The sequence below is a fragment of the Calypte anna genome, chromosome W, assembly GCF_003957555.1.
Source record: "Calypte anna isolate BGI_N300 chromosome W, bCalAnn1_v1.p, whole genome shotgun sequence".
Lineage (NCBI taxonomy): Eukaryota > Metazoa > Chordata > Aves > Apodiformes > Trochilidae > Calypte > Calypte anna.
In genome coordinates this window covers 15,717,578-15,861,756 of record NC_044276.1, presented here as the reverse complement: position 1 = coordinate 15,861,756, position 144,179 = coordinate 15,717,578, and the positions used below count along the sequence as shown (strand labels likewise).

General features: G+C 44.4%; 2 protein-coding genes and 1 long non-coding RNA gene across 3 annotated transcripts; all 3 read right to left on the bottom strand.

Annotated features, from left to right (window-relative positions):
• Nucleotides 1-2,607: 2,607 nt before the first annotated feature.
• On the bottom strand, nt 2,608-5,398 carry LOC103528911 (immediate early response 3-interacting protein 1). Its single transcript, XM_008494317.2, has 3 exons — nt 5,243-5,398; nt 3,711-3,812; nt 2,608-2,807 (listed from the first exon to the last, which is right to left on the bottom strand). The coding sequence occupies exons 1-3, from the start codon at nt 5,331-5,333 to the stop codon at nt 2,752-2,754; spliced, it is 249 nt and encodes an 82-aa protein (XP_008492539.1). The 5' UTR covers nt 5,334-5,398; the 3' UTR covers nt 2,608-2,751.
• Nucleotides 5,399-18,816: 13,418 nt separating this feature from the next.
• LOC115600144 lies at nt 18,817-26,607 on the bottom strand. The gene is made up of 3 exons (XR_003988824.1): nt 26,580-26,607; nt 26,240-26,421; nt 18,817-18,924 (listed from the first exon to the last, which is right to left on the bottom strand). It is a non-coding gene; the product is annotated as an uncharacterized LOC115600144 (long non-coding RNA).
• A 21,495-nt stretch (nt 26,608-48,102) lies between these two features.
• On the bottom strand, nt 48,103-90,399 carry SKOR2 (SKI family transcriptional corepressor 2). The gene is made up of 10 exons (XM_030468379.1): nt 89,033-90,399; nt 88,628-88,936; nt 88,239-88,596; nt 87,390-87,450; nt 86,989-87,063; nt 86,519-86,521; nt 75,583-75,645; nt 75,092-75,190; nt 56,607-56,674; nt 48,103-48,165 (listed from the first exon to the last, which is right to left on the bottom strand). The coding sequence occupies exons 1-10, from the start codon at nt 90,397-90,399 to the stop codon at nt 48,103-48,105; spliced, it is 2,466 nt and encodes an 821-aa protein (XP_030324239.1).
• Between the last annotated feature and the right edge of the window lie 53,780 nt (nt 90,400-144,179).

Below are 144,179 nucleotides of genomic sequence, written 5' to 3'. Positions count from 1 at the left end.
CAGGTCCAACTGTTCACCCATCACTGCCAAAGCCACCCATGGCCCTCAGCACCACATCTCCACAGCTTTGAAAGCCCTCCAGGGATGGGGACTCCACCCCTGCCCTGGGCAGCCTGGGCCAGGCCCTGACAACCCTTTCCAGGGAGAAATTGTTCCCAAGCTCCAATCTAATTGTTCCCAAGCTCCAATCTAAACCTCCAGGTCAATTCCTCTTGTCCCATCCCTTGTTCCTTGGGAGCAGAGCCCGACCCCCCTTGGATCCAACCTCCTCTCAGGGGGTTGCAGAGAGCTAGAAGGTCTCCCCTCAGCCTCCTTTGCTCAAGGATCAACACCCCCAGCTCCCTCAGCTGCTCCTGGGAAGACTCCTGCTCCAGACCCTTCCCCGGCTCCGTTGCCCTTCTCTGGACACACTCCAACCCCTCAATGTCCTTCTTGTCCTGAGGGGCCCAGAACTGAGCCCAGGATTCCAGGTGCAGCCTCCCCAGTGTCCAGCACAGGGGGACAATCCCTGCCCTGCTCCTGCTGCCCACACAGTGCTGACACAAGCCAGGATGCTGGTGGCCTTTTGGCCACTTGGGCACCCATGGGCTCATATTCAGCCAGCTTTCAACCAGCACCCTTAGGTCCCCCCCTTGGTGACAGCAGAAGTGCTCAAAGCCACACAAGGAGATGGTGACAGTGTAATTACTCCCTTGGTGCTTCTCTCTACCCTCCTTCCTTCTCCTCCTCCTGTTTTGCTTCCTACCCTTTTGCCCTCGTCCGTCCCTGCTCATTCCCCGGGAGACCTCATCTTCAGCTGCTGCCTCACTTTGAATCCCTCCTTTGTGTCTGCCAGGTAAAACACATCCCAGTTTTGCCTCAAATGTAAGATTCCTGCTGCACAGAACCACTGCTCCTTTGTACTGCATCTGCCTAAAGTAGTTTTGGAACAGAAATCTCTACCACTGCTTTCATAACAAACATTTTACAAAAAAGGCCTGTTCACATTCCATGTTTTATCTCCTTCCCCATCCGTGCTGTCAGGCTTCCATGCAAGATATATCCATGAAAATAACTGATCCAGGCTGCTCCCTTGTCACCTCACACAAAGATTATTTTAAGGAATTCTTTTACAATGGATCTACTTTGGAATTTTAAAGCTAACAGGATCCTATTCTGCCTTTGGCTCATGTTCCTATGGCTCATTAGGTTTGCTACATAAACCAAAATGCAGCTCCTTAGCAGAGAGATGGTACTCACAGGTGCCACAGGGATGGAAAAGTATTTCATGTAGGAACAATAACTGTTACCTGGAACAGGATGAAGCCGAGTTCTGGGATGCTCCCACTGCACCCAGGTATAGAGCAAGTTACAAAAGAGAGTGCTTAACTTAGAAATGCAAAATTTATTTACAAGTTTTCACTAAAAAAACCAAAAGGAAATAACATCAAACTCTCCTCCTGGATACACATTACTCTGCTAAGCACTGCAACTGACAATCATTAAGTCCATTTACACATTTTACAGATTTATTTTTGTATGCAACAGCGTATGCTTTAGTCATTAAGACATCAGAAGAAGAGATGATAAACTAAGCTGTTTTCAAGTAATGTAAGGGCCAGGCTTCCTTTGGCCTTCCCCACTTTAAAACAGAAGCTAAAATACTTAAGCAGAGGAACAGACATAAGACTTTACTTAATTTTCTTGAAGGGTACATGAGCATCAGCCTCCTGCAATTCAGACTTGGTACATAACAACAGACCTAACCCAAAAAGTCTTAATTGAGCCAAGATTAATTAGCAATATGCTCTGAGACAGAACTGCCAGACCATGCCCAGTTTCAAATTCAGAAGCTTTGAATTCAACACAGGGAGATGGAAGGCAGATGAAACAGCAGTAACAGAAGAGGTTGCAAATTCACTGTTTTTTTAACAAAGATTTCCCCTCCCACACTACCCAAGCTCAGAGTACAACACACTGATCACCACACAGAAGTTTAACATGTATTTTAGTATAATAATCCTTGACAGAACAGTGACAAATGCTAATTACTAATATTACCTGCTAGTCTACATTAACAGAGTCAACCAGGTTTAGGTATAGCTTTTTCAGATTTTGCATAGCAATTCCACCTATTTTCAATTCTCTTCACCATCAGAGTGACACATTCTTGAAAAAGTCCATTAAACACCAAGAGAAAAATCCTGGTCTCAATCAAACCAGGAACAACCAACTTCCAATGTGAACTGAGTCAGGACTCAACCCAGTTAGTTTTATCTCCTTCAATATCCCAACTGTACTTCAATAATTTTTTAACATGTTTGCAGAGCCTAATTTGACTTCTCTTAAACTGTACTGCAGTAGCAATTGAAATTAAAAACAAAAACCATCACTGTTTTCCCTTAATTTCAAAAGAAACTGGGAAGTGTACTGAAGGAAATTCATCCCTGAGTAACGAGACATTTAGAAACTGCATCCTGCTGACAAAAACTGCAATGTGTTATGAGGCAGCTGACAGTATTTAACAGGCAGCAACAGAACTGCTCACAGTCCAACACGTTCTTGCGTTGTTGCATTGATCCCAGTATCTTGTTTAATGAGACTGCAAGTGAGCATGAGGAAATGGGATAAATAGAAATAGTGTCTTTATTGTTTTATCTTGAATTTGTCAATTTTGACAGCTAAATCGTGCTGGATCCCAGAAAACTCAAGAGCAGTGATGGTCAGCAATGTGCATCTTTGGATGTCCACCAGATTTGGCTCAGGGTCTCTTCACCCAAACAACAGGAGGAGAATGATTGTAACTGAGTTCACTGCTATTAACGGCACTGTGGAGAAAGAAGAGTAACTGTGAAAAGTTTCTTTTCCATATCACAGGGCAGCAGAGTTTTGTACTATTTTTTAAGGAGTGGAATCTAATGAAATTAAAAAAAAAAACACAAGACACTTCATTTTCTTATGCAAAAATCAGGATTAGTGGAAGGAGCCAGGATCAAAGCCTAGGATACTAAAAATGAGTAGCAAGCAAGAGCATAAGTATTTTTCTGTCACCCATCATGTTTTAACTTTAACCTAATTTTCTCCAAATGAACCCAAAGTCAGTTTCTATCCTTGGGTTTGCTGTGTTTTAGAATGAATGTACCAGTTTTAATTCTGCAGTGGGCAAGAGAGGTAACATTTGTTACTTCCTCATTATCATCACCTATAGAAGAAATTTTATAGTGAAGAAAATTATCAGTAATTTATAATTTTAAGTCTGTCTTTCCTTCCCTATCCTTTGAGGCACGTAAGGCTGACGTACCTTTAAGAACCCCAGGAATTATATTTCCCTCAGCAGGTACACCCCATAAAATTGAATTTAGCCAAGGTGAAGCTACCTGCACACTCCAACTGATCACTGAGCTCCCCCCCCACCTCCTAAACTTGGAGGACAGACAAGACCCAGCAGCAGAACCACAACTTGAGAGTCAGGGAATGTTTTACACTTTGCCTCAAACTTAGGGCAGCTTAGCTGGGACCTGGGCCCTCCTCCACAGGCGTGAAGGAAGGAGAGAGTGGAGATGATGAGAAGAAATCACAGCTGTTTGGTCAAAGGAAAAGAGTCAAAAGGCTGATGGTACTTCATTAAAGTAACAAATTAAACTTCATTAGTTTAACAGTTTAAACAAAAGTTTAAAGTTGTTTAAACAAAAGTTTAAAGAAGTTGTTTAAACAAAAGATTGTCACCACACCTCTCATGACAGTCCGCACAGATCGGATGAGGTTTGTTAGCTGTGCTTTAATTCCAGGTTCCTCTCCAAATCCTCCGATCCCTTGATCACTTCCCCAGCCAACTGTGTCACATAAAAACAGTCAGAAATGTTAGGAAAACCAAAAAAAAACCATGCAACAAATGCTATCAGCAATATTGTCACTAAATCCCTCCAGGGATGGGGACTCCACCCCTGCCCTGGGCAGCCTGGGCCAGACCCTGACAACCCTTTCCAGGGAGAAATTCTTCCCAAGCTCCAACCTAAACCTCCCCTGGCACAGCTTGAAGCTGTTTCCTCATGTCACAGAATCGTTCTGGTTGGAAAAGATATTTAAGATCAGTGAGTTTAACCAGAACTAACATCAGAAAGACAAACTACACACCGACTCACTTTATGTCACAGTCAGATTTTAAAGCAATATAACTGAGGCAGAACACCTGGACCCAGTGACAGGACCAGGGACTTTTTGAGTCTTGCTGGTCACAGCCCTGACCTGTTTGGGGATGGGTGGAGCAGGGAAGGGAGTGGCTGTTGGTATTCCAAACTGGACTGTGCAACTTCTAAGTTTCTCTTTTCCAGGGACAACTTTAAAGGGATTATTTTTTTCCCCTTCCTTATCTCCCTCACTCTGCTGGGGGCAGATGAGTCCTCTCCCTTACCAGCTTCTGCTTCCCACTTGGATGAACTTGGGAGTTATTCCCCTCTCCTGAGTCTAAAGTGGCTTATTAACCCATCCTGGTTTTCTCCAAATCTCCCTTTTCCTCCAGCTGCTTGCTCATCGAGGAAGCAAAAGACAACCCCAAACCAAATTCCTCACAGTGAATCCTACTGGGATAACCATCAGCACTCCAGCCAAAAATTCCAAGCTCAGCATGACCTCGAGATGTCAGGACTCCCTGGATGAGGATATTGGGTAAGCTCAGACAATGGATCAATCTTTCTTTTTCTTTTCTTTTTTTCTTTTTTTTTTTTTTTTTTTTTTTCCCTGGGGCTTTGGAGCTCTTTGTGTCGGTGTCTTTTCTGTGTTTTGTGGGGTTTTGTCTTCTTTTAATGGCCGAGGATGCCCGACCTGGGGGATCTCCCTTCAGCACCGCAGAAATGCCGGTGTAAAAGCTGAGAAACCTCAGTGAGAAAAAGGCACAAGACGAAAGAAATCACCTCAAGCTGTGACAACACGGCCTCAAATGGAGAGGAAACAGGGGGGAGGGGGAAAAAAAAAAAAAAAAAAAAAAAAAAGAAAAAAGAAAGAAAGAAAGGAAAAAAAAGGATAAATTATGGAATGAAACCACACAGGGAGAAAACCTGACTTCCAGCCTGAAAACATCAAAACAATTCTTTGATATTCAACCCACCAACCCCCCCCGTTACCTTCCCGCTACAGCGTCCCGGGGCGGTTCCTTCCCTTCACCAGGCCCCCCCGGGCCGGCCTGTGAGGGGAGGAAGCGGCAGGGCCAGGACCGGGTCTGCCCCAGGATTTCCTTTCTCCCCCCCTTCACCGATCCGTCTCATACCGTGGCGGAGGAACCGCTCCTCGTGTAAGACAGCGATGGCATTGATGATGAGGAGGGCTGCCTGAAGCAAAGAGTACAGAGAGAACGCCATTGCCCCACGCCGCCATCAGACCACAGGGCGGGAGCGGGACGTGGCGAGCGACAAGGGAGGGGAGGAGGAGAACCCCGCCCCCTCCCCCCCTCCCTGCGAGGTTCTTCCCTCAGGAGAAGAGGGAGGTTTTCTTTCCCCTCTTTCCTCAGGACAAGAAGGACATTGAGGGGTTGGAGTGTGTCCAGAGAAGGGCAACGGAGCCGGGGAAGGGTCTGGAGCAGGAGTCTGCCCAGGAGCAGCTGAGGGAGCTGGGGGTGTTGATCCTTGAGCAAAGGAGGCTGAGGGGAGACCTTCTGGCTCTCTGCAACCCCCTGAGAGGAGGTTGGAGCCAGGGGGGGTTGGGCTCTGCTCCTAAGGAACAAGGGATGGGGCAAGAGGAATTGACCTGGAGGTTTAGATTGGAGCTTGGGAACAATTTCTCCCTAGAAAGTGTAAAAAATAGAGGTTTAAAATTGTAATTTATTGTTTTGTTGAGTGTATCTTTCAATTTAATAATGGTTGCTTATGAAGCCCAAAAAGGCCAGCAAAACTGTTTAGAGACAGAGTTTTGAGCCTTTAAACAGCAAAGGTATTTATTTTCGGATCCGGGGAACTCCCAGCTCGCGCTGGACAAAGAGTTCCGCCCCCCGAGGGAAAGGATTAGGCTATTTATACAGTTACAGGGGAGGTTACATACATATTCATAAGTTTGCAACATATAATTATAATATTCATGATAGGCGGAGTCCTCTCCTGGGAGATGTCGGGGGGGTCTTTGGATGAAGTAAGAAATCTTTCTCAAAACTTGAACTCTTTATCTCTCTTGTTTTCGATGACTTCATCCTCTTGTTACAGAGCAAAATTGGACCCTTGCGATAATTTTTTCCCTTATCTGCTGGTTGTGGCATTTTTATCTTGTCTTTGTGCAGGTGTTTGCATTCCTTTGCTGCCTAGTTAGCCTTGGCAATGCCTTGTTTTGAGAACAAGACCTACACTTTTACAGAAGTGAATCCCTTCGCTGCCTAGTTGGCCTTGGCAGTGTCTTGTTTTTAAAAGCAAGATCTGTACTTACAAGACAGAAGATGTTCACACTGCTTTAGTGGAAAGTTACAGGAATTAATCCCGTCAGGAGTTAACCCTGTCAGGGTCTTTCTCTGTTTCACTTAGGCTGTTTGTTGAAATAGCATGTTATATCCTGTTATTTTAAAGTGTATGTTTAAGCGTACTTATAAGGAAGAAAAGTCAGAAAAATAAGAAGAGGGGGCTGACTGCAAAAGCCCATGAAAATTCCCGCAAAAAATTCCCTCAGCAACAGGACAAAGCCTGCGAAGAATTCCCTCAGCAACAGAACAAAACCCGCGAAACAAGAACCAATGCTGGGAGAGCCCGTGAAACGAAAACCAATGATAAACTGATAAGAGACTAAGGGGAAGGGGTTTACGAAAAGTATAAAAGAACCGGTTTTACATTATTGAACTTGTGAGCCGGTTGGTAGAGCTGCGACTCCCCGGCCACCCAGCACGCTGCAGTGCGCTGCTTTACTTATATTTCTCTCAATAAAAAGTTTTATTGTTGATACATCGAGTCAGCGTTTCTAACGAAAGGGTTGTCAGGGCCTGGCCCAGGCTGCCCAGGGTAGGGGAGGAGTCCCCATCCCTGGAGGGCTTTCAAAGCTGTGGAGATGTGGTGCTGAGGGCCATGGGGCAGTGGTGGCCTTGGCAGTGGTGGGTTAAGGGTTGGTCCTGATGATCTTCAAGGTTTTATCCAACTGATTCCATTCTCTGATTCTCTGAGCCTAAATTGATATTACCCAAGCACCCAACCACCATTAATGAGCCATGCTGCCGGCTGATGGAGAAAGAGCCTGCATCAAGAAGGACCCCAAGAAGCACTTAGCATTTTGCAGGCTCTTCCCCTGCACTCCCTGATCACATTTGGCTTCTGGAAGAAGTAATTGCTGCTCTCACTTCCCTGGGTTACTCACCTCCAGAGAACACTTATTGCTATGGTGATGGCAACCAACAGCAAGAGGCTTCCACTGAGAGACACCATGACAATTTCATAAGTAGATGGTGGTGAACCTTGAAGAGAGTATGGAAATCACAGGTGAGTTTTGCCAGCAAATGGCTTTAAGACATGAAGGTCTTTGTGAAATGGTTGTGACATGCTGCACTGCTGATTGTCCTGCTGCCAGCTGTGCATGGAGGGGGGTGACCAGCTCTGCCTTAGGAAGGTGCTCCTGGGAAACTCCTTTTTCTTCAAACATCTCACAGCTCAGTTTATTAATTCATGGGTCTTTACCTTCCAAAGTACAAAGCTTTGCTGGGCCAAACCCCAGCCTCATGGATCTCTGGGTGGACAAGTCCACCTGGCACTGTTAGACCACAAAGTTATTTCACATTAACCACCTATTCACAGTAAATCCATGGCAGGATCCCAAATCCTACCACCTCTCAAGCCAGCACTTTCCATTCACTTCCACCCATATAAATTTCAGTCTCCATCTTTTTGGGCTCTTGGGTTTAATTCCAAACTTAATGGAGCAAAATGGGATTTATGTCCCCTGTCTATCCTGCTCCCCAAGTCTCTTCTACTGCAAGATCTCATTTTGTTTCCACCATTCTTCCCCCTCTAAAACCCCAACAGAAATGTGTCTAACGTGGCTGATTAATTCATACTTTTCTGAGCCCATTCAAGACTCTTTACCTGCTACCTTACATACTTGATAAGACTCCTATTGCCTGGCACCTCTCAGGAGTAAATAAATATGAATAAAACACTGCGAAACAGATGTAAAAAGCTAAGAAATAGGAAAGTAAACCACCTTCTTCCTTGGAAACCAACGGATTGTGGAAACCTTCTGAAAATCAAAGCCAGCAGACATTCAGATGGCAGTTTAATCAAAATCAGCACATTTATTTTAGATCAGTTTATGACCGAGGCATAAATACTCAATCTGAGCATTTCACCATCTTATCAAATTATCTTTACAACTTCCTCCTGAGACGGATTCTGCTCTCTCACCACTTTGCAGACTTGGGGGAGGAGGGGAATCAAAGGCAGATGAGACAGACACAAAATGCAGAATTGAATCTGACATCAAAACCCTGGATGTTTGTCTTAAAACAATGAACTTCCCCAGGTACCTTGAGTTTGACTTCAGGTTTGTCTGCAGCATCTATTCTTGGCAGGGACCCTGGCATCACACTCTCAGTACACATTTTTATCTAATCTCAGCCAATTTGTCCCAGGACACAGAGGGAGAATTTAGCAGAAAAGGTAACAGAGTCCCAGATTCTTAAACCTGGTTTAAATATTTTCTTTTATTGTCTCCAGAAGTGGAGTGTTTACCTCCTCTAAAAAAAAAATAAAAAAATAAAAAAGAAAGCTCAGCCATCACATACGAAAAATAACTAGGAATGACCAACAATGAGATGGAAAAATAACATGGGGCCCAAAATAAAGTTTCTTGCTTTGTGGCAAATAACAACAAAACCCTCAACCCATCACTGAGATTCTCTAAAGGACGGGTGAAGTTTTCTTCACAACAAGCCTGTGAGGCAGGGCTGGATCATTAACCTATTGTTGAGAGAGGGAAACTGAGGCTAACATTTGCTATTTATGTTTGAATTTCGAGCAGATCTCCTGCCTCTTGACTTTATGCCTTCCCCATGATACAATTCCACTTGTAAAAGCTAAAAATTAGGACATGTCTTATTACTGGGAAGTATAATGGATAAAAAACAAGTGCTTGAGTCAGGTTGAGGTATCACCTTGTGCTAATACTGCCACACAAACACACAGACAAGCACACACGCATTTCCAGATTGCACGTGTGACATGCAGATGTCCAATCCTTATTTTATTCTCTCCAGCAGAAAAATGCAATGTGGAATCATGAGATATATAACCTGGTGCCATCCAGTTAATAAATGCAAGAAGAAACTGCCTGCCAGTATGTTCTCAGGTATCAAAGGAGCTTGTATCTGAGGTCTGAGATATTGCACTTTAAATTCTAGTCTCTTTGTGTCAATAAGCTTAAAATGGAATTATTGGCAAGAGTCTTTGTGGCCACAGGTTGCATAAGAAAAAAGTGAATGACTGAAGAAAAAACAATCCCATAGGAAAATAGCCAAGCCAAACCCACACTCATAGAATCATAGAATTGGCTGGGTTGGAAGGGACCTCAGAGATCATCGAGTCCAACCCTTGAACCACCGTTGCGGTTGCTAGACTATGGCACTGAGTGCCACGTCCAGTGTCTTTTTAAATATCTCCAGGGATGGAGAATCCACTACTTCCCTGGGCAGCCCATTCCAATGCTTGATCACCCTCTCCGTAAAGAAATTCTTTCTAATATCCAACCTAAACTTCCCCTGGCACAACTTAAGACCATGCCCTCTTGTCTTGTTGAAAGTCGTCTGGCAAAAGAGACCAACCCCCACCTGGCTCCAACCTCCTTTCAGGTAGTTGTAGAGAGTGATGAGGTCTCCCCTGAGCCGCCTTTTCTTTAGGCTGAACAGCCCCAGCTCCCTCAGCCTCTCCTCATAGGGTCTGTGCTCAAGTCCCTTCACCAGCCTGGTTGCCCTCCTTTGGACCTGCTCCAGGACCTCAATATCCTTCCTAAACTGAGGGGCCCAGAACTGGACACAGTACTCGAGGTGTGGCCTCATCAGCGCTGAGTACAGGGGCAGAATCACTTCCTTGGACCTGCTGGCGACGCTGTTCCGGATACAGGCCAGGATGCCATTGGCCTTCTTGGCCACCTGGGCACACTGCTGGCTCATGTTCAGCTTCCTGTCGATCCAGACTCCCAGGTCCCTTTCTGCCTGGCTGCTCTCTAGCCACTCTGTCCCCAGCCTGTAGCACTGCATGGGGTTGTTGTGGCCAAAGTGCAGGACCCGGCACTTGGCCGTGTTGAACCTCATCCCATTGGAATCAGCCCAACTCTCCAGTCTGTCCAGGTCCCTCTGCAGAGCCCTCCTGCCTTCCAGCTGATCGACACTTCCCCCCAGCTTAGTGTCGTCTGCGAATTTGCTGATGATGGACTCAATCCCCTCATCTAAATCATCAATGAAGATATTAAACAGAACTGGGCCCAATACTGATCCCTGGGGGACACCACTAGTGACCGGCCGCCAACTGGATGCAGCCCCATTCAGCACCACTCTCTGGGCCCAGTCCTCCAGCCAGTTCCTAACCCAGCAGAGGGTGCTCTTGTCAAAGCTGCGGGCTGCCAGCTTTTTCAGGAGTATGCTGTGGGAGACAGTGTCAAAGGCCTTGCTGAAGTCCAGGTAGACCACATCCACAGCCTTCCCCTCATCCACCAGGTGGGTCACCTGATCATAAAAGGAGATCAGGTTGGTCAGGCATGACCTTCCCTTTCTAAACCCGTGTTGGCTGGGTCTAATCCCTTGCCCATCCTGCAGGTGCTGTGTGATTGCACTGAGGATGATCTGTTCCATGACCCTGCCAGGCACTGAGGTCAGGCTGACGGGCCTGTAGTTTCCTGGTTCCTCTTTCCGGCCCTTTTTGTGGATTGGCGTGACATTCGCCAACTTCCAATCATCTGGGATGTCCCCAGTGAGCCAGGACTGTTGGTAGATGATAGAGAGAGGCCTGGCGAGCTCTTCTGCCAGCTCCCTCATCACCCTTGGGTGGATCCCATCTGGTCCCATAGACTTGTGGGGATCCAAGCATCTCAGTAGGTCACTGACTGTGTCCTTCAGGATTACAGGGGGGCTGTTCAGATTCTTGTCACCTTCTATAAGCTCCAGAAGCCATCTGTCTTCGGGGTAACCTGTCTTTCTGTTGAAAACTGAGGTAAAGAAGGTGTTAAATACCTCAGCCTTTTCTTCATCTTTATATGAGGGATGAGACCAGCTCTGAAATGCTGCTCAGACTGAAATACTGTATGTGACACAGAATCACAGAATAATTTGGGTGGGAAGGGACCTTTCAAGGCCATCCAGACCAAGCTCTGCAGTCAGCAGGGCCATATGCAACTGGATCAGGTTGCTCAGAGCCCCGTCCAACCTGACCTGGAATGGTTCCATGTTGGGGAAACAGTTCAGAAATATACAGATTGTGAACAATCTTGACTTACTTCATCTTAGGCTGCAGTGGGTTAATGGTTATTGAGGCCTAGTTACAGGTTTCTAAAAATGAGCTAATGGGAAAGAGATAACTAATTGGCAGCGGAAGAGAAAAATATTTATGTGAGAAGAGTGGTTCCATGAGAATGGAATGTGTAATTGGAATACAAAGCCACCTGCATGATATGATGGTGTAAACAAGGGTTCTCTATATAAGTGAGTGCAAATTATTAATAAACGATTTCATACGATCATATTGATGGGTACATGGAATCCTTAAGCCTCCGCGAACTTTTTTCCCACAAATGGCGCCCGAACAGGGACTAAGGGTGGCCCAGACCAGGGACTCTCATGCTATTGCTTCCAGGAGCGATGAAGACAGCTGGAATGAGAGGGTAGCGAAGAAGCCAGTTGAAAGAAGATTGCTGCCCCGGCAGTCTATGTAGCTAGTGCCCGGCTACGGAATAAACGAGATCGGAATTGAAGAATCTTGCCCTGATCAGGTGAGCGGCTGGGGAGGAGATGGGGTCTACGCTCTCTAAAGAAGAAGAGGCAGTAGTTAAGCTCCTCCAATATATTCTCTTTAAGAGAGATTTATCATATGATGGCAAATCCTTACGAGAATTGCTGAAATGGGCACGGGATAGAGACTTGATCTCCTCGATGGGTACCTTTTTTGAATTACCTACTTGGGAAGCCATAGGTACTGCCCTATGGAAGAAAATTAGCGAAGGAGATAAGGAGGCAGGACGCTTAGCATTACTTTGGAAATTGTTTAAAGAAACTTTAAAAGAGATGGAAAGTGAAAGAGCGGCAGCCGCCTCTGTTTTCGCTGCGCCAGTTCCCGAAAAGACCAGTAAAAGCATTAAGACTGGTAGCTCAGCCGCTGCGGCTCCTGCTAGCGAAATGCCGCCGGCGCCTCCACTGAATCCTTTTGCCAGTAGCCCGTTGCCACCCTTACCGGGACTTCTCGGCACCACAACATCGCGTGGACAGCTGGAATATGCGGGTGCAGGAGAAAGTACATCTTACGAACCCGATTTGCCGCCTCCTCCGAGCGAGGATGAGTTAAGACAATTTTTTTTAAATAATGAGTCTGGTACTTTATCTGAAGCCCAGCATACTAACCGATCGGAAGCCCTACAGAGCACAGAGTGTCCACCGTTGTCAGATAATCCTCTTATCAGCTCAGAACGAGAAGGGTCTGTTGAAAAGTTGTTAAACAGCCTTATTCAAAAACTGGGGGATCTTACAGCTAAACCAGCAGGAGAGCGCTCGGGTTTAGAGTCTTCGGCCCTGGTACTGCTTAACTCTCCACAGACTCCTCCGTGTGCGGAAGCAATTATTCCACCTAATTTGCGGAATCCGGTTCCTGAGCTTCCAGGAGAATCAGGATCTGGACAAAGGTGGAGAGGGGTCGTATGCGATGCAATAATGGAGGGACAGTTTGTACCTAACTTGTCGGCGTTCCCCGTGACGATGCAAGCGGATGGGACACGAAAATGGGAGCCTTTTGATTGGAAAATATTAGAAAAGGCTAGAGCGGCAATAAGTCAAAATGGCATTAAGTCTCCTATGGTACAACAAATGTTGAGATACATTTTTACATGTGATTTGTTGATACCGCAAGATATATCTCAATTAACTGACATTTTGCTTTCCCCCCTCTCAATTACTATTGTTTTCTAGGGAATGGCAGAAATTATGCAGTGCCGAAGCATCTCAGCCACAACAACAAGATGACCCATTCATTGTATGGTATTCAGGTGCAAATGCTAATGGGTCAAGGTCCTTTCCCCGGTAGCAATTTGCAAATTCGGTTTGCGACACAGGTGTTGCAATTAACTCAAAAACTTGCTTTACAGGCGCTGACATCGATCCAGGAACCTGGCCGACCGCATGTTTTCGCTCATATTAGACAGGGTTTAAATGAGTCTTTTCCTGACTTTGTTGATAAACTGTTCAGGGCGATCCAAAACCACCCTGATTTGGATGAAGTTTCCAGACAGCGTACGTTTAGGGTTTTAGCTTTTGATAATGCAAATGATAAAACAAGGCAAATTTTAGGACCATTGCCTCGAACAGCTGAGGTTGCAGATATGATTGAGCTCGTAGAATGCACTCGGCAATCGGAAAAAGCCGCCTTTATGGCTGCGGTGCTAAAAGATGTGGTGTCAACAGCGCCAAAAGGCAGGTTGCCGAATGATAGAAAATGTTTTAATTGTGGTAAAGCGGGTCATTTTAAATCGCAATGCAGAGGTGCAGGACCCAGACGGAAATGGTGCTCGAATTGCAATAGAGATAATCACAATACATCTGAGTGCCGACAATCGGGAAACTGGCTGCGGAGCACAAATTACCCGCGTGCCAAGACACAAATTCGGGGAGCCTGGTCCGCTGGTCAGGGAGTTCAGGGACCTCAGGGGCCCTGGATACCATCAGCTCCGCCACGTACGGGAGTGCCGGAGTTGACGTGGAAACCGCAGTAGATGTAACATTGTTAATCACTGATGTGCATTTAGTGGAATCGAATATTCAGGGACCCTTGGGACATAATTTGTGTGCTTTACTTTTAGGACGGTCATCTACTTCTAGGCAAGGTATTTTTGTAGTCCCTGGTGTGATTGATGCTGATTCTACTGGGTTGGTAAAAATTATGGTTTATACTATTACTCCACCGGTATCCATTCCAAAAGGCAGTAGGATAGCACAATTAGTACCATTTGTGTCACAGGTACCATGTAAAGGTGACAGGGATAGAGGAAGTGGAGGTTTTGGCTCCACTGGAGCACCACAGGTTTATTTTGCAATGGATATAATGAAAGGGAAACCTGAGGTAGAAGTACTTCTCAGATCTAAATGGAATGAGACTATTACACTGACAATGATGATTGATACAGGAGCAGATGTCACAATAATTTCTCAGCAACATTGGCCCTTAACATGGCCCACCGTACCATCCCCCGCAAGTATTATGGGGGTGGGAGGAACGCAAGCGACTAGGATTAGTAAAGATCCAGTTGCTTTGCAATTTACTGACGGGTCTCAAGTGTCAGTTAGACCCTATGTCATGCATGCACCTATTATGTTAATAGGGAGAGACGTACTCAGTCAACTGAATGCTAGACTTGTAACACAGCCTTTTTAGTAGCGGTCACTGAGGGGCAGCCTATCCTAAAAATCAAGTGGTCTACCAACGATCCTGTCTGGATAGATCAGTGGCCGCTAACTAACGAACGGCTGCAGCATGTGAAGGAATTGGTACAAGAACAACTCATGGCTGGACATATTGTACCGTCTACATCACCATGGAATACGCCTATATTTACAATTCCTAAAAAATCTGGAAAGTGGAGTTTACTGCATGACTTGCGTGCTATCAATGCAGTCATGGAGGATATGGGAGCATTACAGCCTGGACTACCGTCCCCGGTAATGTTACCAGAAAATTGGGATCTATTGGTAATAGATTTAAAAGATTGTTTCTTTACGATTTCTTTACATCCAGATGATGCTGAACGTTTTGCTTTTTCAGTTCCTTCTGTTAATAAGGCTGAGACAGCACAAAGATATCACTGGATTGTATTACCGCAGGGAATGAGAAACTCCCCAACAATGTGTCAAAATTATGTTGCCTGGGCCCTGCAGCCTTTACTGTCGCAATTTCCTGAGTTGATTATCTATGACATTTTAATTGCAGGGAGAACACTCAATCACAACGATGTTTTAGCTCATTTAACACAGATTGTAGAACAACGTGGTTTAAAAATTGCTCCAGAAAAGGTACAGAAGCATGAGCCTTGGAAATATCTGGGGTGGACAATCACAGGGAGTGCAGTATGGCCACAGAAGGTTGCTTTTAAAACAGAAATTAATACCTTAAGTGATGTACGGAAACTTGCGGGTGATATCCAATGGGTGAGGTCACTTTGTGGGATTACTAATGATGATTTACAGCCTTTGATTGATCTTTTGGGTACCACGTCTAATGTGACCGATAAAAGAGAGTTACAACCCATACATCAAAAGGCCTTGACTGTTATTCAGGAGAAAATTTTAACGTGTCATGCATCTCGCTTTGTAGCCGAGTTGCCGATAACGTTAATGGTAATAAATTCAGGTCAAGATCGAGTTCATCCTTTTGGGTTATTAGTTCAATGGGATGCCAAGAAAACACAAGCTTTAAGAATTTTAGAATGGATCTTTTTGTCAATCTGCTTACGCAAAACAATCACAACAAGGGTTGCAGTCTTATCTCAAATTCTTATAAAGGGCAGAGCGCAATGTCAAGACATTGCTGGAGTGGACCTGGGACAGATCATTTTGCCCCTTATGCAGGGCTATTTGGTTTGGCTACTGCGAACTTCAACGGACCTGCAAATAGCCTTGGCACAGTTTGGCAGGGAAATAACGAATTCTTACCCCTCATATCGCTTGTTACCACTTTTATCTAACATGCAGTAGGAGTCATGTAGGTTTTTGTCTGACAGTCCAGTGGACGGCATTGAAGCCGAAAAAGGCCAAGCAAAACTGTTTAGAGACAGAGTTTGAGTCTTTAAACAGCAAAGGTATTTATTTTCGGATCCGGGGAAACCCCCAGCTAGCGCTGGACAAGGAGTTCCAAGGGTTAAGGGAAAGGGTTAGGATATTTATACAGTAAAAGGGTAGGTCACATCATCCTTACATACATATTCATAACAGGTGGAGTCTGGGCGGAGTTGTCTTTTTGGGGATGTGTTCGGGGGTCTTTGGGGGTCTTCAGATGAAGTAACGAAGTCTTCCTCAGGGTTGAACTTTTTACCTTTCTTGCTCTTGATGACTTCATCCCCTTGTTATAGAGGATAATTGGACCCTTGCAATAAAACTTCCCCTTATCTGCTAGTTCTGGCAGCCTCATCCTGCCTTTCGTGCCTGTGTTTGCACTCCCCCAGTGCCCAGCTGTCTCAGTGGTGCCAGGACTTTACACTTCTAATTATCTCCAAGACAGAAGTTAATCCCGTTAGGGTCTTGACATGTCTCATCTGCTTTTGGTCACTTCTTTCTTAGTTTATCCCTGAATTCTACTGGTTATGAACACAAATTCATTAACATATATTACAAGTTCTAATTCTACATAAAGTAAATTCACACAAACAGTTTGGCCTGATCCACTCTCTTCTTCATTCCCCCCTTTCCTTAGAACTTACGAAATCCTTCGTCAAGTTCCAAGGGAAGGTTCTCATGCCTTTGAACCATTGTCCACAGTACTCGGATCCTTTTGACTATATCATTCAATTTATAGTATAGCCACACATTGAAGAAGGAGAACATGAGAATCATTGCAACCATGACTATTAGAGGGTATATCAGGTAATGGAGTACTTGCGCAGTCACAGGGGAGCATCCTGTAAAGATATCCCATGCGTGACGCTTCCCTACTCGTTCTATCTTTGTTAGCACCTGCTGTATACCTTTTGAATCATGTGTTACTTGCCAAAGCATGCGTTGTGTAGTTCTGTTAACTTCACGGACTAATTGTTTTATGTCAGGGTGTATAAGCATTGCCTTCAAAAGATCAATATTCATGCCTATCTGCAATTGGGGTACATCATGATACAGAGTATACTTAGCTTCAATCAATTGCATAGTGGTTAGTGGAACAGAATAATCAAAATCACAGCCTACGATTCTAGAAAAATTACACACACATAAATTGGTACCATTAGCTGTCTCAGGACAATAATCAATGAAAATATGATGGCACAATGTTCTAATACATGCACAGCCATTTCCTACATAGTAAACCTGTGATCGGTTGTCATTATGGGGAAACATTTCAAAAGTACACAATCTATCTTCAGCATCTAAGCACAAATCTTCATTTTCTATGACAGTATTTTCACAAATGTATCCTAGTTGTTCTTTGGGAATACAGGCTTCTGTGCTAATTGATTGCCATTTACTCCTGGAGTAGTCAAAACTTGCCCAAACATTATGGCCTATGGGTCGAATTACGACGTTCTGATGCACAGTTCCTAAAGTCAGGACAGGAAAGATGGCTTTCTCTTTGGCAGCACTAATAGTGAGCACATAGGCCTCGATTTGCTCACCTTGTGAGTAAGTAAAATTTACAAGTTGCCACCATGCCTGATGATCCTTCTCGAATTGGGTCGTAGAGCTATCTCTCGCTATCATTTCTTTTATTTCTTGGGGTAGTATTCCGGATGTTCCTTCCCTCAGAATTCCTGCAGCTACTGTTTGTACCCACTGCTGTGTTTGAGTACACTGAATAGCGAGTGCAATCTCTCTGTTTGCATCACCAGTGTACTCTGCAAGCTTTAAAAGGTCTTCAGTGGTGTGATTAGCCACTAGGGTCAATAATTTAGTTGCTAGTGACTGTGTTTCTGCGAGGCTAAGTATGGATGAGCTCAAAGGCACTTTGAGTTCCCCCAAATGGGAAGTAATGGCACTTAATTTATTTACCAATACTTCTTGGTCTATCGTGTTCAGTACCCCTAGCCCAGTGCCAAACCATCCAGTGACATCTCGTTGCACGCGCCTAGGGCGCGATCTGGCTGCTAACCATGCCTTCCAGCCCTTAAGGCTTTGCTGGATATAGGGCCAGCAATCCTGTCGTAACTGAGTAATGTTTGTTTGGATGTTGACTTGAATTTTCTTCAATGAGTATGTAGGATCTAACAACAGCTTTAACCCATTTGATTGCCTAACCACTTGAGGTCCTACCTGGGTCAAATTGTATGCTCTGTTGCAGCTTGGAAGAGGAGTCTTTGCAGTCTTTTTATTAGATACCGTAGCGTTGGAACGCTCAGTGAGTTTTATAAGAAACATGTCGGAAGCAGCTCCGTATTTGCTAGACCATACACATGTGACTGCGATTGGATGTTCCAGTATTATCTTTACTTCACACTGAGCTTCGTATCTTTCCTTTTCTTTATCCCCTTCCCAGGTGCAAGATGCTGGTCCCTCCCTTTTGACCCATGTCCCGGGTCCCAGGTTAAGTGTTAGTGACACAGGTTTCAAAGGTGTCACAGTTAGTTTGATTAGATCACCGCCCTGTCTTTTCACAGTATTACTCTTACACTCTATCTGGATTTCATCCCCTTCTTTCCCTGTTAATGAATCTAATTGGCCTTTATTTTGACTCCAGTCTTTTTGCTCATACAGCTGGTCGTTACGTAACACATGAATGTTTAGGCCAGACTCGGGGTGTAATGCCACTCGTGGTGTACCAACCCATGGTATTGCCTTAACTATTCGTGCACTCGACAGTGGCCATCCCCGAGCAATGTTTTGTGATAAGGCCATACTTATCCAGAGTCCAAACATCAACACTAAAGGTCGCCAGTCCATAATGTTGAGCTTGTTCAGGAATGTTCTTGGCATTGCTCAGGGGCCCTCTTGACTCGGGAGTAGTGGATCCAGGTGGGTCGCTCCTTAATTCGGACTGCAGTGAAGGTGGTGAGCAACACTCGAAAGGGTCCTTCCCATTTCTCTTGCAGAGGTTTCCCTAAAAGATTCTGAACATATACCCAATCACCAGGATTAAAAGGATGCAGTTTACAATCTGGTTGCTTAGGTTGGTGATCCATCACCACCGTGGCATTTTTATCAAAGTGTTTCCCCACAGCTATAACATAATCATACACATATTGATTACCTATTTGATCTACAGCCTCACTATTTACAGTCTGCATTGCATAAGGTCTCCCATATAAAATTTCAAATGGGCTCAATTTTTCTTTTGACCGGGGCTTCACCCTTAGTCTGAGTAGAGCAATAGGTAAGGCTTGGTACCAGTGCAAATTAGTTTCCTGGCATATTTTTGCAATTTGTTGTTTTATAAGATGATTCATCTTTTCCACTTGCCCACTAGCTTGGGGTCTATAGGGCGTATGCAATTGCCATTTAATTTGCAGTGCCTTACTTATTGCTCGCACAATTTTAGCACAAAAGTGCGAGCCCCTGTCCGAGGAGATGCTCCTAGGCACCCCGAACCTCGGAATAATATCATTAAACAAGACTTTAGTTACTTCTCTTTCTTTGTTTGTTCTGCATGGGAACGCTTCAGGCCACCCAGAAAATGTATCAGTCAAAACCAAGAGGTACTTATACCCCCCTTTCCTTGGAAGTTCAGAGAAATCAATCTGCCACACTTCCCCTGGGAATTTTCCTCTACCAATTACTCCCTGGTGTACCTTTGTTCCCGTGTTTGGATTATTTTTCAAACAGCGTTCACATTGGGATGTGACCTGTTTCACTGCTGTAAACAGCTTTGGCCCTGCTATTCTAACTTTTAAATGCTGATAAAGGGGATCCAATCCCCAATGGGCCTTGTCATGTTCTGTCTTTACAAATTGCCATACTAATTTCTCTGGCAGCACTAGTTGTCCTGTTTCTAGCTGACCCCATCCACTATCTAACATTTTACCTTTGTTTCTTTGTATCCACTTATGGTCTGATTCCTGGTACTCTGGTTGAAAATTAGTGTCCAATTCTTCTGGTACCAGGGCCAATACTAAATCATTGGCTCTTGCAGCAGCTAATTTAGCTTCTGCATCTGCTGCTCTATTACCTATTTCTGGAACGGTGTTACCTTTCAGGTGCCCCTTGCAATGCATTATGGCCACTTGGGTTGGGAGCTGAACAGCCTCCAGCAACTGTAGGATTTCTGTTGCATATTTTATGGGTCTTCCCTGGGCAGTCAGCAGTCCTCGCTCCTTCCAGATTGCCCCATGGGCATGCACGACAGAGAAAGCATACTTAGAGTCCGTCCATATATTAATTCTTTTCCCTTTTGCCAGCTCGAGAGCTCGGGTAAGAGCTATTAGTTCGGCCTTCTGTGCTGAAGTTCCCACAGGCAAGGGATTTGATTCGATTACCTGCTCTGTTGTAGTTACTGCGTAGCCAGCCATCCTTACTCCCTGCTTTACGAAGCTACTGCCATCTGAGAACCAGTCATCTGCTCCTTCGAGTGGCTCCTCCTTGAGATCCGGACGGCTGGAATACACAGCCTCGATGGTTTCTAGACAGTCATGCTCAATTAGCTCTGCAGACACTCTTCCTTCTAGGAATGATGCTGGGTTGACAACATTAGTGACTTGAATGGTTATGTCATCTGATTCAACTAAAATTGCCTGATACTTCAGGAACCGAGAAGGTGACAGCCAATGGCCACCTTTCTGCTCCAGCACCACTGATACAGTGTGGGACACCAATACAGTCATTTTCTGGCCCATAGTGAATTTTCTGGCCTCTTCTATGTTTATGATTACTGCAGCCACTGCCTTCAAGCATGTGGGCCATCCTTTACTTACTTCGTCTAGTTGCTTAGAGAAGTAAGCCACAGCCCTTTTGTATGGTCCCAATTGTTGAGCTAGGACTCCCAGGGCCATTCCCTGGCGTTCATGTGAGAACAGCCAAAATGGTTTTGTTACATCGGGCAGGCCTAATGCCGGAGCTTTCATTAGTTCTTGTTTCAGTCTTTTAAAGGCTGTTTCTGCCTCAGGAGTCCAGACTAGAATATTTTTAGACTCTTTCAGCAAACCATAGAGGGGTTTAGCAAGTATGCCGTACTGGTATATTCACAGGCGACACCAACCTGTCACTCCCAGGAAGGCTCGCAGGTCTCTCACGGTTTCAGGCCTGGGCATCTGGCAGATGGCTTCTTTCCTCGCTGTTCCTAGGGATCGCTGTCCTCCAGAGATCTCGTATCCAAGGTAGACCACCTTTTCTTGCACCAGCTGTGCTTTCTGTTGGGAGACTCGATAACCATTTAAACCCAAGAAATTTAACAACGAGATTGTCCACTCAACACATTGTTCTTCTGTTTCAGTTGCTATCAGTAAATCATCCACAGATTGCAGAAGGTTGCCTTCTCCCTGTGGCCGCTCCCACTGCTCCAATTCTTTGGCCAATTGATTTCCAAATATTGTAGGGCTATTTTTATAACCTTGAGGTAACACCGTCCAGGTTAGTTGTGTTTTCCTCCCTTTACCAACAGATTCCCATTCAAAGGCAAAAATCTTTTGGCTTTCTGGGGCTAAGGTAAGGCAGAAAAATGCATCTTTCAAATCTAACACTGTAAACCAGATCAGATTATCTTTGAGTTTGGTCAAAAGTGTATAAGGATTGGCTACCACTGGATGTAGAGTCTTTGTAATATCATTTACAGCCCTTAAATCCTGTACCAGTCTGTAAGTCCCATTTGGTTTCTTGACTGGTAATATTGGTGTATTGAAATCTGATTCACATTCTATCAATAGCCCTAATTCTAAAAACCTTTCTATCAATGGCTCTATTCCCTTCCTATCTTCTAGCCTCAGGGGGTATTGCTTTCTATTTACTGGTTTGGCCCCTGGTATTAATTCGATAACGACGGGAGCAGCCTGTTTTGATTTTCCAGGTACATCAGTTGCCCACACGGACGGATATGTTCCGTTTGTGATTCGGGTGATGTTATGATTATCAGATTCTGGTTTAGCACAACTGATAGTCAGACTTAGGGCAGTTATGAATTGTTCTTCATTTACCTGGAGTTTAAGTTTGTTTTTATCAAATTTTATTACAGCTCCTAAATTCTCTAATAGGTCTCTCCCTAGCAGAGGTTTTGGAGAATTAGGTAAGTATAAGAATTGATGAATCCCCATCTGTTTCCCAATTTTTATTTAAGAGGTTTCAGGAAGAAAGCCTTTTCTGCTTGGCCTGTCGCTCCCACAACATGTACAAATTCACCAGATTTTGGTATTAATTCCTGATTTAAGACTGAATAGGTAGCTCCAGTGTCAATTAAAAAATCCAGTTCCTCTTTATCTTCCCCTAGCTCTATTTTAACCAGTGGGTCTGCTAGGGAATGACTCACCGGTCCTCTTCAGTTATCAGTGTCATGAGCAACTGGAACAACAGATGCCCCTCCAAGTTCTCTTTTTAGTTTAGGGCATTCTAGTTGCCAGTGTCCCATTTGGTGGCAATAAAAGCATTTATTCGGGTCCACCTTATTTTGCTGAAACCTTCCTCTTCCTCTCATAGAATAACCACGCCCTCTACCTCTAGCACTTGGAGGCTTTGGGCATGCATTTACTGCTGCTATAATTCTGGCAAATTTCTTACCCTCTTTCTTGTCTCTTTCTTGTTCCCTGTTGTTATACACTTTCCAAGCCTCATTCATTAACATTTCCAGATCTCTATTTGCAGGATATTCAAGTTTTTGCAATTTCTTTCTGATATCTGCACAACACTGCCCCATTACCAATCCCAGCAGTTGTTGTTTACCTACATCTGACCCAGGGTCTAAGGGGGTATATTGTCTCATTGCCGCTCTAAGCCTTTCTAAAAAGTCTGTTGGTGTTTCATTCTGTCCTTGTCTTAGTTCAAACAGGGCTGCCCAGTTTACTGCTTTCGGTATTGCTCTTCACAAGCCCTGTGCAACTAGCCTTCTGTATTGCAGCAATAAATCATATTGGCGTGGGTTGTTTGGATCCCAGTTTGGATTACTGGTCGGAAATACGACATCCACAGGCTCCTGTAGCAGTTCAGCCCGTTCCCTTCCAGTTTTTAAAACAAGTTCCTTTTCTGTCTCTGATAATTCAGATAGCATTAAATCGATATCTCCCCAGTCAACGTCTAAATTCTTTGCAGTTAATTCAAACCTCCTTGCGACTCCTTCTGGGTCTCTCCTTAAATTTTTCACGTCCTCTCTCCAATTATTAAGGTCGCTTGTGGTAAATGGTACTTTTATCCGTGCTTGCTCTCCTAATTTGGGCATTACTTGCCGAAGAGGGGTGTCCTGGTTTGGACCAGGATAAAGGTGGTTTTCTGTTTCTGTACTTTTGCTTTTAGCTAAGTCCCTTGTAAGTAGCTGCACTTGCTGAAACTAACAGCAAGTTTCTCAGTGTCTGTTTCTAGGATTGATAACACTTGATGTTTATAGTTACTGCTAGAGACTAGTATGCAGAGCCAAGGACACTCAGCTCTGAGGAAAACATTTTACCGTCCAGGAGGACACAGAGGCCCCACCTGAGCCCTCCTTTAGGGAGGAACGGACAAGATAGATGCCAGAATTGACCAAACAGAGTATTCCATCCCATATACGTCACACTCAGTATAAATTTGAGGCATCACGTGGGCCGAGCCAGATCTTTTCCTGATTTCCTGCTTCCCTTCCTTCACCCGGCATCCTGGAAGGATCCTGTCTGTTCATCTGCCTGTGGTCCTGATCCGTGCCAGCCCATATCTGTGTGTTCCTGCCTCCAGTTCCCGACTGCTGCCGACTCCAGGAGTCCAGCCTGGACTTTCCCAGGGCTGCCCTACAGCCTCGGTGGTGACGTGAGAGTTATTGGGGGAGAGGGGGGAGGAATGTGGTATCCATTTTCCTGTATATTTGTATATATTTAGTAATTTTTCCCTATTTACCATTACTGTTTCATTAAAGTTGTGTAGTTTAGTTTCTAACTCATAAGTCTCTCTCCCTTATTCTCTCTCCTTTCTTCATTGAGGGGAGAGAGAGATTAAAGAGAGCGTCTGTTATTCGGTTTAATTGCCGGGTCAGTGTTAAACCGTGACAAGGGGCTATTGTATAGCCCTCTGGGATTTCTTTTTCTCCCTCTCCTTCACTGTCTCTGGTCTGAGCTTTTACCCTTTCTGCTTCAGCTTTTTCTGCCTTCAGTCTCGCTTTCTCTGCTTCTATTTTTGCCCTATCTGCTTCAGTTTTAGCCTCTATACTAGCTTTCTCTGCTTCTAGTTTTGCCCTCTCTGCCTCGGCCTTAGCTTTCTCTGTTTCTAATCTCACTGTCTCTTCGGTCTGAGCTTTTACCCTTTCTGCTTCAGCTTTTTCTGCCTTCAGTCTCGCTTTCTCTGCTTCTATTTTTGCCCTATCTGCTTCAGCTTTAGCCTCTATACTAGCTTTCTCTGCTTCTAGTTTCGCCCTCTCTGCCTCAGCCTTAGCTTTCTCTGTTTCTAATCTCGCTGTCTCTTCGGTCTGAGCTTTTACCCTTTCTGCTTCAGCTTTTTCTGCCTCCAGTCTTGCTTTCTCTGCTTCTAGTGTTACCCTGTCTGCCTCAGCTTTAGCCTCTATCCTAGCTTTCTCTGCTTCTAGTCTTGCTACTTCTAGCCTTGCTCTCTCTGCCTCAGCTTTGGCTTCTACCTTAGCTATCTTTGCTTCTAATCTCGCTTTCTCTAATTCCAATTTTGCTCTTTCTTCTATCTTTGCCATTTCTGCCTCCCTTTCCTTTTCCTTTCGCTCGGTCGCCCTTGTGTAATATGAATGGCTAGTTCCTTCTCCGGGATCATCTCTCAGGTTTTCGGTGCCTGCTCTATTCTCTTTCTTCTTTACCTTTTTCCCTGTCTCCTTCGGGGCTTTCTCCTCGTCTTTGTCTTTCCCTGCCAATTTTTGCGGAACACATTCCAATTCCTCTCTCTCCTCACTTTCCAACTCCTTTCTTTTCTCGCTTTCTAATTCTGCGAAGCTACTGCTGCTTTCTTGTTGTGCCGTTGGCAGTGGTACTCCACATCCTAGCACAAGAGGCTGATATTCTTGGAGGCTAATGGTACTTTCTGCATCACTGCCTTTTTCTGTCGGTTTAAGGCCTCGTTTCCCTGTACTACAAGCATCACCACAGCGTTCCTTAACTTCGCTGTTCTCTGATCCCGTTCCAGGGCTAAAACCAAGGGATCTTGGGGTGATACATTTATTCCACAATCCTTTTGCCATTCTGGCTTATCCCTTAAAGTGAAAAACATGTCTGCATATATCACTTCATCCCACTTTCCTCTTCTATGGAGAAACAACATAAGTTGTTGGATGGTATTATAGTTTAAACTTCCCTCCGGTGGCCACCTTTCCCCCTCATTTAGTTTATACAGTGGCCACCAATCTTGACAATATTTCACAAGTGTCTTTTTCCTTATATTTCCTCCCGGGATTCCACCAAGTTCTTTCCAATGTTTTAAAATGCATCCCAAGGGGGTTTTAGCATCGATTTCCTTACTCTGTTCAGTCCCCATTATGCCTAATCACGAGGTTACAACTATTAGAACCCTTTCTGGATTACCAAATTCTATTCAGATTTCAGCAACTTACAATTTCAACACCTTACTCAACTTATTCTAGCATTCAAGCGCACTTCTTATTTTTGTTTCCACAATCCACATTCACACCAGTCGCTTTGTCCGTCTCTGGCTGGCCCCCTCGCGGGTGGCGCGGAAACGCAGATCGGGACTCCGCACTCGCTTCGCAATTAAATTGCGTCTCAGTCACTCACTTTCACGCACACACACACACTTTCAGTCGGAACTCTGCACGGGTAAACTTTTACACCAAAACCTCACACGTTGCTTTACCACCTACGGTCACAAAATGCCGCTATAAACCTCGAATACCTGCCGGTGTTGCGGCTGCCCCCGCGACCCCCCCCCCAAAGATAAAGCTATAAAACTTTTCTTTGATGGGACGCGTAAATTACCCAACACACTTAATTCGCTTAAAGAGAGAATTAACACCAAACACTCAAAACACATATATTACTCGCAAGTAATACAACATGATCATCAATCACCATATAATCATATGAACCACAGCATTACCAAAACCCCTTTACCAACACAATACAACACCGAGTGTATTTTCCCACTGCTGTGATCTTCAGTTCTGCTGGGGAATTGAACCCCGGAGAGGGACGAACTCAGCACTAGACAGGACTCCAATCCGTCAGCCTGGGGGCGTCCCCCGCGTCCCTGTGAATCCTAAGAGCTCAAACCTCCTGGGGGACTCTAACCCCCTGGGACTCTAACCCCTTCTTTCCTAGAGGCCTCGAAACCCAAACAAATATATATAAATACCTTTTCAGTATGAGGTAGGTCTGGTGTCCGTCCGCGCGTGGAGCCAAGGGAGTAGGGGAGGCTTATCCGACAGAATTCGTCGGGGGGCCCCAAAAGCGTCCCCGGGCCCCTCTGGATCACGGCACAACGGAGTCCAGTCCTGCCGCGGTCGCCAAAATGAAGCCGAAAAAGGCCAAGCAAAACTGTTTAGAGACAGAGTTTGAGTCTTTAAACAGCAAAGGTATTTATTTTCGGATCCGGGGAAACCCCCAGCTAGCGCTGGACAAGGAGTTCCAAGGGTTAAGGGAAAGGGTTAGGATATTTATACAGTAAAAGGGTAGGTCACATCATCCTTACATACATATTCATAACAGGTGGAGTCTGGGTGGAGTTGTCTTTTTGGGGATGTGTTCGGGGGTCTTTGGGGGTCTTCAGATGAAGTAACGAAGTCTTCCTCAGGGTTGAACTTTTTACCTTTCTTGCTCTTGATGACTTCATCCCCTTGTTATAGAGGATAATTGGACCCTTGCAATAAAACTTCCCCTTATCTGCTAGTTCTGGCAGCCTCATCCTGCCTTTCGTGCCTGTGTTTGCACTCCCCCAGTGCCCAGCCGTCTCAGTGGTGCCAGAATTTACACTTCTAATTATCTCCAAGACAGAAGTTAATCCTGTTAGGGTCTTGGCATGTCTCATCTGCTTTTGGTCACTTCTTTCTTAGTTTATCCCTGAATTCTACTGGTTATGAACATAAATTCATTAACATATATTACAAGTTCTAATTCTACATAAAGTAAATTCACACAAACAGTTTGGCCTGATCCACTCTCTTCTTCAGCATAACGGTCTTTACGGATGCTGGAAAAAAATCCCATAAAGCTGTTGTTACCTGGGAGGAGACGCCTGGGCAATGGAAAGAACATTTAATTCAAGGGAAGTCATTTGACTCTTTGCAAACCCTTGAACTTACTGTGGTTATTTGCGTTTTTGAAACATGGAATAATACTGCTGTAAATATAGTCTCTGATCCACTTTATGTAGTAGGTATTGTTTTAAGAATGTATCATGCCATTTTGAAGGAAATTTCGAATAAGCATTTGTATTTCTTATTGCAGAAGTTATTGAGACTCTTAGCAGAAAGAGAACATCCTTATTTTATCACTCATATCCGGAGTCATCTTAATGACCGAGGTTTGGCTATCAGTAATAACCAAGCTGACCATTTAGTTGCACCAGCGTGGACTGGTCCTTCTGTTGATGTTTTTTCACAAGAACGACAATCTCATGCATTTTTTTCATCAATCTGCTAAAGTGCTAGCGAAGCAATTTCATTTACCTCTGGGGGATGCCCAGGGAATTGTGAAATCTTGTCCTGATTGCCAAAAGGTTGATCTTGGTATTGGGATGGGAGTCAATCCTAAAGGTTTAAAATCCTTGGAACTGTGGCAAATGGATGTCACTCATGTACAACAGTTTGTACTCTTAAAATATGTGCCTGTTGTTAAAGATACTTTTTCTATGGCCGTTTGGGCTTCTGCTCAGACTGGTGAGGCAACGAAACGTTATCAGATATCTATATGTATCCTTTGCTGTTCTTGGAGTACCTCAGTTCATTAAGACGGATAATGGCCCCGCTTATTCTTCTGCTCGTTTTCGGCAGTTTTGTGGACAATGGGGTATTCGACAAGTTACTGGTATTCCTCATAACCCTACGGGTCAAGCAATAGTGGAACGTTGCCATTCGGTACTAAAGACACTCCTTGAAAGACAAAAAAGGGGGGAGGAAGGGAGTCCTCCTCAGGACCAGTTAAGTAAGGCTGTATATGTCATGAACTATTTACGCCTTACAGGAGAACGTACAGAACCTCCAATATTGATTCACCAAAAAGCTTTAGCAGACTTTGCTTCGGAACCTTCCCACAAAATTTTGGTGGAATTCAAGAATTCCATTAATGGACAATGGGAAGGGCCAGCAGAGGTGAAACTGACTGGTTGAGGTTATATGTGCTTACTTACAGGTACTGGAGTGCGTTGGGTACCAAGCAGATGGGTTCAGCCATGGAAACAAATGCCTTTAAATGCAGATTCACAGTGATGATGTTTCTTATACAAGTATTTGGTTTGGGAGATTGTACTGATTTATTTTATTTTAAGCTGATTCCACCAGATTTTAGTAGTAATAGTGTTTTGGTTTTTAAAGTTTTTGGTAGGTGTTGTTAAATTTTTCTCATATATTGGTAAGGAGTACGATAAAGTCATGAGAACGTTTTTCAGAGGCCGAGAATTGCTGCGGAGAGAAAGAAACTTTCCCCCCCGACTCTTTTCCCCCGCGGCTGCTTTTCAACACCCCCTCGTGTGGCTGGTGATTGCTGCCAGCAAGTCTGCTACAGCTGCAGCTGCTGCCTCTGTCCCCTAAGATACTGTAGCTGTGAGCCCTGCTGGGAGGGGGGGAAAGGACACCACATAGCCTCATAAAAAAGAAAAGAAAAGAAAAGAAAAGAAAAGAAAAGAAAAGAAAAGAAAAGAAAAGAAAAGAAAAGAAAAGAAAAGAAAAGAAAAGAAAAGAAAAGAAAAGAAAAGAAAAGAAAAGAAAAGAAAAGAAAAAAAGAAAAGAAAAGGGAAGAGGAGCGTATACCCTCATGAGAAGAAAAAAGAGCGTGACCTCATGAGAGCACTAATGAGTTATCAATAACATTTTTGATCAAACTGGTCAATGCAACAATTGGGCCTAGAATATAAGGGAAAAAATTTGAAATTTGGGTTTCTTGCTGCTTCATTTCTATCACACATAGCAGCAGGAAAAGCCTTTGGTAAGAATTGATAAAAATCATAAAATACACCAACTAGCTTGTTAGCTTACAGACTTAATTAGGCAAGGCTTATCAGTTATATATGTTATTATTGCTTTTGCATTATTGGTATGCTATTTGCATTATTAGTATGCTGTTTATGACAATATATCATTAGCATGTTATCTTACGTAATGAAATAAGTCAGAATTGTTCAAAAACCAAAAAGGGGAATACCAAACAGCATAATTTGGAGCTAATTGGACTGTCCATGCTTTGCCTTTTATCCATTAGCACATGTGTCTGAGAATAAACTCAAATCTTGCCCCAGAAGCTGTTTCAGGATCACAGGTGACATTTCCCCTAATGCAAGAAAAGCTGGAAAATGGAAGGTCACTTGCTTACTACAGAGTCCTCCAGCCCCCCAATGATAAAATGTGGAAAAAAAAATCCGTGGAGGCTTAAGGACAACACGTAGTCACCAATATGGTTAAAGTGAAGTCGTCTATTAACAATTAACACTCTCTTTATATAGAGCCCTTGTTTATATAACGATATCTTGCAGGTGGCTATATCTTGGCCACAAATTCTATTCTCACAGAACTTCTACTGGCTAATCATTGCTCTGCTATTCTTTTCTGCTGCCAGCTTCCTTATCTTTTGCCCATAGCTCATCTTTCAGTAACCTTGGAACTAGGCCTCAAGGCTCTTAGCTTACTCTAGCTAAAGGTAAATAGTCAGGATTGCTCACATGCCTGTTTTCTTCCAGACAGTTTCCCAGCAATACAACCTCTTCTTCTCACATCAGTAAGATGTCCTAAGGAGCCCCTCAGTCTCACCCTTCATCTTGAAAAAACAAAGCTAAGAAAATAGGCCACAGGCATTTTAAACCTAGGGCAAAATTTCTGGGTTACCTTGTGATTGCTGGAGATCCTTCTGTCAGCAGTGTGCTGCTAAGGCTTTGCATGAAAGCAAAGGTGGTCTGAAGGGTTGCAGACTCCTTGCTCACTTCATTTCCGTCTCTTGACTGTTTTCTTCTCCCCATGTCTTTTATTAGGGTGAAATAATCTCTTCCTTACAGCCAATCAATGAAGTGGGGAGGTGTATCAAGGAGAGGCTTTACTCGCCATCCTTTAAGCAAATCCTTTCACCATCTACTGGTGGGGCAGGAGACACAGCTGGACCCCACCTAGGAGCTGGACAGGGGTTTTGTTGGGCACTGGATCCTTCCTCCTCCCTCATACTCTCCTGCCTTGTTCCCAATGGATGTCCTGCCCATGGAGAGAATCAACATGAGGAAATGCCTCAGTTCCAATCTTCAACTTCTGTTTTCCATTGAATTAGGGAAAGGGAAGAATTTTGTCCCTCAACTTTTAAAAGTCACATTAGGTACCAATAAAATCCAACATTCCTATTTATGGAGTATCCTTTTAAGCACTAGATATTCTAAGCACCTTACAGTTCCAGGCTGAAACCCTTCTTAGCTTAAACATAGTAAAAAACTTGCCTACAAAGTCAAATAGTCCATTTTAAATATTAGCAGCTGGTGAGGCCAGCATATGTTGACTTTATTATGGATTATTCTCGTGTGGCACAAATAGCAAGAACTGTAGAGTTTAAAAGTAAAAGCTCCAAATTAATTTTTAAATGCTTTAACCAAATATCAAGGCTTTCTGTGCAAAAGTCTAAATAAAATCTTTATCTGTGCTTAGAAGCTTATGCAAATGTATTCAAAAGGGACTCTGTGGATCTCTTACCATGGCAGATTGGAAGCTGATAAAACAAAGACAAGATCATCAGATTGGGCCAAGCCATCCATCTGCATCAGTAATTCTGTTTTCATCCGCTGACTTCCTTCATGTTCACCGCTATCAAGATTCAGAAAAATATTATTTGCTCAGTGCATTACAGTAATCATCTTTATTTATACAGTGTCATTCAAAGCAACTGAGCCCTTGTCACAGTTTTGCCCCAGTTCAAAGCATGGTTAAGCTCCATTAGCTAACATCTAAACATTAAAATCAAGCTTTCTAATGAATACTTCAATGGACTCTTCTCAGGGCATTAAAGTGAGGAGAATTCACTATCCCTGAGTCCAAAGAAAGTATTTAATTTTTTTTTCCTTCACATTAATCTCTGCGCAGTGTTGATGTACGCTGGAAAACAGCAAAGGCTTTGGTTGAGAGATCTATAGAAGAGAATTGTTATCATGTGATAGTTGCCATCAAATAACCAACATCCATACCTATTCAGGGCAACTACTGACCTTTTCTGTGAATTTCAAGTGTCCACGCAAACATACACCTACTGCTGAATTCAGTATTTTCCAAAATGTTATCTCAAAAGAGAACAGAAAAATATGCTGTATAGAAACAAAATTTAAAAATGGGGCAGAGACCACCCAGAAAGGATCCTTCCTCAAAAAAACAAACAAAAAATCCAAACCAAACCAAACAACCAAACAACCAAACAAACCAAAAAAGATAAGGGGATTTTTAGCTAAGGGCTAAAAATTCTGGCCCTGATCCAGGTAACCAATTTTGCAGGAAATCAATTTGAATTCTTGGTACCAGATATGGTGTTCTTGGTAACTTCAGGACCAAACCCAGAGAAAACATCAGAGCCTTAGATGGTGAGGTCAAAATTCAGGCTTAGTGGCTTATTTCTCCAAAGAAATATGTCAATATTTATTAAGGATAAGTAAAGTTAATTACATAATCTTAGATTAAGGTCCTTAGTAAAATATATAATCCAGTGATGTTAATGAGAGCTTTTAAAAACAGAGGTGAAAGCAAAACTTGGGCCATAATTTACAGTTATTAAATGACAACTATTACAGGCTGTATCTTTACAATATGGCATATTCTATTTATACACCTTTGTGAACATAAAATCCACTGTCATGGGTTCCTAATGGTTATAATAATAATACTGTTTTATTTCTCCTTCTTCATTCTCACCCCTAACCTTTTTCAGTCTGTTAACTACAACTTGTCTCCACTATGGATGACAATAATAATACCCTCCCATTTCTGCAGCTGGAAGTCCTCACAATACCACCAAAATTTGTCACATTATTGAAAATGCCATTCCACCTTACCCCACTATGCCTCAGCCCATCCACAGTGTCACAGAATCAGCAAGTAGCTCCTTACTTGCCTCTAGTAAATCATCTGTTATTTCCCCTCCACCACCTTCCACTTCAAACCCTCATTTTTAAATGCAGCAACCCTGGTTGTACACTCTTGCACGTGCCTCCTTCTCTAAGTCTTGCTGGACCCACAGTCCCTTGGTTCTTCCCCTAACCTGGCTTTCACGCTTACTTCTGTGTACAAAATCCGCGGAGGCTTAAGGACAACACGTAGTCACCAATATGGTTAAAGTGAAGTCGTCTATTAACAATTCACACTCGCTTTATACAGAGCCCTTGTTTATATAACGATATCTTGCAGGTGGCTATATCTTGGCCACAAATCCTGTTCTCACAGAACTTCTGCTGGCTACATCATTATCCCATTATTCTTCTTTTCCGATGCCAGCTCCCTTATCTTTTGCCCATAGCTCATCTTTCAGTAACCTTGCAACTGGGCCTCAAGGCCCTTAGTTTACTCTGGCTAAAGCTAAATAGTCAGGATTGCTCACATGTCTGTTTTCTTCCAGACAGTTTCCCAACATATCCCCCTTTTTGTTTTTGAGCAATCCTGACTTACTTCATCACGCGAGATAACATGCTAATGATACATTGCCATAAACAACATACTAATAATACAAAAGCAATAATAACATACTAATAATCAAAACCAATAATAACAAATATAACTGATAAACCTTGTCTTATTAAATCTCTAAGCTATCCCCATATCCTTAAGCGATTTAACCATTCATTTAACCCAGTATATGCAACAGTTAATTTTTTCATGTTATCTTAATCAATCGCTTTTGGTTGTGAATTGACTCTGAATGATCAGATAAATTCATGCAATACACTCCATCAAAGTCTTCACAAATATAACCTAAAAGCTAACAATAAAAAGTCAGTTGCAGCACAATATTGTAAAACTGCATGTCTGACACTATCAACATCTTTTAGCATCTGTGTTAAAATACCAGAAGTTAAGTTCATCTGCTTAGCAGTGCAACAGAATAGCACAATCAACAATCAAGATATAGACGAGGGATCCCATAATCAACATATAACCGATCACATGAATTACAACATTAACAAAAGCCTGTTATCAATACAATACAATACAATACAATACAATACAATACGAAAAGCACATTTCACACTGCAGTGGAAGGACTTAAATACCTTTTTAGTATGAGGAAGGTCTGGTGTCCAGCGGTGCATAGAGCCAAGGGGGTAGAGGAGGCTTATCCGACAAAAATTCGTCGGGGGGCCCCAAAAGCGTCCCCAGGCCCCTCCCGGGTCACAGCACGGTGGAGTCCTGGTTTCTTCCATGGTCGCCAAATTGAGGCCCAAAAAAGCCTAATAAAATTGTTTAGAGACAGAATTCCAAGCCTTTAAACAGCAAAGGCACACCCTCCCCCCCTCTTTCTTTTTTTCTTTTTCTTTCTCTTTTTTTTTTCTTTTGTTTTTTTTTCTCCTTTTCCTCTTTTTTTTCTTTTTTTTTTAAGTTATTTGTATTTATTTTTCACCTGCAGAGTAGAGTGTTGGAGATTTAACACCAGCCAGCACACCTTTTAGGATGCATATGTCTAACGTACAAAATAGAAACAAAGGAAAAACTACAACAAACACATGATCTGTCAAGAATGATTCATTCACCACTCCTAACTATACATATGCATCTAAGCTCATGTTTTTAATATTTAGGGAGGTGACTTGATCAACATGTTCATTATTCACAAAGGGGTGTGGGTTTTACCATTAAAATTAGATAAGGCAATACCTTCATCCTATCTGCCAGGACTAAGTTCTTACCAAATCTTGATCAAGTTTCCATCCTGTTATGGATCCTGCTTCTAAAAAATAGTTAACTGTGAAATACGTCTTTGGCATCCAACCACAGGGACTCACTGTTCTGAGTTTCAAAACAAAAATCACTATGGTCACTCAGATTGCAAATATTTAGCTCTACCTGCTGACATCAAATGAGACACTGGTTTTTCTATGGAGATGTTGATGAAAAAATTAAAAATGCAACACTGGATATTATCTGCCAGGGTACTTTTTAGAAAACTCAAAATTACTGCTGTCTAATGACATATTGAGAGTTCTCTTTTAGGTGACTGTTTAAACTGAAATAATCTGCCAAAGAAGCAATTGTAAGAAAAATAGAAAATATTACACAGCATTTCCTTTGTGATAATATCCAGTGCATTTCATAATGAAGGAGTGCTGAAGGGTCTCTGGCGAGGTCAATCAGCTGAAAAGGGGGCGGCACCCAGCCCTGCCACGTGGGATTTAAGCAACTGCCGGGAGCGCCAGCAACCCGGAGCGCGGGGAACAGGAACATGACACGGCAGTTAGCGAGGCAGTTGGCGCAGGCAGGGCAAGCAGGAGGGCCACAACAACCTCCTGCTTCTCTTGAAGGAGCAATGGTTTCCAGAAAAGGAAAAGCTGTCGCTGTTACGACAAAGGGTGTGTTCACACAGACAGAATCCCTTAAGATGGATGTAGCTGTTCAGGCCTCTGGCTGCGCAGTGTTTGAGCCTAGTGCTAGCATTTGAGGACAGTGTGAGTGGGGTCTGCGTGAGATGCGAGCAGGTGAATGACCTGCTATGCATGGTGGCAGAGCTTAAGGAGGAAGTAGAGAGACTAAGAAGTATTAGAGACAGTGAAAGGGAAATTGACTGGTGGAGTCACACCCTTTTGACCGCAAAAGAAATCCAAAAGGAGTCGGTGAAGCCCTGCCCCTCCTCCCATCAGGCAGTTGTTGCAGACCAGGTGGATAGGGGGGAATGGAAACAGGTCCCCCATCGGAAAGGTAAAAGAATCCCCTCCCAACCCCCACCATCCCCCCAGGTACCCTTAAAGAAAGCATATGAGGCCCTGGACTCAGAAAATCAGGCAGAGGCCAGACAAGAGGGAGATCTCTCTGAAAGGTCTCCTGTTCGCCCCCTCTCTACCAGATGGGTTACAACTACAGCTACGAAGAAAAGAAGAAGGGTAGTTGTAGTTGGTGACTCCCTTCTGAGGGGAACTGAGGGCCCTATATGTCGACCTGATCCATCCCACAGAGAGGTCTGCTGCCTTCCCGGTGCCTGGGTGAGGGATATTAATAGGAGACTCCCTCAACTAATTCAGCCCTCAGATTATTATCCACTGTTGGTAGTCCAGGCTGGCAGTGATGACATTGCTGGAAGAAGTACAAAGGTGATTAAAAAGGACTTCAAGGCACTGGGTTGTTTAGTTGATGGGTCAGGAGCACAGGTCGTGTGCGCCTCAGCTCCAGCAGTAGAAGACCTGAATGAGGAGAGAACTAGGAAAACTTCTCTGATCAATAGGTGGCTAAGGGATTGGTGCCACCGGCGGAACTTTGGGTTTTTCGACCATGGGACAAATTCCATACTACCTAGTGTCCTCAAATCAGATGGGCTTCATCTAACTAACAAGAGGAAAAGGACTCTAGCTTATAAGTTGGAGAGGCTGATAAGGAGGGCTTTAAACTAGGTTTGAAGGGGGATGGGGTTGAAACTGGGCTCTCCAGAAAGGAGACTAAGGGTGGTCTACCCAAGATAAGAGACAAACCAGTAGCCCAGCTAAAGTGCATGTACACCAATGCACGCAGCATGGGCAACAAACAAGAGGAGCTGGAAGCCATCGTGCATCAGGAAAGCTATGATGTAGTCGCTATCACAGAAACGTGGTGGGATGACTCCCATGACTGGAGTGCTGCCATGGGGGGCTACAGGCTCTTCAGAAGGAACAGGCAGGGTAGGAGAGGCGGAGGGGTAGCTCTGTATGTTAGAGAGTCTCTTGACACTGTAGAAGTTGAGGTCAGCAATAATAAGGTGGAGTGCCTGTGGATTAGAATCAGAGGAAAGGCCAATAAGACATATCGTGATGGGAGTCTGTTACAGACCACCCAATCAGGATGATGAGGATGATGAATTATTCTACAGGCAGCTGGCGGATGTCTCCAAATCGTCATCCCTTGTTCTCGTGGGCGACTTTAACCTGCCAGACATCTGCTGGGAACTCCACACCACAGAGAGGAGGCAGTCTAGGAGATTCCTAGAGTGTATAGAGGATAATTTCCGGCTCCAGCTAGTAAATGAGCCCACCAGGGATGGAGCCCCACTTGACCTTCTTTTCACAAACAGAGAGGAGCTGGTGGGAGATGTGGTGGTCGGTGGACGCCTGGGACTTAGCAATCATGAAATAATAAAGTTTTCAATATTCAGGGATACAAGGAGGGTCGTCAATAAAACCTCTACGTTGGACTTTCGGAGGGCAGATTTTGGCCTATTCAGAAGACTATTTCAGAGTATACTCTGGGAAACAGCCCTTGAAAACAGAGGGGTACAGGAGGGATGGTCGTACTTCAAGGAGCAAATTTTGAAAGCACAGGAGCAGGCTGTCCCAGTGTGCTGAAAGGTGAGCCGGCGGGGAAGACGACCGGCCTGGCTGAATTGGGAGACTCTGAAAGAAATTAGGGTTAAGAGGAGGGCCTACCAATTATAGAAAAAAGGGATAACTACTCAGGAGGAATTTAGGAATATAGTTAAGTCATGTAGAAAGAAAATTAGAGAGACAAAGGCACAATGTGAACAGAATCTCTCCACCTCTGTGAAGGATAACAAAAAGTCCTTCTACAGATACATCAACAGCAAAAGAAGGGGCAAGGAAAACATCCATTCTTTACTGGACACGGGTGGGAATATAGTTATCCAAGATGAAGAAAAGGCTGAGGTATTTAACACCTTCTTTACCTCAGTTTTCAACAGAAAGACAGGTTACCCTGAGGACAGATGGCTTCTGCAGCTTATAGAAGGTGACATGAATCTAAACAGCCCCCCTGTAATCCTGAAGGACACAGTCAGGAGCATGGTAAGGGGCAAGCTCAAATAACACCTGTTTAGAGAGAAGAGAACATGGGAAAGAAAAGATAACCCAACACAAAAAGGCATCTGATGTAAACACTTTAAAAAAAATATTTGATTTTTAAGCAAGAATTATTTAGGTTTTTTCTTTAAGTTCACATATCAAAAATGCTGCCACATTAACATATCTAAAGACTGGCAAACAGGACAACAAATTCCTGGCGCCTGACATTTGGCCAGACGTCGCGAATTTAGCATATCTTAACGAACTGATAAGGTAACTTTCGGGAAGGATGCTCAACTCCAAAAAAGCCTGTTTTATGAATAACTCACACAAAAGGAAAAAAGAGGGGGACCCGCTCTCCTTTGCATTATAAAAATCCCCTAGAAAGAACCGAAAAGTAGAAGCCAGCAGCGGCCAGCAGCTCCGAAGAACCATGCGGAAGCCAGCTCCTATGACTACGAATTCCAGCTCGGCGCAGAAAGGCGGGCAAGCAGCTCCGAGAGCACAAGCGGAAAGCGACGACACGGCTTTTCGACTGCAGCGGCGGCGCGGTAAAACGACTCCTACCCTCCTCCCCCTCCGCTAGGACCAACTAGCGGTGAAACATTTTAAATTACCCTCTCGTTTCTTCCTTTCTTTCCTTAACAACTCGTCTCTCCAAAAGTAGCGAATTGTGTTTACCCTTTCTTAACTGTGATATTTTGTTTTCCGTTCCCTAAAAATAAATCCTTGTAACTTGTTTAAGTGTCAAAACATGTTAGCTTGCAATTTTATGCGTCATCTCTGAAGCAGAGGCTGAGATTTCCTCATAATCAAAATATAAAATGATAAACGGATCACGACAGCATCAGAAGCACAGAAGGTAAATAACACCCCAGAGAAGGGCAACGGAGCTGGGGAAGGGTCTGGAGCAGAAGTCTGCCCAGGAGCGGCTGAGGGACCTGGGGGTGTTGATCCTTGAGCAAAGGAGGCTGAGGGAAGACCTTCTGGCTCTCTGCAACCCCCTGAGAGAAGGTTGGAGCCAGGGGGTGGGTGTCAGTCTTTTCCTGAGATATCTGGTGAAGAAAAATGCCATTACCTGGGCTTTGTGGTCAGAGAAGGAGTGGTGCCTTAGGGTGGAGACTCCTTAATCCATTCACAAAGAATACATCAATACCCTCCAGGCTGGCAGATGGTTCAAAACCAACAGCAGAGATTGATGCATTTTTTTTTTCTGCTAGCCCATGATAAATATCTGCCAAATAATTTCAGCTCCTCTTGCCTCACTGCTGGTATTGAACAGGAGCAGAGCACCTTTCCAAATCCCCTGGAGGCAAGGTTTTCAGATGTCACCAAGTATGGTTAGGTAATGACCACGGCTGTGATTTTTTATCTGTGGTGTAAGGAAACCGAGGATGAATGACATTAAACAGATTTTACAGAGAGGTGGACTGCAGAAATATCTGGGTATGTTTATGGACAAGCCACACACAAATTATCCATCCTGTACCATCCAAAGAGGAGGACACTTAGTAGCTAAATAGCTTCTTTCCCTTCTTCAGGGCATCATTGGCCTTTTACTTGGCTTTGAGACAAAGCAAGCATGACATTAAGAAACATTCCTGTGTCATACATGCCACAAGAGACTTCCTAAGAAGGGAGGACTTCGTTTTGGGGCAGATGCCAGTGCTTCCCATCTTTTATTGCACAAACAGAAAGCTCAGACCAAAGCCTCAAGTGCTTTATAACCCCTTTGTGATTCTGAGTCTGATCCAGAGCTCATCAATGTCAATGGGAGTCTCTTGACTTCTTTGGAACTCAGACTGTGTCCTGAGGGGAAAAGATGCTAAATACACAGCAGATCTCATTCTTGCAAGCAACTGGAGATCTCTCCTGGATGGTACTTAAAACCCTCCATCATGTCCAGTGTGAAGACATGATGGAAGTGGCTGGGACACATTCTACAAACACCTCTTGAGAATGGAAATTCACTGCACTTTCAGAGACATTATAGGAAAAAAACCCAATGGGATGCTTTGAATATTTGAATAACATCTTAATAATTTTTCTCTTTTTTTTATCCCAGTATCCACCTGACTCCAGTTTTGTGGAGAAGTTTGAGATCCTGCAGTGGAGGAGGCAGCATTTTCCTGCAGGAACACCTTATCTCACATGGACTGGGTGCAGTCCACCACTGCAAACTGCCAGCACAGGTGAAACAAACCAGTTGAGACCAGGGCAGCCAGCCAAGTGTGGACGTGGCTGAAGAGGCACCCAACACAGGGCACAAGAATCTGAGTTATATGCAGGGCCTCAGCTTCCTAGATTGGCTGCAGGTTATTTGCCTGCTCTGGGATTTATTAGTGACTACTTGGGTAGCAGTTTGTAGATGAAACCCTTCCAACCCAAACCATTCTATGTTATGGTTTATCATATACTTACATTATATGTAATTATGCTTACTTACAATGCTTACTTATATCAATGTAAGTATCAATTATAATCTTACCCTAGTGAAAAAAGCCCTCTCAAAAATGTACTGAATACACCAAGCCAATTGAGTAAAATTGTGTCAAAATGCATTTAGAATCATAAAATTGTTTGGATTGGAGGGGACCTAGAAGATCCTTTCCAGCCCCCCTGCCATGCTCATCTGGATATAAACTCCAAGGACAAACCCCTAAGAGGAATAAGAGCTATGAAATATGATAACATAATAGTGAGACATCCTACAGGACTGCTCCCAACTGTTTTGCTTAGCAGATTGATTCTGGTTTGAAAGTCCAGGGGGTAGAATTTTTATCCAAGAGGGTCAGAGCAAATCCTTGGTTTGTTTTTATTAATTCCTTGTTGATACAGCCTAAAAAAAATATAGGCTTGCTGTGAAGGTGCTGGGGTTTTTTTTGTGCACTGCAAAATTCATACACAACTTTTGGCCCAACTGCTTTCAAGTTTTACAGCAGAATTATGAAAAAGGAAGAATACATTTTGATGAAAGCTGAGCTTTAATCCCTCACAGAAGACAAAAGACAGAGGACCACATACCTTTATGCTTGGTGCACTTCTTCAGCATAAATAACTGTGCTAAAGTACCTCAGAAACAAATGAGGTTATATCCTAAGTCCTGGAGAAACACCACCACATCTGAAGGACAGAGCTGAGTTTGGAGGTGTTGTGGGCAGTTCATGGAAACCCAACTCTGTGGGGAGCAAAAAATAAAGGACTGTCAAGCACTGGTGAGCTTTCTGTAATTATTTATTGTCCATTCAAGCACCAAGAAAATTCAAATCCCTGCAGACTACGTAGCCTGTGCTTTTTGTCAATCTCAGGGGATATTGATGAAAAAAAGGCTAAAACTAAGATCAGACAGCTATTACTGTTTGCCTCTCTCATGGTGGCTGTAGAACTAATATTTGGTCAACCACACAGGTTTCTTAAAGGTGTTGACAAGCTGCACATCATGTGTAAGAAAAGCTGAATGTCTATTTTCCACTCAAATGTGACTTTTATAAGGACAGCAACAATAAGGGCTGACCCATACCAGTCAATTAACTGTGGCTGGGACCCTTCCCATGTGGCACCCAAGAGCTGCCCCCACACCACAAAACCTTTCAGCTCAAGGGGCCACATCCAAACCACCATTGGGAGAGGCTGTGGGGCTGGGCTGACTCCCCACCCATGTAGGGAGCTGCTCCCCAGGACATGGGTGGGCTCAAACACATCCCTGTGGGGCTACCACCACAACATTAGTACATAGGGGAGGTCAAATCCAGGGGAACATTAGTGTAGACACAGCCTTAGGGTCCATATCCTGCATATACAACTGTATCTATTGCTGCATTCATCTTCCCATATCCTTTTTTCCTTTTCTTTATCATAGAATCCCAGATTGGTTTGGGTTGGAAGAGACCTTCAAGATCATCCAGTTCCAACCTCCTGCCATGGGCAGGGACACCTCTCACCAGTCCAGATTGCTCCAAGCCCCATCCAATGTGGCCTTCAAGATTTCCAGGGATGGGGCAGCCAAAACTTTTCTTAGAAACCTGGGCCAGTGTCTCACCACCCTTGTAGCAAAAGAATTTCTTCTTTATGAGGTCAGCTGGGGCAAAGGTTGAGGGTTGAGTCTGTGAAACACAAGTGTTTAATGAGATCCTCATCACTTTAAGGTGTACAAACTTAGCCACAGGAGGAAAGCAAACACAAAGCAACCACTGATATGAAGCTTGCTTGGGTGTTTCTCAAAGTTGATTTGTTTGGGCAGTGGCTGCTCTGTTTATTTTCCAGGATCACGTTCCTGAGCTTTATCAGCATGAGAAATGATTTTTTAAACAAAATATTGAATTCATGCTTAATTCTGAGACACACGAACATTTGTTCCAAGTGTTTCACATTTGTAGCTTTGGTCAGTATCTCAGTTACAAATCAGATAAGTGGTGTTTCCACTTCCCCTCACTGGGGACTTTAGCATAACCAACCAAGTGCAAAAGGAATGCTTGAAGTTAGAACCTTCAGTTTGGAGCATATTAGTTGCATGTTCATCCTATCAGTTGTGTGAGTTATGAATTCAATACCCAGTGTCCCAACTTCACCAACACCGAACATGCTACTTACTTGCTGGGGAAGGTCACTGGGGAACGTGGTGGCCTGAGCAGGGAGTAGAAAACAAATCACAAAATCATAAAATGTCAGGTTGGGAGGGACCTCAAGGACCATCTGGTCATGAGATGATGAATGAAACCATCAACCATCATCATCATCCAATCCCATCATCCATCCATCCATCCCTTCTAATATTATTTTTTATATGAAATGTCTCAGCCCCCCATCAAGCTGAGACTTAAAACATTCCCACCACCACTTCCCCTGTGAGACCATTCCAATGTCTGACTGTCCTCAGGGGGAAAAATTTTCCTTGTGTGTTCAATTGGAATCTCCCCAGGAGCAACTTGTGCCCATTGCCCCTTGTCTTGTCCATGGGACTCCTTGTAAATTGGGAGTCTCCACCTCCTTTGGAGCCACCTTTTAATTACTGGAACATGGTCATAAGGTCTCCCTTGAGCATTCTCTTCTCAAGGCTGAACAAATCAAATTTTCTCAGCCTCTCCTCATATAGCAGTTGCTCCAGTCCTCTGATCATCCTTGTGGTTCTTCTCTGGACCTTCTCTAGCCTGTACACATCCTTTTGGTACAGCAAGAGACCAAAACTGAACATAAATCTAAAATAAATTTGCTGTAGATCCTTCATCTCTCTCTGCTCCTGGGTCTGAACAGGCTGGGTCTCAAACAGGGAAGGACAAGAGGTTACTTTGCATGCCTGACCACATCCAGGAACTCTGGCACTCAGAAGCTATTACAGCAGTAATTTTGTCTTGAGCAATGGGATTACTTTATGTCTGGGGCAAAATTTTTGATCTATAGTGGTGAGACATTTGACCACCATGTCAAGTTCATTCATCATGGAAAAATGTAGTGAAATGAGGCAATCAGGTATTGCTAATTACGAGGTGGGAGGCATGAGCTTGTGTCGCCCAATCCTGCTCATGCACAGCTGGGGTAAGCCTTAATTGGGCACAGGTGGGCTTAACACAAGCTCACGCCTCCCACCTCGTAATTAGCAATACCTGATTGCCTCATTTCACTACAGAAAAATATCATTTCACCCTATTCTCTAAACTTTATAGTATCCTGAATACCCTAACACAGCTGATTCCTCACCTGAAAAAAGGATATACCTGATCAGGAAAAGGAACATGAAGGACTCAAAGACATGGGACTGCTTCTTTGGGGGGATGACTATCACTCTTTGACCTGGAAAAGAAACAGCTGAAAAGGTTTGATAGATGTCTATGAAATCACAACTGGTATGGAGAAGGTGGACAAGGACTGCCAGTAGTCAAATCGTCTCACCCAAGAAGCTCAGGGCATAAAATGAGGATAAGAGGTGGTAGCTGCAAACATCAGGAGCTATGGGTTTTTTTACCTGTATTTAAGCTGTGAAGTTGATTGCCTTAGTATGCTATAAGCCAGTAAAAGAGTGCCTAGGCTTTAAAAAGTCATTGAATGAGTTAATGGAAGAAAATAACCCATTAAGGGTTATTAGAAACAAGGCATCATGTCTAGATCAGAAAACCCATGAGCCATAAATCACTAGAAGCTAAAAGAATATTCTGGGAACATACCTCTCACTGCTTGTGTGCTTTTATGAATTATCTGATTTTATCCCCTATTGGGAACAGGCTACTGGCACAGATGAACTCTTGGTCTGACCTGGTCCAGCTTTTCTGGTGCTTTCATTGCTTTTTTTTTCTTCTTCTATGCTACAAAAGCCATAATGCTGCCAGTTCAATGAGTCTTTTAATCTGAGTCCTGTCAGCTCACAGAGAAGGACACATAAACAGCCTTGTGCTGTGCCCTTCTTCCCCTGCCTTCCAGGTCTGTCAGACTGCTCCAAGGAATTATAAAGCCCTGTAAAGTTGGTTTAATCTCCCAGGGATTTTCTGGGAGCAAGGGGAATATTGAGAAAGCAACACTCCGACATATCCCAGTGCTGAGTGTGGCTGAAACCCCTTCCAGATGCTGGTGTTGGTGGAGACAATCTTCTATACTGTCAAGGATGACACCATGCTTGGCACTGAGACCTTCTGCATGAAGACAAATTCCACTCAGGAAAGCACTGAAAATTGGGGTGTTGCACATCATTGGGAAAAGATCTAGAGGAATGCAGCTGGTGGTCTTCAAAAGTCAAATGGCTTTGGCCTGTCTCCCTTTAGTTATGTGGAAACAGAATTAAAATCAAATCCACCAGGCACTTCCTGAAATTCCACCAGATTTACTTCCAAACGTTTTCTAAATTACCAAAGGCAGGGGAGTTCTGCCACAAAAGACTTCAACTCATAATTTGTGAATTAAAATACTGCTAAGAAGACATTCTTGGGGATAAATTTCCCAATTCTTTTCTTTTGTGGAGTAAGCATAGCATTAAATTACAGGGAAGCTCAACTATTATCTCATATTTTTCTTTTTTTTATTATAGACTTTTTATCCACATGAATGATAAACTACAACAGAGTTAAATACCTTTTTTTGATAACAGTGATTATATTCTTAATTACACTCAATATTAAATTGTAAAATATTTCCAGAGGAGTACAATCTTAATTCATACAGCAGGCAAAATACCAGAGGAGGAAAGGGCTGAGGGAGAGGGTGTGTGTGTGAGAATTCCCAGTCTGCTTTTAAAAAGCACTTTTTATGGCTAATGCTGCTCTATCCATCCATCCAAATGTGGTTCTGGGCCATCCAGTAAGACATTGCTTTCCATAAAACCATCACTGTTTGAAAGCAAAAGATGAACAGGGCAGATGTTGTCAGTATTTGTGGCATTGAAAGGATCAGCAGTTCCTTTCACAGCTCATCTGTACAATTCATCAAAAGCATTTTCTCTATCAAGTCCCACAGTCCTTCTAAAAACACAAAGACTTAAACTTTGGTACCACCAAAAAAGATCCAGGACAGGCATTTTTTTTTATTATTATTTTTGATGTAGTTGTTTTGTTTTTTACTAATAAATGGCTGCTACATTCTATTTTACATGGATGTCCATGATGCTTTGAGGTCACTTGTCCTTGGGTTCAGAGGAACCTGATTTGTTTGTTCTTTAAATTCCCAAGCCTTTCCATTTTCTCAGTCTTTATACAAGTCAGGTTTCTGAGTGGTGGGTTATAACTTACAAGGTAACAGCTGCAAAAGATCCTGTGCTTCTGGAAAAAAAAAAAATTACCAACACTAAACCCCCAAGTTTGAGCTTTCTTTACTCATAGAATTAAAACAGTTGTTTACAATCCTTGAAAAAAGGGTTAATCACAGCATGTCAGGGGTTGGAAGGAACCTCTGGAGATCATCTAATACAAGCCCCCTGCCAGAGAAGGTTCACCCAGAGCAGGTTGCAGGATAGTGTCCAGGCAGGTTTTGAATGTCCCTCAAGATGGGGATTCTACCAACTCTCTGGGCATCCTGTGCCAGTGCTCTGACACCTTCAATGCAAAGTTCCTCTTCATGTTTAGATGGAACTTATGGAACTTCTTATTCTTTTGTTCAAGTGTGTGCTCATTACCTCTTGTCCTGTCACAGGGCACCACTGAAAAAAGACTGGTCCTATCCTCCTGACACCCACCCTTTCAGTATTTATAAGCATTGCTGAGATCCCTCTCAGTCTTCTTTTCTCCAAATTAGGCCTCTCAGCCTTTACTAATGAGATGTTCCAGTCCCTTACTCATCCTCATAGCCCTTTTCTGTACCCTTTCCAGCAGTTCCCTGTCCTTGAAACACCCAGCATGGATACAGTACACCAGATAAGGCCTCACCAAAGTAGAGGGAGAGGATAAACCTCCCTCGACCTGCTTGCCACACTCTTCCTGATGCACCCCAGGATGCCATTGGCTTTCTTGGCCCCCAGGCCACATTGCTGGCCCATGGTCATCCTCCTGTCCACCAGGACTCTCCAGGTCTTCTTCCACAAAGCTCCTCTCTAGCAGGTCGGCCCCCAACCTCTACATCTCCTCAGATGCAGTACCCTAACTTGTTCTTACTTAATTTCATCAGGTTTCTCTCTGCCCTATTTTCCAACCTGTTCAGGTCATGCTGGATGGCAGCACAACCCTCTGGTGTGTCAGCCACCCCTCCCAGTTTTGTGTCCTTAGCAAACTTGCTGAGGGTGCAGCCTATCCCTTTGTCCAGCTCATTGTTGAATATATTGAACAGGACTGGACCCAATACTGACCCCAGGAGGACACCACTTGTTATGGACCTCCATGCCACTACACCTGCTCCAGAAGCATCCTCTGGGACTTGTGCTAGGTAGTATCTTTAGAGAAATGTGGAAACACATCAGAGATGAAGTGCAAATTCACAGAATCAGCTGGGTTGGAAAGGGCCTCTGAGACCATTAAGTCCAACCCTTGATCCACTACAGCCGTGGTTCCCAGACCATGGCACTGAGTGCCATGTCAGTCTCTTCTTAAAAACCTCCAGGGATGCAGAATCCACCACCTCCCTGGGCAGCCCATTCCAATGCCTGATCACCCTCTCTGTAAAGAATTTTTTCCTAATATCCAACCTAAGCCTCCCCTGGCAGAGCTTAAGCCCATGCCCTCTTGTTTTACTGATGGATGCCTGGGAGAAGAGACTGACCCCCCCCAGCTCTAACCTCCTTTCAGGGAGTTGTAGAGAGTGATGAGGTCTACCCTGAGCCTCCTCTTCTCCAGACTAAACACCCCCAGTTCCCTCAGCCCTTCCTCACAGGATTTGTGCTGGAGTCCCTTCACAGCCTCCTTGCTCTTCTCTGGACCTGCTCCAGCACCTCAATCTCCTTCCTCAACTGAGGGGCCCAGAACTGACTGAAGTTTGACTCAATACCACAAGACCTTCTGAGGAACAGAACACAAAGCTCAAAAGACATGGAACATGAGCTGGGTGGATGCTCTGCAACAGGGATGGACCTTCACCCCCTGGGCATGTGTCGTGTGGTCCATGTGTGCACACAGGTTTCTTCTCCAGACAACTCTTTTTTGCCTGGCACACCCAGGAGCTGAAATTGCTTCTGAACCATGTAGCTGCTATTCTCTGCTTGACTGATTTAGCTTAGCACTTAAGCAACAACCAATCTTGCAAAAGCACCAGGGCCTACTTAGAGAAATCCCCCCTCCCCCCTTGTCCACAGGGATGGTGTGCCACTGGAAGCAAAAAACAGCATGAGAAATGCATCCATCCTTCACACTCCCAGAAAACAAGCAGGCAGTGCTGGTGGCTGGGATGCCAGCACCTTCCTTGCAGGGTTTGTCAGCTGATAGAAACCTGATGCTGGGTACTAAGAGTACTGTTCATCTGCTGCTGTCATCCTGAGGCAGACTTTGATGGCAGAGCAGTGCTTGGGACAAGGGACTCGGGGCAGGACCTGCTGCATCTCAGCTGGAGAGGCATTACTGCTTTATTCAGGGTATTAAGATCATTGGATTTATTTTAAATCAGTGCTAAGATTAATGCAGACTCGACTGGACAATGCTGGCAGTTGGTAAAAAAGTAGGCACAAGAGGGCAAAACAGCCCAACTTGATGCTTAGATTAATCTCCTTATCTCAGTAGGTAGAGCTCAAGGCTATGAATACTGGTTATCTAATTACTCTATATTTACTCCTAAAATTTTTATTTTTAAGTATCTGCTTCTTCCATTGCTCAGGCAAACCTCCATCATCTGTACTATCAAACCCTTCTCAGATGCCCCAGACTTTCTCTTAAATACCTCTGCTTTGTGCAGGACTGAGGTCTCTCTATATGAAACAGCTCTTTTTTCCTAATCTGCCTACCCCACCTCAGGGATTTTTTTCACTGAATCCACAAGCCAGCTTTTGTGGCATAATACTATAGCAGGGCTACTGGCTTTTTTTCTGTCTCCAAGCCTTGATCTTTCTGTGTTACCAGAAAAGGGAATGTAATTTATATGTTAAGGCTTTAGCATCCAAAACTGGAATCTCTCAGGTCACTGATGATGGAGACAGTATTTCTTTAAAAAAAAAAAAGAAGTCAGTGTAGGGTTTAGGAAGACCCTACACATGGGCAACAGGGCAATTGGAATCTGCAGGAGACTTTACTACAGAAGACAGTATCAGTGTAGTTCTGTAAAGCTCCCAAAGTATCCTGCTCTTTACTGGAGGTGAAGCAGCTCCATAATGAGTAGAAAGCCCCATCCCTACTTACTGGTATGTGAAGTTTTACACCATGGTGAATGCAATGCTGTTTCCCTCCTTCCACTGAAGTTACATGACCTTGATGCCAGAGAGCAGAAGCACATTCTCAGGCATGATTAGGCTTGGATTCACCCAACTGCCAATTCTTAGTTGCATGTCCTACCCCAGTGAAGCCTCATCATTCATGAGACATATCAGTTATCAGCTGCAGACGTGGCACACTACCTCCACAGACAGAACTTTTAGAACAGAATCCATAACATTGTGCAACAGAACAACTCTCTTAATTCTTGCAATGCCTTGCAAAGAAAAACATGATGTCTGGGCCATGCAGAATAAGACCTCCTCTTTCCCAAGCTCACCTTTAGCTTTTGCTGAGGTGTGCACCGAGCTTTTCTTTCCTGATCAAGCTTGCTGCATAGGGAATCTGCAATGACACAGAAACAAAGCCACTGCTTTAAACCAAGGTTTTGCTAACAAAACCTCCAAGCTGGAATCCCTGCAAATTAAAGGTTTTGTTTGTCTCCCTATGTTATTTTAGTAAAACAGGGCCTTAAATGAAAGGATGGAACTCTTCAGAATCTGAAGTGCAGGAATGTTGAAGCAGAAATAAAATAGAAACAACCCAAATAAAAAAAAAACAGATCTCAAAATCCAGTGTCAGAGATGTCTTCTGATGTTTGGTTTCTATCAGTTGCTGGCAAGACTAAAGCCATCATCCATTCTGCTACCTGTGAGGTGACAAAATTCAGGTGTCTATAACAGAGCAGGCAACAAACACTCCTCTCTGCACAACCAAAATACAGTAGGTTGGGAGTATGAGACATATTTATATCACCATAATTAGGAAGTTCATAATAGTTATCTCTGACTTGCACCAATCTGAGGGAAGCTACTGAAGTGGAACAAATAATTACAGGAAAACAGAACATAGGCATATTAGGGATCATAGTTATATTTAGAGACAAAGTGGGATGATGTACTCACTGGCTACTGGGAATACAGTACAGGGCTGCTCTTTTCCAAGCTGGGCCTTTAGAATGCAACAAAACTAAATTACTCTGAGACTTCTCCATAGCCGGGAATCTAAGTAACTACAAATTTACTATTCTTCAATGCTTTTGGAAGGACCCTTGGAGGAATTCAGGTTTGGATCAGAAAAAGCTACATCCTTACACTCCTGGGTGCTGCTAGGCACTGAAGTGACCTGCTCCAGAATACAAATAATGCCAGAAAGTTACTGCAAGGTGATGAAGAGGCTGGGCTGAAGTCAGGAGCAAGGCTTTAAGCTGCACAAAGGGCAAAAGGGACAGGCAAAGGCACAAGAGTTCAAGTGACCTGCCCCAGACACATAACAAGATACTAGAAGTATGTGAATTTACATCCCTACCCACTGATGATTCACCTAACATTCCTTTTTGTTATGGTTTTAATTACATTTAGCCCACAGCATGTGAGGACCTTTGTGTGGGTTGTGCTCAGTGTGTCTCCAGGCTGGTGTACAGTGCAGGATCCGCAGTGTCACCTCCTCCATCCCTGCCTTCCTTACCAAGGAAAAGAGCAGGGAAGGCTCAGGATAAAAGGGTAGAAAGGAGCATCTGCAGCTCAGGAGCTAACCCTTTCATCTCTCAGGAAAGGAAGTCAATCTGATGGAAAGCAGCAGCAGTGTCTGCACAGATGAGCCTGTGTCTGCACAGATGAACTGTGAGGATCAAACCACTGATGCCCTGAAAAGACCCAGGTGTTTTGCCTGACTACTCTTAATCAGGAAGCTTGCTGCCAGATCCCCCCATCCCCTAACAGAGCTGCCTCCCAGGGCACTACGTTCCCAAAGGCTGGATAACTCTCCCAACCGTGGGGGAGAGGAGGATGTAAAGAAACTGTTTACCTGATTATTCATTTGCCTGGATCAGCTTCCAAAAAGAGCCACAAACAAACTGCCTGAATAAGCATATTTCAGCTGAGCCCTGGGATGCTTCACCAACTGCTTTCTTCCCCTCTCACACTTCACAGAGGCCAACAAGCAACATCAGCTGCCAGCTATATAGGACATCTCCCAAGCTGTACTGACCTAGATAATGCAAAGGGGTACACTCTGTCAGAAATTAACTGTTCTTAATCCACTTTTCTGCTATATTTGGCACATCAGCATGTCTCTGCTGCCTGTTGGTTTCTCCACCCTTCTGGCAAGAGGGGAAACTGGGAGAGGTGTGTGTCCAATAGGGAACGGACTACTTCTTTCATGAGTTAAGTTGCCTATAATGCCCTCTTCTACTTTTGTCATTGGAAAAGCATTTGGTAACTCTGGTGGAGTAGTATTTATGGTTCTTTGTGACAACACTGTCCCCTCTTGCACACCCATGGAGACTACTGCAATGCAGGATAGGATCAGTGCTCAAACAGCCATGAAGATCCAATGTGTGGCCCTCATCAAAGTGTCTACACCCCTTCCAGCAGTAATAGAAGTGCAGATAGTTTGGTTTTAAGTAGCAAGCAATCTGCTTCTTGTGAGTGAGTAAACATTAATAAGGAATACATCTCAAATGGGAGCAGATCTGTAGGGGGAAGGAGAAAGACCCAGTGTCCATACCATGTTTCTCTTGTTTGGTTGGGTTTTTTTCTCCAGGCTAGCTCTGGTCTGGTTCTGGGTACTGATCACTGAGCGTGCTCCTACGTGTGTTCCTGGAACACATCCTCCTTTGCTTCAGCTAGAAGGAATCCAGTTTGCAAGCTCCACAATATGAATCATAGAATCCTAGAATCCCAGACTGGTTTGGGTTGGAAGGGACCTTAAAGCTCATCCAGCTCCAACCCCCTGCCATGGGCAGGGACACCTCCCACCAGCCCAGGTTGCTCCAAGCCCCATCCAACCTGACCTGAGACACTGCCAGGGATGGGGCAGCCACAGCTTCTCTGGGAAACCTGGCACAGGGGCTCAGCACCCTCACATTCAACAATTTCTCCCTAATGCTTCATGTGGATTAGAACCAAATGAAGCAAAGTGTAGATAAGCAGTTAGGATTGGGGATTTATTTCTGAAATGAATGCCTGATCCCTGCTACACTTGGACATCAAAGAAGCTTCCATACCCTGTCCTCTTCTGAAGACTTCACCTTTGCATCCCATCCCTAGGTGAGGTGGGTGCACAAGGATGCATCACCCTGACTTCTGCTGCCTGAAGCACCCCACATCACTGTTACCTGGTGTGGAACTACAGCTATTTACTCAGTCAATTCTCATTTCCAGAGGGTGCATTTGAAACCTCGGTCAGAAAGCTCTCCAGCCAAGACAGCCCTTCCAAATGCAAAGCATATTTCTGCAGGAAAGGAGACAGATGTGCAGCTGAACTGCCACTGGAAAGCTACAATCTAAGCACACATGGTGCTTCTGGATAGAAAGATGTGTGGGATTAAGGAGCAGAAAAAGAAGACACTGAGCCTTTGACAGCTGGAGAAGGAATGGAAGTGCCAAAGGCTTGTCCTTGGGGCTCTCTGGTACACAGGCATCCATTTTTGATCAGAATTTCTGCAGGTTCTAAAGGAAAGGAAGCTTTTGTGTCTGTTTTTATATAACCATTAATTCTACAAGACATTCCTTTTCTTTAACATTTGAATTCACTGGAAAAAGAGCAACACAGCTCTGGCCTATTCACACAAAGCATACCCAGATTCCTTGCCAAGATAAAAGTTTCACAATTTTCTACTCTTTTCCTGCTGGAAATAGCACTTGTCAGCTCCCTTTTTCTGTACACAGTCAGGGATGTGTATGCCACCTTTGTCATCAAAATTCCTAATTTGTATCCCTCATTCTGGGGAGGAACTTCATAAAAAAATCAAATGATGTTAGGAGAACATATAGAAACAGACAGTATCATCCCAACTGCTAAAGCACAGAAGAAGAAAATAATGGGCAAAAAATCTAGTGTTTGTTTTTTTTTTTAAGGGGCAAGGTAATGAAATTTGCCTTGGAGTCTGCAAGGCATAGTAAACACAGATTTCCAGAAAAACTCTTATGCCTGTTATCACCTTGGTGTCAGTGAACAGGCACTTCATCACAAGATGCAGCTCAAGAAATTCAAGAGCCACTGGACTCCTGAACCAGTATTTGCCTCTAATGTTCTTGTCAAGAACAATCAAATCACCTGGACCACTTTCAGAAGAAGAGCAAACCAGAAATCCTAATAGAGCACTGCTATCTCCTCACTTTTTGGAGTGGCAGGCATGCAGTGACCAACATCTCCACACATAAAAATGTGCATATTCCTTGTTTGTATAATGAATACGCAAATTATACAAAGCACCTACTTTTTATATACCACCTAAAATAGGATTTAAACCTACTGATGCTTTGCTTAATTACAGCAGGACCCAGAGGAACATGATATACCTCTGAAGATCTACCAATATTACCACATGGTAGATATTTTCCTCTTTTAAACACTCCCTGTGAATCTTTAAAGATCAGGATGAAAGATGATGCAGAGATGGAAATCAATTTTACCTCTGGAGAGCAGAGTTTAACTCAAAGCAGCACTGAGAGTAGAAGGCCATCAGACATCAGAGGAGTTCCAGTTTTGAGCTCTGAACATTATTATCAGCCCCAAAGTGAGGCTAGAGAGGAGGAATTCAATTCATGGCAGAATAAATCCGTTCAAAACCAAACAAAATTAAACCAACCCAAACCGACACTTTCCACTTGAGCTGGAAAGTCAAGGGACTTCCTGAGTAATTCACATTTCTAACGTTTCTCAAAGGCCTTCTGCCTTTTCCCCCTGTTTAAAAATAGGTGGGTAGATGACAACCTGATTTTAATCATCCCACAACAGCAGTGTGGTGAACACCACCTTAGCTTTTCCTGATAGATTAGGTCAGCACTTCCTGGGAACCTACAAACTACTTCTGGAAGAGAAAGTCTGCAAGGAAATTAAGAAAATCTAGCCTGGTTGCAGCTAAATTTTCTCCTTGGTGCTCTACTTCTCTGTGACAATGTTTTAGAGGAGTTCACAAAAACATAAAAATTGTCAAGCTGGAGATTCTGCTTCTCATTTTTTTCTCCCACCAGGCAGCTAGGAAGAAAATGAATGCTTTTAAAATCTGATCCACTAACACAGTTGCTTGGAAGACAATACCAGACAGACAGAGAATCTCTAACAGGATCTGACTCAGTATTTCTTTAGGCTGGCTGGGCTGTCCTGAGAGGTGAATTCTGGTCACACTGGACAGACACCAACTCTTCAAATGCAGGAGAACTTTTCTGAGGCCATACCACGTGTGGCATGTTAGAACTGAACCCCAACCTGCTGAGTGGAGATTTCTTCCCAGTGTCCCTTTGTGAATAACAGGAGCCAGACAATCCATGCCTGAATCCCTATATAAAAATCCCTTTTTTACCTATCCTTTCAAGTAGACACAGTATACTAAGCCAACTGGGGAGACAGCACTTGGAAAGAGGCAGAAGAGAAAAATGCATTTGGTGATTCAAGGTCCATTTTCTTATTAAATATGATGACCAGTTCCTTCCTGGCACTTGGCCAAGAGCTTGGCACAAAAAGGTTGTGATATTTCCTGGTAGCTACTCCAGACACTTTGTCCAATTCCATTCTCAGCAGAAATTCCTGTTTTTTGGCCACACAACACCCCACTGCTCCAACTACCTATCAAGCCAGGTTACCTCCAAAGAACCCAACATCCACCACAGAGGATGTAACACAACACACTCCTCCGTTTTCCCCAGGAGCAAGAATCATATCATGACTTCCAGTAAGCCATAAAATTATTGGGTTTTTTTTAGAAGCTGGGAGCTGACAGTACATTAAAATAAAAACCCTATTGATTAAACACTGAGGGTTTGGGTTTTGTTGGTTTTTTGTTTTTTTTTTTAATGAAGATTATTAAACCATCCCTCCCGGGTGCACTGACTGCCAGGGAGCAGCAGAGGGCACCCGGAGCCCACGCCGGAGCTCCTCGCAGCATCCCCCCCATTTATCATCGCCCTCCTGCATTGCAGTTTCACAATGTCACCCTAAAATTGGGAGGAAAAAAAAAAACGCGTTCCGTGCAGCATTCCTTGCTGGTTGGGTGGGAAGTGAATCCAAGCCATCTCCAAGCAATTCTTTCTGCCTAACAATCAGGTTACGGCAGGTGTCCACGCTATGAAGTTTTTCAAATACAATTGTGTTTGTTTAAATATTTCAGGCTCAGTCTCCAGCTTGTTGTATTCCAGATACTTGTGATGCTCCAAGGCAGTGTCTTTTAAGGTCTGACTACCCAGTTATGCAGCTTGAAGCATTCCAGTTCAGGGTGAGTGAAACCATCATGATGGGAAAACCTGCCCCTGGTACTCACTGGTTACAAGAGGTGCCTTCATGATGATGCACAAGTGTTCAGGAAGGACCAATTTAAATTGTATAATCTTTCAGTGGTGAGAAAAGCCAAAAGAAACTGACTCTGTTCATTTATAATGTTTGCAAAATTGGAAAAAAAAAAGGCAATTTAGCCAAGTTCTGAGGCTAATTCACTGATAAATTTTGAGTTTAATACCACAAAGGTATACACCTATGAAGCTGTAATTAAAATTAAGATGTGCATAAGCATCAAACACTTCTGCTTTTTTCTTTCATCTTTGGTGTTAACAAGAAAATCAGGTGTGGACAGCTGTGGTAAAGCAATAGCAGAGTGTCCCAGGTACACACCAAAACCCAAAATAACTGTTAAAAATAAAATATAGTAATAAAACTCACAAAAAAACCCCACAAAAAAGCCCAACAACAAACAAACAAAACAACCCAAAACAGATGTAACAATGCTTTTTGTGTATTCTGCACCAAAAGCTTTAATTCATCCATGCCACAACCTGAGAAGGCTGAAGGAGCTACATGGTTAGCACATTCAGCTCATTAATCTTAATTCTAGGTGTAACCATACAAAAGAAACCCACATGGATGAACTGATGTCATGGAGGGTATTATCACATCAAAAAGTGCTGACTCCATTTCAGTTACCAACCTAAACATCACTGAAAGTTCCTGCACCTAGTTTACACAACCACACTGGTTATTTGCAGCAAACAGCCTTTGATCAATCTGATCCAGGAGGATCCTTGGAGGGATACCCAGATGTAAGCAAGAAGAACTTCCTGAGGATTAGACAACATTTCTATTAATGATAACTAAACTTAGGCAGCCACAGTGAATGAAGAGGTCCTGAATTGTTGGTGCAGTACATAAAATGTTGAAACTATTCTCTGTTAAGTACATTCAGGCAGCTCTGTTTAATGATTAAACGACTATTCTGTAGTCTGCATCAGTAAGTGAAACAGGTGTGTGTTACATGATCATATTTCTTTTCCTGCCCAAGAAAAAGCACTACACTGAAACTTGTGATTTCTCCAGTTCTTATAAATCAGGAAAACCACCATGGCTCCCTCACTGGAGGTCTGGAATATCTAGTTTCAGAAAGCAACTTCAAAACTGGGACACAAAGTCAAGAGAAGGGAGGGAGAATTAGCTCCAGTTGACACAAGAGATAAAGGCTGAAGTGGGCCCACAAACTTTAAATGCCCATCACAACAGGAATCAGGCAGGTGATCTGCCTGGGGAAGTACTTTTCAAGATGGCATCCTAATTAGCATCTTCTGTGGCAGTGCAATTCACAGCTCAAGCCAAACTCCTTGCCTGGCATTGGGGGGACAAAGTGGAACACAGTAGCTACTGGATGCATTAAAGGAAAAGAGTGGAAACCAGCAGCAACAAAAAAAATCTTCAAAGATGTTCTGGACTTGAATTTCCTCCATTAAAAACCTCTTTCAAGCACCCTCCATCTCATTGAAATCTTCCAAGTCAGCAGGAACAGGGAGCAGGAATGTTCGGCAGCTCTAAAAATAAGGCCACTCATAAATGCCTCTAAACATAGGTGCACAAGTTTGACAATCCTGGCCTTCAGTTTTTTTTTGGTTGGTTTTTTTTTTTCATGTCCTAACCCATCAATTAGAAAATGACAGCACCAGAAGGCTGGACAATGCCTTCTCAGCAACAGGGTCTGTGACAAGCAGAATAAAAAATTTAAATGCTTGAACACAGGGCTGATCTGTAGAAGTGGGGATATTTGGCAAGTCTGCCTCAAAAAAAAAAACAAAAAACAACCCAAGACCCTGTTGAATACTGTCAAACTGATCACAGAAAAAGCAATAACAAAATAAGCATTAGCTGATAGCCCCTCACTCCTTACGATGCCCTGCTCATAAAAATCACACTAAGCAGTATCTGAGGGAAAAAGGACATCAGGTTTTCAAAATCAAAACTTGTATGCAATGATCTCCAGTTGCACCAAAACACAGAGGCAGAGTCCCTCTTGGTTTTCAAATAGCAAGCAAGAGACCAAACACCAACATGTGCCTGCACTGAACTGTGTTTTGGCAACTCGATCCTTTACTGATGAGTTAAGCACTTCTTCTAGCAGCTGAAAGCTGAAAAAGACATCCTAAGGTTTAAGTTGCCAGTGAAAAGCTGGCCTCACACCGAGTCCCTACTGAGGACTGAAACACACCCCTTAGCAATTCTTACAAGGCAGAAACATTTAACTGCTTCAGGTTAACTAATTCAGCCCTCGCTGGAGCAGCACCTCTGCGTGTTGGGTCAACACATTTTGTTGAGCTGAAACATGAAGACCCATCTGGTTAGTGTATGAAAGTCAAGCTCCAGGTAACCAGACCCTAAACTAGCTGAGAACTTTGTGCTTACATCTCAGACAGTGTAAGGTAATGTGCTCAGGAGCAGTACCTCTGCCTGGCTCACAATGGAAAAGTGGAGTTAATTTTAAAAAAACATAAAGCAATGATTTTTAACTTTTTGAGCAAAGAAAGCAAACTTACAATCTGTAGCTGCTGTACCATTTCTTCTCTGTACACCAGTTCCCGCTTCATCTGATCTTGAAAATTATCTGTAAGAGGGATAAAATAAAAAAAAAAAGAAATGCAGTAATTAAAACAGACCACACAGCAGAATTAATATAAACAGCTGAAACCAAATCACTACCAAGCCCTTCACCCAATTAAAATGCGGGCCTAAAAAAACTTCTCTAGTAGGAGTCACTGTAGGCAACAGAAAAACTCTGGAAAAATCAGCTTTAGCTACTTCCCCAATTAGCAAATGTAGACTGCTAAGTTTCTGTCACTTCATTTCACTCTCAAGAGTTATTTTCTCAATGGGCCAGAACCTGCAGTCATTAGTCAAAGTTGTACCAACACTGAAGAGCAAAAACTGCTCTTCTTTGCTGTGGCATAAATCTGTTGACATCAATAGGGTTGTCCAAGATGTGAGAAGAGAAAATGTTCAAGGATGCAGGGTTTGATTTGTAGTTTGTTACATAGTGCTGAAGGCTTTTAACAAAATTCAGACTAAAGAATAAAATACAGACTAAAGAATTCAGACATAAACAGTGATGTGAAAATCAGAAGGGAAAAAAAGCTTTGAAAAAAATCCTCTATGTCCAGGTTAGAGCACAGGCCAGGCTCCCTGCTCCAGTAGCTCCTCCTTCCCTTATTTTCCTCCCCAGTAACCATTTCAGACAAAACTTCATTTGGTAGATGCTTAACTGCTGGTCTGTTGTCCATGACATTGCTGCTGGAGGTTGGGAAAAAGGCAGAAAAATATAAGGAAAACTATGGGCAAGAAGCAGATAACTTGGAGAGTTGCATGATGGAAACCTGGGAAAGAAAGTTCATTCCAACCAAAATCCTTTTGATCTGGGAAAAAAGCCTGTTCTGAACCACAGGAGCAGCAAGGTGAATGCCATCAGAAAGCAGAATGAATTACCTCATCACCCAGAGCCTGGAGAAGGGTACTAAAAGGCCAAGGTGGCTAAAATGGTTTATTTACAACTAAGCAATTAAAAGAATTAAACAGTCCTCCCAGTTGCTGGGACACTAGCTCAGGACTCAGGAAGCCTGGGTTCAATACCTACTCTACTGCACTCCATACCTCCTTCCATCACCATTAAAGCAGGAATAACAGCATGATGTATACACGTGGAATTGAAAATACAAAATATGTCTCTTGAATCACTTTTTTTTCTTTTCTTCTCTCTTCCTGCTTGCAATTAACATATGTTTACCTCAATGTATGCCTGACAGACACCTAAAATATAAGATTATTTATCAGGTCGCCTCCTGGTGCAGGGTGGAGACCAAAAACAATGAACGTAGCAGGGCACCAGAAGACAAAAAGATAAGGATGACTCATCTCCGAGAAGTCTGGAAATATGTATGTATCAGGGACTTATACAATAAAGGGACCCCTCTTTCTTTGGGGTATGAAAAGTGGTGCTGAACGGGGCTGCATCCAGTTGGCGGCCGGTCACTAGTGGTGTCCCCCAGGGATCAGTGTTGGGCCCAGTTCTGTTTAAAATCTTCATTGATGATTTAGATGAAGGGATTGAGTCCACCATCAGCAAATTCACAGATGACACTAAGCTGGGGGGGAGTGTGGATCAGCTGGAAGGCAGGAGGGCTCTGCAGAGGGACCTGGACAGACTGGAGAGTTGGGCTGATTCCAACAGGATGAGGTTCAACACAGCCAAGTGCCGGGTCCTGCACTTTGGCCACAACAACCCCATGCAGCGCTACAGGCTGGGGACAGAGTGGCTGGAGAGCAGCCAGGCAGAAAGGGACCTGGGAGTCGGGATTGACAGGAAGCTGAACATGAGCCAGCAGTGTGCCCGGGTGGCCAAGAAGGCCAATGGCATCCTGGCCTGTATCAGGAACAGCATCGCCAGCAGGTCCAAGGAAGTGATTCTGCCCCTGTACTCAGCGCTGGTGAGGCCACACCTTGAGTATTGTGTCCAGTTCTGGGCCCCTCAGTTTAGGAAGGATATCGAGGTCCTGGAGCGGGTCCAAAGGAGGGCAACCAGGCTGGTGAAAGGACTCGACCACAGACCCTATGAGGAGAGGCTGAGGGAGCTGGGGCTGTTCAGCCTGAAGAAGAGGCGGCTCAGGGGAGACCTCATGGCTCTCTACAACTACCTGAAAGGAGGTTGTAGCCAGGTGGGTGTTAGTCTCTTTTGCCAGACGACTTTCAACAAGACAAGAGGGCATGGTCTCAAGTTGTGCCAGGGGAAGTTTAGGTTAGATATTAGAAAGAATTTGTTTACGGAGAGGGTGATCAGGCATTGGAATGGGCTGCCCAGTGAAGTAGTGGATTCTCCATTCCTTTGAGATATATTAAAAGAGACTGGATGTGGCACTTAGTGCCATAGTCTAGCAACCGCAACGGTGGTTCAAGGGTTGGACTTGATGATCTCTGAGGTCCCTTCCAACCCAGCCAATTCTATGATTCTAAAAAAAAAACCCTAGGAAAAAAGGAAAAAGCAGCAGCTTCTTCCAGACGCCCGCTTCTCTCAGCACCTCGGTTTCAAGCTATGAAAAAGACACAGCGGAGGAACGGAAAGCGGCAGAAGCGACGGATCCTTCACAAGCAATTCCAGCCCAAGACCAGGTCCCGCGCGGACGGTGATAAACCCTCTTTTCTTCTTTCCTTTTACCTTAACGACCCTCTCGTCAAGGTGATTAATTTATGCAAAGGCTTTCTGCTAGCAAAACCGGCTTTCCCTGTTTAAAATAAACCCTTGTAGCTCGTTTAAATTCTAAAGCCTGGTTATTTTGTAAACTCACGCGTCGTCTATAAGGCTGATTTATCCTCATAATCAATATATAAAATAATAAGCGGATCACGACATTTTTATTGGCGTCACGGTCAGGATCAAATCGAGGAACAATATCAGAGCTTACTTTTAGTCTGACGCCTGAATTGCAAAACTAACTCTTAAAGAAATTTAAAATAACTTAAAGTCAAAGTAAAAACAAATGGAGGCCATAGCTTGTTCTGCCAAGTCCAGTGGAGGTAAAAACCAGACTGTTTCCCTCTATAAGGAGGAAGAATTCTGTGAATATGCTCTGGTTTGCCCCTTCTGGGACCACCTAACAACTCATAACTATATCCCGAAGGATACTCTTTACGATTTAATTTACACAAATTATAAGAATGGTGACTTTACTGCCCTTGCCAAATCTGTAAAAATTTTAGACAATCCTTCCGCTCTGGACAAAGATTGCAAAATACGAGTGAAAAAACTCGGGGTTGACTTTTTCAACGCGCGTGCCTTCTTTATCCTGGCCTCTATAATTTGGCAGGAGAAAGAAGAAATGCGCCAAAGATTGGAAAATCTTGAAAGTGGCATGTTTGTAGAATTCGGGGACCTCCTAAAAAATATTGACGAAGCTGAGCCAAATTCTGAAATTAGTGCTGACCCTGGCCCGATGCTGGAAGGTACTACATCTGCGTCTGAATATACTACAGACGATGGGGAATATGTCTCTCCTGAAAGACCCCACAGAAAAACAGTGCGTTTTGCACCTAAAAAGGGGAAAAGCAGACCCTCCATTTTAAAAACAAAGCCACAACCAAAAGCTGCTAACACGAAAACAGGCAGTCCCCCTCAGGCTGTTAACCCGCCCGAGGGAGAAATGGCTGAATTACGCAAATGGGTCAGCACATTTATAAAAACTGGGGCTAAAAGATTTGATACATTGGAGAAAAAAATCCAGCAGCTCGCTGTAATGAGCGAGAAGTCCTCTACTCAATCTTCCTCCTGTCATGAGACTTCTGATAGTTCAGAAGATGAAAGCATGCCTGTAACACATAAGCGTCTGCGTCCTGTAATAAGAGCAGAACATACACGTGAATTAGATACAGGATGAGAACAAATTACTCATAAAGAATTTCCATATTCTCCTCTGGAACTGAGCCAATTAAAAAGGCAATTTGGCAGATTACCTATGGAAACTGATATAGACTATGTGGTAAGGGTTTCATCTTTGGGTGGAGACCACATATTATTATCAGAGAAAGAAGCGTCAGGCCACTGGGGTCCTGGAGTTATGTTGATTACTGGTAATTCCAGAGCTCCATGGTCCCTGACCCAACGAGCTGCTTATAATATGGGCTTCACTGACCCGATAGCTAGGGGAGAACCCCATGTATTGAGAGGGGGTCTCACCCAGCTACTGGACAATGTTCATAAAGCCAGTGTGATCCAAATGATTTATGACCATGCTCTGGTGATTAATCAGGAGGACCCACTTATGCTAAAGGTAAAACCTGAGAGGATGGATATTCTCATCAGAGGGCTACCTACGCAACTGCAAAATCTAGCCCTACAGATCAAGGCTAGAATCGAAAATTCAAATAGAAATTCGCTATTAGGTTCGGACTATACTTGGTCCAATCTACTTACTGAATTAACAAAGTTTGGACGCAAATATGTGACACCCGAATCTAAGTCTGCATCTGTAAGAATTCTTCAAACCCCAGAAAATTATAATTATAACCAAAAATTGACGTATGCCGCTGCGGCTGTCAGACCTTCCCAAATTCCTCCCCACCAGCAGGAGGAATCACGGGGTGACTGGACAGTTGCAAATAGAGGAGGCAGACGAAGAAATAACAATTACAGAAATAATAATAATAATAATAATAATAATAATAATAATAATAATAATACCCCACATCCAAATAGGCCCCCTCGAGACAGAAATAATTCACCACTACGTGAATTGGGACCTTTTGCAAAGCTTAAAGAGGAAGCTAAGCGAAAAGGCATCCCTCCTTCACTTTTGACTCACAATTTTACCTACGGCCATCTAAAAGCCTTGGTAGAAGAGTGGCCTGCCAGGTCAAATTCAGGGGAAAGATCTGAAAATTCCCATAATTCAGGAAACTAAAAAGCCCTCTCTCTGCTACTAAAAAGAAAGCAAAAAGACAGCAGAGAGAGGAGACAGATCCTGATCCCAGTTCAGTAAATTCTACTGACCCCTGAATGAACCTTGGGAAATCCTCCCTACAAATCAAAATGATTGGTCCGAAAATTATGAACAATCAAATCCTAAAATATCAAGTCCTCCAAAAGACTGGCAAAATGTGCTAAGATTGGTCTTGAATAAAAATGGGGTTTTAGAACTTACGTGCATTGTTGGGCCAAAATGCTACCCTGTAACATTTGTGGTAGACACTGGTGTACAGATCTCCATACTAAAATCTGATGTGGCCAAAAAATGTGGTATTAATTCTTCGCTCAAACCAATATTTGTTAGTGGTGCTTTGGGACAGCCTGTGTTGCAGAAGACAGCTAAAGTTTCCCTCAAGCTACCGGGAGACAAAGAGTTAATTCAAACCCAAATGATAGTAGACAACATTCCTTACAATCTGTTAGGAATGGACATATTGATTGGTCGGTCCTGAAGAGACAAAAACGGTCGCTTTTGGAATTTTGGCACTCCCACTCTTAAAGTTAGACTATTAAAAACTGCACCTCGCCTCCCCCAAAGCAAAATTACGAATGTCAAACAATATTCTATTCCCATAGCAGCAAAAGAAGGTGTCAGAGAAGTAATTTCTGACCTGAAACAGAGAGGTATCATTGTGCCTTGCCATTCACCTTATAATTCCCCGATTTGGCCCATAAGAAAACCAAATGGTAAGTGGAGAACGACTGTAGATTATAGAAGACTGAATGCCAATACTGAAAAATTAACTGCAGCTGTCCCAAACATTGCAGATCTGGTGCTAGAAATCCAGGAAGCAGCACACCCAGTGCTTGCTTCTCTTGATGTAAAAGATATGTTTTTTCAAATTCCCATTGATTCTGAGGATAAAAAAATATTTTGCTTTTACTTGGGATGGAGTACAATATACTTTCACCAGGTTACCTCAGGGCTACAAACATTCACCCACGCTTGCCCACCATGCTCTATCGCAGGAGATGGAAAATATTACAGAAATAAAAAATAACCCAGATGTGAAAATCTATCAATACATTGATGATGTGCTGATAGGTGGTCAAAATGAGCAAGCCGTGAGAGCAGCTTATGATGCCATAATTGGGCACTTAACGAGCTTACAAATAGACATTCCTGAGGATAAACGGCAACCTCCCTCCCAAGAAACAAAATTTCTAGCTATCACATGGAAAGGTGGGACATGGAATATCCCGCAAGATACTCTCTCTCACTTGGGAGAAATAAAAGCACCCACAAATAAAAAGGAATTGCAGGAAATTATGGGAACTTTGCAGTATTGGCGGAAGCACAAATGTCCTGGTTTGGGCCAGGATAAAGGTGGTTTTCTGTTTCTGTACTTTTGCTTTTAGCTAAGTCCCTTGTAAGTAGTTGCATTTGCTGAAATTAACAGCAAGTTTCTCATGCAGTGTGTGTGCTTCTAGGATTGATAACACTTGATGTTTATAGTTACTGCCAGAGACTGGTATGCAGAGCCAAGGACACTGCTTAGCTCTGAGGAAAACATTTTACCCTCCAGAAGGAGTAAAGAGGCCCCACCTGAGCCCTCCTTTGGGGAGGAACAGACAAGATAGATGCCAGAATTGACCAAACAGAGTATTCCATCCCATATACGTCACACTCAGTATAAATTTGAGGCATCACGTGGGCCGAGCCAGATCTTTTCCTGCTTCCCTTCCTTCACCCGGCATCCTGGAAGGATCCTGTCTGTTCGTTTGCCTGTGGTCCTGATCCGTGCCAGCCCATATCTGTGTGTTCCTGCCTCCGGTTCCCGACTGCTGCCGACTCCAGGAGTCCAGCCTGGACTTTCCCAGGGCTGCCCTACAGCCTCGGTGGTGACGTGAGAGTTATTGGGGGAGAGGGGGGAGGAATGTGGTTTCCATTTTCCTGTACATTTGTATATATTTAGTAATTTTACCTATTTATCATTACTGTTTCATTAAAGTTGTGTAGTTTAGTTTCCAACCCATAAGTCTCTCTCCCTTATTCTCTCTCCTTTCTCTATCAAGGAGAGAGACATTAATAGAGAGCGTCTGTTATTCGGTTTAATCGCCGGGCCAGTGTTAAACCGTGACAGATTTATTGGCGCCCAACGTGGGGCCCGAGCTAATTGGCTCGAGTCCAGTTTAAATTTTGACTAAATTGCCTGAACAGTTTGAATTCCAACTCCAGTGAAAGAATGGCTTTCCTGAGCTGGAATCAGACCTTGTTCTTTGGAAATTTCACAGGGTTGGAGATTAAACCAATCGTGCCGTACCTTTGGTATTTAGGGTATGCAATCTGTCTTTTCGCAGCTGGAATTGCTGCTGCTATGTGGGTTTTCATTCGTAAGAGTTGCTTAAGAACCATCATTGCAATATTGTCCTCAATACTGGTGTATATCATGGTGCATGGTGCAGTAGTGTTTCATACAGAGATAAAAAACTTGGTTGGTAATTACACTCCCAGTTTTAATTTGGAAAATTATACCATTCCATCGTATTTTGGGCTGACTCCACCTGATTTTAGTAACAGTAGCATTTCATCTCTCAATCTTTTAGTGGGTGTTGTTAATTTCTCTCATATATTGGTGAGGAGTAACACAAAAACCACAGTAATGAGATTGAGTATGCCTTTTCGGAGGCCGAGAGTTGCTGTTCGGAGAGTGAGAGCTGCTCCTCGTACAGAGAGCACCCCCACTCCTGCCTCCCCAGCCGCTTCTCGCCCCCCCTCACGCAAGGGCACAACTCAGATAAGGCCGGCCAGCATCGCCAGTGTTTCTGCTTCTGCTCCAGTTGCTGTGTCTACTCCCATAGACACTGCTGCTGCTCAGAAAGCAAGCCCTGCTGCTGCCACTGCTGCAGATGCCTCAGCCTCTCCCCCTCAGCCCACACAGTTACTTGTTAACCCTGTAACTAGGAGAAAAGGAAAACAAGGGAAATCAGAAACGAGTCGTAACCCTTCCAAGTCTGAACAAGATGACCAGGTGATAGAGGAAACAGAGGATACTGATACTGCCTCTCCTCGTACAGCATTCCCTAGAGCAGAGTCAGATGAGGACTCAGACTCAGAATCTGCTCAGCCCTATTCCATGAGAGACTTGCGTACTCTGAGAAAAGACTACAGCCGTTTTTCAGGTGAACCACTCCTCTCTTGGTTACTCCGATGCTGGAATGAGGGGGCTGCTACCATAACATTAACTCAGAAGGAAGCCAGGCAGTTGGGATCCCTAGCCAAAGATGCAGGTATTGATCGGGCATTTGGGGAAAAGGCTGGAACTACCAGCCTGTGGAAACGACTCTTGTCAGCTGTAAGGGAGAGATATCCCTATAAAGAGGAAATAGACTGCCCACAGATCAAAGCAGCCAGACTTGGAAAAGCTATCAGGTATCTCGAAGAATTGGCTGTGCGAGACGTGATCTATAATAATGATGGCATTGAAGATCCCTATCACGTACCATGCCCTAAACCTATGATGCAAAGGTTTGTGCATGCTGCACCACAACCTTTTAATCATACACTATCAGTAATGCTGTGGGTTCCTGCAGAGGTAGATGCAACTGTGGGTGATGTGATTAAAACTGTACGAGAGTGTGAAGATGCTGTCATAGCCCCTTGTCGGGCCTGGGTCTCAGCTATTAAGAGAGCATCTGAGGAATGGCATTCACCCCCTTATCCTCAGACAGACGGAGGACGCCGCATTGCAGCCATTAAGAGGAGACGCCCTCCTATGAGACAGAATCGAGAGAAACAGAAATCAGCAAGAGGGACCCTATGGGCACTCCTGTGTGAGTATGGAGAGGAAATGAAAAAGTGGGACAAGAAACCTACTGCTGCCCTACAGGACCGAGTGTTTGAGTTGATGAGTAAGCCAAAGGCAAAAGGAGGTCCTTCTAAAATGATGGCTGCTCAAGTCTCCAGTGTAGAGTTACCCAATCCAAAAATGCTGGTGACTCAAGATCCCTGCACATCAGGTGTGAGTACTGGGGATGCAAGCTCCAGTAATGCACATACTGACAATGCTGTATGTGCTCAAGCTTAGAGGTGCCCTGCCTCCAGCCAGGTGGAGGAGAGGGACAACCGAATCTATTGGATTGTGTGGATTCGATGGCCTGGCACATTAGAGCCACAAAAGTATAAAGCCTTGGTGGACACTGGTGCACAGTGCACCCTAGTGCCATCGAATCAAAAAGGCACAGACTCCGTCACTATTTCTGGAGTGACGGGGGGATCTAAAGAACTGACGTTATGCCACTTTATTCCAGTGAGGCTCACATCAGCCTTCACAACATACCAGACCTGTCAATCATAGCTAAGCCGTTGTATGACTTATTAAAGAGGCACCGCCATTGGGAGTGGGATCACTCCCATGACGAGGCGTTAAAACTCCTCCTCCTAGAAGCACAGACCTTTCAAACCCTGGGACCTCTTCACCCAGAGGACCCGAAAACAATCTAATGGGGTTTTTCTTCCAGTGCGTTATCATATCACTTTTGGCAACGGGGTCCAGCTGGAGCCACCAGACCCATATCGTTTTACTCTCAGTCATTAAAGGATTCAGAGAAACGGTATTTGGTCCTAGAAAAGGCTTTGCTTACAGTCAGCACAGCGCTGAAGGAGATAAGCAAGATAATTAAAAAACAAAAGGTAATCCTGCAAGGACCTTTTAAGATAATTAAGCAGGTATTGTCTGGAAAGCCACCTCCTGTAGGAATCTCTCAGAAAGGCACAATTAGAAAATGGTATACCCAGACTGAATATTTTTCTGAACTTTTCCAAATTTAAGAAGGTCCTGATAAACACCTCAAAAATCAAGAACCAATTGAATCCACAAATGAAAAGGATTTAATTATGAAAACTCCTAGCCCTATTAAAGAAGCCCCAGAATACAAAAGTGATATGACTACAGCCTGGTTCACAGATGCTTCTTCCCGAAGGGAAGGAAAAGTATGGTTTTTTCAATCTGCTGCTATTAAACCTTCCACAGGCGAACAAATAATAAATCAAGATGAAGGAAGTGCACAAGCAGGCGAACTGGATGCTGTTTTGAATGTATTTGTAAAAGAAAAAGCCACTAAGGAACCTGTATATATCTATACAGGTTCTTTCGCTGTATTTAAAGGCTGTGTAGAATGGGTGACATTTTGGGAAAATAATAACTGGGAAATTAATAGAGTGCCTGTATGGCATACAGAGAAATGGAAGGAAATTCTACAAATTGCAAAACAAAATCCCAATTTTCATGTAGGCTGGATACCTTCTCATCAATCCAGTTTAAAAGATGAAGCCAGCAAATATAACAACCAAGTTGATGCATTAGCAAGAATTAATGTCATCGAAATCAGAGATGCTCTCAATCAAGGTGCAGTCCAAGAATGGGGGAAATTACTAGAATGACTTCATTGCAAGAGAGGCCATTCAGGTATTTTTTATTTGTATAAAGAGGCACAATCTCGTGGTTGGTCTGTATCACGAGAACAATGTAAACCAATAATTTGCTCATGTGATTTGTGTAAAATTTGGTTGGGAGAACACCCTCTGACCGATGGCCATTTACATCTCAGAGATGGTAAAACATTATGGTCTACTTGGCAAATAGATTATATAGGACCCTTCCAAAGGTCAGGAAACAAACAATATGTTATTGTAATTGTGGAAGTTATCTCTGGGTTAACTTGTGCAGAATCTTATGCAAAAGCAAATGGAGAAAATACTGTTTCTTTCCTGAAAAAGGTCTTTGGAATTTTGCCTAAGCCTACCAGTATTCAGTCTGACAATGGTACTCATTTCACTTCCCACCTGGTCCAGCAATGGGCAAAAAGTGAAAATATTAACTGGGCATTTCATATTCCTTACCATCCCCAGGCAAACGGCATTGTGGAAAGAACTAATGGGTTACTTAAAAGACTCATTAGACCTCAAGAGAGTAATTGGCATGAAAGACTTCATTATGCAGTTACCACTGTCAATAATAGGTGGGGTGTGAACGGATGTCCTAGAATGACAGCATTCTTTCCCCTGTCGCCTAATCAAGATAACAACACTGAGAAGCAGCCTCCCAGAAACTTCAAACAACGCCTACAACCTGGACCAACTGCTTATGTAAATTTACCTAACATAGGTAGAATTAAATTAATTTTGCAGAATCCACTGAATTCAAACACATGGGTGGCGACTGACATGAATGACAAACAACACAAGATTAGTACGAATTGGATAGTCTGTGTGCAGTAAATGGTTACTTTGTATTCTGGAAACCAATGTGTCTCTTTGGTCCTTTTGTGTAATTAGGTTTTGTGTATTGTGAAAGGAAGACGTGCTTACCAGCTTCAGCATTTCTTGGAAACAGGAAACCCTCCGGCTCAGTCTCAGAATTGGCTACTCTGATACTGGGTACCAAAGAAGTTACTATGTCACAGCCGGAAGATTAGCCACCTTTTTGGCTTACACGCAGTGATTTGTAAGAAAATGATTTTGTTTCTAATTGTTCCGAAATTGCTGTTGCTTGTGACATGTTTGGTTGGGTGCGCAAAACCTTGATTGGTATGCCAAGGAATACGTTGATTCACGAACCCTGGATTAAAAATTCTTTCCTCAATTTGGGACAAAATATAAGTACAGTCCTGGATTTGAAAAATTGTTGGGTCTGTGGATCACATCAGGGATTCACACAATGGCTGGATGGCACACCCTGTCCACCCTAAATGGATGTTGCACCCCAATTCTAAGGCACGTATGACTAAAACTCCTGTTGTTTGGGAAAATGATTCACCTGCCTGGGACCTTCATCACGTCCCAGAAGGGGAATTTTGCCTCAGCCGAAAGCTGACTGATCAGGATATTAAAACAGGTACTGGAAAAATTCTAGGTTTCTCCAAATGCAAATACACCCTGATTATGGGATGGCATTGTACAGATAGAAATTGCACCACCATAGACTGCTCGAAACGCCCTTTGGCTAAGGATAGGACTGAGGTTTGTGCCACAAGTAACAGTCCACGCCATAAACAAATGTATTATGGTTTGGCTTGGCAGGACCGCTCGGGACGTCCAGCTATTTTTAAGCAATATTGGTTCTCAGTGGATGATTCAGACATGCCCCAGAATTCACGACTCAAATGTAAAACCAAGGAGGGAGTATGGCTGTGTAACCGATCTGACTTAAATCTTCTTGCAGTAACTTCTCCCACTCGCCAGAGTGAGACACATTATTATGATAAGCGTTTCCTTCATGGAGACTTATTTGCAATTAAAGGTCACTATTTCATTTGTGGACATAAAGCATATCGTAAGCTTCCACAGAAATGGGCAGAAACATGTTATGTGGGGGTAATTAGGCCTTATTTTAAAGTATTACCTAACAAAATTACACCGCACCTAAAACTGACCAGAGCAAAAAGGTCCTTCATAAATTTCAATGTGGCAAAATCTGGTTCACAAAAGTGGAAAGGAACTGAATGGACCCCTGAAAGAATAATTAAGTATTATGACCCTGCAACATGGAATCCCTATGAAATTATTAATGGAGCACGTGACCCAATTTATAACCTAAATAGAATTATCAGGCTACAAGCGGTTGTGGAATTGGTTGCTAACAATACCAGCCAAGCTCTGCCCTTGTTAGCAGATGAAGTTACTCAGTTACGAGATACTGTATACCAACATAGGCTGGCCCTGGATTATATTTTAGCTTCTGAGGGAGAAGTGTGTGCTAAATTAAATCTGACCAATTGCTGTCTCAAAATAGATGATAATGGTAAAGTGGTAAAAAACCTTGCTAGAGAATTAACCACAATAGCAAAAACTCCAGTCCAAACATGGCAATCTCCCACATGGACTTCTTTCTTTTCCTTCATAAATAATATAGGAGAATGGATTTATGTTCTGCTTGTGTTTGGCTTATTCCTTTTCTTTTCACCGTGTGTAATCAGCATTTGTTCTTCCTGGCTGAACAGCGTCCGGGTGAGACGAATTCAGCAAACATTATCCCCTGATCAGGTTGACTCAGATACAGATAAGAAATGCCCCGGGATCATGACCCAGGTTTGAGGGAAAGTGATCCTGTAAAACTTCAACGTTTTACCTTTCTTTGATTTGTATGTATTTGTGATTATTGCCTTGTATTTTATTTTATAATTATTTTCATTCTTATAATTTTTATTACTATTGCTATTGTCATTATTAGCTCTCATATATAATCGACATCTTCTCTTTCTCATTTAATTGCTAAGATTCTGTAACCGTCAATAGTTTACCTTTCTTTCTATACATGTTGTAAAGTCACTACCTGACACAATTGCTTTGTCCATGTACATACCTTACATGTATTAAGTTGATTCTTTGTAACCTTTAATATATGCTCTCTGCTACCTTTTAGCCGTTAAATGTCTCTAATATATCTAGATACCTAGCTGCAAAAACTTCTCAATGCTGGAGAAAAAAAAAATTTATAATTTTTATATATATATATATCAATGTGTTTATCCCGAAAACACACTCCCCTAGCCTCAAAACCCACGGGGTGAGGTGATGTGATATGGTGAGGTATGTATGATGTGGAAAATGTGTGGTACAACAGACAGTTTAGCACAATTCCCCCCTCCCCCCCCCAAACACACGTTAACAATATTCTGGCTTTTGAGCTAGGTAAACGTGTGGTGGGAAGAACTGTGCTAGGCATGGTGGGATTCTCGGTTGCCCATTAATGGAAACCTCGGAGACAGAATCGGCCTGCTGTACAGCACAGATTATGAAAAAAACACACGACATAACCGTGCCAAATGGGATGTGTGTATATATAGGGATGTGTGTATATATATATATATATACATGTAAAAAATTATATACATAAAAAAATACTGACTCAAGAGCCACGGGGTGAAATGATGTATACCCGTGGAATTGAAAATACAAAATCTTGAATCACTTTTTTTTCTTTTCTTCTCTCTTCCTGCTTGCAATTAACATATGTTTACCTCAATGTATGCCTGACAGACACCTAAAAGATAAGATTATTTATCAGGTCGCCTCCTGGTGCAGGGTGGAGACCAAAAACAATGAACGTAGCAGGGCACCAGAAGACAAAAAGATAAGGATGACTCATTTCTGGGAAGTCTGGAAATATGTATGTATCAGGGACTTATACAATAAAGGGACCCCTCTTTCTTTTGGGGTATAAAAAATCCTAGGAAAAAAGGAAAAAGCAGCAGCTTCTTCCAGACGCCCGCTTCTCTCAGCACCTCGGTTTCAAGCTATGAAAAAGACACAGCGGAGGAACGGAAAGCGGCAGAAGCGACGGATCCTTCACAAGCAATTCCAGCCCAAGACCAGGTCCCGCGCGGACGGTGATAAACCCTCTTTTCTTCTTTCCTTTTACCTTAACGACTCTCTCGTCAAGGTGATTAATTTATGCAAAGGCTTTCTGCTAGCAAAACCGGCTTTCCCTGTTTAAAATAAACCCTTGTAGCTCGTTTAAATTCTAAAGCCTGGTTATTTTGTAAACTCACGCGTCGTCTATAAGTAGTGGCTGATTTATCCTCATAATCAATATATAAAATAATAAGCGGATCACAACACAGCACCACCTCATCTACCAAGTGTCCTGGGAGGATTAATGGATTAAATGACTGTGGGAGACTTTGATAGCACAGTGATGGAAGTCACAGGAACACCTAAATTGGGATGGGGAGATGTGAGCCCAGGTGAGAATGAGCAGCTCTTGTTCATGCTCCGTGCTCACCTGCTCCCAAACCAACCTCACAGCCTCTCAGACTTCTCATCTCCAAAAGCAGGATCAGGAAAGCAGAGAGCTTTCCACAGGGTGGAAGGATGGACCTTGCCTGAAGGTAAAGGAGATGTGTCCCCATCGAGTATGGGCCCAGGAATGGGGTAGATGAAAGTACCAGGGGGCAGAGCTCTGCCCTCCTCTGTTTCAGAAGAATTTTGCCCTCTCTGAAGGATGAGCGAGTTGTCGTTTCAAAGACAAGGAGGCACTTTAGGATATCAAGGAAACAGCAGTGACACAAAGAAAGAAACAGAGAAAATACATCAGGTTGAGGCCATCAGGATCCAGCATGGCCACACAGAAAAACACATGCTGACATTATCTTAATAAAGTTATTCAGATTTCCAGTAAATGCCCAGAATTGCTCGACCTAATTCCTCTATTGCAACTTGATCAGAAAAAAAAAAAAGAAAGAAATAAAGCAAGTTTGCAATTCCTCTCTTCCTAACCCCCCAAAGAGATGTGAAGTATGAAAAAGTGACCACCTCCTATCCCAGTGATTAAAGGCTGATAGATCTCTGCCAGCTACTACTCAGGTCTTCCAGCTTCACTCTGACTTGGCTACATGGAGAAATTCTCCTTCTCTCCTCATCACTTTCCTCTCGACTGCCTCTTCACAGGTTCATCACCTTTCAGAACAAATAGCTCAGAAATCTTGCTCAGTCCTGCACAGCAAATGTCCATACTCACAGTGGAAATGGAGTGTTAAGGGCAAGGTTGGTGGGTTTTTTCCCAGCAGCATTTTTCCGTCTGAATGCTTACAGACAAAGCCATGAGCAAACCCAAGAGAAGAGATATGAATATTTAAATAGCTTTCTTAACACAAAATTAAATACTTTAACTATCCAGACTATGTCTCTGCCTTTTTATTACCATGTTGTTCAATGCAGCTGGACAAAATATGGGCCAGATGATACCAAAGGTACAAAACCAGTGCAGGGTTCTGGGAGAAGATGCTATCAACTATGCACAGGTGCTCAGATTTCTATCAGGACAGCAAATTCTTTGATTTTCTTCAAGTGATCTGATCTTCTTTTATGTCCTCCAAGTGATCTCTGCATTGAGAGATCTTACAGGCAAAGAAAACCTCATCTGCAGCTTTCAAGTCAATAGCAATATAAAAAAATAGAGGTGCAAACAGCAGAGGACAAGGTCTGCCGCTTTAAAAATTATCAAGGCCACATTTCCAGCATGTAGAAGAAGCCACAGAGAAAGATGCAGCATAGCACTACTGCATGAGCTTGCAAGTACAATCAGTTCTCATTTAACAGTGATTTCTGTGAGTAGAAAATCAAAACCAAACACCTTTTACACCCAACACTGCATAGCACTGATGTGGTGGAGTGATGCTATTAGTGTGTAATGCCCCAAAAGTGATCAGTTCCAAAAGCAAGACCCAAAAAAGGTTACTTTGGAGGTAACTCCCTCTCCAAAGGAGCATTTTCCAGAGAGACAGAGAAATATCTTCCATATCTGACATACTGCCTCCCTGCTGAAACAGGAATGAGTTTTCTCCCTTTTAAAAAAAAGGCTGAAAAGGCTTAAAAGACAAAGGGTTTTCCCCAGACACAGTGCAAAGCACAGGGACAAACACCCCGAGAAGTGGGATTGAGAATTACCCTGGCAGCATGTTCCTGTCCTTCACCTGTTTTGAGGATGGGACAGAGATCCAGTCCCCCCCACTCATCTCAATGCTGCAGTGGGACATCCTGCGACATAAAACTTGTCACCTTCCCACTCCTCTCTCCCTCCTACATTCTCAGGTGCCTCCAAGACACAATAAATCAATCAATACAATTTTAATTTTACCTCTGCTTAGTTGGATCTCTCCCTAACACCTCCCTATCCACTACCACTCATACTGCTCTTTTCTTGGATAAGATAACAACACTTATCTTGGATTTTACACTAATTTTACAAAGACATTTTTTCTCTTTTTATTACGCGCAGGGGACGGAAGGTTTGGGTTGTTTTTTTTTTTGTAAATCTAAATCTGTAAATAGGTTTTACAGTCACTTGCATATATTGTTTATAGCACACTATTTGTTTTCTATTTTTAATCCTGAAGATTGACCACTACTTTGTGGTACACTGAAACCACATATTTTTCAAACCAGCATACGCAGTCACCACTTCCTTGGTCGTCCGTATGTGTTCTTTTCTTTCATTTGAATTGTATTTTATGTGGTTGAATTGCAGTGTTTATTTACATGGCAATGGCAGAGCATTCGTTTAACTGTATAAAGAACAAAAAGAATAAATGAGTGACCTGAATGGCAAACCTCCAAGATGCCATTTCGCCAATACCGCATATCAGTCTACACTGATCTACAATTTGATCTACACAAATTATTTCAAAATTACCTCACTCCCAAACCCAAGGAATGACTGAATTTATACTGAAGGATGAGGTTATCCTCCTTTCATTAATATCTGTGTCACCTCAGGCAGCTCTCCTTTATTTATGAAGCTGTCTACGTCTTTTGATATTTGGGCTAAAGAAGGAATCTTTCCCAGAGTTCTCCCACTTCCTTGATTCCCTGAACTTACCCTGTCTGGTGCTACAGAAAGGGGAAAAAAAGTATTTTCTTGAAGTAATAGGAAAATGCTGTCTGTATTCCCATTTTTCCCTGCAATCCAGGGAGCTGCAACATTCTTCAGCCTGAAGCAGTGGGCTCTAATAGACTGACTTACTTAAGAGGTACTGGCAATACTGGGGTTTTTTTTGTCCCTGCAGTTTTTATGAAGGAATTCAGAGGACTAATAAAACAGAGAGTTTCTGAAGTCTTCAAGAAACTATGACAAATTTTTTTGTGTCAAGTGCAAGTCAAACATCTCAACCACACTGGAGTGAAGAAAAATCAGCAAATGGCAAAAGAACCCAACAATTAGTCTGGGAAGGTTTCAATTTATCTACCTGGGTTTATTGTGAGTCCAGGAATTCCACAGTGCTCCATCTACATATAATCTCACAGGAAAAAAAGGACAGAAATGTAGATTTTGAAAAAGCAGAGTTTGAATAAGCCCTGACATCATCAACATGAGGAAAATACTGAATGGAAGCATTGTCAGACCTCTGATGGACTTCATTAAGAAGCAAAAGGTGGGTGCAAACATTTTTTTTTTCTTCAGGTTGCTGCTGCTTGTCTACTTCAAAAGGCCTCAGTTGAGAGGTCTTTTCCCATAGCTCTGTGCATGCAGTTCAATTTTCTGGCAATTTTATGAAACCCTACCAATTATCCCTTTTGGTTTTTTGTTTAATTTTGTTTTGTTTTACACATGCCCTGTATGTTCCATCACCCCTAGGTAGCACCCTGCTCACCAGCTGTGGTAAAAGGGTAATTTCAAATAGCCCATCTCAAGAGGAAAAGTTCAAACAGGTCTTTCTACCCCTTATACGCAGGCCAAATCAATTCTTCACTACCAGCTAGAACCACCTAAAGATGACTTGGAAGCACCCTGTCTTCAAAAGCCCCCAAGAAGATGATTAAAACAAACATCAATGTACCCCAAGAAGCCCCAGACATGCTTCTGTCTACTCACTATGTTCAGTGTTACCAAAATCAGTAGAATATACAACAAAATAGACAACCAGCTTCAGATTTTCCCTATGAAAGGGCATGCTGCCAACCTCAGCAGAACTAAGCCTGACAACACACCTGAGAACATCCCTCTCCCATTTTAACAATCTGACAACAACCATCCCCCCCCCAAACAACACCAAAACCACATGGATGTGTCTTACTGAAGACTGGGAAAGATGTGTTTCCTTTCAACACCTGGAATTCCTGTTCTAGTCTCCTCCGTAAGTCAATCTGTTCAAACAAAACCTTTTGGAGCTCCTCTAACAAAGAGAAAAGAAAAAGTGGGTTTGCTAATCGGTATAAATAATTCTTGATAGAACAGTTGCAGAGCAATTCATTACTATAAGACAAAATATTTTAGCAGTTATATATATAAAAAAAAATTGTTGCATAGACCTACAATAGATTTTGTGCAGAAAGCCATGAATATAAATCAATGTAATATATTATTTTAAAGGATTATATTACAGTGTCATGTATTGATTGATATATATGCATTAATCTCAATTAAATCCACCCAAAGGTCCATATATTATTCATATGTTACTTGACAAGCTTAAAATATGGTGCAGAACAAAAGTGCCCCCTATTATCCTCATATTCTATTAACAAAGAGCAGTTTTATAATGTAAGAGGCCCTTATTTATTTTACCTTTCCCCATGTTTTCTACATCCTTCTTCAGTGAATGAGGTGAATTGGTTTCTTGCATGTGTTCTCCAGAAAGAAAGAAAGAAAGAAAGAAAGAAAGAAAGAAAGAAAGAAAGAAAGAAAGAAAGAAAGAAAAAAGTTATTGATTTACTGATACTGCTTGTCATCAGTATTGTCCTTGCAGCTGCTTCGGAGAATCTGGAATGGAAAAAGGGGAAAAAAATAGGGAAAGAGTAAGATTGAGGTTTATGTACATAACTCCGCGTGTGTAGCACAAATGTTTGCAACCCCTCATGAAGATGCTCTTATCAGAGAACAAATGGGAAGGGGATGGAAAAGGGGCAGAATCCCTTCTCCAGCCTCATCCCCTCTCTTCACAACAGCAAGTCCATGCTGGGCAGGACCCTGCTCCCAAATCCACAGGCATAATCCTTTTTGCACCAACCTCTTTGGCTTCATCAGCCCTTCAATTTTATCATCTTCTAGACCTCTATGGCACAGGCTTGTTGTAACTGGAGATAATTTATGCCCAGCTGAGATAAAATTGACATTAGTGGTATTTGCATCTAAAGGATACACCTCTGAGGTCAGCCAATTCAGATTTCTCTCTTAGGTTGCTCTTATAACTTTTAATCACATAGCAGTAAAGATTCTTCTAGACATAAAATTTGACTATTTCCAGATATATACATGCTACTTCTTTCAGCCTTTTTCCTTTACAAAGAAAATAAATTAAAGGATATAAATATAAATATATATATATAAACAAGTTGTTAGGTTCACCTGGATGACAGTTTGACTTCAATATGAACTCTCTGACAGGAGGTGTTATTTTAATTATCCTCTGGAACTGTGTGATCTTCCTCTAATTTCTATGAACTGGGTTTTGAAGCAAAAATCCATGAAAAAAGGTTTTTAAGAGAAAAAAAAAAAAGAAAGACTTCAGAAATTAGTGGGAGATTTTCTATTATTTACAGATGAAGCAGAAATGGACTCTGAAGACTTAAGAATATATTTGGTAAATTATTGAGCTAATTAGACTAATATTTAGCTTAGTCCAGTCAGTAAATACACATTATTAATTCTGCTGATGAGTAATCAGTAATCAGACAGACATAAATAGACTCATGTCTTAATGTATTTGGAAGAAAAAATAATGGAGGAAATACCTTGTTTTTTTGTTTTGGGTTTTTTGTTTGTTTGTTTGTTTTGGTTTGGTTTTTGTTTTGATTTGTGGGTTTTTTGGGTTTTTTGTTTGTTTGGGTTTTTTTTATAAAAAGCCAAAGTAGTGAATAGGTCACCACACAACAGATAAGATAGCATCTACTAGAAAAAACATACTGTCACCATGCAGTTTACAGTGGGTCACTGCAACAAGCTGATTTAAAATCTGAACTGGAAACCCTGGTTTTCTATGCAGCCAAGAAATCTTTCTGCAAAACATTTCTTTCTGTTTTTAAAAATCAATGCATTCTTATATCCAGTAAACCTTGAAGTCACAGTAGATGAGACATATCCAATAGCTATGCATCTTAGCATCTCCTATCTCTTCATTCCTTACATAAAAAAACCCCATCCACTCATTCAGGCATATGCATTTACACAACTGGTATCTGGTGCCAGCAATTCCATTAAAAATCTGTTTATGTAACACAATGATAAAAATAAAAATAAAATTTAAAAATTGTATGATATTTGACATAAATGAAATATTTTCTACAGGTAAGTTCTTGTACCACACTAAAAAAAAAATAGCAAGCTTAAAAATTCACTACTTTTTGGGCAGTGGTTTGAGGTGTTTCCATAATATAAAGTGTCTCTTTTTTTTTTTTTATGTAGTTAACCTAATTTTATTTTAAACAGGGATGCTAACAAAAAAATAAAAAAAAAGTATTTTGTTAGCTAAATTAGGGTACACAAAGTCAAAATAGAAGAAATTTAAGTTTAGGAAGAGTATTTTACTGAATTATAAATACCAGTATATTTTTCTGATCATTTTCTTTCACTGAGGCATTCTTTTCTGACTGTTTTACGGGCAATTTGGAGGGATAGCAGCCTCACAGACAGAATATAACTGGATTTTTCAAGGAGGAGGAAGAAAAAGGGGCACACACTGGATCCCAGCATAGAGCATGGCAGCAACACAGCTCTTTCCCACTTGCTCAGTTGAGCTTTCAGAGCTGTACAGTTTGATGCTGCTGACTCACTGGGATTGAAAAAAAATGTATCAAAATGAAAATAAGGACATATAACATGAAGAATAACTTCTCCAGCATCTATGAACTCCTGGATAAGTCACAGGAAGACAGTTAGAAAATAAGCCATCCTTGCACCCAAAATAAGTAAAGAACAGCGTGGAAAAAGTAAAGGTGTTTAAAGGTAAAACCCATTATATGCTGGTTTAAAAAATAACTGCAATTTTTAATTGTTAAATAAAAAAAAAGAAGACTCAACATTATTATTGTTAATGGTAATAATAATCAGATGGGTTTCACCTTTCCAGTCCCCCTGAAAATGATAATTAGGAGGCTGCTCTTCTCTGTTTTTCCATACTTCCCAGAGGCCTCATCATGTCTTGTGTAGTGTTCTACCTTAATTGAAAGAGAGGAGGTATTGAATATTTAACCAGCTTCCTTTCTCTTAAATGTCAATTAAAAGCTAAATAGGTGTTTAAAAACAAACAAACAGAAAGCCCTAAGAATTTTAATCAGTCTAAGAAAAAATCACTTCCCCTTCGAATAGCTCCACCATAACTCTCTTGGGCCTTGTCTATACACAAAGTTGTAGCAACATTTAAAACAGCAACACTGAAAGCTGTGCAGCCCCCCAGTATAGACACCAAGTTTTTCTTTAAGAGGTGCTTGTTATACAGAAAACAGTTTATTCAGAAAAATCAAACTATGCCTCAACTTTCTGCTGGCTAGGGAGGAAAAAAAAAAGGATGAAGTATTCATAGCCAGTTTGTACTGCCTCAGCTTTTGGTATCTCTGCTCTTCCTGATTAGTTCAGGTGCACAGATGTTAATAAAATGAGGTGGGTTGCATTTTTTTGGGTTACAAAAGTGGCTTTCTTAACCTGCAACATGAACATCCACCCATGGAGGAAAGGAGAAATTACGCCTGTAGGTAGACACGTCTCAAAATACTCAACCAGTACCCTAAAAACCAAAGGTCCTGTTTTGTACTTTGACACAACCTCATCTCTCCTGATGCCACCATTTAATTAGCTCTGCAGTCACTGGAGTAGTTACAATTTCAGCAAAAGAAACAAACAGAAACATTTCCACATCTACTCTCCCCAAAAGAAACCCACACCCTCCTGGTTGTACAATACCAAACCAGACATAGCCAGGTTACCTCTTCATGCTGTGCCACCTAGAGCAACCTCCTGCAACCTTTCTTTGGGGAGCTCGAAGTGCTTTCCAACCAGCAACTAAAAAATCCACGTTGGCCCAAACAACTCAACTACATCAATGGGCAACTTGGTCTTCCCAGCCCGGAGCTCTGATGGATCCACAATGGAACGCGATGGAACACAATGGAACCTATACTCCCTAAATTCTTTCTAAATTTGCAGTGCCAGGCCTCGTCAACCAAAATCACCCACTCATCTGTCTCTCAGCACAGGCCCTGTGATTCCAGGATGGTTCTTAAATAATGCAGAACAGATGATTGCTGCCCACCACCTCTACACCTCGCTCCCACCAGAAGAGCATCACTGGTGTGAAGCCCACAGCATCAGTGATCTACCAGAACTTAGAACATCCAACAGTATTTTTAGCTGGAAAGAATGCTGCTTGCAGACAAAAAGACCACAGCAGTAAAGACGTTGGTATCTTCTGGGTATAAATATAGATATATCCATTTTAAAAATCTAGGCAGATGTGAGCTGGTAGCTTTTGAGAGCTCCAAAGTGCTCCAATCTGTATTTGCAATTAATTACTCACTTTAAGACATGCACAGTTATCATGTACATCCTGAAGAAATCCTACCCTTACTTGAAAATATTAATCTATCGGGCATATTCATGCCACATTTTTTTTGAAAGAATGGGATAATCAAGACTTGGGAAAACATGCCTATTTTGGCTGGTTCAATAAACATAAATGCTTTTCTGTACTGGGGCTGATACATGTCCGGAGCTTCAAATGCTCATTTGTTCTGAAAATGGTTTAACTTTAAAACAAGTAAGTTCTAATTTTTGCCCAGATAAAGCCTCATTTGTAACCTCTATTTAAAGTTTAAAATGTGAATATGATATTAAAAAAAAACATCCATGGTGAAGTAGTAACGGACAGAGGAGAAAACAGTTTCAGGATTTGAAAACAAATGCTCAAAAGCTGTGATTAACTTAAAAATATGAAATGTTTTAGAAAGACAACACACTAGTTGGCTTTTGGTCTGAACTTTATGTATACATCTGGGGAATATTTCTTAACTTTATTCTGGAAGCATGAGGGGTAGAAAATTTCTAATTCTTGGTTTGTTTTAATTGGAAAGTGAGATTCCCACCAGATTCTAGGAAGATGGGGCTTTAAAAAAAACCCAAACCCTCAACAATGCAAAAAAAGAAAGAAATGCAACGATTATTCTCTTTCTTTTAAAAATCCAAAGACAGTTTCTAAGCTCCTTAGTAAAAACGGAGAAGATACAGGAATGGTAAATAAGGATCCAGTCTTGTCTGCAGTTTTGTCTGTCCATTGTGTATTTACTACACAATCCCGTCTACACAGTGCTAGGTCCTATGTTAGAAATTTCACCTCATCTTCCCCCTCTTCAACCTTTTTTTTTTATTTGACTGGCTGGGGAACAGCTTGCAGAACTCAACTGCTCTCAACTGGAACTCAACTGGAGCACGCGGCAGCGCAGAGCAGAGAGCGGCAGCGGCACCGGTACCGGTGTGAGCTGTGCCTTTAAATTGAAGAGGATTTGAGAAGGAGTTGGGCTTCCCAGAGACGGTGAAGCCAGGGCAGAGCGAGGAGACCTGAGTCTGAGCGGGGATCCTGCGAGGTGAGGAAGGCTGACGTGGCAGGAGGCGGGGCTGTGAAGGGCGGCAAGGTTTAAAAAGCGGCCATTTGGCAGCCTCCTCTGAGCACGCGGCAGCGCAGAGCAGAGAGCGGCAGCTAGCTTTCAGAGGGCAGGCGCGAGGGCAGGCAGGGAGCAATTACTAGCTACATACATCATGGTCACAACGCGGCCAAAAACCTTAGTGAAAAAGAATGTGGGGACTCAGACGGAGCTCCCAAGCAGGCATGCAGCAGTGCAGGTCTCTGGCTGCAGTGAATGCCTGTGCCTGGCACTGGTATCAAAGGGAACCAGTGACAGCGCATGTGTGCGGTGTGAGCAAGTAAATGTTCTCCTCAGGCAGGTGGTTAAACTGACAGAGGAGGTGGAGAGACTGAGAACCATTAGAGAATGTGAGAGGGAAATAGACTGGTGGAATCACACCCTGAGGCAGGGGCAGATGGGAGAGGTTGAGGAAGTGATGGATCCCCCCCCTCCTGTCACCAGACAGAAGGAGAGGGCTTAAGAGATATGAATGAATGGAAGGAGGTCCAGCCTCAGAAGGGCACGAAAAAATCCTCCCAACCCCCTCCACCCTCCCAATTGCCCTTGAAGAATAGGTATGAGGCCTTGGAAATTCAGGGACAGGAAAACGTAGTTACAGAGGTAGACTTACCTAGTGAACCACCTAGGACTCGTCAGTCAGCCCGTGTCCTTAGGACTTCTTCAATAGAGAAGGAAAGGAGAGTAGTGGTGGTGGGTGACTCCCTTCTGAGGGGGACAGAAGGGCCCATCTGTCGACCGGACCCATCCCACAGGGAGGTCTGTTGCCTCCCTGGGGCTCGGATTAGAGATGTTAAAAGGAAACTCCCTAATCTTGTGGGTTCCTCTGATTACTATCCACTGCTGATTTTTCAGGTTGGCAGTGATGAAATTATCACAAGAAATGTAAGGGCAATGAAGAGTGACTTCAGGGCCCTGGGACGGCTAGTTAGGGGGTCTGGAGCGCAAGTAGTGTTTGCCTCCATCCCTCCTATAAGAATGGGTGGGGAGGTATATAGGAAGAGTTTACAGGTCAATGAGTGGCTAAGAGACTGGTGCCAAAGACAGGGTTTTGGTTTTTTTGATCACGGAATGCTATATGAGACACCTGGCCTGGTGATGGCAGGTGGGATGCACCTGTCGCAGAGGGGGAAGGGGCTTTTGGGGCAGGACTTAGCAGGGCTCATTGAGAGAGCTTTAAACTAGATGTGAAGGGGGAAGGGGAGAAAACTGGGTCTGTTAGGGACAAACACAAGAAGAACGAACCAGGGCCCGAAGGCAGGTGGTCTAGGGAGGATTTAGTCCCACCAGTGTGCTCTGTTTGTTTCCTGAAATGTCTGTATGCTAATGCACGCAGCATGGGGAATAAGCAAGAAGAGTTAGAGGTCAGTGTACGGGCTAAGGGTTATGATCTGGTAGCGATAACAGAGACATGGTGGGATAGGTCACATGACTGGAATGTGGCCATGGATGGTTATGTGCTTTTTCGGAAAGATAGGGTGGGGAAGCGAGGTGGTGGAGTTGCTCTTTATGTGAGAGAGCAACTAGAATGTGTTGAGTTTTGTGCAGGGGCTGATGAGGGGCAAGTTGAAAGTTTGTGGGTAAGAATTAAGGGGAAGGCTGGTGTGGGTGATACAGTTGTGGGGGTCTACTACAGACCTCCTGATCAAGGCGAGGAGGTTGATGAGGCCTTCTACAGGCAGCTGAAAGCAGCCTCACAACTTCAGTCCCTAGTCCTCATGGGAGATTTTAACTACCCCGATATCTGCTGGTTGACTCACACAGCCAGCCTTTCACAGTCTAGGAGGTTCCTCCAGTGCATTGATGATAACTTCTTAATGCAAATGGTGGACAAGCCGACTAGAAGAGGAGCGCTGCTGGATCTTGTACTAACCAACAAGGAGGGCCTTGTTGAAGCAGTGGTGGTCAATGGCAACCTTGGCTGCAGTGATCATGAGATGGTAGAGTTCAGGATCCTGTGTGGAAGGAACAGAATACCCAGTAGGACCAGAACCCTGGACTTCCACAGGGCAAACTTTGGCCTCCTCAATCAACTGTTAAGAGAAATCCCATGGGACAGGGCGTTAAGAGATAAAGGGGCTCAAGATAGCTGGTCAATATTCAAGGACCACTATTTGCAAGCACAGGATCAGAGCGTCCCTATGGTTAGGAAATCTAGTAAGGGAGCTAGGAGACCAGCATGGTTAAAAAAGGAACTGCTGGGAAAACTTAAGTGGAAAAGGAAAATCTACAGATCATGGAAGGGGGGGCTGGTCACTTGGGAGGAATATAGGACTGTTGTCAGAGGATGTAGGGAGGCAATTAGGAAAGCTAAGGCCTCCTTGGAACTTAACCTTGCAAGTCAGGTTAAGGATAATAGAAAGGGCTTTTTCAAATACATAGCTAGCAAAACTAACACTAGAGGCAATATTGGCCCACTAAGGAATGAGCTGGGAGCCCTGGTGACAGAGGATATAAAGAAGGCAGAGGTGCTGAACGCCTTCTTTGCCTCTGTCTTTACTCCTGCAGGGTTTCCGCATGAGCCACAGATTCATTTAGCCCCAGAAGTAGTCAAGATAGATGAGGAGTTTGACATGGTAGATGAGGATTGGGTTAGGGATCAGCTGAGTAATCTGGACATCCATAAGTCGATGGGTCCAGATGGAATGCATCCAAGGGTGCTGAGGGAGCTGGCGGAGGTCATTGCTAGGCCACTCTCCATCATCTTCAGTAAGTCATGGGTAACAGGAGAGGTGCCTGAGGACTGGAGGATAGCAAATGTCACTCCAGTCTACAAGAAGGGCAAGAAGGAAGACCCGGGTAACTATAGACCGGTCAGCCTCACCTCCATCCCTGGAAAGGTGATGGAACAACTTGTTCTTGTCACCATCTCCAGGCATATCAAGGACATGGGGGTCATCAAGAGCAGTCAGCATGGTTTTATCAAGGGTAAATCATGTTTGACTAACCTCATAGCCTTCTATGAGGAAATTACTAGGTGGATAGATGATGGAAGAGCGGTAGATGTGGTTTATCTTGATTTCAGTAAAGCATTTGACACCGTCTCTCACAGCATCCTTGTAGATAAGTTGATCAAGTATGGGTTTGGTGATCAGGTAGTGAGGTGGATCAGGAACTGGTTGAAAGGAAGGAGTCAGAGAGTTGTAGTCAACGGGGCAGAATCTGGTTGGAGGTGTGTGACTAGTGGAGTCCCTCAGGGGTCGGTACTGGGACCGGTGTTGTTCAATATCTTCATCAACGACTTGGATGAGGGTATAGAATGTACCCTCAGCAAGTTTGCTGATGACACTAAGCTGGGAGGAGTGGCTGACACACCAGAAGGCTGTGCTGCCATTCAGAGAGACTTAGACAGGCTGGAGAGTTGGGCAGGGAGAAGCATGATGAAATTCAACAAGGGGAAGTGTAGAGTTTTGCATTTGGGGAAGAACAACACGATGTCCCAGTATAGGTTGGGGGCTGACCTGCTGGAGAGCAGTGTAGGTGAAAGAGACCTGGGGGTCCTGGTAGACAAGAGGATGACCATGAGCCAGCAATGTGCCCTTGTGGCCAAGAAGGCCAATGGCATCCTGGGGTGCATTAGAAAGGGTGTGGTTAGTAGGTCAAGAGAGGTTCTCCTCCCCCTCTATTCTGCATTGGTGAGGCCGCACCTGGAGTATTGTGTCCAGTTCTGGGCCCCTCAGTTCAAGAAGGACAGGGAAGTGCTTGAAAGAGTCCAGCGCAGAGCTACTAAGATGATTAAGGGAGTGGAACATCTCCCTTATGAGGAAAGGCTGAGGGAGCTGGGTCTCTTTAGTTTGGAGAAAAGGAGACTGAGGGGTGACCTCATCAATGTTTTCAAATATGTAAGGGGTGAGTGTCAGGGAGATGGAGTTAGGCTTTTCTCAGTGGTGACCAGTGATAGGACAAGGGGTAATGGGTGTAAATTGGAGCATAGGAGGTTCAAGTTGAATATTCGAAAAAATTTTTTTACTGTAAGGGTGACAGAGCCCTGGAACAGGCTGCCCAGGGGGGTCGTGGAGTCTCCTTCACTGGAGACATTCAAAACCCGCCTGGACACGTTCCTATGCGAAGTGCTCTAGGTGGCCCTGCTCTGGCAGGGGGGGTTGGACTAGATGATCTTTCGAGGTCCCTTCCAACCCCAAGGATTCTATGATTCTATGATTCTCTTCAAAGGGGTGGTATTTGCAAGGCAGCTGTTGTGTGCCAAACACATGCAGCTCTTCTACCCTTCAACTCCAGGAGGGTCGAGATGGCAAACTGCAGCTTCCCCCCCCCCCAAAAAAAAAAAAGGACCAGTTATGTAAGTTAGTCACCATTATCTTTCAAAACTGCCCTGGGAATTTGAATAATTTAAAGCTCTTTCCAAGCACTGCCTGACAGAAAAGGAAAGGGGATTTTCACTGACAGTTTACTGGCTAAGCAGAATGATCAGCTACAGGATCTTCAAGCCCTTATATATTTCAGCCTTGGAAAGAGCTCTGCTTATTATGGATTTTTAAGTTCATTGACACATTGAGGAAGAAGAAGCAAACATATGCACTCACAAATTATGATCTCTGGCACAGAAAATACTGCTTTTGTTTTAAAGTCTCTCTTTACTAGGCTTAGTTAATAAATTAGAGAGAAACAGAGAGGAATTTCCAGGATCATTTCATCTTCCTTAATCTGATTAGGAAGGCACAGCCTTAAGTAACTCATAAATGTACTAAAGTATATTAAAGAAACAGGAGAGCCAGAATGTTCTACACAATGGTTTCACAACCAGATGAAAAAGTACTGTGGATACAACCCCCTAATTCTGGGCAAGATGAAGAAGGCCTAATCCTACACAGATGTACCCATACAAATCCCTCTGAAGGCAATGCAACTGCTTGCTTGGAGAGTGTACAGAAACCAGCTCCAGACACCAACCCTTCACATTTCTTCTTTTACAGCCAGTTCATCTCAGATCTGATCCCTAAGCCTTCCAACACCCAGGAGCTGCTTTCAGTTCTCTATATCTCTCTCTATGTATCTGAGACTCTCCAGAGTAGGAACATGCAAGGTAGCACACACCTTTAAAAACTACAATTTACATTTAAATTTACCCCAAAGATACACATGCAACTACCATGGACTCACAGTCTCAATGAAAACAAACATTCAGAGTTTCAGGGAGGGAGGGGAGCTACAACATTGAAGTATAGAAAACAAAACCTGGCCATAATTCACTGTTTAAAATAGGCAGTGATAGAATAATTTTGTAAAAGGAAAAAAAAATGTATTTTTTACAAAATACGTTTTCTACAGTGCAGGACACTGACTATGCAAAGTGTATTGTATTCTTACAAATTCTTCAAGGTTTACTTGTGCTAATATCACTGCTGTGCTCTCAGTGGTAATTATTTGAAAGTATAGAAGATAATTAGGTGCTATCCACTGCTCTACAACCTTGATCTCTCAACCACTAAAGTCACAAAAATCTAAAATGCTGCTGCATTTCCTCCTCGTATACCACTGCTAAAGCAGGTCTTAGTATTTCTGAAATATACCCTTGGAAATGGGATGCATTTGCAAATGTTTGCGATCTTTCAATTGTTCTCTGCTATTATATAAGATTTCTATAAGATCCCATTTCTTCATTTCCACTCCTTGTACAACTCTCTCTCTCCCCGCTTGCTCTCTCTGTCTCATTTGACAGGCAAATTTGCAGACATTGCCTGAGGATAACAACCTCGTTTGACAGTCAATTAACCGTGAATAGTCAAAGCCAAGGCAGTTTGCATTACATAAATGGAAAATTAGATTCCTTTTTCCCAAGAAACAAAACCCTCTCCTTAAGACACTGCAATAGAAAACTTAGTATCAAAACTTCTAATCACGTCTTTCCTAACCCCCTTGGAGACATTTAGCAATCAGTAAAAGGTGGTTTCATTTAATTTGTATAATGTAATTTTTTAAAATGTATTATACATTTTGTGTAGAGATCATTATCATGGAGATAATATAAATGTTAGCATAGATGTCATAAAACACCTTTAATGTCTTTCTGACAGATATTAGAAGCAATAAGCTGTGATCCTTTTTAATGGAAGGTTTCAAAGAGAACATTTCAATTATTGTCATTTTATGCTTTTCCAGACTGTTTCATTGTGTAACCTGATACATTTCTGAAATTTCTGCTGAAATATGCCCAGCAATTAATAATCTTATTCCTATTAATGTCACTGCTTTCCACCTATTTGCATTTTTCTCAGTTAGATTTGCTTGGAATTATTATCTTTACCCTTGTACTAAATATTCAGACATTTGATTATGAATTTAAGTCTCTGTCTCTTTATCCTCTACCTTCTTCTGAGCCTACCTGCTATACCTCTCCAGAAGTCTCCTCCTGAAGGCTCTGAATCTGTGATGAAAAAATTATGCTCCTTGTTCTTATCTGAAATCCAAACAAAACACAGCACTTAGAACACTTTCACCAGCAAGAAACCTCCAACTAAAATTAGTATCAGAATCCAGAAAAGAAGTAAATATGTATTTGTATATTCAGCATGCACAGACACATTTTGGATGTGAATGAGTGCAGTGCTAAATTACCACCATAGAGAGACCATTAGAATGTTTAATGGATATTTTTAATTGAAATCTCGGAAGTGATTTATTTTTGTTTAAATTGAGCCCTAGAGAACAAACCCACCCAGCTTGGACAACAGTCAACTCCCACCACACCTCATGGTTGGTGGGCAGATCCACACCTGTACTCACCTGAAAAGGTGTCCTCTTTCGTAGGCAAAATGACTTGATTACTCTCCTTGCTCTTCTGATTCTAGAATATATATATATATATATATATAAAGTGAAATGCACAAGATCAGGAGTAGTAGGAACAGATAGGCAGTCTTGTGTGGTTTATTGACAACGAGGACAAAAAACATGCCCAAGGAAACAAAATGGTGGGGAATCCCACTGTGGCAGCATCCACAGCTACCTTCATGGAAGGTGCACATCCCATTGGAAACTTGTCCACGACATGCAGGGTGGGCAAGGGCACCTGGCCCGAGATAGGGCCTGGATTATTTTCTCTGACATGTTAATTTGGGGTGAGGAGGTCAGGCCAATGAGCAATCCCCACAAACATACCTTCAGCCCCTCTGGGCAAGGCACCCACCCAATAAATTTGCCATATTTTATTTTCTTAGCCTCCAGGGCTGGCCTTTGGCAGCCACATTGAGGCCTGGGGTGCTGGGCACGTTGTGAAGAGGTGCTGCCATCAAAGCAGCTCACCACAGGGATGGGGAGACCTGGGGAGCCATTCCTCACCCCCTTGGACAGTGGGTTCTGGGCCAGCCTGATCTAGAGGGTGGGAACATGGGGTGGGGATAACACCACCCCAAGTGGGTCGTGTCCCACCACAGCCCACCAAACCTGGCCTTGGTCTGGCAGGGGACACAGTGCTTGACACGGTGGCTCGACAAGTGGTGGCAGGGGGGAGCCGCCCCCCGACATGGTGGGACCCTACAGTCGATCTCCCCCCAACCCAAGGTACCCTCTCCCACCCCGGGTGGGGGAGTGGGTAGCCGCACTGGCGGGAAGGGGCTTGGAGGGGACATTTACATCTTTGTAGGAGGGTTGCTCTTCCAGGGACGGATGGTTCGCCGGGCTGCTGCAACCGCTGCCCGCCCGGGGGGGTCCGGGAGGCGGTAGCGGAGGGGCCTGACCTTCCCCCGACTTCTCCTCAGCGGGCGGCCGGGCGAAGGGGCCGGCGGCGGGGCGGTCCCGACCTCCCTTTTCCGACAGAACCCGGGCAGGTGGGAAGCGGCCGCCAGACGCCAAAGGGTCTCCGCCGCGGGGTTCTTCCTCGCCCTCCTCCTCGTCTTCCTCCTCCTCGGGGGGCTTGTGCCCCTCGACGTCCACCTCGGGCTCGTCCTCCTCCTCATCTTCCTCCTCCTCGCTGCTGTCCTCGCTGGCGAAGCTGCAGCTGGTGCCGCCAGGCGAGAGGAGGCGGTGAGGGGGGTGCGGGGGGGGGGAGCGGGTGCTGTTCGCATCCCGCCTCCTCGGGTGCCGGCGGCGGCAGCAGCAGCAGCTGCAGCGGCGGGGAGGCGGTGCGGGACAGGCCGCCTCCGTGCAGCTTGGCCAGGCTATCCGAGTCCTCCTTGCCGCCTACCGGTCGGAAGGCGCTGGAGTGGTGGTACCCACCTCCCGTTTTCCGCCCGGCCGCCGCCTCCAGCAGGTACGGGTGGTGTGGAGGGACCCGCCCGCTACCGCTGCCGCTGCCCCCTTCGGAAGCGGCAGGTGAGGCGGGTTCCGCTCCGCTGCCACCGGGAGGCGACTCGAAGAGCGGGTCCCGGGTGGTGGCAGAGGCGGCGGGAGCCGGGGGAGGAGGTGCGGAGGCTGGCGGAGTGCCCAACCCCGAGGCCCCCGCCTCACCGCCGGACTCCGAGAGGTCCAGGAAAGCCTGGCGCAGCAGGCCCGCCCCGTCGCCCAACGAGCAGCCCAGGGCGCCGGGGGGTTGCTGCGGCGGCTGCAGATAGGTGGGTACCGGCAGCCCGCCCGGTGTGCGGGGCGGCCAGAACATGCAGAAGGGCGGGTAGAAGGCGGCGTCCTTCCTGCCCGGCCAGAAGAGCCCCGAGAGGCCGCCGCCCGCCGCTCCCCCCGCGCCGGTCTTGTGTGGCGCCTCTCCGCCGAGGCCGTCGGCCCCGCCACCGCTCTCCTCCTTCTTGTGACAGAAGCCGAAGGCGGCGGCGGGGAAACTGTAAGGGTGAGGGAAGAGCCCCCCGCAGCCGGGGAACTTCTGGAGCACGCCGCCGAAGGAGCCCTTGCTGGGCACCGGGATGACGGGGTAGCTCCGCGGGCTCTTGCCGCCGTGAGCCGCTGCCACCGCCTCCTGCAGCTCCTCGTCCTCCTCGAAGCGCGGCCGCTTCTGGTGCAGCTCCGGGGGGGCGGCCAGGAGGTGTGGGCTCAGCAACCCACCGCCCACCACCGCGGCCGCTGCCTTCACCGAGCCCAGCGGGTGGCAGACGGAGGCGGCGGGGGGAGCGGGCGGCAGGGCCCGCTTGCGGCTGCCGCCGTTGAACATGGCCTTGACATCCTCCCAAGCGAAGACCAGCTCGTCCTGGGGGCTTTTGTCGGTCAGCTTGAGGTGACGGCGCCAGGAGTTGAAGTTGGCGGCGTCGGGTTGGGTGTACTTGGCGTCGGGGGTGCGGTGGGAGTGGAAGATGAACTTGTTGGGGGAGAAGTACATGCTGCAGTAGCTGCACTTGATGCACTTGGCCCGGGAGCTGTTGTAACGGGCCGGGATGAAGCTCCCGCGGCATCCCCAGGCACATTCGTGAGACACGTCGAAAGCGAAGTTATCCGGCAGTTTGGGGGGTCGGTTCTCCCCCAAAAAGGACTTGCAGAGCCTCTCCGCTTCCCGCTTGGTGATCATACCGCAACGGCGAGAGGAGATGGGCATGGCCCCGGCCCGCCGGAGGATCTCCAGCTGCACCGGCGTGCACTGCACGCAGGTGATGCCCAGAGCCACCCGCCGGTTGTGGATCTCGTTATAGCTGAAGTTTTTGAGGAGGGTGTTGGAGATCTGCGCCAGGCACAACCTCTCCTGCCCGTCGATCACCAAGGAGACGATAGGGATGCCGTAGAGGATCACCTGCCCCACTTGGTTGGGCTTCATGTCGGCGTGACCGGCCCTCGGTTGGTTCATGGGGTCCGGCGGGTAAGCGCTGGACGGAGAGGGCAGCAAGATGTCGGTGGGGCTGGGTAGGGGGCTGGTCGCCATCTCCTCAGAGCCGGGGGCGCTGCTCTGCTCCTGCTGCGGGCAGGGAAGAAGGAGAGAGACACAGCGCCGTCAGCCAGCCCCTCCTCCCCCCCCCGGGAAGGGGCGGCCCCGCCTTAAACACATGCACTCACCCCCCCTAAACATGAATCTTCCCCGTTAGAGCCCGGGACCCCCCAAACCTACCCTTGGCTTCGCCGGGACTACGGACCTCCCGCATCCGCGCAGCCCGGCTCTCCGACTTGCGTATCCCAGCGCAGGTGCGAAGGCGACGGTAAATGAACGAACGGCCCCCCGTTAAGAAGTTTTCCCCCAACCCACGGGCGGTTCATCCCGAAACACGCAGCGGAGACCTGTATCCACCTCCCCGTCCTGCAAACCCGCCGCTGCTCCGCGGACACCTCGCCCGCCCGCCTGCTCGGCCCCTGGAGGAAGGGGTGAGGTGGGGGGTGTCCTCCCTCCGCACCCCCAGGGACGGGGCAACCCGCACGTAACGGGAAAGCGCGGAAGAGAAGTGGGAATAATAATAAAAAAAAACATTGCGATGCTCTCCGCGGCCACCCGCGCATCTTCCCCACCCCGGTGCCCTTTACCTCCGCGGCCGCGCTCTAGCCGTGCCTCCTACGGGCTCTCCTCCAGCGGCCAAAGGGAGAGAGGAGCATCCCCGCTCCCGCAGCCGCGGGGCAGCTCGGCCAACCCGAGCCTTGCCCTTGGTGCGTCGGCTGCAAGAAGCGCGGAAGCTCCGCGCAACGCCGGGCGCTCGGCGGCCCCCCGTGAGCACGGTGACGTCAGCGGCCGAGGGGCGGTGAAGGGGGGGGTCGGGGGGTCCGGACCCCCGCCTCCCCCATCCCTCCTCCCACCCTCCCTGCCAGCACCGGGACGGGATTCGGTAGCCCCGACGGGGCCCGGCCCCCCGGTGCGCTTCCGCGCTCCGACCCAGTTCTGCACACGGTTTCCCGGTTAAAGGTGGGATGCGCTATGGGATTTTGAGGTTTTTTTCTTTTTTAATTTTTTTTCCTGTGGTCTGAGCCCGATCACTTCTAAGAAACTGAATATGCTCGCTACAAATGCTGCGTCTTTTCGGAAACGGTATTTTTAAAAGGATCTGCCCGAAATTGCGGGGGCAGGAGAGGAGAGAGAAAAAAAAAAAAAAAAAGTTGATTTCTCACCACAACCCTTTCTTCACGGGCACGAAGTGGGCTGGTGCGACCACCACTCGCCAAAAAACTACACTGGAGTGATTCCCTAAAACTCCTTTCAGAAGGACTCGGACCCTCTTCTAAGGTTCCACGAAGCAACACGACGCAAACATGATTTTTTTTCCTATTATTTCTATGCTTCCAATCAGAGAGGAAAAAAAACCAAAACCCCAAACCAGCAAATAATTTGCATCACAGTTTCTGCGTCTTTCTCTGTTTTTTTTTCTTTTGTTTTTTTTTTCTTTTTTTTTCTTTTTTTTTTTCCCCAAAAGGAGTTGGATACAGATGTAGATTTTTTTTTTCCACGAAAAGCACCGGTAACCTTGTGGGTCCCCACAGCGCAAGGTGAGGACGCAGTTGCCCCGCCGTGACCCCCTCGCTTCCTCTGGTACCCAAACCCGGTCACTTGGGATCTTTCCAGCGAGGAAAACTGCGGAACAGGCTAAAAAACGGGGAAAGGTCAAAGAAAAACTCCCTTCTAGCTAAAATGGGGAGGTCCTCTGGACCATCGTGTGTCTTCCACTACCTCTCTGATTTTTTTTTTTTATTATTTTGTAGTTTTGTTTTACAAAAATGCTTCTATCTCTCTTTTTTTTCTCTCCATGCACATGACCAATACCAAACCTTTCTTCACATTTAACTACGAAAACTTAGTATTCGGGTTTTGGATATTTTTAATTTTTTTTTTCCCCCTGGGCATCACAGACCCAGGCAAAAATCTCTGCACCGATCCATACCAGGACATCCACACTAATGGTCACCAACTCTCTCTTCTTTCCCCCTCCTCTACCAACCCCACCCCCGCCTCCCGGGCAGCCGCGGATCCCCCGCATCACTAGTCCTTGCTAACTTTGAAGAATAAAACCAAACCACAACACCCCCGCTGCCCCCCCCCCCCCCAAAAAAAATAATCACACCTCACCTCATTATTTGTGTCATTTTTTGTTAAACCTTACTCGCCCCCTGTCACACGGAGGTTTCCCCCTTTCCCCACCTCTCTCCTCCTTTATTTTAATATTTTTTCCCCGAGCCTCTTCTGCACGGAGCCTGCTGCTTTCCTGTGAGCAATAGCCATAAGCCTCACATTGGTGACATTTTAATCAATGCTTCCTAGACAGGCTGACATGAATTTTTCACTTCAAAACTCTCCTCCGCCAGCTAATTGATTCAAATTGTTTTATTGGTTAAACCTGTGTCACACATTGTATGATCTATTACTACGCCAAGGAAAAAAATCTCCCCTCCTATCTTCCCTTCCTGGTCGACACCCGGAGGGACGGGGACGAGGGGAGGAAGTTTAAGGAGAAGCCGCCTGCTCTTTGCGGGCTCTCGGTGCCTGCATCCCCGCACTGGTCCACGGATATCCCGTTCCCCTGTTTCTCGGCCACCCGGTGGCTTCACCCCGACGGTTCCCGAGAGAACAAACCGAGCCCGGGGTTGGCAGAGGAAGAAGAGCAGTTGCAGGAGGCGAAAGGGATGAGAGGGTTTTGCAAAGCGCCTTCAACGAGGCAACTCCCCGAGCTCGGCCACCGCAGCCCGGGAGAGGATGGAAACGCAGGCTTAGTCCGGGAGAGTTGTTAACCAGCGCCTGCGTTTTATTTCGTGGTGATTAAACGAAAACCAGAACTAAACATTTCTTTTGTTTGTTTTGTTTTGTTTTGTTCACCTGCTCGGTGCTGTTGACCCCCTCGAATTCTGTTGGAAAAACTGAGGGGCTTCCTCAATTTCCACCGTAGAGAAAGCAGAAACTTACAGGGACTGGGTGTACTTGTCCCCATGAAGGGGAGGAGGGTGCAAGACCCTGCGTGTCACGCTGATACCCCCCCCCACAGCCCCTCTCAGGGGCCTTGGCTAGGTAGAGCTCTCCAATGAGGGATTGACCCGCGGGGCAGAAATTCACCGTTCTCTATTTTTTTTTCCCATTTAAGCCTGTTGGGAATCCTCGAGGAGTATCACGACCCCAGAATCCACAGGCATGGAGGTGTGCGCTGAATTTGCCGGAGAAAGGTCCGTCGACCCAGTGCCTAGGCGGCTCCTGCAGGTGGCCCCCGGGCAGGCGAGGCCCGCGGGGCTGCCCTGGCAGCTGCCGACCCCATCGCCGCCCCCGCGGAACCCGGATCCCCCGGTCCGGATCCTGGGCAAGGGAAGCGCAGTGGATAGGGGCAGGGAGGAGGGGGAGTCCCGACTTGAGGTGGGGTGTCTACACCCACACACCCACACACACACCCCGAGTAGCTGCAGACCTGGGCTTCTGTCCCGCTGTCGCCTCCAATTACCGCCTTTCATTTCGCTATTTGCTGTAGCCATTTGCAACGGCTGGGTTGGAGTCACCTCCTAAGAGCGAGAGGAAGGTGGACAAACTTCTCCCAGAAACCTGGAAGGGATAAACATGAGTACTGGCTCATTTTTCCTCTTCCCTTATCTATCGCGCTTCTGCGCCGGAGCGGCGAGCAGGAGGCGATAGCAGCGGATCCTCTCGCTGAAGACGGCTTCGTGTAAAAACGAGCATCTAAGAAAACCAGCCAAGTTTAAACCACCCCAACCCATCCTCACGGCCTTTATTTACTTCCACTGCCCTTAAATATTGTAGCAGAGAGCCCATGAGGAGTAAGATAACCTTGGTGCCTTTAAAAAAACCACAAAGAAAACCACCCCCAACGCGGATCCATTCCCTCCTTCCACCCCTCCACATCCCATTGAAACTTGCAGCCATGTCAGTAGCAGACACACAAGGTACCGTTATAAAACCACCTCTCCTAACAAAATTTAGGCATCAAAGGAGAGTTTTAATTTTTTTTTTTTTGGTGTCTGTGTAGATTTCGCTTGCATTGTTTGGTTGAGAGCGAAGCTCTTTTTTAAATGTTCATTTTTTTAATCGCAATTTATTATATTAAGCAGAAAGGACATTTGAAATAGAGGTGGTCCCATCTGGAAAACCCCGGAGCTCATTTAGATCACATCTCTTCGGGCTTTTGTCTCTGCTCTTGAATAACCCAGCTAGACACAACAGAAGGGCAGAGATCTACGTGGAGTTTTTCAGTAGCCAGAGGAAGCCTCGGAAAGATGCATCTATAATCATAATAACGGAAGGGGAAAAGACTCAACACGATCTTTTCCTGGCTCTCTAAAGGCACCGGGAGAGTTTAGGGATGGGGAATTTCCGAGTAGTTTGATATCCCTCCGGTAGCTGAAAGCCAGCACGGCGGCTGAAGGGTAGGAACCGGGAACAGCATCTTTTGTTTGGAGGAGCTGCCTTAACTTCTCCATTTAATACGCTCCGAGAGATCTAAAACCGAGGTGGTCCTCGCCGAAGGTACGTGCAGACCTTAGCCAGGAGATGAGGATAACTCGAGTAGGGGAAGACACCCACCCCCTCCCCAGCATCACCCTGTCTAATAGAAACTGCACAAAAAAGTGAGATTTTGGGTTTTATTTCATCATTCGAGAAGCGACCGGCAGCCCGGGAGATAGGTGCTCCCTACCCCGCTCCTCAGCGCTTAAAAACACGAGTGGGTTAATTTCTGTCCCACTTGGGGATGGGGTGGCAGGGAGGGGTAGAGCTGCAAGTTTAGATGAGGGTGAATTGACATCCCCTCCGGGGGGGAAGGGGAGATAGGAAGAAAAAAAAAAATAACCCAAACCAAAACCACCTCCACTATTTTTTTCCCCCATAAATTCAAGAGCCCTGAACATCTTCCATCAGCAACGTCGATCAGCCGCTTTCAAGTATTTAAACGAGCAACAAACTTCCAGGGCAGGGTAAGCGAGGGCCCAGCCAGGCTGACAGGGGAACCAGCGAGCCCAAACTTCCCAGGCAATCGTGATGCCATCGAGCAAAGAGTCACCATGTCAGGAAAAAATTCAATATTTTTGCTTCTTTCAGAACCCAGTAACCTTGGGTGTCTTAGAAAGTAGATTGTGGAAACAGACAATTAAGATGATCGCTGAGACTTTCAGAGGAGATATAACGAGACAGCTTTAATTACTATCTTGAAATTAAAAATGTAATATAGAGATTTAAATTTATTTTCACCTAAATTGTGTATAAAATTATATGGCTTTTGCTTTCTATTTTTTTCCCCCCCTCTCCTTTCCCCAAGCTAAGAAACGAGCTGCCACCAAGCTTGCCACTAAAAAGTCTGAAGTACTTTTCCAAACCCTGTTCCCCAACACACAGTAATAATGATACATTTATCATTACTGATGACCACCCACTGGTTTATTATTGCTTTGCTGCAACTATTACAATCAAGAGATTTCTTTATTTGCTGTTAACATTCACTTAAAGCTGAATGTTAATGACTCTTCTGAATTCACCAAAGAGTTTTCCGTTATATTTCAGGAGTAGTTACGATATGGGTTTCAGAAACGGCAGAAAAGGAGAAATGCAGGGTAGTGGCTTTTTAAGATTTTTTTTCCCCTTATTGGGCTGTTTGAGAGGATTTATCTAAGTCGGATTTTTCAACAAAGAATTGCAAAAGCCTTGGCATAATGCACGTAGTTGACTGTAGGCTAATTATGCGAGTATTTTATTACAGGAGATTCATTCATTATTGATAAATGTTTGCAGTAACTTCCTGCTATGGAGAGTTGTATTTTATGAGGAATAAACAACCTATGGGGATTGGGAACGTTTGACTTATACTCTCCTGTACTCTTTGACAGCTCACCACCACCCACTGCGGGGTCTGGCTTGTCACCTTCTCCCTCTTTGCAACCCAAACGCAACTTTCTCCTCCCTCCATCACTGCATCCCTCTCCTCCCTCATCAGGATGATGTTAAAAAGAAAAAAGAAAAAAAAAAAGAAAAAACGAAAAAACGGAAAAAAAAGGGAAAAAAAGGGTTGGAAAAAAGGGGAAAAAAGGGGAAAAAGGTTGGTTAAGCAGAAAAGCGGTGGTTAAGCAGAAAGCTCCGCGCACCCCCTCTCCCCCGGGGGCCGGGAGGTCCCTGCTTTGGCCTCGGGGACTAGCCATCTCCACTTCTCCCGTCCGATCTCCAAACGCGGCCCAAAGTTCATCATTTCGAAACGAAATTAATTAAAAAATATATTTTCTACCTAGAAAATTAAAGGGAATGAGGAGACGCGGCTGCAAACCATCGCCCCTTCCCTCCGCTGCAGTCCAAATTTGCGGGGGGGGCTCCTGTCACCCACCCGGGCTCTCCCAGCCAGACCTCGGGTAGGGTAGCACCCTCTCCCCCCACACCGCGACCTATGGCGACATCACTCTTTACCCCAGGAGGGGAGGAATACACCCAAATGAGGAGGTTCCCCACCACCACCTCTCCATTCCATCCCATCCAAGCCCCACGGTTTACCTGACCACCCGAGCTCCATGGGCCTTGCCCCAGGCTACGGGGTTGGTCGGCTCCGGGGCACGTTCCGCGGTGGTTCCGCTGCGCGGAAGTTTGGCTCCCACCTCTGTCGCTGTGGCTGTGCCGCGGGTGGGTCGGGTCTCGGACGCCTTCTTGCATCCAGGCAGCTTCCTGCAAGCCGTGAGGGGAAGCCGGCCCCTTCCCCTTGCCCCGAGGAGGGGAGGAGAGCCGCGGCTGCCCCCGCCCCACAGCCACCCTGGGGCAGATAGAATAAGGGGGGTGGGGGAAGAGGAAATACCATTTCCCGCTCCCCCTGCCTGGGTACGGGCAAGAAGGACCCTGTTGCAAGGATGGGCTGTGCTTCTTCAAACTAACTCTCCTTACCCCAAATTTCCCTTCTCCCCGCAAATTTGCTTTTTGCCTGCAAAAAAAGGGAGCCAGGAGACAAAACCTCTCCCTCTCCTCCCCCCAACCGTGAGCGCCTTGCGGGACAGCAGGAAGGGTGTGTGTGTGTGTGTGTGTGTGTGTGCGTGTGTGTGTGTTCCCCCCCCACAAGTCGCTATAGGAAAGAATGGGATGAGGGACACGGCCGGCGGATCACCCACCCCCACCTCCCCCCAAAGACCCCAACAAAACAACAAAGACAAAAAAACCCAACCAACCAACCAACCAACCAACCAACCAACCAACCCCGCCCGGCCCCGGCCCCGGCCCCGCCCCCCCGAACAAAAAACCCCAACAAAACCACCTACAGTGCTTTCCACCCATTACTCGACGTACGGAACAGGGCGGCTGCTTAAAAACACAAAGCCAGAGCCCTAATGGGTTCAATTAGAACGTGGTAAACACATTGCCTCTACGCTTTAATTAACCCGGCTGTCCAATTTTTAACTCATTAGTAATTCATTAAGAGAACAGCCTTTAGCTGCCTACAAGGCGAGGAGTACGGCAGTCTGTGCCGTTACACTGCGCGCATACCCCCCCCCCCCCCCATTCCTCCTCAATCCTCTCTGAAAAGAGGATCCTGGTCCCCAAATGGGGCTCACATGTTGTCCCAGCCTCTGTGGGACCCCTCCCCATCGGGGAAGGGGATCCGAAGAAACCGGGATGAGGATGAGAGTAAGTCCTTGGGCTATTCGGGACCTTCCTGACCCTTTGCTCCAGGGAGTAATCGGATAAATTTACGGGCAGGAGGAGAGATGCTCTAGGGACTGCGAAGACCCCGCACCCCGTCTTTAAAAGATAAAACAAAATAAAAATCAACGGAGAAAGCGTTTGAAACGTATCTGGGCCAAGAAAGAGGTCAGATTTGCCCGAGCAGAAAATTTGGTTTGATGCGTAAAACCAAGGGGTTACAGGGCAGGGTCCTGCCCTGGGGAGCAGGAGGGGTACCTGGGGACCTGAGTGATGCGAGGTGAGAGGGGATTCCCCCAAAAACCCCCACCCGTGCCAGAGCTCTCCCCTTCGCTCTGGGAGCACGCCCCGCTCCGTTGCTCAGCGCGCATCTCTCCGCGCCTTGGAGCTGCCGTTTGGCGGCTGCTCCGGGGGTCGCGGCAGCAAAGCGGGTTTGGGGAGCACGAATTTCCCTTCGTTTTGTCCCCGAGATTCCGAGGAGCCACGGATCTGTCCCCAAGCCCCAGGGTGACAGCAGGGGAGCAGGGATTTGAGGTTTCCCGCCGCAGCGACCGCTCCTTTAAGGATTAAAAACTTTTTTCTCCAAGTGGCAATGCCTGCGGGATGGGTTTGGGAAGCTCCTGGCTGGATAACCCCCCTACCTTTTGTTAAAAATGACCGAGACTCAATATTCGGTTAATGGTTTAATTTAATTAATAAATTGGAATTGCAGTAAGCAAAGCAGCGCTGGGTGCATGGGGAGTCTCCACTCCATTCACACGCACGCTTCTAAAACTCTAGAATTACCTTATATTGATTACAATTCTATGAATATTAAAAAGGGGTGGGTTTACATATATATATATTCATAGGGATTACATCATGTTATTACAATATTCATGATAGGCGGAGTCTGAGTGGAGTCTAGGCGGAGTCCTCTCTTGGGGAGATATCGGGGGTCGCTAGGGGGTCTTTGGATGAAGTAAGAAGTCTTCCTCAAACTTGAACCCTTTACCTTTCTTGTTTTCGCTGACTTCATTATCTTGTTACAGAGCAAAATTAGACCCTAGCCATAGTTTTTCCCTTACCTGCTGGTTGTGGCATTTTTATGTTGTCTCTGTGCAGATGTTTCCATTCTTTTGGTGCCTAGTTAGCCTTGGCAGTGCCTTGTTTTAAGAACAAGGCCCACGCTTCAATTATTGCTGAGACAGAAGTTAGTCTCATTAAGGCCTTGTGTTGCTTACACTGGTTTTGTGGAAAATTATAGGTCTCAATTGCTTTGTCTAGCCCCATATTCACTTTCTTCTTAGTTTAATTCTGAATTTACTGGTTAGGAATACAAATTCATTAACATCATATATCATACCTTCCCCAGATTTCATCCCACTAGCATCACTACTTTTTAATTTTTTAGATTTTATGAGCTTTGTTACCGTTTTATCACAGCTGCAACACGCAGGAGGTTGTATTTAGTTTTCTACACCAATTGAAAGTTTTTTTTTAAATTTATTTTTAATTGTTTTTGTAGCTGTATTTGACATTTAAAATCTGAATATGCAGAAAGGATTTGGCAGACAGGAACCATTTCACTCCTGTCCCCCTTTCACCAGGTGCTTCAGAGAAAGACAGAAAACTGCCAAAAGCTTTTCAGAAATCAGTTTTGCATGGTTTTTTTTTTGTTTGTTTGTTTTGTTTTTTTTTTTGGTTTTTTTTGTTTTGTTTTGTTTTGTTTTTTGTTTTGTTTTTTTTTCCCCTCAGCAGTGTTCAGCTGACCCCAGACAGATTCAGAAGCTCTGGTATTTTTCTTTTTTTTTTTTTTTTTTGCCACCCTGTTAGGCTGGGGCTGGGGCCCACCCTATTAGGCAGGATCAGGCCCCAGGGGAAGGTAAATCTGTGGGCTACTTACTCAGGGCTCCAAACCAGTGGTGTTCAACCTGTTGCTGTCACTGTTACCTTCTTTTTATTCTCAGACCTTTAGAAAATTGCCCCTGAAGCTAAAAGAGTATTGCTTATCTATTTTTAGAGATACCCCCTTTTTCTTGACTAGCAAAGCACTGGCTTCTGGACTCACAGGGGCCAGTCCTTCTCCAGAGCATCCTGGTATACATCTAAAAATCACCTCAAAGCCAGTGAGCTCCAATTCATTGCATTACCCCAGTGTTAATCTAGAATAGGTACATTAAAACTGTTAGTACAATTAATCTGAAGTAATTTTCAAAGTGAACTAAATTAAATTGAAGGAAGACCACCTGAGTTCTGAATAAGAACAACCTTCACAGGGGTTTGCATGCAGTTTAATTAATCCACTTTTAAATTCTCACCTTCAGCTAATTTGGGTTATTTTCCTGAGTGTCCCCATGCAGGCAAAATCTTAGAAGTAAACTTAGCTCAGGGGAATTCCTCTGGATTTACCTAGATGTAATTTAGAGCAGGAATGTATCCTTTAATACTCTTTGACCACAGCACAGAAATGATGCAGAAATAAATTAGATATATGTTGTGCTGCTGCATGAAGCTTAGCTTTAGAAATGACAGCTTTGCCAAAAATATATCTGTGTGTTTTACTGTCTCCTCTCACCCTGTCCCCCTGTTTAAATGCACCTATGTGTGTATGTAGAACCTCAGATGTGCACATGATGGATTTATACATATAGAGTCTTTTTTTTTTTTTAAATCCACTGTTGTTCTCTGTGCATCTGACACTCCCCTTGAAGTTAATGTGAACCTAGGAGCTCAAGATACCAGGCACCTCACCTTCCAAGTTGAGATAAAATGACAAATCCCAAATAGGGCCCAGCAATCCAGGACAAATTTACAAAGGCAAAGTTATCTTTTCCAAAGTGAAGTCCCTTCTTCTGGCTGAGGAAGTTTCACTGGTGTTATAAAGGCTGTAGGTGTGATTTTTCAAGCAAAGTTTAATATTATTGTGATATTTCTCACCTCCTTTTACTGACACTTGGTCAGTTAAGGAGAGGGACAAGCCCAGACATGGAGAAGGTGTAAATTCTCTCCTAAAAAGTAATTTCAAACAGTTTAACTATTATTCCAGCATGTAAGGTAACTACGCCATGCACCTGCTCTATTTAAAGTTATCATAGAATCAGTTTGGTTGGAAAAGACTTTAAGATCATCAAATCCAGCCTAATAACCCAGTACTGCTGAGTCCACCATCAAGCCATGTCCCTGAAGTGTCCCGGTTATTTTCAAGATCAAAGGTTTTGCTTTTCCTTTTGAAATCAGTGGCTGTAGGACTCATGGGTCAAAGATCCCTACATTGCTTTTTTTAACCAATCTCATGAGTGGCTTTTGGGACTTCTGAGCTCAGGTTCCCTAGGCTGGACCAATCTTCTCCAAGCAGGTATTTGAGCTAAAAGCTCCAGGCTGTCATGCCAGAAGCCAATAGACCAAAGAAATGGAAAAATGTTTGGACACTGCATTACATTATGGTGAAGGCTACTGATTTTTGAAGCTTGAAGTTCCCTTTTTTGGTCCAAAATAACAGAATAATTTAAACAACTCCTCTACTAACCATATCTGTGGTGTAAGGTATGGCATTATGATCAGACCAGAGGACACCCAGAATCCTGGAATTTTACTCTTTACTTCAATGAGTTACTGCATGAGGTTAGAGGGAGCCATTTATAGATCAGCATTTTAAAGATAAGATTTCAAATAAGAGTGCCATATGATTAATCTGGTTTGCTGCCCATCTGTCCAGATTAGGCATTTCTGAAAATCAATCTTCTTTGGTTTGGGATTTCTCTGTTGAGTTATCTAAGTTGGAAAAATACAATTTCTTCTTCAAGCCTCAGTTTGTGCACCTGAAAAGGAGGTGTGTAGGTGTGAATGTGTTTAGGGAGTACTGTTCATCTACCAGAATCTCAGAGACCTTTTATAAAATGTAGTTGAGTTAAAAAGTCTCTCGTATCTTAACTCTAACACTTGCTTCTTCACAGTGAAGTTGAAAATAAAATAATGTAGTCACTCCATGTTTTGATTCAGACATTTCCAGACTCATTGGAGCAGTGACACTGCCAGTCTTTCATCTTCTTCATTTAACTTTTAATTGCATGCACTGTAAAGATACTTTAAAGAAGGTGCTAATTATTAGTCCTTGGACAGCTTTGGACTGGCTTGGTGGTGTGGTCCCAGTGGTTTGCAGGAGGCAACTGGGAGCTACTGGCTTGCTTAATACAGAGCCCTGTCCAACACTCATTTTAAAAAATGGGACTTACTGTTTCTAAAATTCATTCTGGGGTATATTATAGATTGATTTAAATTTACATATGTCATAATAGGTGGTAAGAGGAAGAGGTTTCTCAGAGAAGCTGTGGCTGCCCCATCCCTGGCAGTGTCTCAGGTCAGGTTGGATGGGGCTTGGAGCAACCTGGGCTGGTGGGAGGTGTCCCTGCTTGTGGCAGGGAGTGGGAAGTAGATGATCTTTAAAGTTCCTTCCAACCTAAACTATTCTAGGATTTTGTGATAGTGAGAAAGGAGAGTCATGAAACCCAGTGGTTTCATGGACCTCATTCAGATCATCCATCCATCCATCCATCCATCCATCCATCCTCCTAAGTGGAGAAATTATCACCATGCTCAGTATCAAGGGCAGTTCAATAAAAGGTCTCAGAAGGGTTTGGAGACCACACATCTGTAAGAAACTGTGACACAGAACAAAGGTGTTTGGTGAACTGACTTTAGTGAACTGACTTTATTTCATAAAATCATCTTGTTAATTGTTAAAACCCAAGCCAAAAGCCTCTGTGACACTAAATGTGAGTCAATAGTATCTCCAATCTGCACCATTAGTTCAGCCAATGGAGTGAATCCTATGCACTTACCTCTTGGAAGAATCCAATTTCAGTGTTGTGGCCATAAGATCAATCTACAGTGACATCTGTTCCTTTCATAAATTTGGAAGTATTTAGGGGAAAATATTCCTACCAATTTGAATGTCAAATGTAGACATCATCACATCGGAGTCAATCCTGATAGCAAGCACAGGAGATGTTCAAAGCAGGCAGCACCATTTTTGGTGGCACTTAGACCTATTGTAAAATGTACCCAACTCATTTTCATAGAATCATAGAATCATAGAATTGGCTGGGTTGGAAGGGACCTCAGAGATCATCGAGTCCAACCCTCTCCGTAAAGAAATTCTTTCTAATATCTAACCTAAACTTCCCCTGGCACAACTTGAGACCATGCCCTCTTGTCTTGTTGAAAGTCGTCTGGCAAAAGAGACCAACCCCCACCCGGCTACAACCTCCTTTCAGGTACTTGTAGAGGGCGATGAGGTCTCCTCTGAGCCTCCTCTTCTCCAGGCTGAACAGCCCCAGCTCCCTCAGCCTCTCCTCATAGGGCCTGTGCTCGAGTCCCTTCACCAGCCTGGTTGCCCTCCTTTGGACCCGCTCCAGGACCTCAATATCCTTCCTGAACTGAGGGGCCCAGAACTGGACACAGTACTCAAGGTGTGGCCTCACCAGCGCTGAGTACAGGGGCAGAATCACTTCCTTGGACCTGCTGGCGACGCTGTTCCGGATACAGGCCAGGATGCCATTGGCCTTCTTGGCCACCTGGGTACACTGCTGGCTCATGTTCAGCTTCCTGTCAATCCAGACTCCCAGGTCCCTTTCTGCCTGGCTGCTCTCTAGCCACTCTGTCCCCAGCCTGTAGCGTTGCATGGGGTTGTTGTGGCCAAAGTGCAGGACCCGGCACTTGGCCGTGTTGAACCTCATCCCATTGGAATCAGCCCAACTCTCCAGTCTGTCCAGGTCCCTCTGCAGAGCCCTCCTGCCTTCCAGCTGATCCACACTTCCCCCCAGCTTAGTGTCGTCTGCGAATTTGCTGATGATGGACTCAATCCCCTCATCTAAATCATCAATGAAGATAATGAACAGAACTGGGCCCAACACTGATCCCTGGGGGACACCACTAGTGACCAGCTGCCAACTGGATGCAGCCCCATTCAGCACCACTCTCTGGGCCTGGCCCTCCAGCCACTTCTTAACCCAACACAGGGTGCTCCTGTCCAAGCTGCGGCCTGACAGCTTTTTTCAGGAGGACGCTGTGGGAGATGATGTCAAGCGCTTTGCTGAAGTCCAGGTAGACCACATCCACAACCTTCCCCTCATCCACCAGGCGGGTCACCTGATCATAAAAGGAGATCAGGTTGGGCAGGCATGACCTGCCCTTTCCAAACCCGTGCTGGCTGGGTCTAATCCCTTGCCCATCCTGCAGGTGCTGTGTGATTGCACTGGGGATGATCTGTTCCATAACCCTGCCAGGCACTGAGGTCAGGCTGATGGGCCTGTAGTTTCCTGGGTCCTCTTTCCGGCCCTTTTTGTGGATTGGCATGACATTCGCCAACTTCCAATCATCTGGGATGTCCCCAGTGAGCCAGGACTGTTGGTAGATGATAGAGAGAGGCTTGGCGAGCTCTTCTGCCAGCTCCCTCATCACCCTTGGGTGGATCCCATCTGGTCCCATAGACTTGTGGGGATCCAAGCATCTCAGTAGGTCACTGACTGTGTCCTTCAGGATTACAGGGGGGCTGTTCAGATTCTTGTCACCTTCTATAAGCTGCAGAAGCCATCTGTCCTCAGGGTAACCTGTCTTTCTGTTGAAAACTGAGGTAAAGAAGGTGTTAAATACCTCATCCTTTTCTTCATCTTGCATAACTATATTCCCACCCGTGTCCAGTAAAGAATGGATGTTTTCCTTGCCCCTTCTTTTGCTGTTGATGTATCTGTAGAAGGAATTTTTGTTATCCTTCATAGAGGTGGAGAGATTCTGTTCACATTGTGCCTTTGTCTCTCTAATTTTCTTTCTACATGACTTAACTATATTCCTAAATTCCTCCTGAGTAGTTATCCCTTTTTTCCATTATTGGTAGGCCCTCTTCTTAACCCTAATTTCTTTCAGAGTCTCCCAATTCAGCCAGACCGGTCGTCTTCCCCGCCAGCTCGCCTTTCGGCACACTGGGACAGCCTGCTCCTGTGCTTTCAAAATTTGCTCCTTGAAGTACGACCATCCCTCCTGGACCCCTTTGTTTTCAAGGGCTGTTTCCCAGGGTATACTCTGAACTACCTGGACTTCAGCAAGGCCTTTGACACCGTCTCCCACAGCATCCTCCTGAAAAAACTATCAGCCCATGGCTTGGACAGGAGCACCCTGTGCTGGGTTAGGAACTGGCTGGAGGGCCGGGCCCAGAGAGTGGTGCTGAATGGGGCTGCATCCAGTTGGCAGCCGGTCACTAGTGGTGTCCCCCAGGGATCAGTGTTGGGCCCGGTTCTGTTCAATATCTTCATTGATGATTTAGATGAGGGGATTGAGTCCATCATCAGCAAATTCGCAGACGACACTAAGCTGGGGGGGAGTGTCGATCAGCTGGAAGGCAGGAGGGCTCTGCAGAGGGACCTGGACAGACTGGAGAGTTGGGCTGATTCCAATGGGATGAGGTTCAACACGGCCAAGTGCCGGGTCCTGCACTTTGGCCACAACAACCCCATGCAGCGCTACAGGCTGGGGACAGAGTGGCTAGAGAGCAGCCAGGCAGAAAGGGACCTGGGAGTCTGGATTGACAGGAAGCTGAACATGAGCCAGCAGTGTACCCAGGTGGCCAAGAAGGCCAATGGCATCCTGGCCTGTATCCGGAACAGCGTCGCCAGCAGGTCCAAGGAAGTGATTCTGCCCCTATACTCAGTGCTGGTGAGGCCACACCTCGAGTACTGTGTCTAGTTCTGGGCCCCTCAGTTCAGGAAGGATATCGAGGCCCTGGAGCAGGTCCAAAGGAGGGCAACCAGGCTGGTTAAGGGACTCGAGCACAGGCCCTATGAGGAGAGGCTGAGGGAGCTGGGGCTGTTCAGCCTGGAGAAGAGGCGGCTCAGGGGAGACCTCATCACTCTCTACAACTACCTGAAAGGAAGGTGTAGCCAGGTGGGGGTTGGTCTCTTTTGCCAGACGACTTTCAACAAGACAAGAGGGCATGGTCTTAAGTTGTGCCAGAGGAAATTTAGGTTAGATATTAGAAAGAATTTCTTTACGAAGAGAGTGATCCGGCATTGGAATGGGCTGCCCAGGGAAGTAGTGGATTCTCCATCCCTGGAGATATTTAAAAAGACACTGGATGTGGCACTCAGTGCCATAGTCTAGCAACCGCAACGGTGGTTCAAGGGTTGGACTCGATGATCTCTGAGGTCCCTTCCAACCCAGCCAATTCTATGATTCTATGATTCTATTCTATGAACTAGTCTTTTGAATAGGCCAAAATCTGTCCTCCAGAAGTCCAATGTAGAGGTTTTATTGACAACCCTCCTTGTATCCCTGAATATTGAAAACTTTATTATTTCATGATCACTAAGTCCCAGGCGTCCACCGACCACCACATCTCCCACCAGCTCCTCTCTGTTTGTGAAAAGAAGGTCAAGTGGGGCTCCATCCCTGATGGGCTCATTTACTAGTTGGAGCAGAAAGTTAGAGTTGAGATCCCTCAAGAAGAAAACAGAGGATGGGGTTGGGTAGGAGCTGCAAGGATTCTGTACGTTGCAGAGTACCCCCAAATTAGGGTCCTGGTTAAAGCTGCCTGGATAAGTGTCCAGTGGGGATAGCTGCCACCTCCAATCTCTGTCTTCTTGCAGTCATATCCCTTCTCCAAAAATTTCATAGAATCATGGAACCATTGTGGTTGGAAAGGATGTGAAGCATGTCACAACTTGAGGCCATTTCACAAAGGGCTGCATGTCTTAAAGCCATTTGCTGGCAAAACTCACCTGTGATTTCCATACTCTCTTCAAGGTTCACCACCATCTACTTATGAAATTGTCATGGTGTCTCTCAGTGGAAGCCTCTTGCTGTTGGTTGCCATCACCATAGCAATAAGTGTTCTCTGGAGGTGAGTAACCCAGGGAAGTGAGAGCAGCAATTACTTCTTCCAGAAGCCAAATGTGATCAGGGAGTGCAGGGGAAGAGCCTGCAAAATGCTTAGTGCTTCTTGGGGTCCTTCTTGATGCAGGCTCTTTCTCCATCAGCCGGCAGCATGGCTCATTAATGGTGGTTGGGTGCTTGGGTAATATCAATTTAGGCTCAGAGAATCAGAGAATGGAATCAGTTGGAAAAAACCTTGAAGATCATCAGGACCAACCCTTAACCCACCACTGCCAAGGCCACCACTGCCCCATGGCCCTCAGCACCACATCTCCACAGCTTTGAAAGCCCTCCAGGGATGGGGACTCCTCCCCTACCCTGGGCAGCCTGGGCCAGGCCCTGACAACCCTTTCGTTAGAAACGCTGACTCGATGTATCAACAATAAAACTTTTTATTGAGAGAAATATAAGTAAAGCAGCGCACTGCAGCGTGCTGGGTGGCCGGGGAGTCGCAGCTCTACCAACCGGCTCACAAGTTCAATAATGTAAAACCGGTTCTTTTATACTTTTTGTAAACCCCTTCCCCTTAGTCTCTTATCAGTTTATCATTGGTTTTCGTTTCACGGGCTCTCCCACCATTGGTTCTTGTTTCACGGGTTTTGTTCTGTTGCTGAGGGAATTCTTCGCAGGCTTTGTCCTGTTGCTGAGGGAATTTTTTGCGGGAATTTTCATGGGCTTTTGCAGTCAGCCCCCTCTTCTTATTTTTCTGACTTTTCTTCCTTATAAGTACGCTTAAACATACACTTTAAAATAACAGGATATAACATGCTATTTCAACAAACAGCCTAAACAACCATTATTAAATTGAAAGATACACTCAACAAAACAATAAATTACAATTTTTAACTTCTATTTTTTACACTTTCCAGGGAGAAATTGTTCCCAGGCTCCAATCTAAACCTCCAGGTCAATTCCTCTTGTCCTATCCCTTGTTCCTTGGGAGCAGAGCCCAACCCCCCCTGGCTCCAACCTCCTCTCAGGGGGTTGCAGAGAGACAGAAGGTCTCCCCTCAGCCTCGTTTGCTCAAGGATCAACACCCCCAGGTTCCTCAGCCACAAAAGCCTTGTGCTCTGCTCCATGCTCTGGAGCCCAGGAATTTCAACCCTTTTTCAGAGCCACCCTAAGCCCCTCGTTCCTACCCCTGAAACATCTCCTGTGCCTCCATGCCCAAACCTTTCTCAGCCTTACATCTCTTTCTTCTGATGCTCCCACCACCTCTCATCTAGGTGAGCTGATGGCTTCTGCCTCCTCCACCAGGGTTAACCTCCCTTGATCTCTGATAAAGCATCTGTCTGCAGGGTCTTCAACCTCACACAGCAAAATATTCCAGAGGGGGTGCAGGATGAACCAAAATTTTCAACCTCCACAAGTCGAGTGTGCCTCCTGACAGCAGTGAAACACAGAGAGAGGACTTAAAAATCTCTTCAGCTGCTTGTGACATCAGGAAAAACCTGTACAGGGTTTGCCCCTGATTTATCCTTGTGAGCATGGAAATCCCTGTGTTATGTACCTGTCAGGGTTTAACACTGGCCCAGCAATTAAAACAAATAACAGGTGCTCTCTATTATCCCCCTCCCCTCCCTGATAAAGAAAGGAGAGAGAATAAGGGAGAGAGACTTATGGGTTGGAAACTAAACTACACAGCTTTAATGAAACAGTAATGATAAAAAGGAAAAATTACTAAATATATACAAATATACAGGAAAATTGTCCCACTTCTTTTTTTTGCACACCAGGGCACTGTCCTTTGAGCCTGGTCTTGCTGAGTTATTGTGGAGCTGTCTCTTTTCACAGTTCCAGCCCAAAACTAGGCTAGATGGCTGATGTCCTAGGCCAGGACTGAGATTTATAGGTTGCCCCGGGAGGTTGTTGATGCCCCATCCCTGGCAGTGTCTCAGGTCAGGTTGGATGGGGCTTGGAACAACCTGGGCTGGTGGGAGGTGTCCCTGTTTGGATCTTGATGATCTTGAAGATTTCTTCCAACCCAAACTATTCCATGATTTTGTGGTATACAACAAGCCTGCAAAGCAGCCCCATCCAACTCCTTGCTTTGCTACTTGCTGTTACTCACCGTCTTGTGTAAACCGTGCCCGTGGATTTATTCTCTCTTTGTAATTGTCCATGTTCTTTGCAGAACAAACCTAAGTGTCATCAGTTCATCATTTGTAGGGCAGGAGGAGGCATCTCTGGTGCCTGCACAGCTGCTGGGTCAGGCAGCCTGAGCTATACACAGGTAAATTTGAGGGATATTGTTTCATCCTTAGGACAAATCCTCAAGGGAACCATTTAGAAATAGGATAACAATTTTGGGGGGATCAGTGCCTTAATTCCACTGACATTCAGCCACACTCAGTACACTAAGAAGTGGGTAAGTAAATTGACCATAAATAAGCAGAAAAGTGCAATACAAGTTGCTGTGGGAGTGGGATGCAGTGAGGATGCAGATGGCTGGACAGCACTCTGTACTCTTACACCATGAATTAGATTTAGTCTAGGTAATAGAAGGAGTTTTTTATGCTGAGAGTGATGAGACCCTGGCCCAGGTTGCCCAGAGAGGTGGGAGATGCCCCATCCCTGGAACCATTCCAGGTCAGGTTGGATGGGGCTCTGAGCAACCTGATCCAGTTGCAGATGTCCCTGCTGACTGCAAAGGGGGTGATGGCCTTGAAAGGTCCCTTCCAACCCAAACCATTCAATGATTCTATGATTCCATGGGGATTCTCACATGGTGGGACCTCTTCCACACCCTGCCAAGTGTCACTTCTCCTGCAGGAAAGGTGGATGTGTCCCTCTTGAGGAGCCAGGACAGGTGAATGCCAGTCCCAGTGGGGCAAACTCAGAGAAGACCTTCTGGAGATGCAGCCAGCTGCCACTCTCTTGAAGGGGTGATGTTTTCCCAGACCTCATGATCTGAAGAATCTCTCTCGGCCTCCGAAAAGGCATACTCAATCTCATTACTGTGGTTTTTGTGTTACTCCTCACCAATATATGAGAGAAATTAACAACACCCACCAGAAGATTGAGAAATGAAATGCTATTGCCACCAAAATCTGGTGGAGTCAGCCCAAAATACGATGGAATGGTATAATTTCCCAAATTAAAACTGGGAGTGTAATTACCAACCAAGTTTTTTATCTCTGTATGAAACACTACTGCACCATGCACCATGATATACACCAGTACTGAGGACGATATTGCAACGATGGTTCTTAAGCAACTCTTACGAAAGAAAACCCACATAGTAACAGCAACTCCAGCTGCGAAAATACACATCACATACCCTAAATACCAAAGGTACGGCACAATTGGTTTAATCTCCAACCCTGTGAAATTTCCAAAGAACAAGGTCTGATTCCAGCTCAGGAAAGCCATTCTTTCACTAGAGTTGGAATTCAAACTGTTCAGGCAAATTAGTCAAAATTTGAACTAGACTCGAGCCAATTAGCTCGAGCCCCACGTTGGACGCCAATAAATCTGTCACGGTTTAACACTGGCCTGGCGATTAAACCGAATAATAGATGCTCTCTATTAATGTCTCTCTCCTCCCTGATAAAGAAAGGAGAGAGAATAAGGGAGAGAGACTTATGGGTTGGAAACTAAACTACACAACTTTAATGAAACAGTAATGATAAATAGGAAAAATTACTAAATATATACAAATATACAGGAAAATGGAAACCACATTCCTCCCTCCTTTCCCCCAATAACTCTCACATCACCACCGAGGCTGCAGGGCAGCCCTAGGAAAGTCCAGGCTGAACTCCTGGAGTCGGCAGCAGTCGGGAACCGGAGGCAGGAACACACAGATATGGGCTGGCACGGATCAGGACCACAGGCAGACGAACGGACGGGATCCTTCCAGGATGCCGGGGTGAAGGAAGGGAAGCAGGAAAGGCAGGAAATCCAGAAATCCAGAAGTCTGGAAATCCGGAAAGATCTGGCTCGGCCCTCGTGATGCCTCAAATTTATACTGAGTGTGACGTATATGGGATGGAATACTCTGTTTGGTCAATTCTGGCATCTATCTTGTCTGTTCCTCTCCAAAGGAGGGCTCAGGTGGGACCTCTGTACTCCTGGACAGTAAAATGTTTTCCTCAGAGCTGAGCAGTGTCCTTGGCTCTGCATGCCAGTCTCTAGCAGTAACTGTAAACATCGAGTGTTATCAGTCCTAGAAGCACACACTGTCTGAGAAACTTGCTGTTAATTTCAGCAAGTGCAACTACTTAGAAGAGACTTAGCTAAAAGCAAAAGTACAAGACAGAAAATCACCTTTATCCTGGCCCAAACCAGGACATAAAGACATTCTTCTGGCCAAGTTTTAGGAAGGTATGAGTTACAACATCTACTTTGCCCATTTATATTTGCGTCAGCCAAAGGAACAGTAAGACTATTAGCAGCTCTCCTGGCCTTTTAACATTGGGTCTAAACACCCCTAACCCCACAGGGCTTCACAGCAGTAGAAAAATCTCCATGCTTCCAAGGTCTCCAGCCATTTATTACTTTTTTCCATCACGATTACCTTGGCTCCAGAAAGTTTTAATACCATTCAAAATTCAATCCACTTTTCTTGACATCTCTAGTTTTGCCAAACAGTTAAACTGAAGCAGACAGCATGAATTTCAGTCAATCAATATTAATTTAAAACTGGACACCCTTATGTAAGCATACTCTCTCCTTGGCAATGAGAGAGGAGGCTGAGCAATCAATCCACACTTGTATTTAAAGTTGGCAACTGCATTTTCAAAAAAAACAACCCACATAGGGCAAAAATTGAATGGTTGGCTAAGGCAACATGTGATTTCTGTTATGTTATTATTAATAATTAATAATTCACTTAATAACACAGCAGGAACCTAATCCAAAGCCCACGGATGTCAATAGATTTCTTGCTGGTGTAGCACCAGGACAGACACAAAGGCCCAGGTTTTTCATAGTATTTAAGCATCTACACCTCAAGTACCTTCACAAAGTTGCTTTCAGGGCTCCTTGGCTCAGAACAAGGCAATGAATATGATGTGTGGTGAGGAACAAAGCCAAGGCCAAGAGTAATGTCCATGTAAGAGGGTTCAGCAGCAGAGATTTGAATTTGGGGTTTACAGCACTGATTGAATAGGCTCACCTCTTCTCTTATGCACGTATCATGGAATCACAGAGTGGTTTGGGTTGGAGGAGACCTTCAAGATCACCTAGTTCCATTCCCTTGCCATGGGACAATTCCCACCAGACCAGTTTTCTCCAAGCCCCATCCAACCTGGCCTTCAACACTTTAAGGGATGGGGCAGCCACAGCTGCTTCATGCAGATATGAAAGACTTGTGTTTATTCTACAATATTTCTACACAACGTGTGGATTGCATGAATTATTAACAGCTATCAAACAGTATCTGCACCCTCATTTTAGGCTCTGGCTGTTTGCAATCAGGGCTTGATGTGGAAAACAGCAGAAGATCCAGGAAACAGCAAGATGGTAAGCTTATTTAAAACTTTCCCTGGCCTTTTCCTAGCTGCCCTTCACATCTTTAAACAGCTTCTGAGAAGTCCCATGGCAGGTAGACACCTACCACCCACAACTAGACAACTGGACTTTCAAGCAAATATTATTATAATTATTACTATTCCAGTTTTCCCTCCCTAATTAACCAGCTGGGCACTTGCCAGCTTTTTATATCTACATCGCAAGGGTTGTTTCCAATGGGTTAGTCAGACAGTCTTACTTTAAGATCCCTATTGATCAGTTGCCATCCTCACATGGTTAAAGCACTCCTCTAGGGGAACTCTCTCAGTGTTTTAAGTGCACACAGTTACTCTCATAACTGGCTTGTAAACAGGTTTCAATGGGGCTATTAGTGTAAAAGGACAGGAAACTTTCAAAACCAGCCTTTGAAATATTCATGGAGATGTTTAATCTGGTGCTTAATGACCACTGTTTGCATATCAGGGGCAGCAGTGCTGCACCATTAGCTCTCAACAGAGCATTAATAAATGTCTCAGAGCCATGATTAATGACCAAATGACAGCCAAATTATGCACAAAACACCCCTGCTTTTGCAGAAGCTCTCCCCAAAATAATAATAAAAAAAGACATTAGGAAGCTCTTTGCTGTGAGCCCTTGGCCCAGGTTGCCCAGAGAAGCTGTGGCTGCCCCATCCCTGGCAGTGTCTCAGGTCAGGTTGGATGGGGCTTGGAGCAACCTGGGCTGGTAGGAGGTGTCCCTGCCTATGGAAAGGGGTTGGAACTGGATGAGCTTGAAGGTCCCTTCCAACCCAAACCAGTCCAAGATTCTCTGATTCTATGAAAATGGGTTCCCAAGGAGAGTGTTAGCTCTCAGGAAGGGAAATTGAGGACTTCTCTCTGTTCTTGCTCACAATGAGAATGGTTGGACCCATACCTTCTGCTCCACTGCACTGGCCGTGTACCCCCAAGCCTGACACATGGGCATCAGGGTGGATATCTCTGCCTGGACATCCGTCTGCTTAGGGTCCAGAGCCCCAAGGGGATCACCTGAAGATAGACATACCTGTGTAGGATGTGCCATGTCCTGCTGCTGTCTTCCACTGGGGTTGGCTGGCTGGACCCTCCAGAACATCCCAGTTCATCTCACTTCTTGTTAACAGATCAATTCCTCATGTTTCCTTTCTAGAAAAGCACTGGTTTAGGCTTACAGCAGGTGTATGAATTGGTGCCAGAGTATGAAAAGACCCTTTAACCAGTTTAACTAGTGCTTTTGTCCCAGTTTTCTGTTCTCCACAACCTCTCCTGACTTTTTCTGGCTGTGGTCATACCCATTTCCTCTCAGCTCTAGTCTGCCTTGGGAGCCTCAAGACTTGGGTAAAGGAGGAATGAGCTGAACATAAAAATCCAGCCCAGCTTCTATGCTGGATTTTATCCATTTATTTGGTAATTTTCATAATACATGCTTTATTTTTTGTTTAAAAAACCAAAGAGGAAAGGATAGCATTTCCCCAGTGGGAAAGACTTCATGTAATTTTTAAAATGTGCATTATTTAATCCAATAGGCATTAAGATGCCTTGAGCTGTTAACACCTGTTGTGGAAATCCATAATACAGAGGCTTAAAAAAAACAACCCAACAACCCTGAGAGACCTATCAAGGTTCCTGAAGAGCTGTCGTCACCTCTTGCGTCAATGACTACTTAAGGACCCTGAAATCTGCAGCTGAACTTCCTCACTGAGCATGTGATTTCTCTTTGGCTCCAAAAAAACCCATTCCTTAGGATTTCATCTTAAAAAAATAGAAGAATGATTATGAAACACCAGTGAACTGCACTTCTTACAAAAACATGAATTTTTCATCCGTTTCTCCACCCAGATGCCTAAATGCACCCTCTGTGTTGCTACCATAGAATGTCAAGTTGGAAGGGACCTCAAGGACCATCTGGTCATGAGATGATGAATGAAACCATCAACAATCATCCAGTCCCATCATCCATCCATCCATCCCTTCTAATATTATTTTTTATATGAAATGTCTCAGCACCCCATCAAGCTGAGACTTAAAATTGCCCAAAGTGGGGGAATCCACCACTTCCCCTGTGAGACCATTCCAATGTCTGACTGTCCTCAGGGGGAAAAATTTTCCTTGTGTGTTCAATTGGAATCTCCCCAGGAGCAACTTGTGCCCATTGCCCCTTGTCTTGTCCATGGGACTCCTTGTAAATTGGGAGTCTCTACTTCCTTTGGAGCCACCTTTTAATTACTGGAACATGGTCATAAGGTCTCCCTTGAGCATTCTCTTCTTAAGGCTGAACAAATTCAATTTTCTCAGCCTCTCCTCATATGGCAGGTGCTCCAGTCCTCTGATCATCCTTGTGGTTCTTCTCTGGACCTTTTCCAGCCTGTCCACATCCTTTTGGTACAGTGGGGACCCAAACTGAACACAATACACCAGCATTGAGTAGAGAGGTATGATGATTTCTTTCTCTCTGCTGGTGATGCCCTCGTTGGTGCAGCCCAGCATCCTGTTGGCTTTCTTTGCCACTGAAGTACGCTGTTTGCTCATGTTGAATCTGCTGTCCACCAAGGTCCCTTTCCATAAGGCTTTTCTCTTCTAAAACTCCATGTAAAACTTCAGCCAGCATCTATTTTCATCCTTTGACACTGTCATTTCATAGCAGATGTCAAACCCAGGCAGCCTGCCCTCAGCTGGGGAGGTAGCTTTTGTCTTCTCCAAAAATATGTCCTAAAGATGAGATTCCCAACAGGAAAACCAAGGGGAAAGTAAAATTCTCTGAGGAGAATGTGGCAGAAACTCTTCATATAATCTTTGTCAAGACCAGTGCTCACTTTATCATCACAATCAATAGGAACTATCTGGTGGGATGTTCTGGATGGGCTGGAGCCATCTGAAGTTTTGCTGCTGATTTAATGAAGGGACCCCTTAAATAAGACCATCTACAATGTCCACAGCTGCCTTCAGCACAGGGCAAAGTGTTTGGTGCACCCTTCAGGGTCTGCTCCGTGGTCTGCTAGCTACCTTGTTCACTCCTGTCAAATTTCCAGCCCTTCATGGATGTCTCTACCATCCTGGGATGTCTATCTAGCACTATCCATCCCTTTTAGACAGCTGACTCATGTCTGAGGAGTCTGGGCTACATCTGTGTTGAGGGATAGTTTTGGGGTGATGTATCCAAGGCATGTGAGTCATTTAGATTGGATATTAGGAAGATTTTCTCCCTGGAAAGGGTTGTCAGGGCCTGGCCCAGGCTGACCAGGGCAGTGGTGGAGTCCCCATCCCTGGAGGGCTTTCAAAGCTGTGGAGATGTGGTGCTGAGGGCCATGGTGGCCTTGGCAGTGCTGGGTTAATGGTTGGAGTTAATGATCTTCAAGGTCCTTTCCAACCAAAACAATTCTATGATTCTATGAGTCTGAGGGATTTATATCTTCATTACCTACACACAGCATTTAGGTGATGAACACAGATGGAGAGGTGTCTTGTTCTTGTGGAGAGGTGTCCCCATGTGCACTAGGGTCCCAGCTTCCAGCAGAGCCCATGGAGATTGAGGTGGCAATTGATCTGGATGCTAAAACATCCATGTCTACTGCCTTATGAGATGTCTAGGGCTATCTGGAGTATCCCATAGGAGAAGACAGTAAGGGGGAAGTATCCAGGAGGAGGAGCCAAGGTCAGGTGGGATGACCAGGGTCTCCTCTGACATATATGGACACTTGGGTTGAGTCCTGTGCATCTACAAGTGTAGAAAAATCCCAACCACTGGCTTGATTCTGCATGGCCTGAGCTACATGAGGTGGGTCCCACCTTGTTGCGGGGTAAGAGAAATCCTACAGCTGCAGAATATTTTGAGCACAGGAATAATTAGAAACTTTCCTACCTGCCTTTTATTAAAAAATAATTTTATAATTTCTTTGCTTCACTTAAGCCATCTGTCTTGGTTTGAGCCAGGATAAAGGTAATTTTCTGTCTTGTACTTTTGCTTTCAGCAAAAGAGTATTCCATCCCATATGCATCATACTCAGTATAAATTTGCGGGATCACGAGGGTCAAACCCCTTCCTGTTTCCCTTTCTTCCCCTGTCCCTGTTTGCTTCGGCATCCTGGAAGGATTCCATCCATTCATCTGCTTGTGGTCCTGATCCGTGCCAGCCTGATTCTGTGTGTTCCTGCCTCCAGCTCCCGACTGCTGCTGACCCCAGGAGTCCAGCCTGGACTTTCCCAGGGATGCCCTGCAGCCTCGGTGGTGACGTGAGAGTTATTGGGGGAGAGGGGGGAGGAATGTGGTATCAATTTTCCTGTATATTTGTATATATTTAGTAATTTCCCCTTTTTATCATTACTGTTTCATTAAAGTTGTGTAGTTTAGTTTCCAACCCATAAGTCTCTCTCCCTTATTCTCTCTCCTTTCTTTATCAGAGAGGGGAGGGGGATTAATAGAGAGCATCTGTCATTCGGTTTAATTGCCGGGCCAGTGTTAAACCCTGACACCATCTCAGCAGCAGACCTAGATGTATCCAAAGAAGTCAGAGAATGTGGTGAAATGAGGCAACCAGGTGCCACTAATTCCCAGGGAGTGGCATGATCTTGTGTTAAGCCCACCTGTGCCTAATTAGGGTGGGCCCCCACTGCACATGAGCAGGATTAGGGGGCCAATAAAAGGTAAGGCCTGAGACACAAACTCAGCTCACGCTGGAACTCACCATCTTGGCATGCTTGGCTTTAACTGCTTCTTTCAGCACTGCACTACCTTCTTTGCTCCACTAGAGCTCATTGCCGGCAGGGTGAGGCTTGAGTGGCGCAGCCGGCTAGCACGCAGTACCACAAACCTGAGCAATGTCGAGGCCGCGGGTTCGAGACTCAGAAGCCTCACCCTGTCGGCGATGAGCTCTAGTGGAGCCCCCTAATCTGGCTCATGTGCAGTGGGGACCCACCCTAATTAGGCACAGGTGAGCTTAACACAAGCTCATGCCACTCCCTGGGAATTAGTGGCACCTGGTTGCCTCATTTCACTGCAAGAGAAAAATAAGATTGTTTATTCATGGATCCTGGCAGCTTTTTCACTGGGACTGTCTCCTGTGGTAGAATCCTTGGGGACAAATGAGAACTTCAGCAGTTTTGAGAAACCTAACTTAACATTCTGCCCAGCTTTCAGAGGAGCTCAGCGGGCAGGAGGACAGGAGAAAAGAAAGAAGAAGAAAGCCAAAAGCAAAGCTGTCACTGGTAGGAGGACAGCCATGGTCAGGCTCAGACTGGGACCTTTTGCTGGTTGCGGTTACATGTCTGGCACATGATCTGGGGAGGCTGTTCCACCTGAAGTTTCTGTTTTCTCTGTGATTTGTTTTTTTTCTTTTACATCCGAATGTATGCTGTGTTCCAACATTCTTCTTGACTTCCAAACAACTTGGTGTCACCAAGGCCCAGATTAAGTACCATTTAGCTTTGTCTTAGAACATTTATAGAATGTTAGGGCTTGGAAGGGACCTCTGGGGATTATCCAGTCCAACCCCCCTGCCACAGCAGGATCACCTCATGTAGGTCACCCAGGAACAGATCCAGGTGGGTTTGGAAGCCTCCAGAGAAGGACACTCCACAACCTCTGTGGGCAGATATTGATGGACATTCAGAAGATCCCCTCTCAGCCTTCTTTTCTCCAGGCTGAACAGCCCCAGGGCTCTCACTCTTTCTTCACAGGAGAGATGCTCAGGTCCCTTCATCATCCTTGTAACTCTCCCTTGGACTCTCTCCAGTAGATCTCTGTTGTCTCTTGAACTGGGCTTGAGTTTTGTAGCTTGTCACATAGGTGGTTTTACCTTTCCTAAAAACATCTCATAGTGTTTACAGAACAAGGCTTTTGGTTTGTCAACACAATTAAACCCCAGGCATATCTTTGAGGAAAGTTGCTCAAAATAATTCAGTCAGAAAGTCTGAGGTGGAAAACATAGCTGTTATTTCTGTTTTGTTAACCATATGTACCTATTTTTTTTTAAATAAACGTTACTTTAATTATAATTTTAATTTACCATTTTTCTTATAACACCTCCTTCTCCTTGATTTTGACAAATTTCAGTGAATTGTTTTGGGAAATATTTTGGTATCAAATGTTGGAAAAACTCAAGAAGACCAAATATATTTAAAAAAAACATCTTGTGGATGTCGCGATCCAACCTATTATTTTAATATTTTGTTTGAGGAAAACCAGCCACTGCTTCAGAGACGCGCAGAATTACAAAAGAAAATAATAATACTTAGTGATTTTAACAAGTTATAGGGATTTATTTTCAGGGAACAAGAGAACAAGTAAAGAGAGGGGATCGGGTTACCGAGTCCGGGCCGCGGCGGAGCTGTTCTCGGCTTTGCCTTCAGGGCTGGTTGCTCCTTGGCTCCTGGCTGCTTCTGGAGTTAGCTGCTCTGGTGGCTTGTCCGTCGTTTGCTGGCTCGCCGAATGTTTGCCGAATGCTTGCCGAATGCTTGGTTCTTTTTTGTTGGGTTTTTAAAATAAAACGGGGAGAGGAAGGAGGGGGTCTTCGTTTGCATAAATTGAAGAAATTCACGGGTTTCCCGGAACCGACTTTTCCTTATCTATTTGTTAATTTCCCTATTGTTTTCGGTAGGCGCCGGGGAGGTGGTCTGACCAGTTTTAGGCCTCAATAGGTGCTAACGAGGCATTCTTACAGGATCGGTGAAAGAATTTGCTCGAGAAACATTTGAAATTTTGAAAAGGTTCACATCAGTGGAGTTAAAGAATTGTGAAATGTGGACATTTTAAATAAAAATGATGCCTTTTGTCCAAGAACGTAAAGAAAAGTATCTTCCTTTGTACATGAGGAACATATGGAATAATCATACTCAGGCTGAGTGATGACTCCCCACATTCACACTACAAGTTATAATGAAACCAGAAAAAAAGGAGGATTTTCAAAGCTATTTTTCTAGCATGAGATCACTCCCCAGAGGTTTTCTTCTTGTGTAGGTGCTTTAGACCAGCAACATTTCATTGGCTTCTGTGGTGGTTCCAGAGAATGATGGGGGTGAGGTTGGTTGACCAACCTAATTTTCTCCATCCCATGTGCTTTGGGGTAAATCCATGGATTGCATCCCTAACTCTTCCTCATTATATGAGGTCATCAATTCATCATATGGGCTGCACAAAGAAGCAATAAACTTGGCTTGAGGATTTTTTTTATTAAGAGAAAATCAAAATAACCCACATAAGAGGACATCTTCAGGACCATCGTTGCACCTGCAGTGGCAAAAGGCAGAAATGGTTTGAAAGAATCCAAAATACAGAGCAGTTCTGGAGAGATTCCTAAATAGATGTCTATTTTTAACCCTCACACTCAAGCCTGGAAGATTCTCTTCCTTCTGCAGGAGTCATGCATTAGTGCTCCAGCTGAGGAATGGGTATGAACAACTCTTAGTCTCTTGTCCTGAGCATTATGTCTCATCTTTGAAGTCAGATTAATGGAGATTAGTGGTACCACTTAAGAGTTTAAACATCATACTGACCGAAATTGGTTGTGCAGTGGCCCAGTGTTTAATGTTGCACATGTAGACCTCTTAAATGTCCAGAAAATGATTGCACTAATTGGTTCACAGAAGAAAAGCTTGTGTTACTTTCTGCTCTAATCCTGAGGTACATCCCCCTCCCCTTTAAACCTCCCCCAGTTCTTTTCACATCCACTGTCAAGCACATCTGGTTCTCCATTCACATAAATTCCCATTTAATAATCAAAGATCATTTGGGCTGAACTCCAGTTGGATTGTCTGCTTGCCTTCCAGTAGCGGTTTCATTCATGGCTCTGACCTGTCAATTCCCACTAGGAGTGACACTGGACTTGAGGAATAAAAAAACCTAACACACACACACAAAAATAAACATGCAAAGCACTGCAGAAACTGCTGCCATATTCAAACAAATGGCTTTAATTATTTTAAACTAGAAGTCTTGGCAGGAGCCACACAGAAACTGAAAAGAGAGGAGGCAAAAATGCTCTTGTTTAAGACTACAGAAATTGAATTGGTCCTAATAATTCAAGTTTATTTTTTGTGCAATAATTAAAGAAAACCTCTTGCATTTCTCTGGCTGTGTGACCAAAACCAATTTGGAAACACACACAACTTTTCAGGAAATTATTCACTTGGTTGGATTTGGCCCTGATACTATAAAAAGTACAAAAGAATACAAGAAAAGCACTTTCCCAGAGTTGCTTTCAGCAGTTCCCATGGGACTCTCTACTCATGTCAACTGTTTTTGTATGGACCACTAAGACCAAACTAATTTCCTTGTTCTTGGGCCCAACTTGGCTGGCTTGAAGTCTTTTTTCTACCTTAAGGGTCTGCAGAAACATCTGGGACCAAGATCCAATTTATGCTAGTGTTTCAATGAAGCAGTTGTCTTGATGGATGTGAGACCAGCTTCTCCATTCAGTCAATGGAGGGACATAAATGTCTTTGCAGGAGATTGAGCACCTGAGTTAGGTGCTCATTTTCTCCCTTAGTTGGCTTTCAAGAGCCCTGGTGACTCTCCACTGGATAGAAGAGGAATTTATGTGCTTATTTGAAGAGGATTCCCCTTCCCTAAATAATGAAGATGGAGGCATCCAAGTTAGACAGACTAAATCAGCAGAGTGACAGGAGTCTTCTGGCCCTGATGGAGAGCAGCAAGTGTCACCATGCTATGGTTTACTGTCTCCTCCCTTTGACCTGCCAGATGTGTGTTCCACTTGAAATTAAATTAACCCAAGTCCAGGAGACAAATTCCCACCACTCTCAAGAACTGCTCAGGCAGCACTTTTCATAGTTGAAGTCCATCTCTACAATAACATGTGAGACACCACTCTTCCAACACCATCTCAGCCAGGAGAGTGTTACCTCTTAACCACCACCCCACCCTGCAGCACCTGGTTTTCTCCCTTGAGGTTCCTCATCAAAACACTGACCCATCCTGACCTTGTTTAGCTGTTGAGATCTGACAAGATCACAGCCTGAGGTGGTATGGTTGAATTTACATGTGCTTAACAAATTGCCTGCTCGCTCAATTACATTTTATTTAATCATCTGTAGTCATATAAATCATGCCTGATGGTAGTAAATGTTCATGTCAATTCCTAATTACAGATTGATTAATTTACTGTGCTGATTTGTGTTACTTATATAAGAATATATGAAGATGATGATAAATTATGATTAGCAGGCAACGTTTCATATGAAATGTAGCCAGAACTAGGGGAAACTTTCCTCTCTTTGACACTTATGTTCAGTATATCAAAGATGTTTTGCATTATTCCATGGCCCAAAAAGGGTCATTTTCACTAGACTAAAAAAAAAAAGACAAGGAAAGAAGAAATATGGGGTGTGTATTACTTTGTGCCTCAGATGAAACTTCAAGCAAATAAAAAACTCAAAGATTTCCAGCCATTAAGGATTTGTATGTGGCTTTCTACTCCAGTGTAGAGCTGGACTGCTCACCAGGATGGAAGTCAAGAAAGTGGGAAAAAGTATTATGCTGATATGAAGTATTAGATTTGGGTGAGATAAACCCTCTTGCTCTATAATTCAGCTTGGTCACCCTGCTGTCCCAACAAGTGCTTCAGGTTTGGAGGGCTGCTTGTATAAGCGCAAATTAAGAAGGAATATCATGTCCATGTCCAGAGGAGGGACATCAAGATGATGGGAGGGCTGGAGCAGCTCTGCTCTGGAGCCAGGCTGAGAGAGTTGGGGTTGTTCAGCCTGGAGAAGAGAAGACTCCAGGGAGACCTTAGAGCACCTTCCAGTGCCTGAAGGGGCTCCAGGAAAGCTGGGGAGGGACTTTGGACAAGGGAATGGAGGGATGGGGTGAAGAGGAACAGCTTTAAACTGACAGAAGGGTGATTGAGATGAGACATTAGGAAGAAATTCTTTGGTGCGAGGGTGCTGAGCCCCTGTCCTAGGTTTCCCAGAGAAGCTGTGGCTGCCCCATTCCTGGCCGTGTCTCAGGTCAGGTTGGATGGGGCTTGGAGCAACCTGGGCTGGTGAGAGGAGTCCCATGGCAGGGGGTTGGAACTGGATGATTTTTAAGGTCCCTTCTTGCCCCAACCAGTTTGAGATTCTATGTCTGCATCCACTGGGACCTTTCAGTGTGTGCAGAAACCCTAATTCTTCTACCTACAGGTTTGTGATCTTGAATAAATTATTTACCCATCAAAGCTTTGGCTTCTCTACCAGAAAAATCAGCACAAACCCAATGACACAGTGATGTCTATTTAGCTAACGCTTGTAAAGAGCCAAGGGACCTGGGCAGGGAGCATGCAATAGAAATATCTACCCTGGTGCTGTTACTAACGTGGTCACTTACATTCCTGTGTGTAAATAAATATTGAAGGGGAAAAGCCTTTGGGATGACCAGGGAACACATGAATGCTGGAAATGTCTCATCCATTTACAGTGATCTGAATTTCTAATCTGGCACATGAAGGGAGTTATTCTGTTTTATTTTCACTTAGGCTTTTAGGCTTATGGTTTTATTTCCAGGCTTGACCGTGTGCCTTTTGGGACAGAGAACATCTTTTTGATCCATGCTTCTGACTTGCAGCCCATCCTAGAGGTTGCTGCTGGAGAAAAGGGCGCCCAGGAGGGATTGGGAGGTTTCTCCACTCACCCACTCACCTTCTCATCCATTCACCTCTCATTTCATCTTTCCACTCACATGCAAAATACTGAACAAAACTAAAAAAACCCCCCACACCTAAATTTCCCACTGTCTTTGTCCTCAGCTCAAGATCTGCCAACAGACTTGTCATAATTACCTCCTTTTAAAATTTATTTATTTTATTTTTTATTGGACAAACCTCTAAAGCTTTTCATGAACAGGGTGGAAAATGCTACCAGGCAGCTCAATAGACATTTCCATAACCAACTGTTTAAATCATGATAAAACTAATCTGTGCAGGCAAACAAGTAGGTGAACTTTTAAAAAATGCAGTAGGATGCGTTAGTATCAGTTAATTCTCATAAAAAGGTCATTAATGGTGAGGAGAGGGAAGCAGAGGACTGGGCAGACTGGGTTGGAGAGAGACAGTCTGGGTGTGACTGATGTGCAGTGCTCAGGGGTCAGCACATTACAAAATTATTCTCTTTAATTATTTGCATCCCTCCATCTCTTCTATAGTGGGCTTGGACCTGCTGCAAGGAGTTCCTCCTGCCCTCCCAGGGTTTTTCCTTTTCCCCAGTGATGACATTCATTTAAATAAAAATTTTTTGGGGCCACCCTGTCCTATTTCCAGCGACTAACTCAGAGAGGAGTTGTTCAGTGTTGGGGAACTCTATGCTCCCCAGTGTCATAACCAGAGAGTGTCAATCCTTCCTGAGCCCCTTAAAAGTAGATCCCATGGTGCAAAAATGATGCTGGGAAGAAGGATGAATGCTGCCTATGTCACAACTGATGATCTCTCCGTGTTAGCTGCAGCAGCAATGAAGTTGAAATGCTTCCCCCACCTCCAGACTTTCTGCCAAAAAAAAAAATCTTTTATTTTATTTTATTTTATTTTGCTGATGGCAGCACCATCAGGGATGCTATATATCAGCCTTGATCTATAGCTTTATGAGATGACTGTTGACAACTTAGGGCTCTTTTGTCTGGGTTTGCCTACTTGGCTGTTTAATTACATGAAGTGCCTGCTGTCTGCATAATGTTGGTACCAGCAGATGCTGGAATTCATGGCTGATGCTAGGTATTCACCAGCCATCAAGCTGATATTCAAACACATTAGCATGACCAGAGCGCAAAATACATGGTAGGTTGAGTTGCTATTGCAATACTTTGGTTCATATACATCAGCTAAATTAGCCAGAAGAATATTTCTTAGAACGGAATATTTCTCTTCGTGCTTTTTCTATTTTCTTCTATCCTTTTGTTTTTATATTTTTTTAATGATGATGGAATTTAAATTATTGACCACAGCAATTTTATTTTGGATGCAAATAGTAATTAATAGAGAGGACATTAGAGAGATGAGTGCTGAGATTTTATGACTATGGATTACTGTATGTGGGAAAACAGTCTGCGGAGGCTTAAGGATTCCATGTGCACATCAGAATGATTGTATGAAATCGTTTATTAACAACTTGCACTCACTTATATAGAGAAGCCTTGTTTACACATCATATCATGCAGGTGGCTTTGTATTCCAATTACACATTCCATTCTCACAGAAACACTCTTCTCACATAATTATTTTCCTCTTCTGTTGCCAATTAAGTTATCTCTTTCTCATTAGCTCATTCTCAGAAAACCTCTAACTAGGCCTCAATAACCATTAACCCAATGTGGCCTAAATTGAAGTAAGTCAGGATTGCTCACAACCTGTATATTTCTGAACTGTTTCCCCAACATATTCCCCTTTTTGTTTTTTGAGCAATTCTGACTTATTTCATTACGTAAGATAACATGCTAATGATATATTGTCATAAACAGCATACTAATAATCCAAAAGCAATAACATAACAATAATGCAAAAGAAATAATAACATATACACTGATGCAAAAGCAATAATAACATACTAGTAATATAAAAGCAATAATAACATATATAACTGATAAGCCTTGCCTAATTAAATCTGTAAGCCAACAAGCTAACTGGTATATTTTATGATTTTTATCAATTCTTACCAAAGGCTTTTCCTGTTGCTATGTGTGATACAAATGAAACAGCAAGAAACCCAAATTTCACATTTTCCCTTATATTCTAGGCCTAACTGTTGCATTGACCAGTTTGATCAAAATGTTATTAATAACTCATTAGTGCTCTCATGAGGTCACTCTCTTTTTTCTTCTCATAAGGGTATACGCTCTGCCCTTTTCTTTCCTTCTTTTCTTTTTTTTTTTTTAATTAAATGAAAAAAGTTTTATTATCGAATCATTTATTCTAATAGTTTCAAACTAAACTTGAAGAAATTTCTTTCTATCACACCACACCCCTGCACAGTATCCAGTATTTTGCAGTGCAGCTTTGAGCATCTTTTAAATTCTTTTCTTAAATAATAGATCAAATTATAATCAATGTGCCCATCAAAGTAGGTTGTTCTTTTAAAAATATCTGGAGTTTGCATAAAAGCAGATCAGTGACGCTACCTAACCAAAGTTAAATTATTTTTTATGTAAATGTCTTCATCCTTCCACACGGCTCAACACACCAAAAAGATTCTATTTCATGGATAGCTAAAATCTCCTTTCAAAGAAAAGAAAATATCACTAGCTTTCATGAGTAGCAGGTAACCCTCAAGTTATTACCTACCAAGATTCAGGCCTGGACATTTGATGCCCAGAACAATGTAAAAGTATTTCCCACTTCTGCTTCATACCTTTCAGAAGGCATTAAAGAAGCTTTTCTTTTTTTTTCTTTTTTTTTAACGAGGCTATGTGGTGTCCTTTCCCCCCCCTCCCAGCAGGGCTCACAGCTACAGTATCTGTGGGTGCAGAGGCAGCACCTGCAGCTGTAGCAAACTTGCTGGCAGGAATCACCAGCCACATGAAGGGGGGTTGAAAAGCAGCCGCGGGGGAAAGAGTCGGGGGGGGAGAAGTTTCTTTCTCTCCGCAGCAATTCTCGGTCTCTGAAAAACATTCTCATAACTTTATCGTACTCCTTACCAATATATGAGAAAAATTTAACAACACCCACCAAAAACTTTAAAAACCAAAACACTATTACTACTAAAATCTGGTGGAATCAGCCTGAAATAAAATAAATCAGTACAACCTCCCAAACCAAATACCTGTATCAAAAATATTATCACTGTGAATCCACATTTAAAGGTATTTGTTTCCATGGCCAAACCCATCTGCTCGGTACCCAACGCACTCCAGTACCTGTAAGTAAGCACATATAACCTCGACCAGTCAGTTTCACCTCTGCCGGCCCTTCCCATTGTCCAGTGATGGAATTCTTGAATACCACCAAAATTTTGTGGGAAGGTTCCGAAGCAAAGTCTGCTAAAGCTTTTTGGTGAATCAATATTGGAGGTTCTGTACGTTCTCCTGTAAGGCGTAAATAGTTCATGACATATACAGCCTTAACCGGTCCTGAGGAGGACTCCCTTCCTCCCCCCTTTTTTGTCTTTCAAGGAGTGTCTTTAGTACCGAATGGCAACGTTCCACTATTGCTTGACCCGTAGGGTTATGAGGAATACCAGTAACATGTCGAATACCCATTGTCCACAAAACTGTCGAAAATGAACAGAAGAATAAGCGGGGCCATTGTCCGTCTTAATGGACTGAGGTACTCCTAGAACAGCAAAGGATACATATAGATGCCTGATAACGTGTTTCGTTGCCTCACCAGTCTGAGCAGAGGCCCAAACGGCCATAGAAAAAGTATCTATAACAACATGCACATATTTTAAGCGTCCAAACTGTTGTACATGAGTGACATCCATTTGCCACAGTTCCAAGGATTTTAAACCTTTAGGATTGACTTCCATTCCAATACCAAGATCAACCTTTTGGCAATCAGGACAAGATTTCACAATTCCCTGGGCATCCCCCAGAGGTAAATGAAATTGCTTTGCTAGCACTTTAGCAGATTGATGAAAAAATGCATGAGATTTTTGAGCTTTTGCAAAAACATCAACAGAAGGACCAGTCCACACTGGTGCAACTAAATGGTCAGCTTGGTTATTACCGATAGCCAAACCTCGGTCACTAAGGTGACTCCGGATATGAGTGATAAAATAAGGATGTTCTCTTTCTGCTAAGAGTCTCAATAACTTCTGCAATAAGAAATACAAATGCTTATTTGAAATTTCCTTCAAAATGGCATGATACATTCTCAAAACAATACCTACTACATAAAGTGGATCAGAGACTATATTTACAGCAGTATCATTCCATGTTTCAAAAACCCAAATAACCACAGTAAGTTCAAGGGTTTGCAAAGAGTCAAATGACTTCCCTTAAATTAAATGTTCTTTCCATTGCCCAGGTGTCTCCTCCCAGGTAGCAACAGCTTTACAGGGTTTTTTTTCCAGCATCTGTAAAGACCGTTATGCCGTCCACTGGACTGTCAGACAAAAAAACCCTACATGACTCCTACTGCATGTTGGATAAAAGTGGTAACAAGCGATATAAGGGGTAAGAATTCGTTATTTCCCCGACAAACTGTGTCAAGGCTATTTGCAGGTCTGTTGAAGTTCGCAGTAGCCAAACCAAATAGCCCTGCATAAAGGGCAAAATGACAAGTCCTGGGTCCACTCCAGCGATGTCTTGACATCCCGCTCTTTTTTCTTTTTTCTTTTTTTCTTTTTTTTTTTTTTAATAATCAAAATCAATAATAACAAATATAACTGATAAAACTTGTCTAATTAAATCTCTAAGCTATCCCCATATCCTTAAATGATTTAACCATTCATTCAACCCAATATATGCAACAGTTATTTTTTTTTTTTTATGTTATCTTAATCAATCGTTTTTGGGTGTGAATTGACTCTGAATGATCAGCTAAATTTATGCAAATACACCCTATCCAAGTCTTCACAAACATGACCTAAAAGCTAACAATAAAAAGTCAGTGGCAGCACGACTTTGTAAAACTGCATGTCTGACACTATCAACATCTTTTAGCATCTGTGTTAAAATACCAAAAGTTAAACTCATCGGCTCAGCAGTTCAACAGAATAGCACAATCAACAATCAAGATATAGATATAGATCCCATAATCAACATATAAACGATCACATGAATTACAACATTAACAAAAGCCTGTTATCAATACAACACAATAAGAAAAGCACATTTCACACTGCAGTGGAAGGACTTAAATATCTTTTTAGTATGAGGAAGTTCAGATGTCCACTGTCACATAGAGCCAAGGGGGTAGAGGAGGCTTATCTGACAAAAATTCCTCGGGGGGCCCCAAAAGCGTCCCCAGACCCCTTCCGGGTCATGGCATGGTGTAGTCCTAGTTTCCTCCATGGTTTCCAAATTGAGGCCCAAAAAAGCCTAATAAAATTATTTAGAGACAAAATTCCAAGCCTATAAACATCAAAGGCACACACACACACACACACACACACACACTTTTTTTGTCTCTGCTGTGGTGTCTGCAGCAGGGCTCATTTTCTGAGCAGCAGCAGTGTGTGCGGGGGGGTGAGAAGCGGCTGCGGAGGCAGGAGTGGGGGTGCTCTCTTTACCAGGAGCAACTCTTGCTCTCCGCAGCAACTTTCAGCCTCCAAAAAGGCATACTCATTCTCATAACTGTGTTTTTTGTTTTGTTTTTGTCCTACTCCTCACCAATATATGCGAAAAACTAACAACAACCACTAAAAGGTTCAAAAATGAAATGATATTGCTACTAAAATCTGGTGAAGTCACCCTGAAACAAAATGAAGTGGTACAATTTCCCAAACCAAAACTGCAAGTATAATTCCCAACCAAGTTTTTTATCTCTGTATGAAACACCAGTGTACCATGCACCACAATATACATCAATATTGAGAACTGTATTGCAATTATGGTCCTTAAGCAGCTTTATCTTAAGAATCTTTACCTTAAGCAGCTTCTAAGAATTGGGCTGCTGTAGCACCTTTTTGGGAGTAGTCCCAATGCACATTTAGTTTTTTCATGAGCATTGTCATACGCCAACATATAAAAAAGTTTTTTTCCTTTTTTTTTTTTCATCTCTTCTGACAAATCGAGATGTGATATTATCACTGAATATAAGTGATCCACAAATTTTGAATATGGCTCTGCTCCCTCTGTTTAATATTTGTAAAGGAAAGGGGTTGCTTGTGCAGGATCATGAACAGTTTGCAAAGCTTTATATGCCAATTCTTGTGAAAGTTGTAACACTTCAGTTTGAAACCATGCCTGCAAATCTGCATGTACATTTTCCAGTCTAATGCAACCCATTGACCTCCTCCTCCTGGTCGCACAATCACTGGACCTACTGAGATGCTTGGATCCCCACAAGTCTATGTGACCAGATGGGATCCACCCAAGGGTGATGAAGGAGCTGGCAGAAGAGCTCGCCAGGCCTCTCTCTATCATCTACCAACAGTCCTGGCTCACTGGGGACATCCCAGATGATTGGAAGTTGGCGAATGTCACGCCGATCCACAAAAAGGGCCGGAAAGAGGACCCAGGAAACTACAGGCCCATCAGCCTGACCTCAGTGCCTGGCAGGGTCATGGAACAGATCATCCCCAGTGCAATCACACAGCACCTGCAGGATGGGCAAGGGATCAGACCCAGCCAGCACGGGTTTAGGAAGGGAAGGTCATGCCTGCCCAACCTGATCTCCTTTTATGATCAGGTGACCCGCCTGGTGGATGAGGGGAAGGCTGTGGATGTGGTCTACCTGGACTTCAGCAAGGCCTTTGACACCGTCTCCCACAGCATCCTCCGGAAAAAACTATCAGCCCGCGGCTTGGACAGGAGCACCCTGTGCTGGGTTAAGAACTGGCTGGAGGGCCGGGCCCAGAGAGTGGTGCTGAACGGGGCTGCATCCAGTTGGCAGCCGGTCACTAGTGGTGTCCCCCAGGGATCAGTGTTGGGCCCAGTTCTGTTCAATATCTTTATTGATGATTTAGATGAGGGGATTGAGTCCATCATCAGCAAATTCGCAGACGACACTAAGCTGGGGGGAAGTGTCGATCAGCTGGAAGGCAGGAGGGCTCTGCAGAGGGACCTGGACAGACTGGAGAGTTGGGCTGATTCCAATGGGATGAGGTTCAACACGGCCAAGTGCCGGGTCCTGCACTTTGGCCACAACAACCCCATGCAGCGCTACAGGCTGGGGACAGAGTGGCTGGAGAGCAGCCAGGCAGAAAGGGACCTGGGAGTCGGGATTGACAGGAAGCTGAACATGAGCCAGCAGTGTGCCCAGGTGGCCAAGAAGGCCAAGGCATCCTGGCCTGTATCCGGAACAGCGTCGCCAGCAGGTCCAAGGAAGTGATTCTGCCCATGTACTCAGCCCTGGTGAGGCCACACCTCAAGTACTGTGTCTAGTTCTGGGCCCCTCAGTTCAGGAAGGATATCGAGGCCCTGGAGCAGGTCCAAAGGAGGGCAACCAGGCTGGTTAAGGGACTCGAGCACAGACCCTATGAGGAGAGGCTGAGAGAGCTGGGGCTGTTCAGCCTGAAGAAGAGGCGGCTCAGGGGAGACCTCATCACTCTCTACAACTACCTGAAAGGAAGGTGTAGCCAGGTGGGGGTTGGGCTCTTTTGCCAGACGACTTTCAACAAGACAAGAGGGCATGGTCTTAAGTTGTGCCAGGGGAAGTTGAGGTTAGATATTAGAAAGAATTTCTTTACGGAGAGAGTGATCAAGCATTGGAATGGGCTGCCCAGGGAAGTAGTGGATTCTCCGTCCCTGGAGATATTTAAAAAGAGACTGGATGTGGCACTCAGTGCCATAGTCTAGCAACCGCAACAGTGGTTCAAGGGTTGGACTTGATGATCTCTGAGGTCCCTTCCAACCCAGCCAATTCTATGATTCTATGATTCTATGAAAACCATTGGACTCATATTGGGAACCATTTCTCCTTCAACTATAGCATTTTGAATAATTCCCTTCCATCTAGTTACTGGATACACACTCCCATCTCCCCCACCAGCCTCCCCTCCCCATGTTGGATATGGAAGAGGTAGAGCAGTGGGTGTTAAAGGGTTAAGGGAAATAGGAGCAGGAATAGGGAACGGATCAGGGGGTAAAAATGGATTAGTGCCCCATTGTTCGGGATGTTCCCCGGAGCAAAAACTAGGGTTTTTTCAGGGGTATACTCATCCTTGGTCTCCAGTTCTTTCAGTGTCTTCAGCAGTTTCCTTAGTTGCTTGTCTCTGAGCCCCAGTTCTTTCCTTGGTTGTTGCTCTATAGCAGGCACTGATGGTGTTGACAGGTGAAGTAGAGGATTAATTGATGGCAACTGTGGTCAAGAAGATAAATCAGGCTTCGAGGTGGAAAGGTGGCAGAGCAGTTGGGAGCCGCAGCAGGTGGGCGCAAGGAAGGGAGTCTGCATTCCAAGATTCCTCTCCTGTGTTCTCTGGCTTCTCTCCCTCTGGGTCCTCCGACGATTCTGGTGGTGTTTTCGGTCACTTTTTGGTCTTGCTTCTCGGTCCCATTTTTGCTTTTCATCTGACCCCCAGGGTCAAATGGCACAGTTGACTGAGCTTGAATCAGTACAGTCCCTTCAGGTGCTGGTAAAGGTATTTTAGGTGTCTCAAATAACTGTTTAGAGGTCAAGCCCATCTCTTTTAAGGTTTCTTTAATCAACTTCCAAAGTAACACCAAGCGTTGTGCCTCCTTATCTCCTTCACTAATTTTATCCCATAGGGCAATACCTATGGCTTCCCAAGTAGGTAACTCAAAAAACGCTACCCATCGAGGGGATCAAGTCTCTATCCCGTGCCCATTTCAGTAATTCACGTAAGGTCCTGCCTTCGTGTGATAAACCTCTCTTAGAGAGAATACATTGGAGGAGTTTAACTACTGCCTCTTCTTCTTTAGAGAATGTAGACCCCATCTCCTCCCCAGCCGCTCACCTGATCAGGGCAAGATTCTTCAATTCCGAGCTCGTTTATTCCATAGCCGGGCACCAGCTACATAGATTGCCGGGGCAGCAATCTCCTTTCGACTGGCTTCTCCTCTCCTCTCCTCTCTCATTCCAGCTGTCTTCATCACTCCTGAAAGCAACAGCATGAGAGTCCCTGGTCCGGGCCATCCTTAGTCCCTGTTCCGGGCCATCCTTAGTCCCTGTTTAGGCGCCATTTGTGGGAAAACAGTCTGCGGATGCTTAAGGATTCCATGTGCACATCAATATGATTGTATGAAATCATTTATTAACAACTTGCACTCACTTTATATAGAGAAGCCTTGTTTACACCATCATATCATGCAGGTGGCTTTGTATTCCAATTACACATTCCATTCTCACGGAAACACTCTTCTCACATAATTATTTTCCTCTTCTGTTGCCAATTAAGTTATCTCTTTCCCATTAGCTCATTCTCAGAAAACCTCTAACTAGGCCTCAATAACCATTAACCTAATGTGGCCTAAATTGAAGTAAGTCAGGATTGCTCACAACCTGTATATTTCTGAACTGTTTCTTCCACAACTGTAAGACTACATAATAAAATGAACACAGCATGCATAAAAGGTCATTATAACTTAAATAATGCTGTCCCAAAGTACCCCTTTATTTCTGGAGGACTGAAACACTTTACCAAACCTAAATAAAAAGCAAAGTCATATGTCTCTCACCTCTGTTATTTTTAAATTTTTAAAATTAATCCAAAAGTTTGGGAACTGTTTTTGTTAGTATTGGCCAGGAAAGTCTTTTCCCATCACTTTATTTCCTGAAAGATGAAAATTTAAATATGGAGAGTGGCAGAAATTTTGAAGGAGAGAACATGGAACTGGTGATACAAGTGTCACTGATGTTTTTTTAACAAACTATATGTAATCATAGCTGGATCTTTATTAAAATCAGTGTCTTGTACAATCTAAAGAAATAAAAAAGCCTGGGACAGGAGATATATTCCATGTTTCTGCTCTCTTTAATCTACACATGATGCTTGTGAAATGCTACCAGCTGAGTGGACATCTTATCTGTTGAAATATAAATTATTGTGCTAGTTTACTCAAATGAGCATGTTTCCTTTTCCTTTTTTTCCCCATATTTGTACTGAACCAAAATTTCTGTTCTGGCTTTGCAACTTTGCATACTCCGTATAAAATGAAAGAGACACAGTTGAAATGAAAATTGAAAAAAAGTAAATTGTTTGAAGCCTACTGATTCCACTTGAAAAATGAAGGATGCTGGGTTTTTTTTTTTTCCTTGGAATTTTGGGTTAGAACTTTCTTGTATCTGAAACAGTTACTCAGATTCAACATAAGTGAGCCAATAATATTGTTTGCCTTCCAGTGGTGTTATTTTGGTATTATATTTTAAAAGAAACTCTTCCTGGTCCACCTGGGACCCAAATCTATCCTCTCATCTCCTGTCCATCATTATCTCTTGTGTCTTCACTTGTTTAAACCTCTTAGTGGCAGAAGGTGGTGGCCTTTTGTTGACCATCCTCATGGTGGCACTTCTGTCGAGGTTAAAAGTTGGCATTCCACTTTGGGACATTCCTGTATCACCAAATTCCAGTGGATTTAGAAACATGGTTCCTATTTGCCTGAAATACGATTTATATCCTTAAATAATTTTATCCTTAAAAGACTGTGAAGATAGTGTTTGGGGTAGTTCAGCCTGGAGGAGAGAAGGCTCGGGAGAGACCTTAGAGCACCTTCCAGTGCCTGAAGGGGCTCCAGGAAAGCTGGGGAGGGACTTTGGACAAGGGCGGGGAGTGATAGGACAAGGCAGGATAGTTTCAAATTTAAAGAGTGGGAATTTAGATGAGATCTTAGGAAGAAATTCTTTGGTATGAGGGTGCTGAGCCCCTGTCCCAGGTTTCCCAGAGAAGCTGTGGCTGCCCCATCCCTGGCAGTGTCTCAGGTCAGGTTGGATGAGGCTTGGAGCAACCTGGGCTGGTGGGAGATGTCCCTGCCCATGGCAGGGGGTTGGAACTGGATGGTCTTTGTGGTCCCTACCATCCCAAACAATTCCATGACTTAGGAGCACTTCTACTTCACACTGCAAAACTTGCGGGATTTTCACTCTCAGAAGTCACGTAGGAAAATAAATGGGATTCAAATCTTAGCAGCCAAGGAACAGAGCTTGGATCAAGCATTGCAATTCTAAAAAAAGCAATGCCCAGATACTTTAGACTGTCAGAAAAAAATCCCACCTTTTGTTCTTAGCTGCTTAGCTCCAAACGCTTATTTCTCACTTCAGTCTCTGTCATGAGGATGAGCAGGCACAAGGCATATAATTTCAATTAATCTGAGATCTACCAGTGTAAGAAGTTATAAAAGATCTTATTATTCTTTATTTCTCCAGACATTTTATTTATATACCAGTAGAGATACATAGTTGAATGTGCTTCCCATGTCATGTCACTGTGTGAAATAGCAAACAAAACCCCATAGGAGAGCTTATTGTGTGAATTTCTGATGGAAGTCTCAGTAAAATGAGGCCTGAGCAAAATGAGGCCTCAGTGTTTCCTCTGGATGCTGGCAAGCAGTGTACAAACAGCTATGCAGACCAGTATTGTGGGACATGGGTGGGTTTCTAAGAGGTCCAGCATCTCTGTCCATCCATGTGTTCAACTGAGCTTGTCATCTTACCAGACCCAGACTGACTGAAGATGGCTTACCTGTCTGCTGGAGGAGGTGGAAAAATATTAGAAGTGTTTTTTTAAACCTAAAACAATAAAATTCTTATAAAAATATTACATCATTTTGCTTTTAAACTGTTGAACACCGTAGTAGGTGTCTTGGAGTCTTTTAGGTTGACAAAGGTCCTGAAGATTTTGTAGAAAATTAGGAAAGAGAAATGGGAAGAAAAGCACTTGCAAGGGGGATGCAGATGGCTGCATCAATGTCCCCTCAATCAGTGACCTATTGGTGTCTACTAGAGTAATTCTCTTTTCTCTTCTCTAGGCTTGCTCTTTATTGTGTACCCAACCCACAGGCACTCCCTGAAGCTCCTCTCCACCTGTACATGTCCATAATACACAATACACATGCTATATTAAGGAATCATAGAATTGTTTTGGTTGGAAAGAACCTTTAAGATCATCAAGTGCAACCCTTAGCCCAGCACTGCCAAGGCCACCACTGCCCCATGGCCCTCAGCACCACATCTCCACAGCTTTGAAAGCCCTCCAGGGATGGGTACTCCACCCCTGCCCTGGGCAGCCTGGGCCAGACCCTGACAACCCTTTCTAGGGAGAAATTGTTCCCAAGCTCAAATCTAAACCTTCCCTGGCACAACTTGAGGACATTCCTCTTGTCCTATTACTTGTTCCATGGGAGAAGAGGCCAACCCCTTTAGCTCCAAAGTTCTTTCAGGGAGCTGTAGAGAGCCAGAAGGTCTCCCCTCAGACTCCTTTGCTCCAGGATGAACACCCCCAATTCCCTCATTTTCCTCATGCTTGGGCTTATATGTGCTTTGAACTGAGGCTCGCTCAGGTGGCCTGGGTTAAAGATTTAAAGCAGGACAGGTCTGTTTGAATTGAAAATGAATTTTAAAAATTACACAAGTCTACAAATCATAGAATTTTCAGGTTTGGAAGGGACCTTTAAGATCATCCAGTTCCAACCCCCTGCCATGGGCAAGGACACCTCCCATCAGCTCAGGTTGCTCCAAGCCCCATCCAACCTGACCTTAAAAACTTCCAGGGATGGGGCTTCCACCACCTCTCTGGGCAACTTGTGCCAGTGTCTCACCACCTTCATGGTGAAGAATTTCTTCCTAACACCCAATCTAAACCTACCCTCCTCTAGTTTGAATCCATTCCCCCATGTCCTATCACTACCTGACATCCTAAAAAGTCCCTCCCTAGCTTTCTTGTATCCCACTTCATATACTGGATGACCACAATAAGTTCTCCTTGGATCCTTCTCCTCTCCAGACTGAATGACCCCAACTGTCTCATTCTGTCTTCATAGGAGAGGTGCTCCAGCCCTCTGATCATCCTCAGGGCCCTTCTCTGGCCATGTTCCAGCACATCCCTGTCTTTCTATTACAAGACATCTATTACAATGACATCTGCTGGTAACTATTTGATGCCTTCCCATGGTTCCCACCACTTGTATGATTTGTATGTTCAGGCCTCTCTCTTCACTTCATTGTTTTCTAGGTGGGAGAAGCTGTATGCTGCATTATGATCTCAAGCTTGATGAATGCTCAACAGAGGACTGAAAAGTGAAGGGGAGATTTCCATGGGGTGCTACAGAGGGCAGAGGAATCACATCTAGTGCAGGAGATGCTTAGGAAATGAGTAAGAGAGCTGTTGGTGGAGGTGTCCATGCTTCTGTTTTGATGTGTCTTTATGGCCACAGTTTGCTTCAGGACTCTGCAGGAGACCTTTGGTCCAAGCCAGCAATGCCTGTTCTTATGCTCTTACCTGTGTATCAGGCTAGGATTTAACCCTTCATTCTGATAAACTCAAAGCTAAGAGTCTTAGAAATCTGGCAGCATCACCTGATATCTGACCTCTTGAGAGGACCTGGTCCAACCTGGTGGGTTTGGTGTGATGGTGGGAACCCTACTACACTTTAAGAGGTGACAGCTCCTCCTTAGCTAGTTGCTGCCAGGAGGACCATCAGCAGGTCCCCATTTCTACCCCCATTCATGGAATTGCTGTGACTGTGGAGCCACAGCCCCAGTGCTACTCCTTGGTTCATCAGCTCTGGAGCTGTGGTCCTAGGTCCCCAGGCTACCTAATTGAAATCAGATGGTTAAGGCATGGTGATGGTGCTCCTGCAGAGCCAAGGTGTGAAGAAGATTCACCTCAAAGAGCTGCTGAGCCCTAAAAAGGGTGCCCAGAGACCTGGTAAGACTACCAAATGCTGGGCACTGGAGCAGGGAGGGAACCCCTAGTTGCAGGGATGTTGGGGAGCTCCTTGTGGAGAGGGAGGGAGGCAAGAACATAGGTTCATAGAACCATTTTCGTTGGAAAAGACCTGTAAGATCATCAAGTCCAACCATTAACCTAACTCTACTGAGTCTGGTGCTAAACTTTGTCCCTCAGCTCCACATCTACCTTTTAAATCCCTCTTGGAGTGGGAACTCCACTGCTTCCCTGGACAGCTTGGTCCAGGTCCTGACAGCCCTTGCAGGGAAGAAACTGCTACTTGTATCCAATCTAAACCTCCCCTGGCACAACATAGGACCATTTCCTCTGGTCCTATCATTTTTTCCTTGGGAGAAGAGACCAACCTCCAACCTCCACATGCTGTGGAGAACCTGGCCATCAGCAGCACCCAGCATTGCACAAGGGTGATGGCCTATTTCTAAGCTTGGTTTCTAGAAACTCACTGCATGGATGCTGCAGGAGCTGCTGCCACCCCTCCTCATGTTCCCCCTCCCCTCTCTCCTTCCTCTTTTTAATGATTTAGTGACTGCCTTTGGTAAAGGCACAATAGGAAGAAAAAAAGAAAAAAGAAAAAAAAAAGAAAAAAAAAGAAATATTAATAGAGGCTCCTTCCTCCTCTCCTGAGCAGGGCACTGGCACAGAAGCATCTGTGTGTGCGTGTTTAATGGGCTCAATTTCCTTTCCCTGCCATGGTTTGGTGGCTGACAAGGGAATGCAGCAAGATGGGGGTTACTGCTGCTTTATTGAATGGGACCCCATGGATGCTCACCTGGGGACAGCAGGAACAGCGCCCAGGCTTCCCTCTCCTCAACATCCAGGCACGTGGCTGAGGGCAAAAGGTTTCTTGGGGGTTGGATAATTCTTCCCCCCCTTCTTTTTCTTTTTTCTCTCCTACCCCCTTCCAAAGTAGCCAAACTGGCACAAAGGATGCTGGCGAGCTGGATATGCTGGAAAGCAAAGCTCCTGGAATGCTCCTCGGAGCACTGTAAATGTGTGCCAAAGGAAATTAATTGAATGCTGTGTATCAAAGGAAATAACAATAACCATCATGCTGTACATCCCTAGTAACTAAAGTGGGGGGCGGGGGGGGCTGGGGGGAAAGATCTATGTGGTTCTTTCATCTCTTCTTCTCTGCCAAGGAATGATTGTTCTCTTCTCCAGTTAATACCACGGTCATCTGGCAGAGATTTGGAAAAGGGGAGATGTTTTTCCAAGGGCAGGTGGGTGCTAACATCATAGGAAGAGGCACAACCCTTTTGCATGCTTCACCAGAGATGCTGGAGGTCTCACAGTGATGAGACCACGTTTAGAGCCAGCTGTCCTGAGCCACAGTGGTTATGAGGACCAGGAAGGAGGACATGGAGTTCACCCAGGGGACATAGGCAGCACAGCAGATACACTACAAGGTTGCGGTGCCCCTGCTGATGTCAAGTCCCATGTTGGTTCTCTGCCAACTGGGGTACTTTTGAGGCCAACATGAGGCTTGAGTGGCGCAGCCAGCTAGCATGCAGTAACAAGACAACCTGAGCAATGGCGAGGCCGCGGGTTCGAGACTCCTCAAAGCCTCACCCTGTCGGCAATGAGCTCTACTGGAGCAATGAAGGTAGTGCAGTGCTGAAAGCAGCAGTTAAAGCCAAACATGCTGAGATTGTGAGTTCCAGTGTGAGCTGAGTTTGTGAGTTTGAGCCTTACCTTTTATTGGCCCCCTGGTCCTGCTCATGCGCAGTGGGGGCCTGCCCTAATCAGGCACAGGTGGGCTTAACACAAGCTCATGCCACTCCCTGGGAATTAGTGGCACCTGGTTGCCTCATTTCACTACAAACCACCACGTTCAGAAGCTGATGAAGTCCTTCCACTGAGGCTTTCCTGAGGAAAGAAGCTTGGAGGAAACAAATGGCCACTGTCCATTTGTCCACTGTCCACTGTTCCACCACAGGAGGTGGTGGAACCTCCTCGGATGAGGTTCTACTGGTGATAGGATGTGAGCTGAAGGATGGTCTTCAAGCTGCAACTCACAGGATATAACCAAGGAGAGGGAAGTGTCTGACTAAAGAAGTCCCTGTGACTTGGATGGACTAAATCCATCTACTCCCTTCAAGTCCCTACAGCTGCTTTGCCTCTCTGCACCTTCATTCCCCATTTATAAAGAGCTGATGAGAATATGCCTCTGCTTGAGCACACTAAGGCTTCATTCATTAATACTTACAAAAGGTTTTGAGATCCTCAGATGGCCAGTGCAAGAGAAGTAATTATTTATTAACAGCCTACGTGAAGGTGTGGGCAGCCATATTACATCTCTCCTGGGTATTTAATTTAGGTAGTAAACATTTACTGAGCATTTAGGTCTGAGAAAGTGCTGATCTGGACTGCTGAAGGTGATAAGGTTTGTTGTTTATTTTTTTTCCTTTACTGTTTTTTTTTCTTTTCCTTTTCCCCTTTCCCCTGAAGCCGAAAAAGGCCAAGCAAAACTGTTTAGAGACAGAGTTTGAGTCTTTAAACAGCAAAGGTATTTATTTTCGGATCCGGGGAACCCCCAGCTTGCGCTGGACAAAGAGTTCCAAGGGTTAAGGGAAAGGGTTAGGATATTTATACAGTAAAAGGGTAGGTTACATCATCCTTACATACATATTCATAACAGGTGGAGTCTGGGCAGAGTTGTCTTTTTGGGGATGTGTTCGGGGGTCTTTGGGGGTCTTCAGATGAAGTAACGAAGTCTTCCTCAGGGTTGAACTTTTTACCTTTCTTGCTCTTGATGACTTCATCCCCTTGTTATAGAGGATAATTGGACCCTTGCAATAAAACTTCCCCTTATCTGCTAGTTCTGGCAGCCTCATCCTGCCTTTCGTGCCAGTGTTTACACTCCCCCAGTGCCCAGCTGTCTCAGTGGTGCCAGGACTTACACTTCTAATTATCTCCAAGACAGAAGTTAATCCCGTTAGGGTCTTGACATGTCTCATCTGCTTTTGGTCACTTCTTTCTTAGTTTATCCCTGAATTCTACTGGTTATGAACACAAATTCATTAACATATATTACAAGTTCTAATTCTACATAAAGTAAATTCACACAAACATTTTGGCCTGATCCACTCTCTTCTTCACCCCCTTCTTTTCCTTTTTCCTTTTTCCCTCACCAAGCACCACGAGCATCCCCTCCCAACTTTTTTCCTGGGAAAACATCCAGCCATTCCTATCTCAGGGTGGACTTCTCCCTCCCCAAAACCCACCCTGTCCCCTCCGCAGGTGTGTGGGACCCCAGCACCCTCATCCCCACCGTGCTCTCTGGGGAGATGCAGCGCATCTTTTGCCCATTAAGTGCTTTCCATCTCCTTTTCTTTTGTTAAAGCCAAATGGAACAATGTAATTAGCTTGTTACAATTAAAGTGACTCAACTGGATAAATTGTAATCACCCAGACTGTAGTTAGGTATCCCTGCAGGTCTTGGCCAGAGCAGCTGAGCTGCCTCATTTGCATAATTAAAATATACAAATGATAATGGATTTTGCATTCAATTTCCAGCAGCTGTAAATTTGAGAAACTATGAGATTAAAATAACTGAGATGGAGCCCATCTTGAGGTAATGAGGATGACAAGTTTTGACAGTAGGGGTGTTTATAACACTAGTTTCTCACTGAAAAAGAAAAAAAGAAAAAAAGATTAGTCAGTGATATTAGTTAATAGTTCCACAGGCAGTGGGGAAAGGAGATAGACTGGTGATTACCTCTGCAAATTTACGCTGACTTTTTGACAAACTCTCTCCTAACCTTAGGGGACACCTTTTGCCTGATTATGAGAAATTGAGAATGAATTAAATGCATAAAAAGGGCTGTCACAGATATACAAACTAAAGGAAAATAACTGAAATTAGTCTTGCCATTTTAGCTTACCATAGGAGGAAGAAGGGGGGGGGGAGGAGAGGGAAGGAGAAAATGCTTGGAGGTTTCAGCTCACCCTCAAGGAGGGATTGAAGAGGCCACACAGTCCTGGATTGAGGCTGATTCCACAAAACATGGAAATTCCTTGGAATCTTAGGTGAAAAATAGGTGAAAAAAATTTTTTAGGGCAGATAACATCCTGGCCAGGTTAGCTCTAGGTTCTCTTTGGCACCAAATTTTGCTTTTCCATAATACATATTTTTAAAAATTTCTCAGTAAATATTTTTTCTTCCTCCATTTTGTAAATTTCTGGACTTCCTGAGAACCCCTCGGAGCTGGAAATCTGGGCTGAGCTGGGGGTTGGTAGGTCGCATGCCATCTTTTTTGACTTCTCATGGTGCGCACCTCCAAAATCACTGTTTTTTCATGAAAAACAAGCTTGTTCATGAATATTTTGTGAAGAAAAGTTAAAATTGGGTGTTTTCAGTCTTGCCAACTTTACCCCTTGTCCAAAAGAAGTAACAATCGAATGTGGTTACTAATGATGTTTTAGGGCTTTTTTCTCTCTCAGGAGGGTGTGCAGGAAGATAAGGAGAGCTGTACCTGGTGAGACCCAAGTGGTGAGCAGCAGGTACCCCTGGAAGGGTATGAAGTGGAGGAAGGGTGGAGGGCTGGATCCAGGACTGCTTGTGGTGGGCAGGATTTGCTTGCTTCCAGCTCCTGGACCCTTGGAATATGCTGATTTTGCTCTTTTTTCCCCCTTTTGGCTCTGGTGGGAACTGCTCAGATGGAAATCCCAAGCTGATAGATAACTGGATTTTCCTAGGGATAAAAAAAAAAAAAGTCCATTTCCTTGCTCCAAAGGGAGGACATCAAAGAAGAATTAGTTGGGAGGAAAGCTGGCATGGTGGCCATGTTGATCTCCTTCTCTCCTTGCAGAGGCATGGAAGGGACAGTGGATTTATGGGACCACCAAGGACCAAACCTTTCTTGTGAGTGGGTTTGGAGGATGATCTATCCTCCTTCTCTAGAATCCTTGGGAGCTGAGAGTATGGATCCCATGCTTAAAAGCATTTAAAAGTTCAGTATTCCAATGATATTCTAATGATGTCATTGACAACCTGTAAAGGAGGTGGAAAAAGGTGCAGAAAGGCAAGATGGAGGGAAAGGGGGAGAAATGAGTAAGAGAAGAGTCAAGAGAAGAGGGAAGAAAAGCAAAGAGAGCAGAGGTATGGGGAGAGATGGGCTGGGGGACTACAGGCATCTGGGTGAGTAATATTGGTCCCATCCTCACCCACAAGGAGCAGCAGGAGCCTTTTCCCAACTGGCACGGGAATATTTTTGCAGCAACTGCACATTCCTATCTGCTGGCTCATATCCATGGGTCAAAACAGTCCAGTGCTCTGTAGTTACCCTTCCAAATGTCACCTGAATGGATCCTCTGTTACACCAAAAGGTTCTGCTGGTTTTCAGGCATTTTGGGTACAGTTTCCCTTCTCCTCTCCCTCCTTTTTCTTCACCCCTAGTGTGTTTTCAGCTCAGGTACAGCCATCATTTACCTTTTATAGTTTGCTTTACAGCCTCTTGTTATGATGTTATCTGTTAAAGAATGTATTTTTAATGTCTTTTATAGCATGCTTTATAAATAAGTTATTAAAGAATGTACCTGCAGCTAGTGATCACTTAATAAATATTAATAAAGCTGTTCCAGATGAGGCCATCATTAAGAGTGTCACAGCACACCCATGCTGGTTACCTCAAAAGAGTTTCTGTGCTGGGTACTGAAACGTTCAGGAGGGCTGTGATGGGAAGAGTTGGGAAGCAGAAGTGGGAAAAAACCACTTTGGCAAAGTTCTTTTGGCCTTGAACTCCAGACTGAGTAATATATATATATGTTTTTCATGAAATACCAATGGCAGGTGGGGAAGGGGGGTAAAAAAAGGGAGAGTGACTCTGAAAATCATAAAATCACAGAATGGTTTGGGTTAGGAAGAATCTTTCAAGGCCACCCTGTCCAAGCCCTGCAGTGAGCAGGGACATCTGCAACTGGATCAGGTTGCTCAGAGCCCCATCCAACCTGACCTGGAATGTTTCCAGGGATGGGGCATCTCCCACCTCTCTGGGTTGGTGTCCATAGCAAGGAAGGAACTCAAAGGTGGCTTCACAGGAGGGTAATGCTTAGCTGACCTTCAGTGGCTTTTCCACTCTAGCCTAAAATGTTAGATTAGCCCTGAGAAATGTGGACATTTAGTCAATCCTAGTTCTGTTTCTGTATGTCTCAATCTGTATTTTTTGTTATTTTCAGTTTGGATCTGGTGCAGCTGCCAGATCTACAACCCTAGGGTATTTACAGTTCTTGCTGTCCACAAAATTACATTTTGGATCTAGCTAGAGGGGCTTAAAAGCACCCACGGGTGCAAGATATATTCTCTGGAGAAATCCACACAAATGCAGACAATGTATGAACTTATTTAATGTATAATAAGCTTAATTAATATGTAAGTTTATAAACTCAGTTTGCCCACAGTCTGTAGGATGGGGGCCAGCAGCTGAATTATTCCCACCACCTGTGGACATCATTCAGTGGTTGCATAAAACTTTCCTTAGTGTCTGAGACCTGAGTGGACAGATGAGTGTTCACCTTTGTTCATGCAGGTCCTGATGGAGGAGACCAAACCTCTTGGGTTGCCTTTGAGAGGGAGATGATGCTTTGGTGCACTCTTGTTACCTCCCTGCACATCCCTCTGCTCTGGGTTGTCTTCTGGAGCAACAAATTTCTGGCAAACACCTCTGCCAGGCTATAATATCTTTCTGCCATGTGGTGCCAGAATGAAATATGAGCAGTGGAGATATATTCCTGTCTCCATCAACAACCACCTCCTTTCCAAATCCTGTGTGGGGTCCATCCTATCCAAGTCTCCCTGTCCTGCTCCAAGATACCTCTTCAGAGATGGTTTTCTAGCAAACCAAAGATGCTCCCAAAGGAGAGAAAGCATTTCACAGAGGAAGAAACATCAAATCTGGTTTCCTCCTTCCAACTCTTCTGTTCTCATTACAGGCCAGGGAAGGGGTGGAGTAAGCATCCCTGAAGGGATTTAAAAGTTGTGTAGATGTGGTGCTGAGGGCCATCATTTAGTGGTGGTCTTGACAGTGTCTGGGTAAGGGTTGGACTTGATCTTAAAGATCTTTTCCAACCAAAATGGTTCTCTGAGGATGGGACAGGTATTCTCCTCCCACAGCACAGAAAGCAAAGGATGGGTTGGAAAGGACCCTCCTCTCTCTCCTGCTCCTGTAATTGTCTTTGACACTGTTTATCATCTGTGATAATACAGCTGGGCCCTGTTACCTCCAGCTGCTCTAATTCCTGTTATCAGTCTGGCACCAGGGAGAGGGAGGTGAGAGGTAGGGAGGAGAGGTGAAGTCATTATGGAGCT

What these genes read in the sequence shown, in the direction of transcription:
- LOC103528911 (XM_008494317.2), bottom strand. Translation starts at nt 5,333, where the DNA reads ATGGCGTTCTCTCTGTACTCTTTGCTTCAGGCAGCCCTCCTCATCATC. An exon ending in GGAGCGGTTCCTCCGCCACG is followed by an intron (nt 3,813 to 5,242) that starts GTATGAGACGGA and finishes TATGTGACACAG; the next exon opens with TTGGCTGGGGAAGTGATCAA. An exon ending in TGTGCGGACTGTCATGAGAG is followed by an intron (nt 2,808 to 3,710) that starts GTGTGGTGACAA and finishes CTTTCTCCACAG; the next exon opens with TGCCGTTAATAGCAGTGAAC.
- SKOR2 (XM_030468379.1), bottom strand. Translation starts at nt 90,399, where the DNA reads ATGGCGACCAGCCCCCTACCCAGCCCCACCGACATCTTGCTGCCCTCT. An exon ending in TGTAGAAAACATGGGGAAAG is followed by an intron (nt 75,191 to 75,582) that starts GTAAAATAAATA and finishes TCTCTTTGTTAG; the next exon opens with AGGAGCTCCAAAAGGTTTTG. An exon ending in CACATCTTTCCCAGTCTTCA is followed by an intron (nt 56,675 to 75,091) that starts GTAAGACACATC and finishes TCCCTCTTACAG; the next exon opens with ATAATTTTCAAGATCAGATG.